Consider the following 124,441-nt stretch of genomic DNA (forward strand, 5'->3'; position numbering starts at 1 on the left):
TGCCTGAGCCTACAGGTTCGAGACCCGCCTGGACACCTTGGCGAGACCTCATCTCTACAATAAAAAAATTAGCCAGGCGTGGTAGCGCGTGCCTGCAGTTCCAGCTACTTGGAAGGCTGAGGCAGAAGGATCGCCGGAGCCCAGCGGATCGAGGCTGCGGTGACTGGGACCATGCCACTGCACTCCAGTCTGGGTGACGAAGTGAGACTCCAGCTCACCAAAAAAAAGAAGAAAGAAATGATGAGTGGTTGTTTATAAACTTAAAATACTTAAAACTATGGAATTCAATGCAAAGAAAATATGTCTAAAAGGGTAATAAGGAGGCAGAAAAACAATCCCAAGTTTACGTTAGTACTTAGATTAAAAAATATTTAAGAAGGCGAGCAAATATTGAGCACCAACTATATACAAACAAGAGGAAAGCTCTGAGTCTGTCCTAAAAATAAACACACCAAAAATTCCTTGTCCTCAAGACAGTAAGCTAGGAAGTAAGATGCCCATAAATGAAACAATTTTAATAACCAAAAATAGAACTTTTCAGACAAATAAAAGGTAGTGTATGACTGGAAAATGATAATACAGAATGGAGAAATTATGTTCAGTTGGGGCAAAAAAGTTCTGAAGGAAGAAATGGTATTTGCACTGACTCTGAAAAGGTGGACAGAAGTGAAAAGGTATTTCTGGGGAGGAGAAGGACAGGCTTAAATGCCTAAATGTAAGGAGGTGTCAGGCATAAGAAAGACAAAAATAAAGTTCAAGACTGCCAAGCAGTCAATGTTGAGAGGCCGAGATCTCAGAGTCAAGGGAACTGCAGACAAGGCTGCTCCAAATTTTATAAGGAAAAGGAATAACATACTTTTGCTCAAATCTTGGTAGAAAAAAGCAACTAAACAAACACATTGAAAAAGCAGAGTGGAACCTGGAGTACTCACCAGACAAGTGGAGGTCCCTTTCACATGCCCGAGAAAGATGTGGACAGGGATAGGCTAGACAGCACCGGGGAAGATGGTAAGACAGGTACAGAGAGCAGACAGGAGATGAGGGGAGGAGGCGCAAAGGAGGGTGTGACGATGGGAGACCCTCATGCAGGAAAGACCCAGGCGCCTCACAAAAGGTGAGGAGGATGTGGAATACAGGCATCAAAAATGAATCCAAAATGTCCGCCTTTCAGATTCCATTGGTGTATGTTAGAGCAGTGGTCTCACCGACAGAAAGAGGCAGACAGATCAGTGGATATTGGAGAAAATGTGTCTTCGTCTGTTTAAGCTGCTATAACAGAGTGCCATGAACTGGGTGACTTAAAAACCATAGACATTTATTTCTCACAGTCCTTGAGGTTGGACATTTCAAGGTCAAGGTACTCACCAGGTTGGTGCCTGGTGAGGGCTTGATTTCTGTTTCATAAATGTTGCCTTTTCACTGTGTTCTGGCTTGCTGGAAGGGATGAGGGAACTCTCTGGGGCCTCATTTATAAGGAAACGAATCTCATTCATGAGGGCTCCACCTTCATGACTCACTTCCTAACATCACAGTGGGTGTCGGGTTTCAAAATATGACTTTTGACGGGGACACACAAATGCAGACCATAGCCCTATGAAAGTCGTTTTATAAGCTAGATACTATACAATTGGAAGGGATTAAAATGACAAAACTAGGCAAAGAGGCTGAGATTCTGAAATGAAAGGATGTCTGAATGTTTCACACATCCATCTCCCTAGAAAAGTTTGAAGATTCATTCCTCCTGAAAGTCATTTTCTCGTTTATTTTGGATCTTGGTCTCATGGATCGCTACACTCTCTGAATGGATTGGAAAAGAGACAATTTAAGTAAAAGTGGAAGAAAGTGCTAAAAAATAAAAAGTCAAAAAACTTAGGAGGGATGTTGAGATAAAGGACATCTTTTAAATATGATAGGAATCAATGCATTCCAGGCTCTTTTAGAACCATCAACACAGCTGCCTCAGACGACTTAAACACCACATGAGACAGGTGGAGAGGGTGTAGCTCCAGCTTCTGTCTGATGAGCCACAGCAATGGATGCGCTCATGGGAAATACAGAGTAGAAGCATTTGTTGTGAAGACCCCTCTCGGCAGGCTCCCAGGTCCTTGCAAGTGCTGTGAGCAGAGGCACTGTGGCCTCCTGACTGACACTCTTTCCAAGTGTGTCAGTTCAGTGAGGAGCTTTGGAAGATAAAGTGTTTTTCTTCAGAGAGGAAAAACCAGGCTTCCACAACATCCAGTATCACAAAGAGAATGTTTCCCTCTGGGACAAAGGTCAGTCAGTCTTATTGTCCATGCTACCATCCAGGTCCTTTACGGTCAAACTCCTTAGTGGTGACACAAACCACAGCAACACTCTCCTAGGACTTGGGGGACAAGTGGAGTAAAATCTCAGCTTTTCATGACTTTGGACACTAGACACGGTCAGATTAAATCTGCTGAAAACCAAAGACAAAGAAATAAATCCTTTTTTTCCCCTTTTTTCTTTTTTGGAGTCTGATTTGCTCAGGCTGAAGTGCAGTGGCACGTTCACAGTCACCACAGTCTCGACCTACTGGGCTCAGGTGATCTTTCCACCTCAGCCTTCCAAGCCTTCCAAGCTGGAACTACAGGCACATGCCACCACGCCCGGTTAATTTTTTGACTTATTGTAGAGATGAGATCTTGCCAAATTGCCCAGGCTGCTCTCAAACCCATGGGCTCAGCCAATCATCTCACCTCAGATTCCCAAAGTGCTGGGATTATAGGCGTGAGTCACCGCACCTGGTCAGAAATAAATCTTAAAAGTAACAAGAGTAAGATAACATGATAACTTTAAAGAGCCATATCTAGAGAATCAGTTGACTTTTCAACAGATAAAAATGAGAAGACATGTAATGACAGCTTTAAAGTATTTATAGAATATATATGACAATCTAAAATTGTATACCCAACAAAGATTTTCTTCCAAAATGAAAGTGAGAATAAAGATGTTACTAGACAATTATAACTCATGAGAAAGAGGCAGAAAATTTTTCTTGGAAGAGTGAAAATTTGGAAAGAAACGAAGAACACATGAAAAGATAAATATTTGAAGTTAACCTTAGTAAATACTGTCTGTTTAAAACATAGGACAAAATGCAGGACAAAGTCAGCCCCCCAAAAGTGAAATGATTTCAATAAGAAAAATGTAAATGTAATCATTTGGGATAAACTAGATCAATGATAAATTTTTAGTATAAGAAAACCATTGAAAGAATAGTAAAACTATAACAACAAGCAAATGAGGAAAAAACCAGAGTAATAAAAACCTTGATTAATTCACACACATACAAATAAGCCACAGTAAGGGGGAAAAATAAGCACATGGGACAGATAGAAAATAAACACCATGATGGTGGATTTCAAATCAAATACATCAGTGATAGTGTGAAATATAAATGGATTATATATACTAATTGAGAAACAGACACTATCTCTCTGGATAAAATAAAGAATCCCACCATATGCTGCTTACAACATAATTACTTTAAATATTAGCACAAACAAATCACAAAAATAAAAGAAATGAACAAGGTATTAAAACAGAACAAATCAAAGATAGACTTTAAAGCAAATAGTTTTACTGCAGATAAAGAGGACTACTTCACAAAGATAAGAGATTCCATTTGACAAGAAGAGATAGTAATGCTAAATATGTTTGAGCTTAATCACAGAGACTCAAACATATAAAGCCAAAAACTAATGGATTCACAAATTCACAAAGAGAGAAATCCACTATAGCTGAAATTTTTAAAATGTTGATCTTAGTAGTTGGTAATTACAGGAGGCTAAAATTAGTAAGAATTTAGATTTGAGCAACATGATTAATACATATATTCTAATTGGTCAAATAGAACACTACCCCCAACAATTTTATAGTTGATTCTTTTTAAGTATACCTGAAAAATTCACTGAAGTAGATTATATACTTGACTATAAAGTAACCCTCAACAAATTTCAAGGTGCTAAGCAAATACAGAGAATGTTCTTTGACAAAAGTGGAATTAAGCAAAAGACCATTTATACAAGATAATTAGAATAATCCCCAAATATTTGAAAATTAGGCAATGAACTTCTTAATAACACTTTGCCAAAAAAATCAAAATTTGAATTAGGAACATTTTTAACTGAATAATAATAAAATTATGAAATACTGAAACTAGAAGGATGCAGGTACAGCAGTGTTCAGAGAGAAATGTATAACATAAGTACATGTTTTATTTCAAAATAAGAATACAAATCAATAATGTATATATTCATCTCAAAAACTAGAAGAAGAACAGAAACCCAAAGAAAGTAAAAGGAAGACAATCATAGACATAAAAGCATAAACCAATAAAATAGAAAACAAAAGAAATTCAACAAAGCAACATATTATTTGAAAAATTGATAAAATGGGTAAACTTCCAGCTACACTGATTGAGTAAAAAAAGAAGAGAAACAATAGAAATTACAAATATGCAAAATAAAAAAGGAGAATATTACTACATATTTTACATATATGAAGAAGACAATAAGATGATAGTATAAATAGCTTTATGCAAAAAAAAAAAAAAACCATTAAAATGTGGGTGAAAGAGGCAATGTGCTTAGAAAACTCTATGACCCAAAACTGAAGTTAGGAGAGATAGAAACTCTTAAAAGACTCACATCTGGCAGGGAGTAGTGGCTCATGCCTGAAATCCCAGCAATTTGGGAGGCCAAGGTAGGAGGATCACTTGAGGCTGGGAGTTTGAGACCAGCCTGAGCTATATAGTAAGACTCCAATTCTAACAAAAAATAATACTAAGTAAAGACTTAAATCTATTAAAGATAGTGAATCTATAATTTCACACTTTCCCGCAAAGAGCTGGAAGACTAAACTGGTAAGTTTTTCTAAATATTTAAGGAAGAAAGAATACCAATCCCACACAAACTCTTCCAGAGAACAGAAGGGGGAGCACTTCCCAACTTGTCTTATAAAGTCAATATAATCTTGTTATAAGAAAAAGAGAAAACAAACAAAATTTACAGAGAAAGCTCTTTCACATATACAGGCAAAAAAATTAAAAATGTATCAATATAGGAAAAAATGCATACAACACTACGTAAAAAGAATAATATGTTATGCCTAGTGAGGAAGTTGCCTTAACATTTAAAATCAACCCCAGTGATGCAACATACTAACAGAATAAAGGATGAAAACTGTCTGATGATATCAACTCTGTTGGAAATATCATACAATAAAATTCAGCATTCATTTACAATTCAAACAATTAAAAATAAAACCTCAGTTAAACATAAATAGAAGGATTTTTTTTAATATGAAGAAGAGTTGCGAAAATACCCACCTAATGGTATTAGGTTCATACCTACACAGTGGCAGATGTTGAAGCCTCCACCAATGAATTGAGAGCAAGACAAGGATTTCCACAGTTTGCCTCCCTCAATGTTATGCTTGGAGTTAGAACTGAGGAAATAAAACCAAAGGAAAAAATATAGGGCTAGAAAGAAATAAAAGACACTGTAATTATTTGCAGTACAAAATAATATTATATTATTTGAATTAATAACTGAATGTATTAAGGTTGCTGGATATGAGGTCAGTGTCCGAAACCGAAATACCCCAATACCACACACCTAAAAAGTGAAATTTAGAAAAAAAAGACATTCACAATAGCATATAAATACCAATATCAAAAAAATAAATCTAACAAAAATATATAAAACCTTTATAAAAGATTTCAGAACATTGCTGAAACCTATTAAGTAAATCATAAATATATGTTAGGAATATAATGTTTGTGAATCCAAGGATTAAATGTTGTTAAGCTTGTCAGTTAAGCCCAAGTTGGCTGATAGATTCAATACAATACTAATCAAAATTCCTGCAGCCTTTTTTTTTTGGATAGAAATGTACAAGTTGAACCGGGCTCGGTGGCTCAGCCTGTAATCCCGCGCCTTTGGGAGGCTGAGGAGAGTAGATTGCCTGAGCCCGCGGGTTTGAGACCCACCTGGGCAGCAAGACCTCATCTCTACAATAAATCAAAAAATCAGCCTGGCGTGGTAGCACATGCCTGTAATTCCAGCTACTTGGAAGGCTGAGGCGGAAGGGTCGCCGGAGCCCAGCAGGTTGAGGCTGCGGTAGCTGGGAGCGGCCACTGCACTCCAGTCTGGGCGACAGAGTGAGCCTCCAACTCAAACAAAAAAAAAAAGAAAAGAAATGTACAAGTTGATACTAAAATACACATGGAAAACACAGGGATCAGAACAGCAAGGACAATCTTGAAGAAGAGAAACAAAGTTGAAGTACTTATGAGGGGGCACCTCCCAAAAACTAGAATATATTTATAAAAAATGGTGTATGTATTCCTACCTGTTTACACTTCAGTCACCCTCAAAGTACTCTTCGTTTGATGCAATATACCAATCGAGACACTTTTTTCACTCTTCAGAAGAGTTTTTGAACTCATCAGCTTTATACCTTTTAGTGCCTCTGCCATTTGTTATTTCACTTCTTCCACATCAGCAAAATGTTTCCCTTTGAGAACTTTTTTCATCTGGGAGACACACAAAACTGTCACTGGGGGTGAAATCAGGTGAATAGGAAGGGTGGGGCGTGCGGTTCATGCTGTTTTTGATCAAAAACTGCTGAACGCTCAGAGAGGTGTGGGCAGATGAATTGTCATGGTAGAAGAACCAGTCACCTGTTTGTCACAACTTGGAATGTTTCCTCCACAAATCGTGATGCAACCTTCTCAAGACTTCCAGATGAAATCTCAGTTGACTATGTGATCTGAAGAAGCAAATTCCAAGTGTTCTACAAGGGGTCCACCCTCCAAAGGATAATACCAGGCTTTTAGGGCCCCCTCCCCATATATTACCAGATATCGAGACAATTTTTATAAACCTATAGCAATCAAAACTGCATGATGTTGGTGCAGGATAAACAAATTAAGCAAGTAGAAGTCCAGAAACACAGGCATACAGTCCTTCAATTTTGACTGAGGCGAGAGTGCAGGGCTGTGAAGAAAAGATGCTCTTCCACATGAGAACCACGAGAGCAGCTGAGCGTGTTTAAGGAGAACCCTGAGTCTGGATCTCTACATGTGCTGTGTTTAAAAGTCATCTCCAAGTTACTATAGAACTAAATATGAAAATGAAATTATAAAACTTTTGGAAGATTACATAGGAAAATATCTTAATGTTCATTAAGACTTCTTAAACAGGATGCAAAAAGTCCAGAAAGGACAAGACTGATAAGTAGGACTTTAATAAAGTGAAGAACTTCTGTTCATCAAGAGATACAATTAAGAGAATGAAAGGCACAAATCAGGAGAAGAAAATTTTGATACATATATCTGGAAATGGACTTATATCCAGAATATTAAAAAAACTACAAATCAATAACAAAGCAACAAAAGCATGTTTTAACTAAGAAAAAGACTTAAGCAAGCACTTAACAAAAAAAAAGATATCCAAATGACCAATAAATATAGCTGAAGGTGCTCAACCTCATCAATAATCAGACAAACACAAATTATCACCACATTGAAATATCACTCCTCACTGCCAGAATGACTACATTTAAAGCTGTCAGCATCAAGTGTTGGAAATGACCTTGGGGAGCAAAAACTTTTATCCATTACCAGTGAGAATGGAAATCAGTAAGACCAATGTAAAAAACTTGTTGGCAGTTTCTTGTAAAGCAGAATATAGCATGCTCTTGATTATACTCTGTAATTCCACTTCTAAGTAGATGCTCAACTGAAATGCATTTACATGTGCACCATGAGACTTGTTCATTTCACATGATTCATAATAGCCTAAAGTCAAGAAATATTCACTGGTACTGGAATGGTTAAATAAATTTTGGTATACTCAATATGAAAGACCATGCAACAATGACAAAAGACAAACCACAGATACACAAAACCACATGAATAAATCACCAACATGATGCTAAGTGAAAGACAACAGACAAAAAAAGAGTAAATACTGTATGGTTTTAATTGTGAAAAGTTCAAAACTAGGTAAAACTGATCTGTGGTAACAAGTGTCAAAGTAAGGCCACTCTACACAGAAAGGTACAACTTGCTAGTAGTCCATATCTTCTTGATTGGTGGTTGCTTGCAGGTGTCAGCACTGTCAAAGTTCACTGGGCTGAAAATTCAGATGTGTGTGCCTTGTTCTATGCATGTTATGTTTCAACAGAAAACTTACCCACAGTTCTTTTGCTTTGGAGTTTGCAGCACTGAAGACACGTTCTTCTTTTAGAGGGAAGAAACTTTTCTAACAAAAGAAACCTAGTAAATATCTCTCTCTCAAAAAAAAAAAAGGTTTTAAATCAAGGCAAAGAAAGAGAACAATTATAACCTAAAAAAAAGTCAGCTATTCTCTAACTTCATCCGTGACAACCATTTCTGTCCTAGAATATCTGACAACACCCACGCTCTTTCTTAGTGTGTTAATCTTGGGCATCCTTAGGCATTTCCTCAAGGGATCCTATGTGATCCCTGGAGGAAGAATTTTGCTGCCACAGCTGTGGATTCAGTTTCTACAGTGAAGCAGACTTATTGAGGTGGCTATCCACAGCTATTCAAATAAACAGCTTGTGGTTAACCTAAAGTCACTTTAAATTCCCATATTTACATGCATTGCTGCTTCTCCATGAATTGAGTAGACCATGAGGATTATACTTTTTCATACTCAACCTTCTTCTCTTGCTCCCTTCCACCTTCCTTCTCTTTCTTAACAATTCTCTCAGAATTAAATTCCCCACTGGTAGATTAAGATATGTCCAACATTTTCAAAGTAAACACTCCCCAGCTATCTTTTCCTCCAAACTCTGCAAATCAGTAAACTCTCAGCACAGAATCCACTTTATCAAAACAAGAAAGGTCCAACTACCAACTCCTAACACTCCTTGAGAAAAGTAACAACATAAGAATCTTGACCAATTCCATCCTGTCCTGCAGTTTGGTATTTCTCAGTTCTTCTTATCAGCCATACTTTTTCTTTCTCTTGTTTATTGGGAGATCAGTGAGACCTTTCTAACAAATACAATAGCTTGTTTCCTACAGTCTTTCTCTCACTCATAAGATGAAGATTTTTCTGATTGATTAACCCAAAAAACACAGGAAACATCATTTTACAATTTATTTTTCTACTACTAAATTTTCCATACAAGACCTGGTAGCTATAACGTAGCTATAAAAGGTTGTGCTATCTTCTAGTTTCTTCCTTAAGTGAGAACGCAGATTTCCTGCTTTATCAGAAATCAGAGCTTCAATTTCCTTTCCGTGTGTGAGAGCATCATAAGTGGAGCACAGCAATACCAACAGGGCAAACCAAGGTCTCAAGCACACGTGGCCAAGAATGTGCAATTCCTGCAAAGCTGAACGAGTCCAGCTTCCGTGTCCCCAGGAGGCCCTGAGTACTGCGGCAAACACTGTTGGCTGGAATGGGAAAGGACCAAGAACTTGCCTGGCCACCACTACATGTGGTCACCCGAGGTTTTCTTCAGCTGGAAGCTACCGCTGTTGCCTATCTGTGTGTCTTCCATCTGCATCCATGGAACTAGAAGCAAATACAATCCTCACATGCCATTCCTTGCTCCAGCGTGGGCTCCCCGACCCGGCACTGCTGCTCTGTGCCTCTCACTCCTGTGGAGGAGGCCTTCGTTCTCTGAGGCCTGTTCCGCACCCTCCTCTCTCCCTTGATCTCTCCACTCTGAAGCTGTGTCCTCAGCAGATGCTGGGACAGTGAGGACACACTCCCTCACATCTGCCCCCCACACATATTTACTCCTTACTCTTCGGTGTCACCAAACATTTAGTAAGAATCTTTGGGTCCCTGTGCTAAGCCTGGGCCTGCAGAGATGAATAATTGTCTCAAGAAGTCTAGTTGAGATGAGAAGTCAGGACAGCAAAGAAGAAAATTACAACATAGCAGAAAAGATAGAATCTCTTATTCATGAAAATAAGTTAAATTCATTCCTTGTATCCAAGTACAGTATTGAACTTACAAACACGGGCTGAGGAGTCATTTTAATAAGCCTGTGTTTACTTGCCAACTTGAAGAATATATTATCTTAAAGGTTGTATTCAGACAAGCCCATGTAAGTCACTTCATTGAAAATACAATTATCACAGAAATAAAGAACTGAGTTCCATATGTTCTCACTCATAAGGTGACCTTGAACAATTATAATGCTGGGGGAAGGTGATTGGCATTAGTGGAAAACTGTCAGGGAAAGTGGGGGTGGGACTGGCAGTTGGGGAACGCTGCTAGGGGAGGGAGGGGCATGCCTCATCAACAAGGGTACCTGTATGATCAATGTTTGTATACCTAGCCCTGAATTGTACCCCACATCTTTATAATAAATAAATTAATTAATTTAAAAATTAAAAAAAGAAAGAAAATACAGTGGACTCAATTCAACAATAGTTGACTTTCTGTTTCACAATAAAAACTCATAAATTTGACTATCTTGTTTCATGTTGAAGTATGTTTTTTATATGGCCTTAATAACATTTTAATTCATATTTCACCCTTGTCCCAAAAATGGTGGGAAGCAACCCGTCCCAGTTCATCTAGAGACAGACAGAGTTCACTATGGGTGGAAAATGTCTGTATGAGTCGACTTAGGAAAAATTTTTAAAAATCCAAAAAGAGAGCATTTTGGTCCTAGATTAATGGGAACATGATTCGCTTCACTCCCAAGCACTGCATTCTGAAGGTGGTTGGGACATGAGGGGGCATGCAGATTATAATGATGATGACAAGCGCCACTTTCCAAGCCTGCTCTGTCTTGGGTTTCTCCTCACTCCTCCTTCCCGCCCAGGACAACCTCACAATCCATAATGGCACCACTCGTGTATCACCTGATGCCTGAGAACCAGAAATGCAGCTCATCAGAGCCCCCACAGCCCCGCTGCCTTGGTGTCTTGTTCTGACTGCATCTCTGGGGTCTGAGTGCTCAGCAAGGCAAGACTAACAATGGAGTTCCTGGAGAGGTGGGGTTTCAGCCTTCTGAATTCTGCCATACTCAGACTCGCTCACTATACTGAAGAGTTCTAAGCCCACACTCTCGCCACCTGCCAGGGAAGTTGGGACTCTCATGGCATCCTGCCCCCCCACCTCAGCGGAGAGTGATGCCCGCCGGCCACAGTCTCCTTCACTGCTTTCCCCCGATTCCCCCAGGACCATGAGCAGAAGCCTGGGGGGTCAGTGACACCATGAAGGTCTGGAGACAGCTGGTGAGAGCAAAGAACACAAACCAGATTGGTTCTCCCAGTCCAAGGGGGAGGCTACCAGGACACCCAGGGTGCATACTTGGACACCTTGCCTTCTCTCCCTCCCACATAGATGCCCTTGCTAAGACTCTAGGGCAAATTTTGCCCCTCTTTCAGAAAAATTCTTACCTCCTTGCCTGAGGATTAATCTCACTCTAGAAGTCATCTCCTTCACCAAGGATTCTTCCTCCAAGCCAGATATTCAATAGAGAATAAGGCCAGAAGGAACAATAGCAGAATCAGCCAGCCTGGGCTCCAGTCACCCCAGACTGTCCCTTCTGAAACAGCCCCACTGTGCAAAGTGGAATCCTTCCTTTCTTCCTTCCTCCCCTTCTTCTTTATTTCCCTCTTCTTTCTCCCTCTTTTCTTCCCTCCCTCCCTTTCTCCCTCCCTTTCTCCCTTCCCCCCACCGCCCTGTCTCTCAATCTCTTTCTTTCTGCCTGTTTCTGTCTTCTGTCCTGGCTATTAAACAACACTCCATACTGCGTTCCCAAGCCCAGCAAAAATTCTCTGAGATCATCTGCCCCAAATTTTCTTAAGAAATGGAAACATTTTCCAAAAAGCAACTTGTTTTCAAACACTTCCCTGGTCCACATACAGATTGTCTTTTCTCTTTTACCCAGAGAGTCTTGCACATCCCTTCCAGATTTTCAGGTTCTAAATCTTAATTGGCTTCTGTGTGCAGGAGCCTGCCCCTTTCCGCAGATTTCAGCTACATGTCAGGAGGCCCCTTGCTAGTCTCTATGAGAAAAATGATGTTTAAAACCTCTGAGCATTTAACTACAATGAACTGCACTTATTTTCCGTTCTGGTGCTGGCATCGGCCTACTGCAGCTGCAAGAGCATGCCTGCCCCCCTTATGTCTGCATCAACAGCACCATGGATGCTGTATGACTCAAGGCCTGGGTGGCCTTCCAGGACCTTTGGCATAAGTTCACCTTGATTGACTTTGCCCTCAATGCTGGGCTTTGATGCAGAATGCTTAGGGAAGCCTGGGTAATGATTTTGGTTTCAGATTGGTTCTATTTTGGCCAGACCCTAAGTTATACATATTTTTGTCCCCAAGTTGTCAACCTCACGGCCCAGTGGATATCTCCTTCTCAAATCTGATTCTCCAAATATGTTTAAAGCACCTGCCCTGTTTCCCAATGCAATCTCCTGCACTCTTTTGAGTTAACACTGGGAAATAACTTTCCTGCTTTGGGACATCTGCCTTTAGTAGAACCTGCTGGAGCTTCCTGGACCTCGTGGGTTTCTCATGCCCTCAACCATGGTCATCTTCTACCAGACTGGAGGCCAAGGATGGAACTCAGAGTCCCAGGGTCAGGAGGAAAGGGCTGAAGCAAGTGGAGCTGAGTTGGGCCCAGCCCTGAGGTTGGAAAAGCAAGTCTGCCTGAGAGCATTCACCCAGGCAGGTGGTAGCCACCCCTCAGGGACACGTAGGAAGTGACCTCAGACTTTTTCTCCTACACAGCCAGACCCTGTGACCAGGAGTCACTCAGAACCCAACTGTATCCACGGGACCTCTTCTCAGAAAAATGTATATAAAAACCTCTAAGATGTTACCTGGAAATCAACGAACGAGAGCCATATTCCAGATTCTAAATTACTCCTATGTATTCTATGAGGAAAGTGTCACAGAAGGGATGGAAGTCATAGAAAAATATATTTGGATCAATATTTAGCAGATAATTTTCAAGTAGTTACTCCACAGAAGGAATAGAAAGTCTCCAGAGGGAGTGAACTTCCTGTCACTGGGGGCATTCAAGCCCAGGCCATATGACCTCCTGGATGGGAGTTTGATGGTTGGTGGAATAACTCGCCACATCTCATCTTCCCAAATTCTATCATGTAATGCTGCAGAGGAAAGCTCTGTCCTTTGGGCTTGGGGTCAGGCTGGAAGGCCCCTAGACACCTGGATGTGCAGGTACCAATGGGGAAGTGCTGACTGTGTCTCACCAGCTTTTTGGATGAAGAGGGGGGCTGCCACCTCTACATGTGTCCATGTAGAGGCCCAGTGCTGCATGCAGATGGCCAACCCAAGGCTGATTCTCCCACATGACTGAGTCCTCTTGAGTCTTCAGGTGAGCTGAGAGTGTGTCCCAGGAAGTAACCATCACAGACCTCAGCAGCTGCACAGAGGTGTCAGTGTCCCTCCACTCAGGCCCCTTTGTGCTGTGTAGGTTCAGCCCCACCTGTGCCTAGGGGTAAGCCTGGCTTACCAGGAGTCCATCTCCTTACAGATGCAGAGGCTGGACCCACCCACGTGTTTCTTAGAGACACTCCACGAGATGGTACATTCAGTGAGCCTCGCAGGCGAGTTCCAGAAGAGGGAGTCTTGGTCACCCAAGCTATCACATGTTCTCCATAATACCGGGTTTCTCCCCCAAGTCACCCACCCATTATTCTTTGGGTGCTTCACTTTGCCAGGCTGTGCCACAGCTGTGGTCCGTGGACTCTCTGCCTCTTCTGGTTGCCCTTTCTCCCTGGAGAACTCAGACCTTGGCTGGTCAAACCCAAAACAGCCCCTGGGACTCAGAGCAGAAAACAAAGAGGAGGCCTCTCATGGAAGAGGATCTTGGCAGAGAGTGGAGGCCACGCCCTCTCCATGGTCATCTCTGTCCTGCAGGCACAATTTCCCCATAGCCCAGATTGTGGGCTAGGTCAGCACTACCCAGACCTTTGGATGTTCCGGGGCCTCTCCAGAAACTGCACTATGAATGGGTGGGGTGAATGCATCAGGACGTGAAGATCTCACCCCAGAGTGCGACTGAACTCTTCCCTAAAGATGCAGCTCTTATTCACACGGGGCTCAGCACATGCACAAATGCAGCTGGTCTCACCCTCAGGCAACCTTCATGGGGGCAGCTAAAATGTGTGTCCCTCTGTCCTCCTGCCAGTCAGACCGTGTCATTGTGCCCATGGGTTTTTCTCACAGGAATTTCTGCTTCCACACAATAAACAGGCAATCACAGCTCTGGGTCAGGGCAGGACCCCGTGTCCCGAAAAGGCAACTCAATTTCCTCCTAAGACGTCAGCGAGTCCTTAGCCCCATCCAACACTCCTTCCTGAAGCTCTCCAAGGGGGCCTTCTAGGACCTCCCATGGTACTGAGAAATGCCAGCCTTTTGTGCCCTGAACTGGTCGAATCTAAAAGTTGCTGAAGCCTCGGTGGGCTCAGCTTAGTCTTGGACAGGAGAGCAGGGCAGAGCTGACCAAGGGGCCCAGAGGACACCTTGCTGACCTCCTGGTTTACAGATGGGGAAACTGTGGCCAAGACAAACAAATTCAAGTCTCAGTTTTCCTTGATCCCACTCAGCCCTGGCCAGCACTTGTGCACCACAGGGCGCAAGGATGAGGTTGCAAATCCTACATAATAACCACATGGCAACTCAGCTGCTGAGCTGGGGCGCAGGACACTGGCTTAACTGAAGGACTCCTCTTCTTCCACTATGTGCAGAAGACAGTCTCTGCCTGTGCCCCAAATACCATCAGCTCCAGCCCTGCAAATTGCCATGAGTTTCAGTGTGCCCCCCAAAACTCATATGTTGAAGTCCAAGCCCCCACTCCTCAGAATGTGACTGTACTTAGAGATGGCTGGTGTCCTTTCAAGAGGCGATAGAGACACACAGACACCAGGAGCACACAGAGGGAAGACTATGTGAGGACATGGTGAGAAGGCACCGTCTGTGAGCCACAGAGAGAGGTCTTGGAGGACTCCAACCCTGCTGGCCCCTGACCTTGGACTTGTAGCTTCCGAAGCCATGAAGAAGTAAATGCCTCACAAGCTGTGGTGTTTTGTTATAGCAGCTCTAGCAGACTAATACGTGTGCCATTTTAGATACTGATATCAAGGCCAGGGCTGGACCCCATTGTGACCAGGATCCTGGGTAGGAGGAGGAGGTAGGAGGCTCTCAAGGGGGTGGCAGAGCTGGGTCACTGCAAAGCCTCCACCTGGTGTCACCTCCACCTGCCACAGCCCTGTGCAGACCAGAGCAGGAAGGAGGCCTGGTGTCTAGGCAGGAGGTGGCAGGGGTAGAGAATGTGGGGAGAATTGGAGCCACTCGGGATGCATTCTGGAGAAAAACCTGGTGGAATTCAAGGGTCTATTAAGTTCTCTGACAGGTTAAGGTGATGAGCAAAAAGAGGTGCCAAGGCACCTTGGGGACAGGCCATGTGTTCTCACACAGTCCACACTCTGCTTGGGCATGGCTAGTCCATGTGGGCCCAAATTCGTCTCTCACTTCCAGGCCAGGCTAGACACATGAGGCATGCTTGCCCACTGAGCATGCACCCTGCCTTTTCAGAAGAAGCAAGACTTCAGGATTGCAGGTCCATGCCAGAAAGGGGCCCCGCAACTCCAGGCCAGGAAAGGGCCCTGCAGATCCATGGCAGGAGGGGGTTCCACAGATCCACACCAGGAGGGAGTGGTCTCCCCTGCAGACCCACACTGGAAGGAGCCCACAGCCTCTGGAGACTGCACAGAGGAGAGTGTTCTGTGAGCACCATCTAGCCTGAATCCAGAAAAGCAGGACTGGGAAGGACCCTGTGGTGTTATGCTGGCCACTTATTTGCCACAGCAGTTGGCAGAATTAGGTAACATGACCCACATGAAAGCCTCATTTCTGACTTCACACATGAGCCCGGGCATTGAGGGTGGGACTGGGGCTGAGAGGGAAGCCTTGAAGGGTATTTGTCAGGGGTACATAAAGGTGACCCAATCACCAGGTTTCTAGGGGTAACACCGGGTAGCAGCTGGGCCTGATGCTCAGGAGATGGGTCTGGACTGGAGACCTAGGAGCTGCCAGCTTTGCGGTGCGGCCAGGAGCGTTACCGACTGTAGCCAAGTGCCCTCACTGTGGATGAAGGAAATGTGCCTTGGCCCACATCTCACAGTGCCGGGGCTCCCATCTGGTCTGGCAGATTTTCCCGCCCCACCGTCAGGATGTCTTGGCACTGGAATCGCAGGATGAGAAGATGACCGCATGCGGCGGATGAGAAGTCTGCCCAGCATGTTTGTGCAGACGCCCCCGGAGCCAGCAGGCTTCTCTGCCTGAGGTTGGGAAGCCAAATCTGGGTTGGTTCCCAGTGGTTCTGTGGTCCCAGCTGGAGGCAGAAATTCCAGCTGTCTTGTGACAGATGAGTAGCCTCAAGGCTGAGAAAGCAATAGTGACCAGAAACTTATCAGGGGGAGGAAAACTCTCAGTGATAAGATACAAAAGCACTTAGAAAATAATTGACCCAAATAGCATTCCTCAGCGTTTCCAGGATTAATTTAAGCTGTTGCCAAATGCAAGAAACACTTCCAGAAACTCAAGTGCAAGGCAGAACAGCACCCCGCCCGACTGCACAGCTGGAAGGCTCGGGAAGACCTTGACAAGGCCAAAGAGGTCACTCAAGTTTATGGATAATTCAGATAAAAAATGTTTCTCCAACAAAAGTAATGCTTAGTAATAATTCTGCGAAATTAGGTTTCTCTGGAGCACAGTGCAGCGAATCTGGAGGAAATGCCTTTGAGCTTCATGAGACTCATTAAGTATTGCTGACAAAATAGATATCATGTTAAGTGCAGTAAAAGATTAAAAAATAAAAAAAGGTGGCGGGTAAAAGAATTTAATAAGTAAATAAACCTAAATGACTGGTAGGTTATTCCAATAACAGACAAATATCACACTGTTATTATAGCTTTCCTGTAAAGAAGTTGTACTCCACTGTGATTAAAAATGTGTTTTAGTCATAAGAATCCGTTGTAGTTTGAGGGCTTAACATTTTTTTTTAAGTTGGAGTCTCACTCTGTTGCCCAGGCTGGAGTGCAGTGGCATGCTCACGGCCACCGCCTCAGCCTTCCAAGTGGCTGGAACTACAGGTGCATGCCACCATGCTCGGCTAATTTTTGTGATTTACTGTAGAGATGAGGTCTCACCAAGTTGCCCAGGCTGTTCTCGAACCCCCGGGCTCAGGCAATCCTCTCACCTCGGCCTCCCAAAGTGCTGGGATTACAAGCAGAGCCACCATACATGGCCAATGCTTTCATCTTAAATTTTGTGAATGTCATTCACAGGATATCAGCTTTATATCTAGAATCCTTAAAAGTCTCCTAGGAATCTACAAATACAAGTTATAGAGAAAACAGGCCCAATTAGATAAAGTGACTTTCCAGAAGTCATGCAGGTAGTAAGCAACTCTCGAACACAAATCTCAAAAGTCAATACTGTTTTTTCACTACAGCATGTTGGCCCTTACCATGAGCAAGAACAAGAAAAAAGGGGAATCTCTTGAGTTTGGTGCCTCACAAGTACCTATGGATGAAAGAAAGTTTCCTCACAATAAGGGTGCTGGAAACACCTGAACAGCAGGCAGCTCCTGCAGATGAGTACCTGAGAAGCGGTCACCATGGAAACAACAAAGTCGTGGTGCATGGACCAAGACGCAAGGTCTGGAACAGAAAATGTGAAGTCACACATTCATCCTTGTGTATTTATGCTACTCCAAATGGTTAGTTTTGAGTTTTCACCACTGTATTTAGAAATAAACTATTTATCAACACTTATAATAAGCAAACTAATGTAGAGGTAACCATATGTTAAAATTATTGAAAACATTTGAAAAGTTAAACAGAATTTATAAGTGTGACTAGGCTTGAGTCTTAAACGTCAAACCAACTTGCCCTCACAGGTGATATTCTCTGAAAACTATCCTAGCCACAGAGAGGACAATATGTGTGCTCAATACCCAGGGACCCACTGAAACATGGTTTTACACAATAAGAGAGAAATCATAGGCAGAGAGAAGCTGTTACTCCCAAGAGTCCACCAGCCCTTTACACCCACAGAGGTGGGTGGAACTCAATCAACTGAGCAAACATTACGTGTATTCTTAACTGTGGCAGGCACTGTTTTGCCAGTGCAGATGTAATTATAAAGAAGACATGAAGCCTGCCCTAAGCAACTTCACAGTCTGCAGGAAAAAAAAATTATTTGAAAGCAAACAAGTCTCTTAGCACCATATATAGAGAGTATGTATGTATACATATATGTGTGTGAGTATATATATGTATATATAATATCATAAAATTTGCTCTTTTAAAGTGTGAAATTCAGTGATTTTTAATATATTCACAATGTTGTGGAACCATCACTGCTATCTAATTTCAGAACATTTTCATCACCCCAAAAAGAAATCCTATGCCCATCAGCCGATCCTCCCCATTCCCTCTCTCACTCGGTCTCTGACAACTGATAATCTACTTTGTTATTTCTATGAGTTTGCCTTTCCTGGGCATTTTATATGTATGGAATCATACCATATGTGGTCTTTTGTGACTGGCTTCTTGCACTGAGCACAAGTTTTCAAGGATCATGCATGCAGCAGGCTTGTCATAACTTCATTCATTTTTGTGACAGAATAATATTCCATCACATAGGTAGTATACATTTTGCTTATCCATTCATCAAATGACAGACATTTGTGCTTTTGTGAATAATACTGCTGTGAATAATCGTGTACAAGTTTTGTATAGGTGTGTGTTTTCAATTTTCTTTGCTGGGTTACATGGTAGCAAATGTTCAACTTGTTAAGGAACTGCCTGTTTTCCGCTGTGGCTGTACCATTTTGCATTTCCACCAGCAATGTTCATGGGTTCCCATTTTTCTACATCTCCACCGACACTTATTATTATCAGTCTTCTTTTTTATAATCATCCTAGGGGGTATGAGGTGGCATCTCATCGTGGTTTCGATTTGCATTTTTCTAGGGACTAGTTATGTTGGGTATCTTTTCATGTGCTTATTGATCATTTGCATATCTTGTTTGAAGAAATAGCTATTCAAATCCTCTGTCCATTTGTAAATGGGTTATTTGTCATTTTTTTGTTTAGTTATATGAGAAAGGACACAAAAAAACGGGATTATCTTTTGGAGGGCAGGTATCTTGTAGTACAGGCTTACCCCACTAGATAAGTGTTCCAGGCATCAGTGTACAAGCTACTGCTGTTGTGAAAAGTTGCATTAGGTTTCAGGTAATTTTTTTTTAAGATTTTTTTCAAGGTGTCTGCCCATATCATGATGAGTGATTTACAAGGACACCTGCCCACACTGCACTCAGTGTTTATCAGTTTTTGACCCCAAATGGCATGTACTCTATGCCCCACCCTCCCTATTCAAACCTAAGAGACTTTTTTGTTTCCCTGGATAAAAAAAAAAAATCATATCCAATGTAATACTATAAGAAAATGACTGACGGTACTGGGAAACTATGGGGGGGGAGGGGGATGGGATTAACAGTCACAAATATCTGTCTGGGGATGGGGAAACACCTCTTATCAACAGGGTGCCTGAATGAAAAGTAATTGTACACCTAACCCTTAACTGTACCCCACAAAATCATAATAAAAAAAATCCTCATAGGGGAATGTTTTGCTGATGTGGAAAAGATGAAACAAAAAACAGTAAAAGCACTAAAAGGCATCAAAATTGATGAGTCCAAAAACTATTTTGAGCAGTGGAAAAAGTGTCTCAATAGCTGTATTGCATCAAAACAGAGAGTATTTTGAAGGTGACCAAAGTCTAAACATGTATATTTCAAAATAGTAAGTGCCATCTGTGATAAACCAATAGCCAGCACATTGCTAAATGGACAGAAACTGAAAACATTTCCCCTGAAAACTGAAACAAGACAAGGCTCCCCACTCATACTCCTTCTGTTAAACATTGTGTTGGAAGTCCCAGCTAGAACAATTAGATAAGGGAAGGAAATCAGGGGTATCCAAATAGGAAAAGAAGACGTTAACTTATCCTTCTTTGCTGATGACATGATCCTATACCTGAAAAATCCAAGAGAATCTGTCAAAAACCCCCGTGCATTGATAAAGAACTTTGGCAAAGTCTCAGGGTACAAAATAAATGTGCAAAAGACATTCGCATTCTTATACATCAACAGCAAACAGGCAGAGAACTAAATGAAAAACACAATCCCCTGTATAATAGCCACACACAAAAAATGAAATACCTCAGCATCTTCCTAATCAGAGAAGTGATTACAATGAAAACTATAAAACATTGCTCACAGGAGTCCAAAAAGACACAAACAAATGGAAAAAATATTTTATGCTCCTGGACAGGAAGAATCAACATTGTTAAGATGTCCATCCTTCCAAAAGCAATCTACAGATTCAACACAATACCTATTAAATTACCAGCAGCGTTCTTCTCAGACCTATTAAATTACCAGCAGCGTTCTTCTCAGACCTGGAAGCGACAGTACAGAAATTCATATAGAAACATAAACGGCCGTGAATAGCCAAAACAATCCTTAGCAAAAAAAATAAATAAAGCAGAAGTTATCACACTTTCAGACTTTAAACTTTACTATAAGGCTACAATAATCAAAAAAGCCTGGTATTGGTACAAGAACAGGCATATGGACCAAAGGAACAGGATAGAGGTTCTAGAAGCAAAACTTCAATTTATCAACCAACTCATCTCAATAAAGTTTTCACCAACAACCACTGGGGAGAGGAGAGTCTATTCAGTAAATAGTGCTGGGAAAACAGGATGGCCACATGCAGAAGATTGAAAGAAGGATCCCTACCTATCACCATACACAAAAATCAACTCTAAGTGGATCAAGGACTTAAGCATAAAATCTCAAACTATAAGAATCTTAGAAAACACAGAAGACAACCTTACAGAAATCAGAGTAGGCAACCAATTCCTGATCAAAACCCCAAGTGCCCATAGCAGAAGAGATAAGATAGACAAGTGGGACCTCATTAAACTGAAAAGCTTCTGCAAAGCAAAAGAAATCATCAAGAAAGCGAGGAGACAGTGCACAATATGGGAAAAATTATTTACCAACTGTATGTCTGACAAAGGTCTAACATCCAGGAACTACAAGGAACTCAAACATGCCAAAAGGAAAAACACAAACAAACTCATTAAAAAGTGGGCAAAAGACATGAATAGACACTTCTCAAAAGAAGATATACAGTCAGCCAACAGAAACATGAAAAAGTGCTCAGCCTCACTAATTATCAGTGACATGCAAATCAAAACCACATTGAGATACCACCTAACCCCAGTAAGAATGGCCATCATTGATAAAACAAAAAGCAACAGATGATGGTGAGGATGCAGAGAAAAGGGAACACTTCTACACTACTGGTGGGAATGCAAACTAGTTCAATCTCTATGGAAAACAGTGTGGCAATTCCTAAAAGAACTAGAAATTGACCTTCCATTTGACCCAGCAATCTTCCTATTGGGTATATACCCAGAGGAACTCAAACCATTCTAAAAAAAAGATACTGCACATGCATGTTTATTGCAGCACTATTCACAAAAGCCAAGACATGGAACCAACCATGCTGCCCATTGAAACTGGACTGGATTTTTTAAAAAATGATGGTACATATACATGATGGCATATTACACAGCCATAAAGAAGGACCACCATATGGACTTTGCACCAAGTCGCGTGGATCTAGAGTCTGTCATACCCAGTGATCTATCACAGAAACAAAGAACAGAGTAACACATGTTCTCATTCATAAATGGACACTAGACATTGATAGCAATAGGATACTGTGGAGTGGGGAAAGGAGGACATCACATCAATAAGGGAACCTGATCTCAAACTGGGCACAGCGGGGACCAACGGGAGGCTCATACTTTACCTGTACGACGACCACTTGTATACCTAATCCTGAATTGTACCCCATATCTTTAAAATGAAATATAAAATAATGCAGTATATAAAACATATAACATACAAAATATGTGTTGATCGACTGTTTATGTTATTGATAAGGCTTTGGTGAAGTTTTGGGAGTCAAAAGTTTCATGCACTCCCAACACCCACTGTACTTTAAATCATCTCTAGATTGCTTGTGATACCTAATACAATATAAATGCCATGTAAATTGTTATTATGCGGTATTGTTTAGGGAATAATGATAATAAAGAAGTCTCTGCATGTACAGTACAGATACAACCATCAATTTTTTTCTTTAAAATATTTTCGATCCACAGTTAGTTGAATCTGTGAATGCAAAATTTGCAGAGAGGGAGGGTCAGCTGTCTTTACTGAAAGAGACATCTGTCATGTGAATGTCAATGCAGCAAAGACATTGCATGCGGAACATCTAATTACCTAATATCAAAATTGACTCTGATGTTGAAATTGCAAAACTATCCTGCCAATAAGAAGAATTAGGTTCAAATCAATACAAGCAGTTAAGAAACTACTTTTAAAGCAAAGATACTAGATGCATTAGCAATAAGTGGCAATATTTGTATTTGTTCCTTTTACCTTATTCTCACCAGACTCATGTTGGAAAAGAAACTATTTTGTCATAAAATGTAATATTTTAAGATGTTGAAAAAAACTCAAACAAGTAAGAATAAATACACAATTTTTTATAAATAAATTCCGGGGTATTTTGGGTGGTCCCTTCTGTTAAGTATTCTTTATATATTCTGGATATTAGTCACTTGTCATATGTATGATTTACAAATATTTTCTCTCATACTGCAGACTGCTTTTTCATTTTCTTTATAGTGTCTTTCATGCAGAAATGTTTTAAATTTTGATAAGTACAATTTATCTAATATTGTTTGTTGTTTGTGCTTTTGGAGTTATAGTCAAGGAACCATTGCCTAATCTCAGGACATAAAGATTTATAGCTCAGCTTTCTTCTAATAGTTGTATAATTTTAGCTCTTATATTTTAATGTTTGATTCACTTTGAATTAATTTTTTAACAGGGTTTAAGGTAAGGGTCCAACTACATTCTTTTGTGTGAAGACATTGAATTGTCCCAGGACCACTTGTTGAAAATACTCTTCTTTCCTCTTTGAATTTTCTTGGCATCTATGTTAAAAATAAGTATAAACATAAGGTTTTATTTATAGACCATTTGATTGATGTATATGTCTATTCTTATGCCAATATCATACTGTTTTGATTACTATAGCTCTGAATGACTTTGTTCTTTTCTTCTTTTCACAATTGTATTGATTATTCTGCATTGTTGAATTTCCATAGGAATTTTAGAATCAACTTGTCAATTTCTGCCCCAAAAAGCTAGCTAGCGTACTGATGGAGATTGTGTTGAATTTGTAAACCAATTTCAGACATCTTACTAATTTAATAATATGAAGTCTTCAATTCCATGACATAAGATAATTTAGGTCTTTTTTATTCCTTTCAATGGTTTGTAAGTTTTATTGTACAAGTCTTTAATTTTCTGTTAAATACATTTCCTAAATATTTTACTCTTTTTGATGCTATTATAAAAAATTGTTTAATTCACTTTGGATTATTTATTGCTAGTATCTACAAATATAGCTGATTCTTGTAAATTAATCATACTGAATTCATTTGTTAGCTAGAATATCTTATTAGTGAATTATTTAAGATTTTATATACACAAGATTGTGTTATTTGCAAATAGAGATTGCTTTCACTCTTCCTTTCCGATCTGCTTGCCTTTTGTTTTACTTTTTTTTTTTTTTTTTTGCCTAACCGCCCTGGCTAGCACGTCTAGGACAGTGTTGGATAGAAGTAGTGAGCAGACATCTTTGTTCATTCCTGATCATAAGGGGAAGCCCTCATTGTTTCACTGTTGAGTATAACGTTAGCTGTATGTTTTTCATAGATGCCCTTTTCAGGTGGAGAAATCTCCCTTCTGTTACTCTCTTTGCAGCGAGATCAACAGAAAGAAAAATAGAAAAAAGACAGTAGAAGGGAGGGAGAAATGGTGTGCTAATAAAAGCCCACATATACAAACAGAGCTTTTTAGATGGAGCTCCAGGCTAGGAAATGATTAGTATATGGTTTTAATACCACATCAAAAAATTTTTAATTATTTGCTTCTAAGAAACTTAGAATTTGTGACTAAATGGAAATTTAGTATTTCCTTTCTCTGGGTCTCAATTTATTTTGAAAATAAAAATAAGGAACTAGAAGATCTCTGAGGTCCCTCTGGTTCTTTTGTTCTGTGACCCGAACAGCGGTGCTCCTGGCAAGGCAACAGGTCCGACAGAAGGATGCCCGGGAGAACCCTAGGGGCCCAGTCTGGCCTGAAGCAGGGAGGGTGATGCTGAGACTGAGGGAGAGAGATCCAGAGCAGGACCAGGTTGGGATGGTCCCAGCGCAGGTCTCAGTTATCCCCATGTGTCGCCCAGGGCTCAGCTGGTTCCTAAAACTACATGATCGTGAACAGTTTTGATGCCATTGCTTCTCTGAAAAACAATGTGGGGCCCAGATTCCCAGCAGGCACGGGAATGATTATTCCCCCACGGGGGGAGACGGAATTACAAGTAGATTGATTATTTCATATAGAACCTGGGAGTAAGCTAAAAGAAAATCCAGTTTCCACAGCTTCTCAGACCATGAGAATGATGTATTCAAGAAGAAAGAGATAATAACAGAGGTGTTGTGGCTCATTTTTCTGAAAACCAGATGAACACAAGTATACACCTTCCTAGAGCCTCTGACGAGTGGACTGAGAAGTTTCTGGATGCTTTCTCGTTTCTGCTGCTATGTCCATGGCCAAGAGGAAATATAAAGAAAAACCCCAGCCTCCCAATCTTTGTCCATTCTTTAAAGAGTGGCAGGGGAGGCCGTCAGCACAACAGGGACCAAAGCTCTAGGATGCGGTGTCCTCCAGTGGGGGTGCTGAAGCACCTGCGGCTGCATCCTCACCTGGGAGAGGTTGCCCTTGAGGCCCAGGACAGCCAGCCAGCCCCTGCGCTCTTGGCACCCCAGCCTCACCTGCTCCAAGGACGGTCCTGTGGCTTCTTCTTCACCTACAATCCCAATTCATGCTCCCTCAACTGGATCACTCCATTAGAAACACACACACACAGAGAATGAAAAGAGAAACTTGCATTCTACCCTTTAAAAAATAACCAAGCTGGCTCAGCCTGTAATCCCACGCCTTTGGGAGGCTGAGGTGAGTGGATTGCCTGAGCCCACGGGTTCGAGACCCACCTGGGCAACTTGGCGAGATCTCATCTCTACAATAAATCAAAAATCAACCGGGCGTGGTAGCCCGTGCCTGTAGTTCCAGCTACTTGGAAGACTGAGGCAGAAGGATCGCCGGAGCCCAGCAGGTCGAGGCTGCGGTGGCCGGAAGCGGCCACTGCACTCCAGTCTGGGCGACAGAGTGAGATTCCAACTCAAAAAAAAATAAAAAATTAAAAAAATTAAAAAATTAAAAATACCACAACAGCAGAAAATGCAGAATGACCCTGGTGACCCCATTTCCGCTCCAGTCCCACCACCCCTGACAGGGCTGTCTCCACTCACAGCCCCATGCACCTCTCCCCCGACTCGTTCCCACACTGTGAACCAATGTGCCACATGCCCTTGTGACTGCTCTCTGGCCCATGACTGCAAAGAAGGCATTTAGGACACAATCCAGCAGAGCTCCAGCACAGCTGATGGGTCTGTTCCTGCACGTGGCCTCCGGGCACACAGCACTCCCCATCCCACCCCACCCCCGTTCAGGCCTCTCTCTTGATGATTCTGGACGTGCTTGGAGTTGGAATGCTCAGGGCTTGGGCCTCGAGACCCCATCTACTTGGTGAATTCATCTCATTTCATGACTATATGTATGTGGAATGCTGATCCCGCCCAAATGTAGGTCTCAAGCAGAGACCTCTTTCCCACACACCATGTGGCTGCATCCTGGCACCACCTGGAAACCCTAGTGACACGCCACATGCAACAGGACACTCACACTGAACAGCACTCAAAATATCACACATCTTCACTAGGACTCACACAACACACCACACCCTACATTCGACGAGTCAGGATCCATCTTCCGTCAGGATCCCTCTCTGTGTCCGTTGGGTGAGTCCGTCATTCCAGCTGCTCAGGCCAAAAACATTGGCCCCATTCTTGATGCCTCTTTCTCTTGTACGCCTCACGTGGCCAGTCAGGAATCATGCTGCTTCCGCCTTCAGGCACATCAAGGTTTCTCACTTCCCAGCAACCCACTACCTCCACCTGGTCCCAGGCACCCCCGTCTCTCACTGGGCCGCTGCAGAGCCTCCTGACTTGAGCAGGGGGAGGCTGGTCTCCCCCAGTGCCACCTATTGTGAAGGATTGTTTAGGAACAAACCCCACAGCACATCAGGGCATAGGTTAAGCCATAGGATCTACAAGAAAAGGGGAAACTAACAAACAAGAGCCAGTAAGAGAAGAGAGACACCCCTCGCCTGCCCACCATCCCACATGGCCACAGTCAGCCTCCCTGGTCAGAGAAGTCCACACTGCCTGCACCATGGGGCTGCTGCCAACTCACTTGGGAAGGATGTGGGACCACTGGTATTGTGAGAAACAGGGGCAACTCTTCAATACCCACATTGAAAGGGAGCCCGACGGCAGTCTCTTCAGGCACCCTGGGCAAGCATTCGAGGTCACTCAGAAGCGCTCTGCTTACTGAGGCTGCCCTGTCTCTGTTCCCCTGACAGCAACAAATCCAATGCACAGCGTAAAACAGCAAAGGCTTCCTTCTCCACCCAGAGCATAAACCAAAGCCTCCGTCATGGCTTGGAAAGCCCGTAGGGCCCGACTGTGCTGTGCCCTGAACTCTCCTTTTCTCCATCCTCCCATCACCCCAGCTCTGGGCTCATGGGCCTCCCTGTCTCAGGGCCTTTGCACTGGCTTTTCCCTCTGACAGGAATGCTCTTCCTCCAGTCTACCCATGCTTCATTCCTCAGATCCCCGAGTATCCTATTCAGCACACACCCTGCTCACCTCACGACCCTCAGATCCTCTGTTCCCCTCACCCTGTTCAACTCGTTTTTCCACAGCATGCACCCTGTGACATTGGTTAGAATTACTTATTTACAACGCCTGTTGTTTATTAACTGTATGGTCTCCCTCCACACCCAACACAACCTGAAGGGACGCTCCCTGGGAAAGGGTCTCGGTTGTGCTCACTGAGGCGTTCAATGATTGGAGAAGTGTTTGCCGACAAAATCTTGCATGTCAGGAACTGGCCTAAGCCCTGGGGTGAAAGCTGTCTTTTAAAATCCTGCACTGTAAGTGGATAACCCATGGCCCATGCCCTCCGGAGCCCATGGTCTCTGGGGGAAGCGTGGATTCCTGCAGCCTATGAGGATACCGCTTTAGTAGCAGGGCTGGACCTGGGATCACTGAAGCCTTGTCTTTGTTGTCTCACAACCATTCCTAACAAAGACAACCCGCAACATCTGCTGACTCTGAAAGGTCCCTCTGGGTGGATCAGATTCCTCCCAGATGTGGAAGATTGCCTTCCCAGAGAAAACCCAAATTATCAGCCTGCTGACCACAGATGCACAGGCACCCGCAAGACCTGCATCTGTGAGTGATGTCACTGTGTTTGTGATCCAGAACCGTGTGACGTTCAGCATGTCAAGTTCAAAGCCCAGACCATGGCTGGTTTGCTGAGTCCTCAGCCCTTCTTAGGGAGTAGCTGTGACCTCACATGAGACCCAGAGATGGCGGAGGCAGGCTTCGTCATTTGTTTACCAGGCTCTAAACTTGGCGCTGGGGAAGTAGGCCAGAAACACAAACAAACTGTCTTCCCTGCTACCTTCCTGTCCATGCTCCATCCAAATGCTCCCCAGGACCCTGAGACGCTGCCCATGGTGCCAGCGCCCTTCAGAGGGCTCTGCCCACTTCCCAGGGTAAGCCCTCCTTCTCCAGAGGCTCTGGCCACAAACTCCTCCTGACACTCTCTTGTGCCTGCTGTCTGAGGCTTAGGTAGTGCACAGAAAGAGACACACACACAGAAGTGCCCACCACATGTGAACATATGGCTGTACGTATCTGTAAGCATGTTACATGCATTTGCATAAACACGTTGTTATGTGAATGTGTACTTAAATAATGACCTATGTGGATATATAACTGTCAGCCCCAGTGTAGGCATTCCCTCCTTCTTACTGAACAGCACCCTGGGAAGACAGGTGCTGTTAGAGAAAGGGGGACGTTTTGTGCTCACCTGAGGAGGGCACGACCTCCTCACCTTGGGGGAAGGGCACAGCCTCCTCAGCTTGGAGGAAACGCACAGCCTCTTTGCCTTGGGAGGTTTCCCAAGTGCTCGATCTTGGAGTTGGGTCACGTATGATGAATAAAGTTCTGTTAGTCGCAAATGGGGGAGGATGGGGGTGTCCCAGGCGGAGATGGCCAAGTGAGAAAGTTCCCTGAGGCCTCGGGAAATGAGACCAACCTGGACCGAGCTGGTGGAGAGGGCTTGAGGCCAGGCTGAGATGCTCCTTGGATATATTATTTAGACTCAGCATATTTAAAGCAGGAAATGGTATAATTTGTTTTGCTTTTTGGAATGATATTATGGGCAGCAGAGCACTTCTGAAGCAAGAGTCCAGTGAGATGGGAAGAGATGAGGCTGGTGGGCAGGGGATGACAGGTGAGCACCCCAATGACAAAGTGGTTGTCACCTTCTGCAGTTGGACAGGAAAAGTGGGATTCCTTGAAACACACTAGAGCTAGGAGGGGTGATATGAAGAGCAAGCATAATTTAAAATGTCCCCAGTAAGGGCTCCTCTCCCATGGAATGGTGTGTGAGGGCCATCCTCGATCTCTATTTTCTGTGAACCATCAATGCCCCCACATGGGCAGAAATGTGCACTCCCCAAGGTCCATCACATGAGGCACCCTGGACCACAGCCAGCACAAGGAGTCAGAGAGAGGGACAGCGGAGAGCCAGGCACGGATCCCCTCCCGACCTGGACATGCGGTTCCTGCCACCACGGTGGTCACAGGCACAGGATGCCTAGGGCCCAGCCTCCCAGAGCTCGAGGAGCCCCCAGAATGCCTCTCCTTCTGGGATCACAACCCCCAACTCACACACTGGTGTTTCCCCAAGCCAGTCTCTTCTCAGTTCTTCTGCCTTGAAGTTTTCCACGTTCTCATAGGATTTAGGCTTTTGGAAAACCAAAGACAAGTAAGCAAGCAGGAAACTTGGGCTTCGGACCCTGTTTTTCTCTCCTGCGGTAAAGAAGTTGAACCAGCCACCTGCTCGCATGGAAGAGCATGAAAGAGACAGTGAATGAGCAGTAAGATGTGTGAGCCTGCAGAGCAGCGCCGCTGAGGAGCGGCAGGACCACGGCTTGGCTTACCAGGCAATGCGCTAAGGATTCCACAGCTGTGTCACTGAATCCTGAAAGTGGTCCTAGACCAGAAATCATGATGTTCATTTTACAGAAGATGCCACCAAAGTTCAGAGAGGTTGGGCAACTTATTGAGCGTGACACAGCTAAGGAGAGACTGGCATGGAGTTCACGTGACTCAGGGGTGCCTTGTGTTTCCAATCATCATACCAATCTGCCCAGAATGGTTCTGGAAAGTCAGCCCATTGGGAGCCAGGTGGCCACAAGGCCCCAACCTCAAGTGCTCCTCCCCACCCAGGGCCTCTGGCGTGGTGGTATCTCCATTACAAACCCACGTCATCTCTGCTAGGATCTTCCTGAGGGCAACGGCATTGTTGATACCAGTACAAGAAATGTAAACACAAGGAATTTTTTAAGAAATGTAGAGTAAAATTTTGAGAAAGGAAGTGAATTCCCCACAACACATTCCAATATTAATTATTTGCTTTTCGGCGATAAGCAATTATCTGCTCAGTTCTCATTAAAACATCCCACAGGTAGTATGTCTGACCAGGTTGAGCTGAGGAAGGCCTACTGTGCCCTCCAGAAGGCAGAGGTACTGAGTCCTCTCAAGACTCCAAGTGGTGAATCTCACAATGTACAAGGGCAAGCAGACATCGAATCATCTCATGTCTGAGAAACAACCCTGGCTTTGGTTGGATGCCTTGGGACTCACTGGATATTCCACTAAATGCGGCATGACAGTGGCTTCCATCAGTCTCGAACTTTTGCATGCCAGACACTGCCCTGAACACGGTGCTCATTCATTCACGTGTCAATTGAGAATCATAGCATACATCTACGTGTACTATTTCAGGGGTCTGGAGAAGCTACTATGCCTATTAGCCAAATCTCCCTTGTGAGAAAAATATTCTCTGTGTTTTCATGGTCAGGAAAAAAAAATTATAACCAGATTGGACAGCAGAGTAGTCTAACGTGTTCAGATTGTCTACAGATGGCAGTTAGATAGCTTCCATTTCATCCAAGGTCTCTGTTAGTGAACAAGAGTCTACACCAGGACAAGGGGGCTGGCGGAGACTCCGAGCGTCCTGACTGCCTAAGGGGCCCACAGGAGCCTCGCTTCACAACTCTCACCTGCTGATTCCCGTCCTAAAGACCCTCATGGGCTCCAGCAAAAACACAGGCGATGGTAGTGAAAAGAAATGGCTGCAAGGAGCCCCCGGAGCTGTGAGTGACTCTGAGACTTCTCCTTCAAGAGCTCCATGTTGTCGACCCCAACCCGAGACCTAAACACACACATGGATCTATCACCAAACACACGAAAACACAGATGCACATATACACACCTACACCTAATCACACATACGGACGCACGCCCAAACATATGAAGGCACAGAGACACATATGCTATCCACGCACACAGAAACACACCCACACACACAAACATACACACAAACATACAAAGACAAAGACACACATAGATACACCTGCACACAAAGAGATAGAAACACAGACACATGAGGACACACACACACAGACTCACGTATGCACATCAACGCACAGATACATGCATGCATACGTACACAAAACACACAGATACACATTTTTTAAAAATCCTTTTGCCTTGTTTATTCCCTTAGGCCTTATTTAGAAACTTTATTCCAGAGAGCATGATGGAGTCACTCTATTTTAATATATTTCAGCTTCGAAGGGGCAAATCAAAACAGAGAGCAGACTTGCAGGCAGGCATCCAATACGCACCTGGCAGAAGGGACAACTGGCGAGCTGGTGGGGAGAGGGGTAAGAAGTGATTTTGGGTGAGCCCCAGGCTTGGCATTTCCCATGGGACAGAAACTGCTTAGGATTGGGAGAACGACCACCCAAAGACACAGCCTCTGCTTCTAGGGCAGGCAGAGGAGATGAGACGAACTAGAAGGCACTTGTCATCAGGCCCAAGATGGCAGAGGGGAAACAGAGACCAAGAGTGGAGGCCAAGCATGGAGACCTTCTCCTGCATTGGACAGCAGTGAGGAAAAGCTGCCAGAGAACTGCCTCAGTGCTGGTGGGAGGAGCGAATACTGATGGCCATGACTTGAGGACAAATAGCTCTCCAAGCCTGAATGACTTCAGAAGCACTGATTTGTAACAGACGTTCCATGATCATCACTGAAAGTCATTAAATCCAGTTTAGCAGAGTCTGTCTTTCTAAGAAAGTGAAGAGGAAGCTGCAGTTTAAATTTTTTTTTAAAAGAACGACAAAAGGTATAAATCTAGATGACGTTGAAAATACACTTGAAAATAAGAAGTGCTGGATGCAAGAGACTGTGTGCATTCCTTCACATGAGGGGCAGCAGGGGCATCTGGGGCACCTGCACCTGTCAGACACCATCCTGGATCCAGGAAGCACATTCATCCCCAGAAGGCAACGCTCAGTCCTACACCCAGATGTCTGGGCCCTACCAGTGTCAAATAGCCAACAACTCAGTCTGTAGACCACTTGTTGGTTTGGTTGGTTGGTTTTGGTCTTTCATAATCAGGTGACACAGTGGCATTACTGGACAAAGAATTCCCCAAACAGCCATGGACGGAAGTGTGTTTTCCTCTAGCCACATGTAGAAAAAAGAGACATAGATTCTGCCGCCTGTCCCAGCTCTGCCTCTATTCCTTTACTTCACCCTCTGAGCTCTGGTTAGTCCACCTGTAAAAGGAGGATGATCCATTCTTTTGTCCTGTCCTGGGGAGAATGCAGCAGAAAGGGTCAGTCAAGCCTCCGTAGAATCAAGGGCCCTCACGTGGCCATTCTGACATCCTTGGTTTTGCCTCGCTCAGAAGGCCCCACTGACCATCGCGACTGACATGTAAGTAAGTGTGTGCAGTTCTCATGAATGATTGTGTGATCTATGAGTCTGAGTGCATGGCTGTCTTGGTTAAGATGCCTACAGTTTCTGAGTTCTAAAATGAGCCAAGAGGATTCTCGCCTTTATTCCATCAATCTCCTTTATCATTCATCCGCTCACACGTTCATTATCCAACAGGGAGGAATCCTTCCATGCTGCGTGAATTTCCCCCTCTTGGATATTAAAGTACATGCCCAGGGTAAGAACTCACATCAGTTAAAATGCCCCAACCCAGGAAATGACAACGCGGCTCCCAACTCACAGATCACAGACTGAGCACCTACACAGTGGGCATTCCTCCTAGTCTTGGGCTGCAAACAAGGGATCCTTTGGATTGAATATCCTGGGGCATCCAGGGTGGGAGATATCTGAGGAAGGTACTGCTGAGTGAGGTGGTACATTTGAGAGGGAAGCATACCTGAGTGGGAGGAATACCTGAGTGAGAGGTCCCCAAGGAGAGGAAAGGCAGCTCACGGAAGCAGGAGGAGTCACAGGAAACCAGGCCGAGGAGGGGACAGGGCCAGGTCATGCAGGACACGGCTGCTGGTTCAGGCAATGGTTTGCATCCTGCAGAGCAGGAACGGGAAGCCTGGGCCTTGCAGGAGACAGAAACCCTGACTCAGATTAGTCTAAGTCAAAAGGGAAATGAGACTTCTGGCTCATGAAATGCAAACTCCTAGGGAGGTTTCACCCTGCAGCTGGATCCAGCTGTTCCAAGTTTGTCTGAAGGTCCTCGCACACTCTCCCTCCCCACCCCCTTCTCTGTGACGTTCGCCATCTCTTTCCCACCTCTGCCTCCCAGGCCTCATCTGCTTCACTTCCCCTCTCTCCCTCATCGGCTTCACCTTTCTCATGAGGCCCTCTCCACAAGTTGGCTCCCAGAAGACCCAAATGTACATTAATCTTAGAGCTCACAGTCCCAGTAGAGAGAGATCTACTATCTCTTCAAATTTGCCTCCAGATTTCCTAGGTAAAGACTTGTTGAGCCTCCTTTGATAACAGCTCTCCCTGGAAGTCCTGGTGGGATCAATATCCCCACTTTAACTCGGGGACTGAAAATAGGGAAAGGTGGACCCCAAAGGTGGAGCTGCCAGGACAACTCAGGGCAGGATCTGGGCAGGCAAGCCGGGAGGGGTAGGGTCAGAGAAGTCAAGGTGGCAGGAGAGAGGGAGCAGGTTCAGGGAGACCTGATGTGTCTCTGGAGGGACCTCGAGGAGGGTCTTAGGAAAGCTCAGAGCAGTCAGATACCTTTCCCAGAGGTAACAGCAAAGCTTCTTGGGGGAGAAGCATGAAGGACAGGGAAGATGGGGATGGACTCTGGGATCACTCCAAATACCGAAAGCATCATCAAGGCCTTCAGTGGCCACACATCCTGTGCCAGTACACTGAAGCTCTCCCAGCCCCATGGATGTTCCCTGTGGAACCAACTAATGCAGGCTTAGCATGTAGGCCTCTATGGGGGCCTCTATGGTCAGTCCTCCGTCTTGTCCAGGGGCTGTGCTTCTGATATTTGAGGCCATGTTTGTGCAGACTAGTGAGTGAAGTCATGTAACCCCAACTAAAACTCATCCACCATCGACACTGGAAGGCCAAGATGGTTAACTCTAGGGGAGGAAGAACCAAGCCTCCCCAAGGAGGACCTATATCCATGATGCAGTGCTGGTAGGTATTCAGCAACCTTCTCTCTGGGGAAAGCTCTGCTTTTTAGCACTTGACAATTTGCGGGTATAAGTACTCCCATAATAAGCAAGTGCATACTACCAACGTGTGGTCACTAGACAGGGCCTCGGGCAGACATGTGCACAAGGACCTTACAAGAAGGTGAAGGGCCCCAACACACCACAGCCTACCTGGGACAAACACCAAACCCATCACTGTCATCTGTGGCTCTAAGTCAGGCCAGACTTGCAGGCAGGTAGTGACACAGTCACCAACTGAGTGTGACATGGGTGTGGAAGGACCACAAAGCCCCTTCTTGCCCATCATGGGCCTGGACAAGTGCTCAGAAGTCTCTAAGACCAGATTATTCCTCATTTGGAAACTGGAGAGAGTTTATCACATATGGTTATAGAAAAACCTTAATGAGATAATTATGTAACACACTTATCAAGGTTTCTAGCCCATACTTAGAAACCAATAAATATTAACTGTTATCATCACCATCTGCTACACCATTTCTCCAAGAGTGATCTGAAGACCCACAGCAGGGCATTTCCTGGCAGCTTGCTAAAACTGAATCTCAGGCCCCACTCCTAAATCAAAATCTGCTTTTTTGTTAAGCTCTGCAGATGGTTCCTAATCACGGTAAGGTTGAGAAGCAGTGATCTAAAATAGCCAGTCTGGTAGAAACACAGCCATTAGGATTTGATTTAGAGCCATCATGGGATGAATAATCAGAGCATCCAGATCATTTCTTTCCCAACACAAACAAGTTCTCAACTCCCAGGCATGTGATAATCTTTGGAAGATGAAACCCAAGAAGGAGTGCACTTAGAAATATTCCTGGAATATTATAACAGGAACCCCCCTATTCCCGCTGTCTCCACCCCTGGAGATGCTTCTTCCATATCATGGTACTTTTTAGCTGGAGGAAGGTGACTGCTTCTCATTTTTCCCTAGTTTGCATCCAGTAATGGAGAAGAGAGCGCTAATCACAGAAATGCTAAAACAGCCCCATCTTTTACCACTTCTCAGATCTAAGAGCATGCTAGCTCTGCACTAAAATGAGATCCAATTCAACCCCAGCTAGAAATTGAGATTCCCATTCCAGGGGAAGGAAACTCATTGTATTCTCATTATTGCCTCAGTAGAAGTTACAAGTGCACCTGTCTCACCTCCATCTCACACCTGTCCCATTCTCTTCCTCCACAGAATGATGCCCTTGGTAAATGTCCCATGTACCTGTGAAATAGAATGTGTTGTGAAATTGTTGGGTGTTGTGCACCATAAGTGTCAGCTAATTCATGGAAATTGGTAGAATTTGAAAATCACTATGTATTTTTTTGTCTAGTTATTCTATAAATTCCTGAGAGAGGAGTATTAAAGTCTCCGGCTTTGTGAAAAAGTCTAATTCTCCCTTTAATTCTGTCAACTTTTGTGTTATATAATCATAACTGCACACTAATAACTTATGCTTTTCTGATCAATTTTTATTCTTTTATTATTATAAACTGTCCCACTTATCTCTGGTAATATTATTTGTATTAAATCTGTTTTATCTGGTATTAACTTAGCCACTTTGCCTTTAGTGCTCAATTATATACATATAATACATATTATGATATATAATTATATATTATAATATATAATATATTATATTATAATAATTATAATATAATAATATAATATAATAATTATAATATAATAAAATATAATAATTATAATATAATTATAATATAATAAAATATAATAATTATAATATAATAATTATAATATAATAATTATATATATACTGGGTGGGCCAAAAATGTACACATATTTTAAGCTTTTTGTTAAGATTTGCAGGTGATTCCGAAACAGAGTAAGGTTGAAAAGCACTGATCAAAATTCCCAGTCTGGTAGAAACACAGGCATTAGGATTGATTTAGAACCATCATGGGATGAATAATCAGGGGACCCAGATCATATCTTTTCCAACACAAGCAAGCTCTTAACCCCCAGGCATGTAATAATCTGGGAAGATGAAACCCAAGAATAAGTGCACTAAGATATCTTCCTGTGTTACTTTTTGAAGTTGAATTGAGTTACAGTAGCAATATGTAACTGCAGAAGTCAAACGTGACTTGTATTCATCTTATCAGTATATATTAAGCATTACAATTTTAATACAGCTTTTTTATCCTAAAATGTGTATACATTATTTTGGCACCCTCTGTGTATATATATTTACCATTTACTTACCTTCTACCTATGTGTATCTTTAATTTTAACATATGACTTTTGAAAACATTAATAAGAGGTTTTTTTTAATTCACTCAGTCTTCTTTTAATTGAAGTATTTAAGCCATCATTATATAATGTAATCACAGATATGACTGGGTTTTTGATTACCATTGTGCTATTTTTTTTCTGTGTGTCTGTTCTGTTTTTGTTCCTCTGTTCCCCTTTTTCTTCTTTCTTTTGTATTACTTAAATCTTATTACTATTTATTTTTATTTTTTTGAGTTGGAGTCTCACTCTGTCACCCAGGCTGGAGTGCAGTGGCATACTCACGGCCACTACAGCCTCGACCTGCTGGGCTCAGATAATCCTTCTATCTCAGCCTTCTGAGTAGCTGGAACCACAGGCACATGCCAGCACACCCGGCTATTTTTTTGATGTATTGTAGAGACATGGTCTCACCAAGTTGTCCAGGATGATCTTAAAGCCCTGGACTCAGGTAATGCTCTCATCTCTGTCTTGCCTCTGCTGGGATTACAGGCTTAAGCCACTGTGCCCTGCCCTTATTAATATTTTATTTTATCTATTTGCATTTTTCTTATCTCTTGAACTACTCTTTCAGTAGCTGCTCAAATGATTACATGTACATGTAGTCTTTCAAAGATCTTTGGAATTAAGAGTACACCACTTCATGGAGAGTGTGGAAAACCTGCACCTATGCAGTCTTCCTCGACTGATATTCATGTCATTGTTGACATGTGTCTTACATCTATGGACATGGAAGACCACACCAAGCAGTGTCACAGATTTTGCTTTCCATCTTCATACAAACTTTAAATAATGAAGAAAATAAAAGTAGCCATTTATATTTGTTCAGATACCTAATATTTCTGCTATTTTTTCTTCATTCCTAAATTCCTTTTCACTCACCTTGAACAACTTCTATTGTTAATAGTGTTACTTTTGCTATGCCAGGTCTGTTGGTGACAAATTTTCTGGGCTTTCTTTATTTAAAACTAAATTTGCCTTCATTTCTGATGGATATTGTTGCTGGGTATAGAATTCTTGGTTGACAGCTCTCTTCTTTTAATACCACAAAGTTGTGCTGTCTTCAGGGTGTTTCTAGTAAGAAATTCACAGTTATTCACATTATTGCTCCCTTATATGTAACGTGTGCTTTCAATTTTCATGCTAGTTGTGTAACAGATGGAAAATTGCTCCCTATGAAGCTTAAGTTATATGTTTCTTGGACAAGAAACCAAAAAGTAGAAAAAAAAATGTGCTTATAAATGCCAGGGACTTAGTAACAAGATGATTCCCACACATTAATCTCCTATGATTGCTGAAGCTCCCTGACTTGTCTCACTTATTGATGCCCTTGACCATGACCATTTGCTACAGTAGTGCCTGAAATACTGATGCAGAGGACAATCATTGACCCTTGGGTGCAGCTGAGCTGTCATAATTGCAATTGCCCATAGAGACCAAAATCACATGTGGTCCTACTTAAGGCTTAATTTGTTCTGGCCCCCAAATTCTACTCTTTATCCATTTCGTCTTTCTCTACAGACAGGGAAACTGAAGCTTGAGCTTGAAACCAGTTGAGGCATAAATGCACCAGTCATACAAATAAACAAAATGCAATCCTTATTACTAATAAGGATATAATACCAATTGAAAAAAGACTTATTTCTGATTGTCTAATGAGCATGTTATAACTCCCTTCCTTCATTCCCCCTGCCCCTCAGCTAGATCCTGGGACAGTCCTTCTGAAGAGCAGGCCAGGTCCACAGAGGCCGACTATGTGTCCATGATATTTGTTCCCCCCATCTAGAGAGGAGTGAGAAGAAAAAGAGATGAAACCCTTCTCTGATGAGCACCACCAAATGAGCAAAGCAACCCAGCTAAACTCCATTACTGGGAGGGGATTAGTGAAACAAGAGGCTGGCTATGATTCTGAAAAATTCTTTCTCATAGAAACAAAAACACTATGGCCTGCTATTCCCAAGGTGACTTGCCTATTACCTTCAGAACAAAAGCAAAGCAGTGTCTCAGGGAACTCTAGCCAGGCCCTCCCTGACTGCCCATTCTCTCACAGATGGCAGCCAGGGGATCCCAGGCTTCCACTCCTCCTTACCCACTACCCACTACATCCCCAGTCCCGCTAATTCCTGTCCATCAGTCACCTCCCTCCCTGCTTCTCCTCCTCTAATGGCTTTCCTCAACCTCCCCTTCCTCTGTGCCAGCACTCACAGTTCACCCGTTGCTTTGGTCTAACAGCTTAGTGCTTCAGTACTTTTCCCGGCACTGTCTGGTTTTATACATTATCTTTTCTACCATTAATAACCCCAAACATAATGTTCATGGCAAAGATTCTCTCCTCGATGAAACTCTAGTCAGGTTCCTCTGAACTCTCTTATCAACTGGGTCCTGATTTGGGGATTTCTGTGTTCTTTTCTGCATTGTTCAATTTTATCTAAATTTTTCTAAGTCAGTTTAACCAGAGCTCCCTGCCCTCGATATGTTATTGTGTTTTTCACTCCCCACCATCCTTTAGGGGATGTGTGGACACGCTGGCTTGCTTTCAACAAGAGTCCTGTTGAGTTGGTTACCCTGATACTTCCTCTCAGTAATTTTCTACCCACTGACCCCACCCTGCTCCTGACCATAAAAGCCCATGTGTCCTTGTATTTGGAGCTGGCCCTGCTCTCTCTTACTGCAAAATTCCACTGGATTGGCCCCTACATCTATCACAATGCCTCTCCCCACTTAAATAAAACCTGCCTTTCTGTCTTTAAACAAGTCTCAGAATAGTTTTCTCTTTAACACTTGGCAAAGAATAAGTGTTTAGAGTGTATTTTTTGGAGATCTGAGTTACAGTGTCCTTCCTAAAGGCATCTAAAAGTGGGTCACTTGGTGAACAAGGCCAGGAGAGGCAATGGCGGGGCAAGGAGATTGGAGGGGATGGTTGAGGGCTGCACCAGCCCAGCTTCTGGGCCATGAGTAGGGATAGAGGACAGCAAAAGTCCGAGGAGGATGATGGTACAAACAGCACCCATTTTGCACAAACCTCCCAGGTCAGAACCCCTTTCAAAGGACAAAAAGATTATCTCCTCATCCTCAAGGAATTCTGGTTCCAGAACTTTCTCCCATGTTTAAGTGGCTAGCTAAGTCACCCACTGAGGGTGTCTCTTCCATGTTTAATTAAGTAATTATATTGAAAGAGATTTAATTACTTCTTGTAGTTTCTATGCTGAAAGAGATGCCCCTCTTCAACTGCCATCTTGCCCCTTCCCATACTCAGCCTACAATAACCAAAAGCCATGTGTCCTGCTGGGAGAGAGAGAGACATCTGCCTCCTAAAGTCATTTGTGTGTGTGTGTGTGTGTGTGTGAGAGAGAGAGAGAGAGAAAGATATATATACATAGAGAGAGAGAGAGAGGTGTGTGCAGCAACTATTCTTCCCTGTGAGCCAGTACTACTGTACTGATGGAACATTCCCTACACTGGTCAGACAAAGCATTCCCTTTATGATGTGTTTAAAATGCTGTCCAAGGCCAGTACATGCGATCCCAAGCCCCCTTCTTTTATGATGTGTTCCTGGGGCTGTCCAAGGCCAGTACACATGGTTTCAAGGCCTCTTCCTTTCCATTGTGTTTACAAGGCTGTCCAAGGCCAGTACACACAGTCTCATGCCCTCTTTCTTTCTGGTGTGTTTCTGGGGTTGCCCAAGCCCAGTACCTGCAGCCTCACTCTCTCTTCCTTTATGGTGTGTTTTCGAGGCTCTCCAAGGCCAGTACACGTGGCCTCACACCCTCTTCCTTTACGTGTTTACAAGACTGCCCAAGGCCAGTACACGTGGCCTCACTCTCTCTTTCTTTACAGTGTGTTTTAAAAGGCTGTCCAAGGCCAGCACACATGGCCTCACACCCTCATGTTCTGTGTCTTTATGGGTTATAATAGACACATCACAGGCCTATTGACTTGAGAGCAAGCAACCACGTTACCTTAGGTTTGGGGGAAAATTACCAACAATACAGCATAGCAGGGAGCTATAGTGTCCATTCATCTATTTTTTTTTAAAGGAATCAAAACAGGAATAGTGGTTATTGCTCAGGATAGAATTTTCTAAAGGGTGTGTACCAGAATAAAAAACCTTCTGCATTCTGGTCCATAATCAGAGAAAAGAAAACCTAAGCACAAAAGGAATCTATTTGCTCATCTCATTGCGTGGTCCTTTCCACTGAGGGAACTGTAGGTCACTTCATGAACATTCCAGAGGCCAAGGCTTTCTGAAGATTCTCTTCAGGAGCAGAATCACGCATGGTCATGAGGATGGGTTCACACCTCACAGGCTCCTTTTTTAAATTGAAAATCTGGACCCACTGCTAGGGGTGCGCTTAGTAATATGACATTTGGAACTCTGGAAATGAAGTGCATTTCAAATACTGAAGCATGTCTCATTCAGCTAGGGCATCTGTAGCTTTTGTGTCAAAAAGCTTGGCTATTGCAGAACCACAGTTGAGACATTAAGACTCAGCGGTGCTGCATGCCTTTACAACTCCCACTGTGAATGTAGCCCTCCCCACCCTGTTGGGAGGTATGGACACTTCCATCATCCAGAAGGGCTGACAGTCTGGGGCAGAGTGGGGCCCAAATCCAGAAGCAGGACCCTAAAACTGCCTTGTTGCCCCCTTCCCATACTCAGCCTACAGTAACTAAGAGCCATGATTTCTGCTGGGTGAGAGAGAGAGAGCCATCTGTCTCCTAAAGTCATTTTTGGGTGGGGGGGGGAAGAGAGAGAGAGAGCAAATGCTCTTCCCCATGAGCCAGTACCACCATACTGATGGAACATTCCCTACATAAAAATCTTAGTGATCACGAACTCCCAGGAGATTCTTGCCAATTCAGAAGTGAAGTGAAAACAAGGTTCTGACAGAATTTTTGTCTTGGCAAAAATACCCAAGGAGAGCTTACACGCGCGGGTGGAAGAACAGTCCTGCATTCTCCAGCTGAGCATGCTGGGACGTCATGCCCCACCCTGAGTTCTGCATTCCTGGGACAGAAAGGAAGACCTACCACCCATGGGACCCTGTGCAGACTGAGAGGACCCACGCACAATGGCTTGTTTCAAACACATGTTGCCTGAAGGAATTCGGCTTTGTCTAAGGGAACAATGACAAATTTTTAAAAATGTTATTTGCACTCTGGATTGCTTCTAAAATGCCAGTCTCTGTGCCTGTCTTCCAACAAAAGGCACAGGCCTTTAGTAGTAAGGTTATTGACTCTCCACAATTTTCAATAGAAAAAATGCTTATGAAGATTTAGCGAGTATAAAAAGATCATAATTATTTAAATTACTCTTGAAGGAACTGTAAACAAACAAAACATGTGGAGCGTTCTCTTCTTGAATTAAGTGTCACATTGACTGAAATGCCATTTGAATGTTCTCACCATGTACTGAATGATTTCAATCAAGGATTCAATCATGCATCTCAGCTGTGGTTAGTGTTGCCCCTGCTGAGGACTGAAGAGGGGATGTGTGTCAGGGGAGTGGGGGGTGTAGTCTGTGAAAGACAGAGACAAAAATAGAGACAGAGGGAGAGAGAAAGAGGGAAGGAGGGAGGGGGGGGAAGAGAGAGAGAGAGAGAGAGAGAGAAAGAGAGACTCCCTGCTGTTAGGAACTGCCATTAAATAGGGCAATTAACTCAACTTACACGGAACTACAAGCAAATCAACCTGGGTTTTCTCCCAGGGTTGAGTTGACTTAGCTCTGTAACATTGAGCAAATTAGTCCCTCTCTCTAAGCATTACGTTTTTTAATTGTGAAATAACAAACTGGAAGGAGGGGGTGGCGACTCTAAGTCCTTTGTTCTCAAATTGCTCAGGGCCTGAGGGGAGAGTGGGGAGAGGAGGGGCAAGAAGCAGCCAGAGTCAGAGCAGTGGGGGAAGCAGACCTGTAAAGAGGGATATCCATTCTTTTATTTCTGTTGGTTTTACCTTGTTAAAAATAACGACTTGCTTTTTGTTTCGTTTGGAGTCAGAGGCTTACTCTGTCATAACCAGACTGGAGTTCAGTGACATGCTCATGGCCACTGTAGCCTCGACCTGCTGGACTCAGATGGTCCTCCACCAATAAGAAATATAAAAGTGACCTGGAGTATTCATCTGTTCATTCAGTTAACATCTGTTTAAAATCCTATCCTGGGTCAGATAGTGTTTTAGGAATTAAAGATTTGGCAACTAAAACAGAATATAAAATGCATATAAAATAAAAACAAAATTAAAACACGAAAAAAAAAGAGGAAAATCCAGGGGCATGGCAGTGGGAGAGGGTAGGCCCTGTGGGTGGGGAAGGTGTCTCCCTCAGACAGTCACAGAAACCTGGGCTGCCACCCTCCCTACCTCCTCCTGTCACAGCCTCTCCTTATCAATGTTTCTCAAACTTTAAGTCACCCCAAGGGCTTAATAAAACACACATTCTGGGTCCCAGCCCCCAGAAATTTCAGCCTGGTCGGACAGGGATAGGCATGAGGAATTTGTGTTTCTGGAATTTGTATAGATGCTGCCAGTCCGAGCCCCCCTGCACCTGCACACTCCTATGAGTGAGTGGGCATCTCCTGGGGCAGAAGTAGGTGGTATAGATAGCGAATCCCCCCCCATCAGCTGCCCCATCATGCTGCTCCTTGCCCTCTGTAGCCACCACCTCCCACCTTAGTGCAAACTGGGGACCTCAACCTGCCCCACTGCCTTTTCTTTTTTTTTTTTTTGAGTTGGAATCTCACTCTGTCATTCAGACTGGAATGCAGTGGCCGCTCCCGGCCACCGCAGCCTCGACCAGCTGGGCTCCAGCGATCCTTCCACCTCAGCCTTCTGAGTAGCCAGAATTACAAGCACGCGCTACCACACCTGGCTGATATTTTTGATTTATTGTAGGGATGAGATCTCACCAAGTTGCCCAGGTGGGTCTCGAACCCGCGGGCTCAGGCAATCCACTTACCTCAGCCTCCCAAAACCCGAGATTACAGGCTGCGCCACCGAGCCCGGCTTGCCTTTTCAAGGATGAGACATGAGTGGATTATACAGCACTTGACCTCTGCAGATTGGATTTTCTCCCTCAGCTCTGGGCCTTTGGGTCCACCTAATTGCCTCATTTATCAATAATCATTCCTTTCATTACGGAGTGGATATGTGCAGTTTCTTTATCCACTCACCTGTTGCAGGGTACAAGAGTTATCTTTGGTGACCATAAACAAAACTTCTGTAAACACTTCTATATGTATATTTGTGTGGATATAACGTTTCATTTCTCTCGGGCAAATATTTGGAAAGGGAATGGGATTGCAGGTCCTATGGGAAAGTGTACCACTGACTGTGTAAGAAACTGCCCAACTCCTTTCCAGTGACTGCGCCATTTGTGTTCCCACTAGCTGTGTATGAAAGCTCTTCGCTCTGTCTCACAGAAGTCTCTGAAATAGCATTCCTGTCCCACATGCTCAGACTGCCCTGCACTCTCCCTGCCAATACTCTGTCCTTTCTCCTGGTCCTGGGCCCTCTGGGTTGCTTCAAGGAGTGGACCACTGGGCAAGCAGCACCATGCAACATCCAAGACTATGGTGTAAAAGGAGATGGAGCTTCCAGTCAAACCTTTTGGGGACACTTGCCCTGCAAACAGCCCTCAGTTCAGTCAGGAACCGGCCCATAGCGGAAGGTGGAAGGTGGATTCCCCAGCCTCCAGTTGCTTGACTCTGGCTCAGCCTCAATACAACAGAGCCCTCCCCACCCTCTCCGCCCAGATCAGATCCATGAAAAATTAAATCTCAAGCCACTACTTTGGGGTGGCTTAATACATAGCAGGCCACATCTGCCTGGCCTGTAACCCCAGCCTGCGTTATACCCGTTGAAATAGAGATCGTGGGTGCAGGGCTTAAAATGCAGCCATCGCAATGGTGGTTTAAACCTAGTGTACTTGGAAATGTCTGCTTTGCTGACCGTGGCAAGGAAGTGACAGAGGGTTGACGTCTGTCATCAGTCGCATTAGTGTTTGCCTGGCCACTCAGTCACGATTATTTGCTTCGAATTTCTAACAAGCAAAAAACAATATCAAATGCCAATTCCTCTTGTTCCTTGGGCTCGAATAACACAGAAGTTCACCAACCTAGCAGCCCATTCCAAAGTAGGGCACAGCGCAAATGGCTTTGTTTGGCCTCAGTGGGCTGAAAAGAACATTTCAGGCTCCCAGTCTGGTGGAGGCCCCCCAGTAGACAAGTCCAGCCCAGAGGACCTATGCACACTGCCATTCATGAGTGACTGTGAATGTCCCTGGCCAGCTGCTCAGAGACTGCCGCTGCCCATGACACAAACGACAAGGGCTTCTGGTCAGAGCAAAGTTGCCCCCCTGGAAAGTGCATCCTGGGAATGCTCCATGGGACAGAATTTATTTGCCATGGATTAACATTTTTTTTCTTAAAAAGTCTTGAAAATGTGTTCACATTGTCTACTTTTAGATGAGCAGATGCTTTCAAAATTATACTCTGAGTAATTCAGTCTTGGAGAAAAGAGGCGAGACAGGGAATTCTGAACAGACCTGGTGAGCTTGGAAACTCACCAAGCCTTCCTGCAAGCAACCCCCAAGTCCTGGCAGAGGTCTAGAAAGCTCAAGTCAATGTCTTAGACGCTATACAAAGGATATACTCCAAGAGACACCAAGAGTTGCTCACTAGGATATCCCAGCTTCTTTACTGTGTGAAAAAATGGGAGCCACTTACGACTCTACCCATAAGGGATTGATTTTAATTCATTCTTGAATTCAGACTGCAGAGATTAAATCTCATATATCTGAAAATTATAACAACCTGGGGAAATGCTCCCAGGAGACCAAATTGTCAGCTTCATACAATGGACATAACGTTATTTTATTATGTGCATGTGTGCTTTACTCATTTCCTAATTTTAGGCTAGCAACATAGTATATTTAAACAACTTCATTCCATTTTCAGTCAGAATGAGTCCCTGTACAGAACTGACACGGGCTGGTCCTGCAGGGCACCCACACCAGCACTGTCTCTGGCCCTCAGGGGCAGCGAGGTGTGGAAAGGCGGCCTTGGAGGAGATGGTAGCACTGAGGAGACTGAGGTGGCAGAGACTGGCTCAAGCTCCTCGCATAGAGTCCTGGAGTTGGAGTTGGCCACCACGCTGCCCAGGCACTGCCGACAGAACTCTCCAGTCAGCCAGTCTCTCCTGGTTCTGGTACCCTCCTCCCCTCTGGGTGTCATAAGTCCTGCTCTGCAAATAGTCCTGTACCACACTCTCCTCAAGCTGCCCGGCACCCACATGCTGCCACTTCCCCTGGGACTGGGACTGAGACCACTTTCTGAGGGTGTTCTGCAGATCAGAGGAGAGTGAGTAAAAGCTCTTGTTCTATTTCTCATTTCTGCATGCTGGAAACCTGTGGCACAGGAACCCAGACTTTTTGCTGAGGCCAAGGTGCTGCTTGCTAATCTGGGCACCCCTCATTGCCTGGGTCTTCGGATCCCTAGAGAAGCTTGGACATCTCACGAAGCTACGAGTGTCTGCAAGTGGGTCCAGAAGCATGGGTCTGACACTGCTCACTCATCCCCCGAGTTGTTCCAGGAGCATGAATCTACCTTTGTGAGCGCCACAACAAACCACAGGCGTGCACTGGGAGTCCCGTGATCAGAACAACCTCAGTGGTCCCTCAGGATCACGGCTGTCTCCCAGTTCCCGGCAACCATGCAGCTCTTCATGCAAGCGATGCAGCCCAGGCCTCCCACCCACACACTACCTTGCACCAGTGAATGTGCCAACACCGTCAGAAATGGTCCTGCTCGGGCAGCGGGTGGATGGAAAATCCTCACCCAGCAGTTAGATTTGGGAACAAAACATGAACACAATTCAAACCCCTCGGCTGATCCTCATCACATCTATGAACTTCTGAGAAAAAGCAACCTGAATTAACAGTGGGCACATCTATCAACTTGGTTTCATCACTGACCTGTGTGGCCTGGGAACAACCCATAACCTTTCGGAGTCTGTTCCCATCTGTGAAACCCTCACTGGTGTGTAGTGAGTGCCAGGCCCCAAGGGTAAGGACTGTGGCCCCCATCTGCACCTGCATGGAGACTGAGTCTGGGATCCCCTGCTACGGAGACACACAGCTCCTCACCCGTGCGTAGATGATCACGCAGGGCTGCAGGGCCAACCCCTCCTCACACCGAGACAAGCTCTCTTCCAGACTGTGCAACCTCAGAACTGCAGGGTCCCTTGTAAGGAGGCAACAATTAATTCTGGGGTGGACAAAAGCTCTTGGCTGCGGCAATGTCTGTGACTCTCAGAATGGACAGCACGTGAACAGATTTACAGTTGATGTGAGGTTTCAGAAAAGGGAAAATCCAAAAGAAAATTCTAACAATGGTCCACAAGGGCTGCTTTGGAACTGGGCAATAACTCCTAGGCCTGTTAAAAAAAAAAAAAAAAAAGCTGACTGCTGACCTAACATTGTAACTGACGTTGTTAAATATTTTGCTGACAAGTACTGGTCCTAAACCTGCTTATGAGATGCAGAACAAAAATAGGATGGAATCAGTTTCCCTCCACCAGACCCTAAGGTGCCTAACTACCCCCCTCAATCACACATTGACCTTATCTTGCGGATATCATCACTGAGCATCCATCATAACCACAAGAATGTCAGTGTCATACCCGAGTCTCCCATCTTCACAGTGTACATGCATCCCCTGTCAGAAAATGTATGCAGGCTGCACTCATGTCACCTCCTTTGGGACACATTCTCAGTGTGCCTGAGTCTGTGTTCCTGGCTTAAGTCCTCAGGCTTGGCTCAGGATAAAAATCTAACCGTGATTTCTCTAAGTTCTAGTGCTTATTATTTAATTTTCAGTCAATAGTCGTACTATAATTTAATTGCAGAGGTGTGGGCTTTACTAGGAACACTGTCTAAAATGCTCCTTAGCAGAGCCATAATTTCTTTTTTAAAAAAAGAAACACTGCTCTGGGCATACAATTCGGTGAAAATTGGCAGGTGAAAATCATCCCATTTGCCCTCCTGTTTATTCAAATATATATGGATTGCTCATAATGTGCAGGGTGCCCCTAGCTGTTGGGGATAGCATACAGGAAGTTGCCTACAAGTTGCAAACTTTCAAAGATGCAAATGTGCATTTGTATGTCCAATCACATAAGTTAGTTCACGTGTCTGGCATACATTGTCAAGTGCATGCATCTCTACAAGTGGTGGTGCTTTTGTGTTCTTTACTGTACAGTACTGTAGAAGGTACAGTAACACAGTATCTTTATTTCAGGCCCAGGATGTTTGGATGCAAGCATAAAAGCAGCATTGATGTAGCTGGTACTAAAAAACACCAAGTGATAACAATGGAAGCAAAAATGAAAATGATCGAGAGAGTGGTGGACTTCTGGGAAGACAGAGGTGGAGCCAGTTAGACTATGCAAGTCCCAATGTGAATGAGTGAGTGTATGGAAAATTTTGCGTGTATGTCTGTAAGTGGACGTGTGAGTGGCTGACTGAGAGGAGACTCGGGAGCAAGTGGCCAGGGCTTTCCTGGTAAGGCGGCTGGAATCACAGCTGCTCTGCTTGGACCCTAGCACTTCCCAGGGCACAGAAGCCAAGCACCATTTTTTAAAAAATCAGCAAAGTTCTTCCTGGGAAGAAGCTGCCAGGAGTAACTGTCAGCTCACGGCTCTGCCTCACCACTGCAGCACCTGGCTGGACTTTGGCAGCAAGGGCTGTGGAGGGAGCACAACGAGGGAGCCCAGAAGCAAAACCCCACTGGAGAAGATGAAAGAACCACCCTGCCACCATCTTGAACACAGGGCAGGAAAGTGCTCCAGTTTGCTCACCATGGAGCGACAGAACTGACCTGATCTCTGTGACCAGCAGATTAACTACTCAGGAGTTGATCATGACTCAGAGGAATATCCTGAAAGCATAAACCCTGGAGGGATAGGATGAATGCTGCATCTCAAGCGCCCCACCCTTTACCCTGATTCAGTGACCTGGGACAAAGGCTGTGGCCAGAAAAAAACATGGAAGACCTCCAAAGAGATCAGAGCTGACCCAACTCCCTCCTCCCCAACAATGTTCTGAATGTCAGACCCAAACCGCTGGGGCAAGACTGAAAGGGACGAACCCAGACAGAGCCTGGAAGTCAACCATGATAGGACTCTTCTCCAGGATAAGTCTGACTGGGACACACCCTCCCCCACCAGTACCTAGGGAAGAGATAATTCTGTACCTCCCCACTGGAAGGGATACCCCTGACCATATGAGAGTGGGAGGGGAAGACTGAAGCCCAACCCACCCCCACTGCCTCTTTCTCCCTCCCTGGCCGGACACTAGGGAGATTGTGAATAAGGCTGGTGCTCCACAGGAGACAGCAGAGGGGTTTACCTGTGAGCAGCAAAGACAAACAATGACAGAACTTCCACAAGAGGGCAGGTTGTTTTTGTTTAATGTTTGCTTTCTTTTGTTTGTTTTTAGTTATTTTTCTTTTTCTTTGTGCATGAATGTGTATGTCAGTTCTATCTGCACTCCCCCAACCTTTTTTCCTTCCTCTCTTCTTTTTTCTTTCTTCTTTCATATTTTGATTTCTGTTTATGTGTACATGTGAATGACTGTTCATCTTTCAGGGCTTTTTTTTTTGTTTTTCTCTTTTTTTTTAGCTTAACATGTGTGAATGTATGTATGAAGGTTCAATTTGAATTCTTTTTTTTCCTCTTTTTTTCTTCTTTCATTTTGTGTTGTGTGTGTGTTGAGTTTTCCTGTTTTTTGGTTTTTTGTTTGTTTTGCTTTTTTTCCCAGTTTGTTTTGGTTTGTGTGTGTGTGTGTGTGTGTGTGTGTGTGTGTGTGTGTGTGTGTTTTGGTTTGGCTTTTGCTTTTTTTGTGCTTTAAACAACTTTTTGTCAATCTTATTTCATCCTACTTTTCTCTGTTCTCCTCACTGCTGTTACTGTATCTTGGACTCTGGGGGTACACACACGTACCCATTGCATCATCATATAGAGTGGGGGTAGGAGTGGGTCTCAGGGAACCCACACCACAGTCAGTGAACATTGTGATTTGCAAATATTTCTGAATCCTAGTTCCCCATCTTCCACCTTATTCTACTTTCAAAGCTACAAAAGACAGCAAAGCTTCCCACCCACAGCCCAGTTCCAAAATAGAACAAATTCAGAGCCCTGATCAGGGATGAACAGAGAGCTAAGCAAATGTCAGAAGTGAAATCCTCTCCCACTGCCACTGAACAACAGAACTAATGAGGAAAAAAAAAAAAGGATCTGTCACAAATGAGGAAAAATTAACAGAAGAACACAGGTAATTCCCAGTGTAAAAAAGAGAAAATGCCTGAAAAATTAAACCTCAGAGCCCAAACAATGGAAGTCACTGCCAACTGGTCCCAGAATACAACAGGATTTAGGAAATGGATGAAAAGAGAGAATGAGACTCAAGAAAAACAACACAACACCGAAAGAACTTGCACAGAGATTTTGGCCATAAAAATGTCCTCCAGGAAATAAATAACAAGACGAAAAGCATGGAAAACACGATTAATTAAGCAGAAGAAAGAATCTCAGAACTTGAAGACCTAAAGATGGAATTAACACAATCTGTAACATACATAGAAAGAAAACTCAGAAAGAAAGAACAAAGCCTACAAAAGATGTGTGATTATGTCAAGAGGCTGAGTCTATGCCTGATTGGTATCCCAGAAGAAGAAAGGGAAAGGGAGAATACCTTGGAGCATCTGTTCTGGGAGGTTATCCAAGAAAACTTTTCCCAGTTAACCAGAGATGTGACCATCCAAACACAAGAGATACAGAGAACTCCACAAGATATCAAATGAGAAACCAACCGTAAGGCACATAGCAATTTGCCTACAAAAAGTAGGTACAAAAGAAAAAATCCCAATGGCAGCAAGAGAGAAAAGTCAGACTACCTACTAGGGAAAACCAATCAGAATAACAGCAGAACTATTGGCAGAAACACTACAAGCTAGAAGGAAATGGAGTTCAATATTCAAAGTCATCAAAGATAAACAATTTCAACCAAGAGTCTGCTACCCAGCCAAGTTCAACTTCATCAGTGATGAAGACTTAAAATCCTTCCCAGACATACAATCCCTAAGATATTATGCAGCTTCCAGACAAGCTCTACAGAAGACTTTAAAAAAGATATTAAGCTCAGAAGACAGAAAAAAAGAATGACCATACACTTCCCAAAAGAGCAGGTGAACACAGAATCAAGAGAATACATCGTGACTGCAAACTTGAAACCAAACATATATTGACCCCAAAGTTAAGAGAAAACAAACAAACAATTTATAAGAACTTCATGACAGGGATAAACAATCATATTTCAATAATCAGCCTGAATATGAATGGACTAAATGCAGCACTGAAAAGACAGAGAATGGCAAACAGGATAAAAAACCATGATCCAATAATTTGCTGCATCCAGGAAACTCATCTCACCATAAAGAACACACACAGACTCAAAGTTAGAGGATGGAGAATGAATGTCCAGGTGAATGGATCACAAAAGAAGGCAGGAGTCATTATCTTAATATCAGATAAATAACCTTTAAGTTATCAAAAATTTAAAAGGAAACCAACCTAAGGCACATAGTAATTTGCCTACAGTAGGTACAAAAGAAAAAATCCTAATGGCAGCAAGAGAGAAAAGTCAGACTACCTACTAAGAAAAACCAATCAGAATAGCAGCAGAACTATTGGCAGAAGCACTATAAGCTAGAAGGAACTGGAGTTCAATATTCAAAGTCCTCAAAGATAAACAATTTCAACCAAGAATCTGCTACCCAGTCAAGCTACCAGCCAAGCTAAAAAAAGGATAATATATAATGATAAAAGTTTCAATTAATCAAAAAGAAATATCCATCCTAAACATATATGCACCCAACACAGGAGCACCAGCATTTATAAAGCAACTACTAACTTAAGTAAAAAAGAATATTGACTCTAACACTATTATAGTTGGGAACTTAAATATTCCACTATTAACCCTAGATAGATCATTGAGACAAAAAATCTACAAAGAGATCTTGAGTCTCAACTTGACACTTGACCAGATGGACTTAATAGATACCTACTGAGCACTTCACCCAACAACCACAGAATATACATTCCACTCATCAGCACATGGAACATACTCCAAGATCAATCATATTCTTGACCACAAATCAAGCATAAGCAAATTTCATAAGATCAAAATACTGCCATGTACCTTCTCAGACCACAGTGAAATAAAAATCAATATCAACATCAACAAAATTCCCCCAAAACCCACAGAGACATGGACACTAAACAGAATGATAACTGGGTCAACACAGAAATGCAAACAGAAAAAAAAAATTCCTGGAAACAAATGAAAATGAAAATGAAGAAATATCTTATCAAAACCTCTATGATGCCATGAAAGCAGTTATTATACAAGGGGAATTTATATCTCTGTGAACATACATCAAGAGAACGGAAAGATCACAAGTTAACAGCCTAACAAATGATCTAAGGGGGTTGGAAAGACAAGAGCACCAAAGCCCTAACTTTAGCAGAGAATCCTGATCACCAACGTAAGAAGCCCAAATATGGGACATAGAAGACAAAAATATCATAAGAAAAAATCAACAAAACAAAAAGTTGGTTCTTTGAAAGAATAAACAAGACTGATGGACTCCATAGCTAGAATGACAAGAAAAATAGAAAAAAAAATCCCAAATAAACACAATCAGAAATACAAAAAGCAAATCACAACTGACCCAAAGAAATACAAAAGATTATAAGAGATTACTATGTACACCTGTATGAAAACAAACTTAATAACCTAAATGAAATGGAGGACTTTCTGACATCACACAACCTCCCAAGGTTGAAACAAGAAGGCATTTAGACACTAAATAGACCAATAACAACCCAGGAAACTGACTTTGCCATAAGAAAATTATGTATTAAAAAAAAAAAAAGCCCAGGACCAGACAGCTTTCCAGTGGAATTCTGAAAAACATTCAAAAAGGAGATGATACCAATCCAATTGAAAGTATTGCAGGCAATTGAAAAGACAGAATTCTTCCCAAAATATTTTATGATGCTAACATCACACTGACACCCAAATGGGCAAAAATCCAACAATAAAAGAGAACTACAGGCCAATATCCCTAATGAACACAGATGAGAGATGAAAAAATTCTCAACAAAATTCTAGCAAACCAAATCCAACAACACATCTCAAAAATCATCCACCATGACCAAGTAGTCTTCATCCCTAGGATTCAGGGCTGGTTCAACATCCACAAGACCATAAATATAATTAAACACATCAACAGTTATAAAAAAAAAAAACACCACGTGATTATACCATTGGATGCAGAAAAGACTTTCAATAAAATTCAGCATCGCTTTTTGATAAAAACCTTCGAACATCTAGGCATAGAAGGAATATACCTCAAAAACAGTAAGCGCCATCTACAATAAATCCTGCAGCCAACATATTGCTAATTGGAAAGAAGCCGGAAGCGTCTCCCCTGAAAACTGGAACAAGACAAGCCTGCCCACTCTTACCCCTCCTGTTCAACATTGTGTTGGAAGTCCTAGCTACAGCAATTAGACAAGGAAAGGAAATCAGGAGTATCCAAATAGGAAAAGAAGAAGATATGTTATCCTTCTTTGCTGATCCTACACCTTGAAAATCCAAACAATCTGTCAAAAACTTGCTTTCACTGATAAAGGACTTTGACAAAGTGTCGCGGTATAAAATAAATGTGCAAAAGACAATCATATTCTGATACACCAACAGCAAACAGGCAGAGAACCAAATAAAAAGCACAATCCCATTCACAATAGCCACAAAAAAAGAGAAATACCTCAGCATCTTCCTAACCAGAGAAGTGAAAGACCTTTACAATGAAAACTACAAAACACTTTTCAAAGAAATCTGAGATGACACAAACAAATGGGAGAATATTCCATGGTCATGGATAGAAAGAATCAGCATTGTTAAGATTTCCATCCTACCAAAGGCAATCTACAGATTCAATGCAATACCCATTAAATTTCCAACATCATTCTTCTCAGACCTGGAGATGACAATACAGAAATTCATATAGAAACATAAACGACCATGAATAACCAAAACAATTCTTAGCAAAAGAAACAAAGTGAGAGGTATCACACTTCCTGACTTTAAACTTTACTACAAGGATATAATAATCAAAACAAAGGTTTATGGATCACTAGAACAGGATAGAGATTCCGGAAGCAAAACCTCAATTTCTCAACCAACTCATCTTCGACAAAGCCTCCACCAACAACCTCTGGGGGAGAAGAGAACCTAATCAGTAAATGGTGCTGGGAAAACTGGCTGATCACATGCAGAAGATTGAAACAGGACCCCTACCTATTACCATACAAAAAAATCTATTCTAAGTGGATCAAAGACCTAAATGTAAAACCTCAAACTATAAGAACCTTAGAAAACACAGGAGACACCCTTACAGAATGCATGCCATAAGAGATAAGCTAGATCAGTGGGATCTCATTAAACGGAAAAGCTTCTGCAAGGCAAAAGAAATCATCAAGAGAGTGAGGAGACAGACCACAGAATGGGAAAAGTTATTTGCCAACTATATATCGGACAAAGGCCTAACATCCAGGATCTACAAGGAACTCAAACGTGCCAAAAGGATAAAAACAAACAGCCCTATTAAAAAGTGGGCAAAAGACATGAATAGACACTTCTCAAAAGAAGTTATAAAAGCAGCCAACAGACACATGAAAAAGTGCTCTGCCTCACTAATCATCTGAGAAATGCAAATCAAAACCACATTGAGATACCACCTAACCCCAGCCAAAATGGCCTTCATTAATAAAACAAATAACAGATGTTGGTGAGGATATGGAGAAAACGGAATGCTTCTATGCTGCTGGTGGGAATGCAAACTAGTTCAACCTCTATGGAAAACTGTGATCATTTCTAAAAGAACTGGAAATTGACCTTCCCAAATGACCCAGCAATCTGCCTTCTGGGAATATATCCGGAGGAACTCAAATCACTCTACAAAAAAGATACCTCTATACGCATGTTTATTGCAGCACTATTCACATTAGCAAAAACATGGAACCAACCATACTGCCCATTGAAACTGGAATGGATAAAAAAGGTGATACGTATACACAATGGAATGTTACACAGCCATAAAGGACAAACATAGACTTTGAAGCAATTTGGATGAAATTCGAGTCTATCATATTCATGATCTATCACAGAAACAAAGAACACGGTACCACATGTTCTCACTCATAAGCAGACCCTGAACATTTACCCTAATACTATAAGAAAGGGATTGGCAGTAGCGGGATACTGCCAGGGTGGAGGGGTGGGGGGGACATAACATCAATAAGGGTACCTGATCTCAAACCAGACAAAGCGGGGACCAAAGGAAAACCCAAACTTTACCTGTACGATGTTCACTTGTATACCTAATCCTGAACTATACTCCACACCTTTTAAAATGTTATATATATATATATAAATATATATCTGCCATCTTTTTGCCTTGCTCCACTCTATCTCTTTAAAGGCGAAAAGATGGCAGACATCGCTTATTCTTATAACATGAATTGTTCAACCATCAGAACGATTCTAAAGAACAAGGACAAGATCATGGAACATGTGAAGTCTGCTGTGCCATCGATGGTGACAATAATTGCTATGAAGCATGAAAAAGCGATGGAAGAGATTGAGAAACTTTTTGTGTGGATGCAGGAAAGCATTAGTGTCAAGTACCACTCAGCTTAATGTTGATTCAAGAGAAAGTTAAAAACCTTTATGAAGGCTTGAAGAAGAAACATAGTGAAAAATCAGAGGGTGCCTCTATTAATGCCAGCCATGGCTGATTTCATTGCTTCAGGCCAGAGCCAGCTCTCACAACATAAAATTGAGTGGTGAGGCAGCTAGTGCAGCTGCCTGGGAATTTCGAGAAATTATTGATGAAGACATGTATTTACCCGAGCATGTTTTCAATGTGGAGGTAAAGATCATACGGTGCGTGCTTGACCCCCAAAGGTTTACCATCTGACTGGGGAGACAAGAGCTGCCCAGAGGCCGTAATTGGGAACCCATGCCAAGGAGCAAGGCACAGCACAGAGGCAGGTCTTGCTGGCTCCCGCAGGACACATTTCCAGAGACTAGTCACCACGGAATGAGGTGGTGAGCAACAGAGGAGACAGGAAACTATTTCAAGATCAAGGATGAGGGGAGGAGAGACAGGCTGAGCACAGACACAAGGCAGGAAAGGTGTGTTTGGAAAGCTACGAGCTCTGTCACAGAGGGAGGAGGGACTGCTGGGGAGGGGGCTGTATGAGCAGAAACCAGAAAGGTAGGTGCTTGGTGAGTCCAGGCACAGTTTCCGGTAAGCATGTTCTTGGTTTCTGTGAGACTTAAGATATTGGCCACTGGCCTCTAATTTCAAGATGTCTAGGTCAGATGGGGGTGCTTCTCATCATTTAAAGCTCGTTGCCTTTACATTCAGGCAGCGCATGAAGGAATGGTAGAGTTCTAGCATCTTCTCCTTTCTGTCTGCATGGAAGCATGAAGACTCCACACGTTTTAAAAACTAGTATTGGGACAGAGAAGAGGGGGTATCTCCAAGTTAGATCGCTCCAGGAGCAAAGTTCTGCTCAAGTGACCAGCAAGAAAAAATTAAAGTCTTATGCTTGTGTCAGGCACTTTGATACGAACATCTCAGGTTATCTGTTCAGCAAACTCACATAGTAGTTCGTGTATCTGGTTTACAAGTGAAAAAAAAAAAGACTTGAAAAGGTGACGGGATTTGGCAAAGGCCACAGAGCTAATAAATTGCAGTTAGGACTGCAGTTTAGCACAGAGAGAAAGTTACATCCAAGCATTCAGGTTCACAACGTTCTATGATTTTTTCCTTCCATTTTTCCTTCTTCCCATGAGGAACAGAATAAAGTCAGAACTATGCAGTTCTATCAATGTTTGGGGCATAGAGTGGAATGAATCAAATTTTAATTAAGTGTAGGTCCTCAGTTTCCCTAAGTTTGTTGAAAAAGAGTACCAGTCTCAGTGTCAGAAGCAGTGGGATCGAGAGTTAAGTCCAGCAATTTCTGACTTATGGGAGAGGTGAGAGTTTGGAGACTACAGGGGTGAGAAAGACCACCTGACATGCACCCAGGCTAGGCACTCTCCTGGCAAACTCAGTGCTCGAAGCTTCCCACAGAGCACATGGCCACAACACAGCAACACCCTGCGCCCTTCCAATCTTTTTCCTTCACACTCTCAATCGTTATTCTTAGAAATGATGACCAGTAGTCATTCTCTGAGTTAATTTCTGGTGTAGTAGTTTTTAAAGAACATAAACCATGAATGTTTTCCAAGAACTTCCTCTAAAAACAGCTGCATACTAGTGATTCCACAAGGTTCTATTTGTATGTCCTGATGAATTTACTTAGTACAAAACAATAAGAAAATCAGTTTGTATGCTGGGAAGGATGTAGACAAGTTAAAAATCATATAATAGTGAGATGTCGTGGAGTAATTTAATTCAGGGCTCTTAATTGCAGATTGATAGCCACAGAGAGAGATTTGTTCTTGATGAAACATACTGAAGAGAAAATTTTCCATGAAACTTTTATGTTCACTGTCAGAAAAGAATAATAATGAAAATCAAAAGATACCTATTCCTTCTCTTCCCCAAACCACTGTAACAGAAAAGCCATGACAGTTTGCCATTCATATTTTAGCGTCATTGCAACTGATAATACAACAAAATATTTCCTCCTCTCCTCAGCAACACACCAGTAATTATGAAGCTATTCCTGAGAATTGTGATTTCCTGGCACTATTGTACGAGACTATGAGACTGATGTTCAGAATTAAAATGGAAAAAAAGATGTGACTTCATGATCACTTTAGTAAGATAACTTTTATGACAAAAGGAAGACAATGGAGCGGATGTTGGGATCTTTTAATCTCGTCTTCCTTCCTCTGGAGTCTCCATTGTTTGAACAAAGAAAACCCAGACACTGTAATAGCAGAGAGAGACTGAGTTATTTTTAACAAGTCCCACAAACAAAAAAAGAGTCGCTACTGGAACCTTCCAAATTCAAACATGGTAGTTCGGCACTCTGGGTTGAGGATATTTGCTACAATAAAAGATACATGAAAGCAAATCCACAGTGTGAATATTTCAAGCAGAAGGCCTAACACTCAGTACCTAAAAACCAAAAATGAAGTGACTGTTCAGAGTCTTTGTTAGAAAATGGTGTCTATGGACTTGCTCGATGTAGGATTGTCATAAATCTTCAATTTGTAAAAGACAACATCTGTGAAGCCAATCAAGTGAAGCACAGTAAATGAGGTGTGCTGGTAGCTGTTTTTTGTCTGTCAGACGATTCACCAAAATATTATTTCATGTGTTTAGCAAACTTCCCAATTGTTTGCTGACAACGTTTCAGGAAAGCATCTGATCTGCACAAACTGCATTTTGTGAGTTACGAGGATGTTAAAGACAATTTGGGAACAGCAATGTCTTAGAGGGAGTGACCTCATGAGACGGCAAGAGTGAGCTTCCTGAAAGAGGCATGCAAATGTAACTGGTATGGACAGAGACTGCAACCTCGGGCAGGCCTAGTGCTCACAGGAGTATGCTATAGCGCAGACATGTCAGGCAGGCTCTCACCTGTTGGGTGGCCTGGTGCAATGTCACCTGCCCTCTGGAACCATTTTTCCTCATTTGTAATTACAAGTTAATCCTTAAATCATTTCAAGCCAAGGCTCCCAACCAGTCACTTGATGGGGACTAGGATAAAATTCAAGCATGTGATGGCTAAGGGATAGATGGCCCTCTATTGTGAGTAGACTTTGTTTTGTTCACTTATCTATCCCATCTCCAAGATTATAGAGTGTCATAGCTATAGTTGTGGATAGAAATGAATTGGAAAAACCAGAAAAATTGTTAAACAAAATGCAGTTTGTGCAAATCAGATGCTTTCCTGAAACTTTGTCAGAAAACATTTGGGAAGTTCGCTAAACACATCAAAGAATATTTTGGTAAATCCTCTCACGAACAAAAAACAGCTACAGGCACACCTCATTTACGATGCTTCACTTGACTGGCTTCACAGATGTTGTTTTTTACAAACTGAGGGTTTGTGGCAATTCTGCATTGAGCAAATCCATAGGCGCCACTTTCTAACAGCATGTGCTTACTTTGTCTCTGTGCCACATTTTGGCAATTCTCCCAATATTTCAAACCTTTTCATTATATCTGTTGTGGTGATACTTAATCTGAGATGTTACTATTGTAATTGTTTTGGAGCACCAGAGGAAGCTCACCCATATAAGAAGGCAAAGTTAACTGCATCTGACTGTTCCATCAACCAGGCAGTCCTCCACCTCTCTCTTTCTCCTTGAACCACCCTATTTCTGAAGACACAATATTGAAATTACACTGACTAATAACCCTACCATGGCCTCCAAGTGTTCTAGTGAAAAAGTCGCATGTTTCTCACTTTAAATCAAAAGCTAGAAATGATTATGCTTAGTGAGGAAGCTATGTTGAAAACCAGGCCTCTTGTGCTTAACAGTCAATCCATGACTACAGAGGAAAAGTTCTTGAAGGAAATGACAAGTGCTGTTCCAGTGAACACATGAATACCAAGAAAGCAAAACAGTCTTACTATTGCACGAGAGTTTGAGTGGTCTGGATAGAAGATCAAACCAGTCACCACATTCCCTTAAGTCAAAGCCCACAGACCAAGGCCCTAACTCTTTTAAATTCTGTGAAGACAGAGAGAGGTGAGGAAACTGCAGAAGAAAAGTTTGAAGCTAGCAGAGATTCCTTTCAAAGTATTACTGATCATTGACAATACACCTGGCCATCCAACGGCTCTGATGGGATGTGCAAGGAGATTAATGTGGTTTCCATGCCTGCTAACATAACATGAGGTTTACGGAAAGAACCGTCTCCAGAACACAAGTGCTGATGAGAAGCTTTAGCAAGTTACCCAGGAGACCTAGCTAAGATCATTATGAAGTTGGCTACACTCAACAGCAAATTTTCAATGTCAAAATTGCCTTCTATTGGAAGAAGATGTCTTCTAGGACTTTCATAGCTAGAGAGGACAAGTCAAGGTCTGGCTTCAATGCTTCAAAAAACAGGCTTTCTTGTTAGGGGGCAATGCAGCTGTTGACTAAATCAAAGCCAATGCTCATTTACCATTCTGAAGATGCTAAGGTCCTTGAGACTTTTGCCAAATTTACTCTGTCTGTGCTCTGTAAGTAGTACAATGAAGCCTAGATGACAGTATATCTGTTTACAGCATTGTTTACTGGATATTTTAAGACCACTGTATTGACGTACTGCTCAGATTTCCTTCAAAATATTACTGCTCATTGACAATGCACCTGGCCACTCAAAGGCTCTGATGGAGTTGTACAAGATTAATGTGGTTTCCATGCCTGCTAACACAACCTCTACTCTGAAGTCCATGGACCAAGGAGTCTTTTTGACTTTCAAACTTATTTAAGAAATATATTTCTTAAGGTTACAATTCCTCTAGAGAGTGATTCCTCTGATGGATCTGGGCAAAATCGACTGAAAATCTTCTGGAAAGAATTCACCATTCTAGATACCATTAAGAACATTCGTGATTCATGGGAGAAGTCCAAAATATCATTAAAAGGAATTTGGAAGATTTTTGATTCCAACCCTCAAAATTGTCTTTGAGTGATTAAAGACTTCAGTGGAGGAAGTAACTGCAGATGTGGTGGAAACAGTCAGAGAACTAGAGTTAGAAGAGGAACCTGAAGATGAGACTGGACTGCTGCAATCTCATGCTAAAACCTGAATTGCTTCTTATGAATGAACAAAGAAAGTGGTTTCTTAAGGTGGAATCTACTCCTGGTGAAGATGCTGTGAACGTTGCTAAAATGTCAACAAAGGATTTAGAATATTACATAAACTTGGTTGAGAAAGCTTCATCAGGGTTTGAGAGGATTGACTCCAATCTCGAAAATGGCTCTACTGTAGGTAAAATGCTGTCAAACAGCATTGCGTGCAACAGAGAAACCTTTCATGAAAGGAAGAGTCAATTGATGTGACAAACCTTGCTGTTTTATTTTAGAAAACTTCCAGTGCCACCTCAACCATCAACAACCAGCATATTGATCAGTTAGTAGCTATCATTACAGAGGTAAGACCTTCCACCAGCAAAAAGATTATGACTTGTTAAAGGCTCAGATGATAGTTAGCATTTTCTAGCAATAAAGTTTTTGTGAAAGAAAGTATGTACATTGCTTCTTTAAAGCTATTGCACAACTAATAGACTACAGTATAATGTAAACATAGCTTTTATATGCTGGAAAACAAAAAAAAATGTGTGGCCTATTTTATTTTGATATTCACTTTATTGTGGTTGTCTGAAACTGGACTCACAATAATCTCCAGGCATATAATTTTGCACACCTGAAACAGATTTTAAGTATTAAAAGCAAAAGACAATAGAAATGTTTCTAGACATTTTCCATCTTTTTCATGCAAGATACATATGATTAATTTTTGCTAGTTTTATATTATGCATCTCATTTAAATTAAAATTGGTATAAGCACTTATTTTTTTCCCCTCATGATAAAATGATTAGAAAAGTGCCTAATTTTTCTTTTGTTGATTGAGGAGTAAAAAGCAAATGAGATGCTTGTGAGCCAGAATGAACTGCACCTCTGTGTTCATAGGCCGTGGCTTCTGGCCCAATCCAGTCAGTTGTGTGAACTGTGGAGCCCAAGTCTCCTCCGCAGAGGGAGTTGGGCAACACGTACCCCCACTGTGCATGTGTAGAGCTTGGTAGAAGAGGGTCTGCCCAAGTGCAGACTACCACGTGCCCTTCCCTGAAACAGGGTCTCATGAGCTAACCCAGGGGCTCCAAGCCCAGGAGCTCCAGACACATGTACAGCACAGATGTGGCCAGCATGTGGCACGAGTGTGGCTAAAAGTGACACAGGTGTTGCTCTTGGGTGCTGGTCCAGCTCCATGCAGAGTGTGGTCTCGCCTCCATTGTCCAGTGCTTCTCTCAATCTTGGGCTGACGTGCCCTTTGCAGCTGCTCTGCCCAGACAGGTGCTCTCCTGACTAACTATACAGTTCACTGCAGCCTTGAAATCCTCAGGATCAAGTGGAATGGAAACTTTCTCGTGTTACACAAAAAATTTCAACACAACACTTGTCACTTCGAAACAGAAACAGAAGAGCTGTTGGAATCGATCGATACAATTCTTAAGTAAGGGTTAAAGTTTTGGGTTTGTAACAGTGTGTGGGCACAGACCATCTTGGGCTCACCATTCACAGCTCACCATTCACTGCCCCAGAGAATCTAGGCATGACATCCCCTGTAACAGAATGCTCAGGAAAGCAACTCCATTCCGCATTCGAATTGTGAAATGATTTGGCAATTTTAACACCTTAATATTTAATCTTTCCCTAACCCTAATATTTCACTTTCTTCTTAGGATAACTATAGACAGTAATGATATTTTCCCAGGTCCTCTGAAGATAACCTCCAACCCTTTCGGTTTTCTTAGAGCAACTTCTTCTCTCCTACCCAACCAACCCCGAGGGGATCAGCAGTTTTCACACACGGTCCTTTACTTCTGGCCACAGAGGCACGCTCAGCACAGGTCTGTGGAGGGGAACTGTCCCCCACGCCCTCCAATTCCCCGACCTGACTCCTACTTTTGGCCAATGTCCACCAATCAGGGATATCTTGGTGTGGCAGTCAGCTTACAACGTGTATCCACTTTGTCTACACCACAAACACTCCAGGAAATGAAGTAGCTGCCAGAAGCATTTCCCAAGAGCTCAACTCCCACCTGCCCAAGATTAAAAACAATAAATCATCCCAATTTAAGCAGCCTAGCTACTTTGGAAAAACAAGTTCATTGTATCTAATCCCTTTCTTTTTTCTTCTTTTTGCATTTCTCACATAAAATTATTAGTGGTGAGGACCGTTCTTGGGCATCTTTCCAGGACCTACCTCCTTTCTTCTCATGCATTTGATCTCACCTGGAAAATAAATTTTAGCTCTATTTATCGATTTCAGGTTAAAAAAAAATAAAGTCATTTTCCGTTTGAAAACGTGGCCCATTTATTTGAACTGAAAGGCATCATTACATAGTGCAAACATTTCTTTGGTAATGAACTGAATACAATGGTCGTAAAACAAAAGGCATCTGGCTGTTGGCAGCATTTAGAAAAGTAAATAAATATGTACACTCCATCACGTTACAGCATCCCTCATGGCGGCTGCTGGCACCACTTGCTCAGGCACTGCCCACTGGCTTGATAACATAAGATAGTATCAAACTGGTGGCTCTGCAGACATTTCAGTTTGAATTACAGAATTGTTTTTGGTAAAGCACAGTCAGCTTCCCCCCTTGGCTTAGAGAACCCAATACTCTGACACTGACCCAAATACACGCTCTACTGCGTGTGTGCCACCTTGGCACTGGGGCCACAAACACCCCCAAGGCACAGCCGAGCCGTGAAACACTCCCAGAATACAGAACTTGATGCAATCTGTAGACCTGAACAACTTACATAACCATCAACTTTTAGACAAACTCACACATCTCCTATTTTACAGAAATCCCCTCCAATATTTCATCACTACACTTGACTTGATATTTCAAAAGAAGTTGCAATACGAGGATAAGAAGTTGCAATAACCATTTCCACACATACAACACCACAAATCCACAGTGAATGTTATCACAGCTGGAAGACTGCCAACGCCCCTGGTAGACTCTGCAGCCTCCTGCAGGAAGGCGCTGGGGTGTCTCCTGCAGAAAGGGTGCTCACCCAGAATACAGGTCATGCACATATCACACCTGACCTCATCAGTGCCCGTCTTGTGCCAGATTCTGCAAGGAGCTTTGCCTCCTCCCCATCCCACAAGTCTCAATATAATGCCACCAATGTTGGATACCTGCCATCTCAGACTGAAACTGCCTGTGACCTCAGGGTCTCCCTCTTTCACCACCTTGGCTAGGGACTCTCTGAGGGTAGGTGGTACCTGTGCTTATGCGTCATGTGTGCCTGGCACCATGCCTGGCGCACAGTGGGCACCAAGTCAATACGTTGAACTGGACTTGCATGTTCAGGGAAACACTTCTCGGAACACAGAGCACTTTGTATTTAGAACAAAATGGAAGACTTCGGTCAGTTAAAAAGAGAGAGACCATGAGGTATCATAGTTGCTTTTCACTGATGATTTTTGCATAGTGGAAATGGTTTTTCTGTCACCTCTAATACCTAAAAATGGGCAAATTTTCATAAAACATCATGCATTTTAAAAATACAAATGAGGTATAGGGATTCATTTTTTTTTTAATGCACTCACACCTGAAGTTAGAAAGCTCCCAGCATTTGAATTCCTCTTGCCCACTGGAGAATCCCTGGGAAGCGACTCGAGCACTCCACGATCAGCTGGGAACAGCCTCCAGGATATAAAAAAAGCCAGGGCCACGATCCCAGTCTTGTCAACGCACACGTCGGTCGTCAGTAGGTATTGGCAGATACAAGATGGGATGAAGGGACGTTCACATTCAGTTCACAACCAGGCGGTATGTTTGCAAGTTACAAGTGAAAGCAAACCTGCTTCTAAGTGTGGCCTGTTAATGTCATCGTCAGCACGTAGAAGGAAGGAGCTGAGACAGTCGCAGGATGTGCAGCTGCTTCAAGCAGGGGATGCTCGCTTTGTGGTCAGATGCTGACAAGCTGTGAAATGTCACAGAGAGCCCAGAGGAGGAGCCAAAGATTCCCTGGGAGGGCTGAGGCCTGCACTGCACCACCAAACTGTGTCCCCGTGAACACTTGCATGAAAGATTCTGCAATGTCTGCCAAACACCCATTTTCTTTTTACATGTAGCCTGTGGGTCACCCCGACTTCGGCAAGCCCCCTCTGGCCACCTGTGGGCAACAGGTCTGCAAGCTCCTAGCACGAGAGCCAGGCAGGACGACATTTAGAGGTATCCTGCTTTATTTAGAAAGAAAGGGTGGCATTAGGCAAAATCAATTTAGGAGCCTAAATGATTCAACCGTGCAATTTAATATTAGCACCAATTTTTCATTTTAAAAGAATTAAATAAAAACCTGAGAAATCTAACATGAAGCCAGGCCTCGTGTCTGTTTTCTTTCCACGCATCTGCTGTTTCCTTCTCAGTGAACTCGGTCAGAAGCCTCCTGTGCTCCGTTCTGTAACAGCAACAGCTGGACGTTGTCGTGAAATGTCTTGAGTTCTGGGTGTTTCCTGGTCTGCAGCTACCCGCATCGGCCACCTGGTCTCACGGTGGCGGAGCAGACACACTCCACGGAGCCTCACGAGAGCCTAAGGCTTCTCCCCCGTGGGCTTCTTTAGGCAGACAGGACAGCAGGCCCCTTTGATTTTCACAGGTGCAGAGCAAGCAGCAGGCTGGCATGCTTCCACAAAGCAGGTGACCTGCCCATCCTGGAGGAGAGACACAAGCATAGCCCTGTCAACTGCAGGATGACTGTCAGGCCTGGCAGCATGTTGAGCCGCAACCTGGGTCCCTGGCCTTGCCGTGAGCCACCTTCCCTGTGTGCATGGGTCTCCCCTTCCATGGATTTTTGCAATACGGGAATGGCTCTCTGCTGATGTCACAGTTACAGATGCAAGAGTTAGTGCTAACCCACCCACTTACCCCTAAGTCTCACGTCTCCACCCTCTGCTGTCTATAACCATCATCCTCCCATTCCAGGAGGGCCCAGGTCCACGGGCTGGGGACTCTCTTCTGTCTCACACCTGGGCCCCCTCAGACTGTGTCTGTGGACATTGTTGGGAAGCACGGCAGGGCCAGAGGAAAGTGGGGACCGGGTTCTGCTCAACCCTGGTCTGTCCTTTCAAGCCAGCTCAGCCCAGGGACCCTGGCATGCGCTCTCCCTATGTCCAAGGTACTAGAGGTGCCCCAGAATAGTCCCGTCCTTGTCATCCTGCCTGCTCATACTCTGTGCTGAGTTTCCCATTGGAACTGGCTGCAGCCAGACGTGCTTACTGCTAGCACTCAGGTATCCACCACCTGTCACCTGTCCCCTTGTCCGAGGTAGGAACAGTTCCTCACCAACCTCTCTAACACCCCCGGCCCCAGACAGGCAAATGCTTAACCACTGGCTCTCTGCCACATCTGTGGGTTTTTATGGTGTGAATGTTCTGCTGCCATGCCCAAGTGGCCCTGACCAGAGTGGGAGTTGCCCACCCTCTGAGGGAGGACCACGATGAGGTTCTGTGCCCACATGTGACTCCTCTTTGGGCACAGCTGTGCTCGTCTGGTGCTTCTGGGAGTGAAAAGTGGATGGATGCCAGAACAGGTGGGAGGAGCCTGGTCCTGACAGCGGGCCGCCCATCTGGGTGTCACACATGGCTCTCATCCTTACATTTACCTTCGGGTGTAAAAACAGCCTCCCTGTACTCACTTTGCATTCACAAATGGTGCATGCATCTTTTTTCCATTTTGCATTGTTGACATGAGATTCGCCGCTGGCATCCACACACTCTGTAGTACTGAGCCGTGATTCAAGTTTCTTTATCTGCAGCAAAGCAAAGAACAGTCTCTGGGCACGTCAGAGTAACAGTTTCGCTCTTAGGGTGTTCCTAAGCCTGAAATGATGCCTTAAAATGAACAATGCTTGACAGGAGTATTTCTGAAGAACTGTCATAAAATCTCCAATGTACTTATTAGTCAGGGGACAGCTGTCCAAAAGCTCCGTGACACGATGGTTCCACCACTGCACTGTCCAAGAAAAGCCTTGTAGACAAACGAAGGAGATATTCTCAAAGGTCTGTGAGAACAAGAATCCACCAAGATGACAAAAAGGAATGAATGATTATGACCAACAACCCCCAGTATCCAGTTTTCCTTGCCCTTATAGTAACAAAACCGCTGATTTTTAGTTAGATGTCTGATACCCCAGGTAAAGATCACCAGTCACAATCGCTCTGGAGGCCAGGCATGACCACGTGATCCCCAGGGACGTGCCTCTGAGAGAGGCCTCTTTCCTCATACCCTCTCCCGCATCTTGTCAGGGGAACACAGACAGTGATGGTGGCTGAAAATCCTCAGGCCACGAGGTAACCTTAGAAGTAGAGGATGCCCATGTGGGAGGCCTGACAGCTCTGGATCAACTCCCTCAGACTCACATGAAGTAAAACTGTTCTTATTTTGGGATTTCTATTCCTTGTAATGGAACCAAAACTAACTGTGGACAAAACCTGAAGTGGATGGAAATTATTTATCATGGACACCCCGAGTCTTCTCATAAACCTTCTCATAAACCACATTCAGCCATAGGTAAAGCCGTCTACTTCGACGATGGGTGTTAATGGCCATGAATAACTTAAACCTCCTACTGTTCATTTCCGTGAAAATATCTGCTTTGATTTCCTGTCGGCCATAAACATATGATCCCCAACCTAGCAAGAGCAGAGCATCTTGCCTGTGCAAATGTCATGCAGTTAAAGGCAATGGCCTCACATCCCCTCTGCATTTTATGACGACAGCTGGTCACCTAAGATTTCATTAGCCCAACAGCTATTCACCTCAGAAAATATCTTAGATATGGCTTCTACATGAAAACCCTCTTTCCTGCATGAGTCCATTTGTTAGTATAATTGGTATTTACGTTACAAATGTTAGAACGTTCCAGTTGAAATGACGAAGACAAAGAGAAAGGGTCCCTCAGGCCCCAGGAGCAGCAGCAGCCCAGGGCCAGAGAGCGCTCAGGAGTGGCAGCCTGGCCTGTTTGCCCTGCAGAGGCCCTTGGGCTAGGGGAAGTCATCTCCATGGTTGTGACTGTTCTGCTTCAACTCACAGTCAGAGAGAAGCCTTGATGAAGCTGGACCCACATGAGCCTCGGTGGTCAAAAGGGTCAATGCACAGATCTGTGTGGATGCCAGTGGTCACCCAAGAATGCAAGGGACATGGCCACAGATCGCAAACATCCACTGAGCTGCAGCTGGCTGTGAAGGTCACAGTGAACAATCTGCATGTCTCAGGCCTAGAGTTGCAGCCCAGGGCAGCAAAGAAGTCACAGAGCCACAGACAGCATCAATGCGATGGGGTGGGAAGGCAGCCTGCCTGCATTTAGAACAGTGGGTGGGCACAGTGCACTTTCATTAGCAGACACTGTCCCCCTCTGCCTTTGCTCTGGAGTCCCCAACATGTCCCTCAATGGTCTGTCAGGCTCTCCAGGGTCACTTTTCCACACAGCCTGCCCTGATCAGCCTTGGAACTCTTGGCCTGCCCCCCAACTCCCAGCATAGTCCTGGAGGGTCTGACTGGGTTTGTCTCTGCTTCTTTCTCGCCTGGTGCCTGCACAGGGCCAGGTGAAGCTGAGTGAGGTGCGGCAAGCTGTCTACCGGCGCTGCTGAGGGAACTCAGACCTGGTCTTTAGACTGCAGAGGCAGAAGGACTGGGAGAAGACACAGAAGCAGCTGGAACACCTCCCGCTGGGCTGGAGGTGGACCTGTGGCTACAGTAGATGACCAAAGCCCCTTCCACAGCCACAAGGATCCTGTGAGTGGACGGGGCTGCATATCCAGGTTCAAGGCACCACAGGTACCACGAGCCATGCACCTCCTAGGATCTGGTCAATACCCTACCATGGGGTACACGCTTCTTTTATTTAGCTTTAGGCCTCAGTCTTCACACAGGTAACCTCAACACAGGCACTAGAGAAAGCAGGAATCAGCTCCCTGGATGGGAGGGAGGGAGATGATTCATTTTTGGCAGGTCTTCTACAGAGCCTCCGCCAAGAGCCCAGGTTGAAAATCCCTGTTGCCCCAAACAGATGCCAGGACCTTGCTCACACCAGAGAGACCTGGTGAGTATGTGCAGTGCTGAGCTGGAAATGCGAGGTCCCATTCTCTGGCAACAGTTATTTAAGGATTATTCCTTAAGCAGTGGCTTAAGAAAAGGACTCCGAGTCTGAATTCTCCCACAGTTCCCTTATCCTCAGTTTCCTCTGGCAAGGCCCCTTGTTGGCAGTCCCCCATCCATGGCACAGATTACTCACTGCCTGGGTGTCCCTGATCCACTGGGAAACCCAAGGACGACAGCTCCATGTGGTCCAGCCAGAGACAAGCTACAGGACCACCCAGCATGCAGAAATGCCATTCCCAGAGGCTCTGGGAAGAGGGTCTCAAGGGGGTTATGGTAGTGTCTGCAGCTGCAGTCGCCTGTGCTTAAGCACATGGGCAGACCAGAGCTGCTGAGTACATTCGGGATGTGAGCCCTCAGGCCAGACATTACCTGTTTTCTGAGGTCTGTGATGGTCTTCTGCATTTCCACAACAAACTCCTTGAAGTCATTGGTCCCTGGTCCATTTGAGTGCATGCTGAAGGCCGATGTGACGTTGCTGAAATGCTTTCCATGTTTCCCAACACTGTCATGAGGGGCGAGGAAGGAGAAGAAGCAAAATCTAATCTCGGCAGGTTATGACTGCTTTCGTTTCACACGAGCTCAAGTCTGCATTTCCCGAGTGAGCAGCCCTCCTCCAGCAGGGAGTTCTGGGAGGGAAGCCCAGCAGGAGTGGCCCCTCCTTCAGAGCCCTGGGATGTCCCTGCCAGGTCCTTGCTCTTGCTCACCAGTGGTGGCACAACCCTGACATCGGGACAGTGACTCTACTGCTAGACGTCACAACAGGAAGACAACTCGGCATGCAGTCTGGCCTCAGAGACGACCATACCTCAGTATTTTTCGTGGTCTTGTTTTCTTTATGGGTTTATCTTCCTCGTAGCTGAATTCAAGAGACCGTCTGCCTCGGAAGTGATATGAAAAGGCATTGAATTGTCCCCTGGTCCTACAGTCTAAAATAAAAGCACAAGAAACATGTCAGCAGAGGATGGCTTAAACTTAGAAGAGATTAAGTACAATTTCTCAGACACTAATGAGGCTTACAGTGTGCCAACAAGAAAGGTTATGGCACCTTTAAGGAACTATGACCTAGGTGACCCAGGAAACCAAGCAGTTGACCTGCAGATGCAGCCATGTCCAGACACAGACTGGCTTCGAAGATGAAGTCTTAAAAGATTCTGGATTTTCTGGGCAAAAGAACAGAAAATTGGGATCTGCTCTTTCCTCAGTGGCTACAGAGAGTCTGGTCAAATTATAAGAAGATGGAGGCTTTGTAACTGAGAATAAGAACCAGCTTTTCCAAATGATTTTCAAGAGGAAAAGCTTCTGCAAACAGAGTAAATTTTCTGCCGTGCTTGTAGAAAAGCCTTTTGAATTAAAACAGTGAGAATATGAAACAAAAACAAAATAAAACCAGATACAGGTTTCCAACAGATATGATAACAAGAACAAACAGGACTTGGAAAATTGGGTGGGTAGCAGATGTGTTTCTATTTCTTATGTGAATGTTCCTACCACATATACATCCATGTAAGTATGTGTGTGTGTGTGTGTGTGTGTGTGTGTGTGTGTATACATGTGTGCACGCATGGTGAGAGAGAAAGAGAACAAGAAGGAGAGAAGACAGAAGGGGAGGCAGATTTAAAAGCTGATCATACACCACAAACACACTCATACTACACTGACACATACACACTCTCTTAGAAGAAGCTGTTTAAAACAGCTCAACTCTTCAGATTTCAACACTTACTAAATCAAATAACATTTGGGCCAGAAGTATTACTTCAGGAAAAAATGAGGTGGGAGAGAAAATAACTATAGGTTCTGACCTTTGTGTCTCACCTCAAACTACTAAGTGTGCACATACACGCTAGGGTCCACAAAGTACGGGCAAGGCCAGGGTCTGGTCCCTCACTCTAACCATGCATGTGGCCCGAGAGTCACTCCACCCTGCTGGACCGTTTTCCTCACAAGACATCATGCTCTACAACTTGGGTTCTGAGCATCCCCTGGCTCCAGTATTCTGTGGTGCTCCGATCAGTTTGAATAAAGCCAAAATGATGTTTGAATCACAAAATGCAAGTCGAGATTAACCAAGAGTGGGATCTAGGAATGCAAAGGGGAGCTCAGCCTTGGAAACCGTTGGAGCAGGCAGCTGATGGGGACTCTGCAGGCAAGACATGCTGGACATGGCAGGTCACATGGGCAGGACAGACGGCAGGGAGCCCTGCAGCTGGAGGGTAGTTTTTCCCTGGCCACGAGGGTGCAGGACACTTCTCCCTCCTTCACAGGACATTTTGTAACTCCTTTCTCAGTCATGCACATTATTGAGGTATTCAGAAACACATAACAATGCTTTGGAGATCTGATAAACCTGACACGCTTCTTTCCTATGTTGACTTCCACCTTTAATACAGATACAGACTACATAGGCTAACACACAAGTACTGACACGTAAACATGCATTAGGTTTTAAAGAAACGTTAGGAACACTCTTATTAAAGTTTGGTTTTCTGTTTCTTTCACATAGGATTTTAGTTATGAGTACTATCCACGTCGCTACAAAGTCCTCAAAATCTTAGTTCTTATTTATTTATTTATATTTTTGGCTCCACGGTTTACCTCAGGATGTATATAGTATAATTCAACACACCTCCCACAGCTAAATATCTTGTCTCCAAGCTCCACGATGATGAACACACCTGCAAGTAACTGCACACGTACGAGGCATCCCCCCAAACTGGTGAAGAGGATGAACCAGCAATAGGGATGCCTGCACACACCTTCACAGCAGTCCTGCCACACCCTGAGGTCGACCCTGGGGATCTCCTCACAACTGCCGTAGCCGTGAGGGAACTCCGCCACCTTGAACACGTCGCCCTGCACACGGGTGATGTTGTCGGAGTTGTCACACAGGATCCTGGCCAAGGATGTCTGCTTAATCTGCGTCAGCTGGGCGGGGGAGAACACCCCTGGGTTCTCATACCACAACCTGGATTCCCCAAGAGAGCAGGATCAGAGATGAGCAGGAGGACTCACAGGTAATAGGGAGCTCAGTGAAAACATCCCTCTGCCTAGGTTCACCAAGGACACAGAAATCACTTCTTTCAACAAGCTATCACTTACAAACCTACTCAGATATTGCTCGTGATTCCTCCTCAAAAAACAAAAACCAAGAACCCAGGAGAAAAAAGGGTGCTAGCTCTTCCAACTAGCAACAAAGAAGAATGGAAACTGTGTAAATGGACATGGTAGGCAGCTACGTGGTGAATCACCGAGCAGCAGGTAGGGTCCAGCTTACCAAGATATTAAACTGAAGTAGTCATGCTGGACTAAAAAGCAAACCATGGTCTTGCCAGAGTCCAAACGTCCCTACCATCCCCTGGGATTTAGCTACATGGACCGTCCATCAGGTTTCCAGAAATGGAAAGATCCTTACTAAGTGAAGGGACAGGGAAGCATCTTTGAACCTGGTGTGGTTCTCTTCTATCGCTGTGGCGATGGGCACACCCAAAGGAGTGCACCAATGACACAGGCGTTGAGACCCTGCCTTCATTCTCGGCACGGATGAGCTCTCCCTTCCCCGAGTCCCTGGAGAGGCGAGTTTGAGAGCGACTCTCCTTCCTGCACGCATGTGCCTTGTTACCTGTCTCCGTCTCGCAGGCGCTTGAACTGTGTGCTGAGTAGGCACATGAGGGTGGGCCCCAGCCGGCTGCCGGGAACCAAGTCTTCCACCATGAGGGCTGGAAACAGGTCGATGTTGAGTGTGGAGCCATACAACCTCAAACAAAGAAGCAGAAGCTTAAGTCTACCTAACAGAGTTGTGGAAAAAATAACACAGCAAGTACAGGAAAAGTCCTCTGTGTTTTCTGGCACTGTTTTACATTAGACTTTCCCTTAACAAAGAAAATTTACCTTCATTTCTTTGAAGTATCTATCAATTATAGAATGTATTTAAAGAATTTTTTTGTGCTTTCTGTTACATACATATTAATTACACATATTTATTTGTATATATATTCACTTACTGTAAAAAATTTAGAAAAGCTAGAAAAACAAACAAAAAAAGAAGCCATACTTTTTCCTTCTATTCAGGGATAACTACACTTAACATTATAGTGCATACACTTCCAATATTTTTCTATAAATATATGAACAATAAATTCTATATAGCTACAGACATACTTTTAAAAGAATAAAATTTTGTCATACATTGAAAATATATCTGCCATCAAGAAATTATTTGTTAGGCATGGATATGGCAGAAGATTAAGATTTAAATGTTCAAGGACAAACATTTTCATCATTTTCTTCTAATTCCTTGGAAATATATGCTTACAAGCAAAGGCTTGACAACTTATACTACAGATCATTATCTAATCTTAAGACTCGACTGGGCAACAGGTGATGTCTTAGTTTCAACTGCTATTCAAAACCCAACTAGATTTTTTAAAAGCAAACGTTCTATCAATCCGATTGCCCTTTTCAACAAAGCTCAAATCAGCAACCTTAGACTGACCCCTACAATCGAGATAGCGTGAGAGAGCAAGAGAGGCACAATGAAGATGCACACAGGGCTGTGTCCCTCAGTGGCTGTTTGTCTTGCCGACAGAACAAATGCAATGTTACTCAAACCAGCAATGAGACTTTCAAAGGACAAACTGTATGCATTTTCTTCTAAATTCCATGAAACTCAAGCTGAACTTCCAGCTGTAAGATTCCCTGGGAGTAAACCTGGTCAGGAGGACCCTGATCCGGAGTCATCATTTGTGCCATAAATGCACCTGCTCCCAGATGGCCCCTGCTCCTGGGCGCCTCCCTCTCTCTTTCTGCCACCTGCCACTTCTGGAAGGGTTCCACCACTGTGGGGATTGGAGTGATCACATTCTTCAGGCATGTTGGGATGAAAACAGGAATCTGAAGCCTCCACCTCCATTCCTTCCACGGAAAGAACCTTGCAGATCTGGGATGTCACTTGGCTTCAGGGGTACGGGGGGACAGTGCCAGGCATGAGCTGACCCCAGGCCCTCAACTTGCCATGCTACCCTGAAACGCACACCTTCAACTGGGTGCCAATAAAGCAGATGAAAGCTGTGTAATCCCTAAGGTCTGCTGAAGATAATCTGCCTTCCGCATCACTTAGCTCCTCGTGTTTATGTCTCATTTGCCCTCTTAGTCAGTCAAGTGTTGAGATTAAAAAAATAAATGAGGGACTGGGAATGTGGGTAAATGTCTGTAGTTCTATGCCTGGGGTCTAGCATGTCCCAAGGCCTTGACCCACCAGCAGTACTGAGTGGATGCCTTGTTCCTCTGAACTGTTTTGAAATAAGGCTGGCAAAAGGGAGACTCAACTGGGAAAGCAAACCATGTCAGTGTGGATGAGAACAAAGAAGGACATGTAAGCACAGAAAAACACAGACAGTTCACATAAATCCTAATTAAGCAAAACTGTGACAAAAACTACACTGTGCTGGTGGGGTGGGTGCACATTTCTGAGAGCCAGGAATTTAACACCATTATTTAAATGAACACGGAAACAGAGTAAACCCAGTAGGACATAATGTTCACTTATTCTTAGCTTGCAATAAATTACAAGTAAAAATCACTTTTCTTCCAAAGGCACAGACCAAATCCTAACAGAGCATGTCTTCACTTTGGTGTTAAGTAACTCGAGAGTCAACTGGAGGGAATCCAGAAAATATGGGACGTGAGTCTTAAGAAAGTTTTCTTTTTCTTTTTAAAACAATGGAAATGAACAAGTCTTAAATACACCTTGACCGGCCAAATTAATTCATAAATCCAAGAACGATGAAGGCTCACAATGGGAAAACACTGATGAGTAACTGTTTTTATTTTCCTAAAATACCAAATGCAAATGAAGTGGTAGATGTAAGGTGTGAAAAAAAAAAAACAGCTAATGAGCACAGGACAAACGTGAACTCCAAAGAAAGGAGAGCCCCCGAACATCTACAATGTGGAGAACTCTGAAAGTCTAATTTCAAAGTTAAAAACTTGGACTGTGGCAGAGGATGCCAGGGAGGGAGCCCTGACCTGACCGGAGACCCCTACTGCCTGGGCAGCACTGGGTCTCTGCATGTCCTGCGAGTCTTTGTCATTTGGCAGTCCCAGGTGGTCCCAGGTGCCCTGCTGTTGCTGACAGCCTTTCTCTTAGAAGAGATGATACCCTCCTGCATGGCCATCCAGGCAAGCCAATGAGATCTGCTCCCAGAACGATCAAAGCTGTGGCTCGGAAGCCCACACCAAAGCGGTGGCCACTGGCAGGGGTGACACAGCCTGGGTCTGGGTAACAAGGTGGGTGCGGGGAGAGACTAGAAGTCAAACCTCAGGGGAGATTGTTCTGAAGGCTCTGTCTGCCAATACCAAGCTCTGCCTCTCCCTTTGCTCCTGATATGAGAGCCAGAACCTCTTCCCTGAAGCTCCAAACAGCCACAGTCTCAATTCCTGTGCTTTCCTCTCAAACAAGTCCATGCCAGAGAAGCAGAACTCACATCCCAGCTGAAAACTCACTGCAGCTCAGTCAGGCTCATCTCAGGAACAGAGTTCAGGACACAGAGGTGGCCTTAACCAGCTGTGCCTGGCTATGCACCCATCCCTGGCAGCAGCACAGTCACCAAAGGCCACCTGCTACTCAGTCCTCACCTTCATCAACGTATTTTATCTGACCGCTTCACAACGAAGCCTCCCACACACAGACAAATTCCACCACCACACCCCATGACTTGGGTCACCCTGGGCCTAGGCGTGCAAGCCGTCACTTCATGGTCCCACCCGCTCACCTTTTCAGCTTCTCCCGGATTTCGGGGTTTTTTATCTCGTTTTTCAGGTCCTCGAACGTGTGGGCTGCCGACAGGTTGCAGTAGACCCTGTAGTCATGATAGGGCGGGATGCCGTGGTCCCGGCCGCGCTGGATGTTGATGGCGGCCAGGTCCAGGGCCACCGTGTGTGCCATGGAGAACAGTCGCTCTGTGAGCTCTGTGTTCAGCAGTTGTGAGGGCACGCGCATCTTCCCTGCCACCCCGAACAGACCCCTGAGAAGCGGGTCGATGCCCCCCTCATTCACAATCCGGAAGGGCGAGAAGAAGGCCTTGTGGAGGGGGATGTGGCCTTGCGCAATGGGCTCGAAGTTCTCATCCAGCCGGTAGAGCAGCGGGTGGACGAGCGTGTGGCCAAAGCGGAAGGCAGCTGTGGCAAAGGCGTTGAAGATGCCAGCGTTGACGCCGGGGTCGTAGCCCCTGTACTCCCCCAACATCTTCATGCCCACCTCCCCCAGGACCTTTGGGAGCCAGTGCTGGTAGGTGATGTGCTGAATCTCCGCGCCCACAATCTTCCGCGTCTCATAGTAGATGGTGTCACCGTCCCAGTGCGGGTTCAGCTTGAGCAGCTCTGCAGCGATGCGGTTGTGCTCACGGAACCACAGCGTGTGCATGCTGGTCAGGCCCAGCTGCTCGTTGGCACGGTGGTCCCCAGCCAGGAAGCAGGGGATGGGGCTCTCATTCTCATCCCGCATGCACTCGGTGGGTGGTCCCGTGGCAAAGGGCAGCAGCGGCTTCCCGGATCGCTGCACGATGCCCTGCCTCAGGAGGCCCCGGTGGCTGGCCAGGTCGCGGATGCCCCGGGCCTCGTGGTCCGTGCTCCCATACACATTGGACGCGTCGATGTAGGACGTGAGCTGGTTGATCTGCTCCCGTGGGTACACGGAGTTCATGAGCAGCGACGTCATGCCGCTGCCGCACACGGGGCTGGACCGAACGAAGAACATGCAGCGCGCCCCGCTCCGGACCCGGGGGTCGTTGGGGGGGATCATGACGGAGAAGCAGGGGGGGTCGCTGCTGCACACAGAGCTGCAGTGCTGCCCGTCGGAGAAGCGTGCCTGGCTCAGGGCCACCACTGTGGAGTCCAGGTCGTGGTCCAGAAACTGGCCCCACTGCATCAGCATGTGGGTGAACTGCCCGTCGGGCGTGATGGCCTCCGTCCCGATCAGGGCTGTGGACACCAGGCGGGGCATGGGCAGGGCATGCCCGTTGTACAGTCGGTGGGGGTTGATGCCGCGGGGGGTGTTGAACCCGTTTTCATACACGGACTTCAGCAGCCGCTCGAACGCGGTCAGCGAGGCGCCCCACATGGGGTGCTGGAGGTTGTTGCACGTGCCGTCGTGTGTCCGGAACTTCTGGTGGAAGCACATGTCTGAGCAGTTGTTCACGCGCCGATGGGCAGTGCAGCCCGAAAGATTTGCGATGAGGTTCAGGTACTGCGGAGACACCAGGTCATTGTAGTGGTAGCCTGCAACAGGGAGCACAGGGCAGGACTTGACCCTCTGGAAAAAGTGCGATAGCCCGGCTCCCAGCATTTCCCAGCTGACGCCGTGCCATCTCCCCCAGCCTGACAGGTGCGGCTCAGGGAGCTCTTCTGATGGAAACCCTCTCACCTCCTATTTGGTAGAACTGCTCCTCCCCCTCCGCCAGCCCTGAGCACAGATGCTCCCTCAGCCTCCTGCTGTGTGGGTCCACCTGTCGACTCTCACACCTGGGAGACGCCCATGTGATGGAGCCCCCCTGACGTTCAGCAAGCAAGGCTTATGCGTTTTCCACTTCACTGTAGGCAGTGCCACATAGCAGATGTAAATACAACTCAAATGATCAAACGTTATCAGCCTCGCCACACTGCAGAGCTCACATTTTCCCAACACCTATCATTAGACACCTCTGATGGCTTTGAGGTTTGATGCTCCCTTGCCCAAAGTCCAATCAACTGCCACTTTCATTTACGATGCTTCCAAAATATTCCCAGGATCTATACCTTCTGTTTCATCATAAGGTAGAATCCCAGGACACATTCTAGAAGAGCCTCCTAACTGCAGAGCCCTCCATGGACATGCCCTCGCCGCTGTGGACATGTCCTTCCAAGGGTCTGGTGCAGGCTCCAGCCAGCACACCTTCTTGCTCAAACACCTTCCGTCTTTGCCATGAGCTACAGAAGCAGTTCCCAACTCGTCAGTTGGGACATTACTCCCATGGGTGACACAGAGTTTTCTCATCACAGCTCCTGGTCCAACCTCATGAAGTCCTGGGACCAGCACGCTCAGGCTTCTGTTTGCCCAGGCTGCCTCCCCAAATATTCACACATCCCAGGCCTTTAGTTTTCTCTTAGCCTCTTGTCTACCATAGGGCCTGCTGAAAAGCTACACATATGCACACACACTCACATGCATAAGGACATGCTCACACACAGACCAACTTAAACACTTGTGTGCCCACTCACTCCCTCATACACATGCAGAAATATGAACACACTCTCATGTGCAGACACTAATTCACACAGACACACACAAATGACCACATGTGTATACATGTGCACATAATCACAGGCTCACTCTAACACAGTCACGTGCGCACACTCACACATACATGCACTCATATGCACAGGCACACAGACCCACACTAACACATAGGTGCGCAACGCATGTGCTGAAACCTGGGCCATGATTGCCTCATCTTTCTGAAGCACCCCCAGCCCCTGCCTGGCTGCCACTGCGCAGTACACCTTGAAAAGAAGCAGGAGACAGCACTGTCTTATGGGGGCTGGTGTCCAAATATCCATGAAAGAACGCAGATGAGAACTGGAGGGTTCTCATCTGCGTTGGGGCTGGAGAAACCATCAGAGGCACCTCCCTGGCATGTCGAGTCTGTGTGGAGAACACAGCTGGCCTCCCACATGGCAGACTACCCACCCCATCTCGTGTGACACATAGTGGCACTTGCCTCACTGGGGCTAAAACATCGCAGCTGAAATGCCTGGCCTATTTTCAGTTACTCTTAGGAAGCCCCAGAAAATCCCCAACCTTACACAGCCCAAAAGCCAGGAAAGTGGACAGCCATTAAGAAAACCGCTTCCTTGTAAGCGTCCGGGGGCCTGGTGGCTGGTGTCCGGCTTTCTTCGAGCATGCTCACTTTTTTCCACAGCCTTGACCACAGGTTTAGAGGCAGATGAGTCCTGGAGGAAAGAGCAGGCACACAAGGCTCCTGCACTCGGCTGCCCAGGGCTGGATTCCGGCATCTGCCCTCACCCAGGGCAGGACCATCACCCAGTCTGAGGCTTCCAAAGCCTCAAGCATTGTGACTTCTCTGCAGGAAACACTATGACTTCTTTCTCATGCGGAGCAAATGCCAAGTCCTCATATCCCTGTGAGGTCCTTTCTGGCTGGATACCCCGAGACTCTATGCTCCCTTCCCCTTCCAGTCACACTGACCCATCTGCTGTTCCTCAGGGTTCAGGCTTGGCCTCACCGTGGAGCATGAGTATTCACTGTCCCCGCGGATGCTGCAAGGCCCCTTGGCTCTTGTGGGGTCCCTGTTCAAATGTCAACTTCACCCATGAAAATGCATCATGGCAATCCCACCAGGGCTCCACTCGCCTCCTTCTGTCTCTCTCTCTGCATCACTGCCCGCAACTGACTGTGTGCACTGACCTCCTCCTGGGCTATAGTCCGCCTTTCCCTGAAATGGGGGCTCTCTAAGGGCTGAGATTTTTATTTCTTGCATTTGTTGCTGGGATTATAACTGGCAGAGAGAGTGTGCGCAGACAAGTATGTGGAATGAATGAATACAGCAATGTGTACTCGCATGGGTAGCATTCACAAGCAGTTGATGTTTAGCTGTACTGCATTGTATTTACTGTTGCTTAGGTAAAACACAAAGCTATAAAATAATTTCCCTTTGTTGGGGGTAATTCTACTTTTTTTCTTTTTGCCTTTCAAGGTTTCCATGAATTAATATGCAATGGCATGCAATTCCTTACAAGGAGAAACTTCACCACAGCCTGAACTCGAGCAGGGGTTTCCAGGTGGGCTTTATTTTGTAGTGGCAGCAGCAAAAGTTCATGGGACCTGCCTGGTGAGGCTGCCACAGTCATGTTTAAAGATCTGAACTCGACCCTAAATGAAGAAAGGGAGGAAGTAGCAGGAAATTACATCCAGCAGCTTCCATTTCATCCTCTATACACAAGAAAACCTTCACACCAAAGAGACTTACCCAGGGACTTAGGACGGAGCTGGGGGAAGCCACAAAGAGCCCTCATGTTGGTGCCCCCTAATCCCAACCTCAGCTTGTGCCTGGCAAGCAGCAAGTGCCCAACAGATACTTGCTAGACAAGTGAAGTGGGTTCTGGTGTTTCTCCCCAGGAACATGCCAAGAGGTGAAGCTGGAGTCCACTCAGCAAGACAGGTGGGAGCATCCCTAGTCTACCACCAATGAGGGCAGGGGAGGCCAAGCGCACCCTCAGCATGAGAAAGCAGGACTTGCCAGTACTTGAGAGCTTAAGCACCGATGAGGCCTCCTAAGGGGCAGGACGAGGACAGGCTTAGAGCAGCCACTCCACTCACAAGGCGGGAAGACCCTCAGTTCTCATGTCCATGTCTCTCTCATCTCAGACCCACCTTGTGGAATCAGACTAAAGTTGAGGATCGCTTTTGCCCTGATCATAAAGCACAGGGTGACATTGGAGACAATTCGGAAAACACTGAAGCAATGCTACGGTGGTCCTCTCATCTCACAAGGACGGCCGCTGCTGCACTGTCTCAGTGCTGGGCGTGTCACTGCTGAAAGAGACAGCTGACACCACAAAGTCAGGGTCATCTACCCTTTCACCAACAATACAACCACTCACAATGATAATCATGACACGCACAGGTATCGCTTATTATACCGGGTGATAGCTAAGTGCCAGAGCAGAGTGAGGGAATCACACACCCCCCACGCCATCCCCATGCCAGCCCCAGGTGGTCTCCTCAACTGGTTTCACAGGAACACGCCAAGACCTTTTAGAAACATCCCTCCTCACAGCCACACAGCGACACATCTTGTGGGCACAATGTCCCTCGCTGAGCTTCGCCTGCTAAGGCTTCCCTTTATCACAGGAGGTCTGGACTGTCACAGCCTGCCAGGAAGGACGGCACAGCCCACCCCGGCACCGGCTGCACACACAGATCCTCTCTAGCCCAAGGAGCACACCATGGGTTTTCACATCCCCGGAGTTTTCTATTAGACTCAGGAGCGACAGCCACAGGGCTCAGGGGATGGAGGTAGAGGCATGCCATTCCTCACAAGGAGCAAGTTCAGCCAGCCTGGACGCGAGGACAGGCTCTCAGGTGGGCTTTATTTTGTAGAGGCAGCAGAAGGGGTTCATGTGACCGCTTGCTGAAACTGCCACAGCCATGTTTAAAGATCTGTGTGAGAAAACAATTTCCTAATTCATAAGCACAGTGGGACAGAAAATGCTGGAACTCTTCCCTAGGAATGTGACTTAATTGGGCATGTCTGATCCCATGACTCAGGTCAGGGAGGGGAGGGAAAGGCGGGGGCACTGACTTGTTCCGTTCAGGTCGACCATCAGGCCATGCTGCACGTGCTCCTGAATGAGCTGCAATGTCCGTTCAAATATTTCTCCCGCTCGTGCCTGTTCGACCGTGTAAGGATCCCTCGGATACCGGAACAAGGCCAGCAGGTCATTTGGGGAACGAGGACGGCTGGCAGTTTAGGGAGGAAAATGGAAGAACAAAACGGATTACTGAAGAGAAAAGCCACTAGGGTCCCAAAATGTATGATTGCTATGAATGTTTCTAGAGCTACTTTCTATAACATGATGTACTATACCTTACTTATCCGAAGTGGGAGGCAACAAAACAAAACAAAAAAACAAACAGACAAAAACCGGAAGACACTAAAAACAAATAGTTAATTAAGTCAGTAGAGAAAATCACAGTCATTGCATTTCAATTAAGATGCAGAGAAACTGCCTCAGAATCGGCAACAGGACCAAATACACCCATGACTAAAAATATTTGGTTTTTGCCAAATCATTTCATCACAAGCTAGAAGAATGAGTTGGAATTTTTTAGCCACATTTTGGTTGTGAGTCACAGTCGAATTCTGCCAGGAAAGCATCATCACCCCCTTTATCTCAGCTCCCAGCAAGCTCAGATGCCCATGTTATTTGTGATTTTTTAAGTCAAACATTTTCATCAGAGCAATAGGTTAGAATGGTGCACTAGAATTCATACACCCTTCAGCGGCTCCCCCACTGGAGGCAGCGACCTGAGGGTCGGCATGTTTACAGCTGTGCAATACCTGTCGAACAAATGCGTTCGGGTAGAGTTGATAGCTCTGTCCACAGTTGCAATGGCTTCCACAATGGAGGTGGCCACAAACGGATCTCCATTCCGACTGACGTCGGGAACTAGGAAAACACAAAGTCGCATATTACCAGAAGAAACACTACACAAGATACTCATAAAACAATGTCTAGACACTACATCATTTAGACTTTGGGCATAGTTTTTTCCAAATGTTATTTCTATTTTTCAAAGTTTAAATTATTTTGTTATAAATTCTACTAGACGCTGTTTTTCAAACAGTATGAAAATTACAGACTTCTAAAATTAATTTCTGGAATCATGCAATACTTTAGTAAGACAGGCAAAAAGAATTTCTACCACAAAACATGGATGTTCTGATACAAAACATGACAGCACGCAGGGTGCGTTGACTGAGGCCTCTCTGGGCAAACACCCAGCAAGCCCAGGGGTCAGTGGAGACACCTCAATTCCTGGTGGAGTGTGGTCTTCCACGAGGCCACAGCCTCCTTGGATGCCTGGATCCCACCTGCTCACCTCTTCAAAGACAGACGTGCTGCCCGGGACCACCCCCTTGCCTCACCCAATGAGTGCTATCACTGTCCTCGGCACAGCATCACAGGGCTCCCTCCCTCCCCACACACGCCACACACATCACACTGTACAAACACATCACGCATATCACACCACACACATATCACACTACTCAAACACATCACACACACCACACCACACACAGGTATGCGGCACACACAGTACATACATACTGCACACACATCACACATATCACACCACACACACACATCATACTACACAAACACATCACACACACTACATTGTACAAATATCACACACATCACACCACTCACTCACACATCATACTCTACAAACACATCAAACACATCACACCACACACAGATTCACAGCACATACACCATACATCACACTACAAAACGCATCACACATGTTACACCATACACAGATAGATACGCAGTACAAACAGCACACACGCCATACATATAGCACATTATCATACACACCCCACACACCACACTATACGGATACACACCATAAACATACCACATACACACATCACAATATACAAACACATCACACACATCACACCAAACACAGATGCAAGCACATACCACACACACAGCATATTACCCACACCACACACCACACACCACAGATACCACACACATCACACTGTACAAACATTACACACATCACACCACACACAGATAAACAGCAAACACAACACACATAGCACATTATCCACACCATACAGACATACACTGTACACATACCACATGCATCACACTTTATATACAGACACCACATTAGAAACACAAACACACCCCACACAAATTTACCCTGTCACCCCTGAAATCGCTATCTTCTTTCTCATCCCCTCTTGGCATTCCTTGTTCCCTGAATACACATCCAGCACTTGTTACTTATTTAAACAAGCCCAAAACTTTTGTAACATCCAGCATTTGGAATTTCCTAAATAAAAGAATCTCATTTTTAAACCAACTTTTATCTTGAATTACTGAAACAGCTCTTGCCACATCAACAATGACATTCATCTCAATAAACTTACAGGGTTTTTTTTTCCTTCAATATGCTTGCTCTTTTGAGAGACTTTGAAAACAACCTCACTGAAATGCTTCCATCACTTGGCTCCTGGGATAACACGTACTCGTCGTGGCAGAACCGTACCTTGCCACGACTGAAATATGCCCCTTCTGACGGGGATATGTCCCCTCCTAATGAGGATGTGCTCCCTCCTAACTGGAATATGCTTTCTCCTCACATAAATACGCCCCCTCCTGATAGTGCTATACCCCCTCCCGCCAAGGATATGCCCCCTCCTCACTGGCAGCAATATAGCTCCTCCAGAAGGAAATATGCCTCCTACTGGCAGAGACATGCTTCCTTCTGACAGGGACATATGCCCTCTGGGACAGGGATATGCCCCCTCCTAACAGGAATGTGCCTTTTTCTGACCGGGTTATGCCCCCCGACGGGGATGTGCTCCCTCCTGAAGGGAGCATGCCCCTTCCTGGCAGGGACAGATGGGCTCCTGACTGGGACATGCTTTCTCCTGATTTCCTCCGGGCCCATGAGGACTCCTTTTCAGTCCCAGGTTCCTTCCCTTTTTCTCTGTCTCCAGCTCTTGCTCTCTCTTCTTCTGTCTGCCTGTCTGGCGAGCAGAATCGGCTTCATCCCAGCCCTTGCTTCTCCTCACTGGACCCCTTGGGGGATGTCCTGTTGCTGTTTCCTCCTCTCCTGCCAGATCTCTGACTGCTGGTACTCCCCAGCCACGGTGACTAGTCACTTTGTCCATCTGCAGACTCTTCTCACATATTTCACCTAACCCCAGTTTTCTAAAGTATTTCTTTTTTTAAAATTTTATTTTCTTTTTTTAGTAATGATGACATCTCACCATGATGCCCAAGATGGTCTCAAATGCCTGTCCTCAAGCAATCCCCATCTCGGGTTCCCAAATCACTGGGATTACAGACTTGAGCACAGTGACCAAAATCTCCTGGTTTTAATGTTTCAGACTAGCACCATCATCCCTGAGCTCTTCCTTCAGCCAGCTGCTTACTCTAGGCTATTCAACCTCACTGAGTTCAAACAGAACTCTTCCTTCTCCTCTTCCCGCAAACTGGCTTCTCAACCACCTCTGTCTCTCAGTAGATGGCTCCAAATGGCTCAGGCAGAGCCCGGCAGTTAGCCCACTCTGTGAGCCGCTGGCCAACCTGTCGGATATGCTCTTGGCCTTATGCCCTGGGCCCAACTCCACCAGGGCCTCCATGCTGCCAGTGCTGATGCAGGCACGCCTTCTCCACCTGGACTCGCATCTTCCCGTCTCCACACCACGCCCCTTGTCGTCCTTTACTCACAGCCAAAGCCAACTGTGAGAAAAGCAGCTGGCTTGCAGCACTCCCAATGACTTACCATCGTGTCTGGAACAAACACCAGACTCTAGAGCATAGCCAGCAACAGGGCCCCGGGACTAGCCCCTACCAAGCCCCATCTCCCAGCACAGGGTTTCTCCCCACCTCCCTGGCATCGAGCTTCTTCTTCTGACCTCAGGTTCCTACACCTCGATTCTGGACCAGGCCACTCTTCATCCCTCATCTCCACATGGCTTCCTTCTTCTCAACATGTAACACACATGTGCTCAGTCTCCCTTGGCCACCCTCCACAAAAAAGAAGCCCTCCGCCTCTTGCTCCTCCCTCATCTTTCTATTCTGCACAGATCAACCACCCTTAGAGCGTGACATTCATTTCATAACTGTTTCTCACTCATCTCTTTCCACAGTGAGGGCAAGAGCCTGGCCCTCCTGGCTCAGTGTAGAGTCCCCAGAGCCTAGAACAGAGTTCAACACATGGAGACATCTGTTGAATGAATGAACAGACAGAAAAATAGTCGGCAGTGACAGGTGAAAACTGACCAGTCAGAAAGCTCTTACGCAAGTCCTATTTTACACTATGTTGTGCACTCATGCTGAGCTATCGATGGGCAAAACTAATCCAATTTACACGCCACGAACAAGTACATTCGGCAAGCTGATTAGCTCTTTTGTATATTTGAGATTTTTACCCATTTATAATTTAAATAGCTGAAAAGAATTTTGCTTAGGTAGAAATGCAATGTTTTTAATAGCATCTCAGAGCCTGAATTTACTGATTTTGGAATGTGATATTCTTGGGTTAATTGGTAGACAATAAGGCAGATGATTTTACAAAATTTGATGACTCTACTATTTCATTATTATCAATGGTTTAAGTTGAATTTGTTTTTCTCTAAGCAATGATCACAGAAGAATCCAAAAGCGCTTATCTACACTTTTTTTTAAAGGAAAGGAATTCAACAAAATGTTAACAATGGGTATTTCTTGGGGATGAAATTATGGGTGGGAGATTATTTTAAAATTTCAGAGGCAACTAATTCACGTTAAAGTAACACGTTATTTTTCAAGCATAAAAATAAATATTAATTGAATAAATCCACCGTTCTTTAGTCATAGGTTTCATCAACTTAGCTTTGCACTCATTTCATACACTATATACAATAAGAAAATAAGGTCACCTAGTATTTTCCTTCAAGTAAAAGTCTTCCAGAAATTCCACTATGGTTCACATTTGTTAATATCTACCTTGTTCAAGGTTCTGTGTGAGGAATTTGCCATACAAATTAATGGACACTGTCCTCATGTGCTAACAAGTCCCACAGAAAAGGCAAACCAGTCACGGTGAAAGGGGAAAAGGTAAAAATGGGGTCACAGTGGCAACTGTGGAGGCTCAGAGGCTGGGGTCTGTGGGGAGCTGGGAAGACAGCCAGAGGGTTGGGTACCTGGCAAAGTCAGACTTCTGTGTGGGCAAGGACTACGTAGGATATGCATGGTCTCAGAGTATGGCTAAGTCCAAGAAAACAGAGATCTGGAGTGAGGAAACATGCTATTGATGAAATGTGGGCTTAAGTCAAACCGTGAAGACTTTATGCAAAATTAAAGAGTATGGATTTTACCTTGGTGGCCAAAGGAAGCATGGAGCAGTGTCAGTGACACATCATGGGATTTGGGTAATAAGAAAGATAGATCAGAACAGCCTAGGGCTACTGTAAGGACTGAGACGCATTGAGAGCCTCAGGTCAGTGGACAGCCAGTGGCAGAGGGGCAAAGTGCAAGTGGGCAGATGCAGACACAGGGCCAGGATGAGCCTAGAACTACTGACTGGGTCTTGGGAAAAGGGCTGCCCCTGAGGTTCCCACTGAAATACATTCCTGGAACATGGGTATTCATGCCCAGCAGAGACAGAAATCCAGCAAAGAAGTACAGAATCTTACACAGCAATAAAATTTGCCAAAAGATGACTGGACATTATTCCTAGTTGGATCTAAATAAATTTGGATGATCCATGAGGAGAGCGCTGCCCAATGGATGGGCCACAGAAGCCTGCAGGTGCCAGAGCGGAAGGAAAGGGTTCAAGGCCTAGGCCTGGCAGAGCACCAGTGGAGTGTCTTCACCTGGGAGTCAGGGATGCCTTGTCTTCTGAATAATTCCAACACCCAAGCTGGTTGGCCTGAACCCAAACCAGGAGTCTGTTTTCTTTCTGGATACCAGGAGGCAGAATGTCTTGTGTAGCCATGAGCACAAAAAATCTTACCATTCACGCTGAGCACCATGCTCACAGAAGCAGACCCAATGGTGTTCCGGGCCACACATTCGTAGCGACCTGCATCAGCGGGGCCAACATCATTGATCGTTAAGAATCCCTCGGGGCTGATGTGAAACTTTCCACTTTCTGTTACCTGAACTCCGTCCTGGAGCAAAACAGAACACACATGATAATAGGAATAAGGCACAGAAGCAGTCGTTGTTCTTAGGGTGGAGGGCGGGGCAAGCCATTTGATTGGACTTTGCAAATGGAGAGTTCTCACAGGCTGTGCGCAAATCTACACAAACCTGGCAAGGAAGATGTCATCAGCTCTCTCAGTGCTGATTCAGTGGGAAAGACTTCCTACCCCTTACTGTGAGGATGACTTTCCATGACTGGGGTGGAAGCACAAATGGCTCCGCTGGGCTCCGTACTACCGCAGGGAGGGCCTATAGGAAGGCCTGGCACTATCCCTGGAGAGAAGGCACTGAGCTGAGATGGAAAAGAGGTTTCAGAAGCAGACACAGAAAAGACAGGGGGTGCCCCAGACCAAGGGAGAAGCAGGAAGAGGTGCCAGGCAGTGCACAGAGAAGAAAGGGAGAGGTGGGAGGCGGCATCGGTGGGGCAAGGGAGCCAGCAGAGGAAGGGCCTTTGCCACCCGCAACTCTCCTTCCCTGGGGACTGCATGAGCTGGCCAGTCCCCCAGGAAGCAGTCCACAGAGAAGCACGTCCACGGTGTGTGAATACTGCTCACGCTGCCGTGTTAGGCTTCACAAAAACAGCCAGGGAAAGTTAAATACCTCAAAGATCTGTCCTTGTTAATTATAAGACCATGAATTTAATAGGAGGATCTTTCTTTATTTTTGTCACTGAAAAGGTTTATAAAAAACAGGATGTCCCATGCTTGTTTTTTCTTTCTTTTTTTTTGTTTGAGTTGGAGTCTCACTGTCGCCCAGACTGGAGTGCAGTGGCCGCTCCCGGCCACCGCAGCCTCGACCTGTTGGGCTCTGGCGATCCTTCCGCCTCAGCCTTCCAAGTAGCTGAAACTACAGGTGCACGCTACCACGCCCAGCTAATTTTTTTTTTTTATTGTAGAGATGAGGTCTCGCCTGCCCAGGTGGGTCTCAAACCCACGGGCTCAGGCAATCCACTCACCTCAGTCTCCCAAAGGCGCGGGATTACAGGCTGAGCCGTTTGTTTTTTCTTATTAGTAAGAATACCCTCAGAGTATTTTACTTCAAGGATCTGGTTATTTTTTTTTCTGCTGCAGAAAAGTCTGCAGAGTCTCAAGAAGCAGGTAACAGGCTCCACCATATCTAAAGCTCTCGACTCCAACATCTCTAACAGCTCCAGCCTCCACCGCACCTCACAGCTCCCAGTTCTATCACACCTCACAGTTCCCGGCTCCACCACACCTAACCCAACAGCTCTTGGCTCTATCACATCTAACAGCTCCTGGCTCCACTGCACCTTATACTCTGGGCTCCGTGACACCCAAGAGTTCCCCGACTCCACTGCACCTAGCCACTCCCTGGCTCCATCGCACCTTATATTCTCGCCTCCATCACACCCAACAGCTCCTCGGCTCCACTGCACCTAGCTGCTCCCTGGCTCCATCGCACCTAATTGCTCCCCAGCTCCATCACATCTAACAGCTCCCCGGCTCCACCACACCTCATAGCTTCTGGCCCCATCACATCTAACAACTTCTGGCTCCATCACACCTAACAGCTCCCCGGCTCCGCCACACCTCACAGCTCCTGGCTCTACCACACCTCACAGCTCTTGGCTTCATCACATCTAACAGTTCCCAGCTCCATCACAGCTAACAGCTCCCTGGTTCCACCACACCTAACCACCCCTGGCTCCATCACACCTCACAGCTCCCGGCTCCATCACACCTTACAGCTCTCAGCTCCATCATACCTACCAGCTCCCTGGCTCCATCACACCTCGCAGCTCCTGGCTCCACCACACCTCAAAGCTCTTGGCTCTATCACATCTAACAGCTCCCATCTCCATCACACCAACAGCTCCCCAGCTCCACCGAACCTAACAGCTCCCCGGCCCCATCACACTTCCCTCAGCAGGAGTGAGGCCTGGGGTGTGAGTATCCTCTTTCCTACCTTGTTCCAGGTGATGGCTGGCTCGGGCTCCCCCTGGGAGCTGCAGGGGAGCTGCACATTGGTGCCCACCTCCACAGTCATGTCGCTGGGAATGCTGGCAAATACCGGGGTGACTAGAAGGCAAACAGATAGAGTCTAAGATGGGTCATTTATATCAAAACATTTTGGAAAAGCAAAATCTCCTCCTGCCTCCCCGCACTGCCCAGAGGCCCTGAGTCACAAGATGGGCCCTTTGCTGCCTCCCAGAAGCATTTACACAGAGTACCGGGACCCTGAGTGTCCCAGAGATTTCTCCATCCCACCTTCCAGGCACTAGGAGCAAATGGTAAGCAACGCTCCTCTGTGCTCAGAGACAGAGATAGACAACCTAGGGCCTGGGATGTGGCTGGTTGCCCTGTGTCTTCCCCCCCGCCCACCACCCTGGCAGGACAGTCCCGGGCATGTGCCATGTGGCTCACTGAGGAAAACAAACTCCAAGGACCCTGATCTTGGAGGAAAGAAATGCAGCCAGAGAGAAGAGTTTCTCACCTGAAAGCAAGGAAGCCACTACGTGGCAGGTCTGCACAGCTTGCTGGGAACCCCAACCCCCACATTCTCTCCATTCCCTCACTCATAAGACCTGCAGTCCTGCCAGGTCATAGGAGGGAAGGAAATCTCAAGAAACCTAGAGCCCACCCCACCAGGTCAGTCATCAACGCATTGACAAGACTCACAGGCAAGAGGCAAGCCTCCTCCAGACCCTCACTGGAAGCACACAGAATCAGGAGCCCACACATCCCAGCACCAGCCTCTCTGTGTAACCTGCATTGTTGCCACCACAGGCTCAGGTGTCCAGAAGGCTTCACCTCAGTCCTGGGCTCATGTCAGTGTCAGTGACCTGTGCACTTATAGAGGTTTCTTTATCTTTTAACCCCGATTCTATCAAGAGCAACATGAGGCAGCTGAGATACTTCTCACTGAAGGTGACAGGCAAAGGAGACATTCAGAAAGGACTAAGGGAAGCCTGAGGCCAACAGATGAGAGGGGAAACAGGGAACCAGGATTTCACCACATGAGATGTCATCTGGTGCTGTGTGTGGGTGGAGCTGACTTGAATAGACTGTGTACTACTTAAATATCTACCCTAGAAAGGGAAGTTAAGGAACAACCTTTTCCTCAAGTGACATAAATTCACCCAGAAAAAAATAACTGATGGATTTTACTTTAAGTCAGTCTTTTCTGAGTTAAAAACAACCATCATTAAAAATAAACAAATGTTTTCACCAGTAAAAGGGACATAGATCTGATTACTTATTATACAAGATCTTCGGGATACAAACACAGTGACATATGTAAAAGATAGCGGGAGAAGTAAAGGCTTTATAACAGTGATATTAATGTCAGCTACAGAAAATGTACACTTCCTGATAACCGATCTGAATAGACTGATGAAGCCTGTGGTCACCTGGTGCCTACCTCTGGGCTGCACAGTCAGGTGGGCCACAACCTTCTGGGAGCCAATGATGTTGACAGCCTGACATTCATACTGGCCCTGATCATGGAGGGCAACTCCGGAGATCCTGAGTGTTCCTGATGACAGGACAAGGTGCCGTCGGTCCACTGAGAGCTGGCTCCCTGCAAAGGCAAGCATCAATTAGTTGGACACTTGAGACTTATGTAGAACTTTAGCTCTGGATTTGAAAGCATCACAAAGCTTGTCTTCACCTGGGTCAGGACCTGGAATAATCTGGTCCTGGCCCTCTGTAAGCAAATCTTTGGTTCCCTCAGCAGACACGAAGAAACACCTGCATGCCATGATGCCTGTGTGGCATGATACATACACGTTGTGGGTGACTAACTCAGTGGGAAGTAAAATATATTCCCTGCTCCCCAGTCTCTCTAAGGAAGGGGCTGAGAGAGGCAGAGAACAGGGAGAAAAGTGCTGCATCAGGAGCCTGGAGGACATGGGGATCTGCGGAGCCTGAGAGGGCAGATCACAAGCTGGGAGAACTGGGAAGAAGACCAGGGGCTGGAGTTGCCACAGAGTCAAGTGAGGTCCCAACACGTGACCTCTGAGGATACACCTATCCTGTTCCCACACAGTAACTGCCTGAGAAAAGGGACAGCCAAGATTTGAGGTTCAGTCACATGCCTCCTCCCCAGAGACTTCAGGACCCCCCCTGGATGGGGTCCCGTAGAATGACAAAGGGATGGAGCTGGTCATTTGGTTCAAGCCAGAGTGCCAGGAGGTCTCAAGGGCATGCTGCCTGGATTCCAGCTCACGGATCCTCCTCCAGCCGACGCAGTAGCTGCCCTCAGGCCCAGCCTCCCCATCTAGGTGAGGCCTTATCTAGTAACATGCCAGGGTTTACCAGCTGAAGAAAGTGGGTGGGATCATAACCCCCAAATTAATGTGATCAGTAGTCATAACACTAAATGGGAAATGACATGAGAACTCTGGGATCAAAGTGAGAGTAAAAGTCGTTTGTCTTAATACAGGCCACGACTTTTTCCAGAAAATTTTATCCTACATGCTATTAGATTTCATTAAAGATGCTAATTAAAAGCAGAATCTAGAGACAATCTAGGAGAAGGTAGGTACCCCGAGTTCCTTCATAATGACAGAGCTTCTTAGCATCTCTCCTGCAGCGATGTCCACAAATTGCCATGGTCCAGGGACACCCCAAGAGCAGACACTTCTGCCCTCTCCCCAGCTCTGAGTCACGCTGGAGTTCACCACCGCTTGCCCTGTCCACAGATGCTGGATGTGCCTGGCTGAGGTGAAGACAGAGTAACTCCTGTGTTCATGACCTGAGCAGGCCAAGGGCCCCTGAACCCAGACTGACGTCTTACCTCCCTTGGTCCAGGCGATGACCGGCTGTGGGTTGCCCTTTGCCTCACACTGGAAATCTACTGTCTGACCCTCGATGACAACTCTGTCCTGCGGTGTCACAGTGAACTGAGGAAGAGCTTCCAAAGGAAAAACAGTTGATAAGGCCATTTAAACAATAAAGGGGCAAAAATGCCACACAGAAAGTGACCACTGTCTTGACAGGACACATGAGTGCTGGATTCATGCCCATGACAAGGAGACAGAAAGGGAAAGAGACTAGGAGAGAAAATGTGAGCAAAGCAGAAAGAAGATCAAGGGACAGGTGTGTGTTCTCAGACTTACACTGAGAAAGTGCACAGAAGATCATGTACTCATTCATACTAGGGACAACGTGCACAGGGCTTGGATAATGTCATGGTTTGGCTTGCAGCAGCAAGGCTGATTCAAAAAGATTTATCTCATTCTTCAGCCCATATTCATATTTGCAAATCGTTAAAAAATGTTATCTGAGGCCAGGCACAGTGGCTCATGCCAGTAATTCTGGCATTTTGGACAAGAGGATTACTTGAGCCCAGGAGTTTGAGATCAGCCTGGGCAACACAGTGAGACCTTGTCTCTCTCTATAACAACAACAAAAAAATAAAAATTATTAAAAAGATGTGTTGGCATGCCCCTGTAGTCACAGTGACTGAGGAGGCTGAGGCAGAAGGATTGTCTGAGACCAGGAGGTCAAGATTGTGGTAAGCCACGATCATGCCACTGCATTCTAGCCTAGGTGACAGAGTAAGACCCTGATTAAAAAAAAATTATCTGGTACAATTGTGTATGATGATAGAAATTATTATTGGGTGAAGAAAGTAAGTTACAGATTAGCATATCCAGTACAATTCAATTTTTATAAAAGAAACAACTTCACAAAAAGTAAAAGAAGAAAAAAGAAAATCAAAAACGTAGCATGGTTGCAATCCTGGATATACAAAGAAATCTAGAAAGATAGATTCACAATAAATTGTCAGTGAGGCGGGAAATGATCAGAGAGGCGTGTGGAAGGAAATACTTTCTCTATATTCACTTCTGTATGGTTTTAAGGCTTTCCAGCAAATGCCCCACTTCATGATTTGCTTAAAAATGAATAATTCATTTTATGGTCAATTAAGCAATCTGGAAATACATGGCAAGGTCGTGAAACTATGCATACTCCCAGGATCCTATGTTGAAAAATTGGTCTTAAAGAAGTATCCACAGTTGTCTGCACAGTGTAGTGACCAGCACACTACACATGAGCATGTGCGTGCACGTGTGTGCACACACACACATAAAACACACTCACACATAGTCTTGTCGGCCAGGTACTGGAGGTGAGGGGACACCACAGCCAGAACACACAGTACGTACTACCTAGCCCAGAAAAATCAACCCATTGCCCAATGTATGTAATTAGCCCAGTGGGGGCGAGTGCTGTGGACAAAAATAAAGCAAGTGAAGCGGACAGGGCGGAAGCTCTAGCTTGTAGGCAAGTAGGCTGGCCTGGGAGGACAGCGTAGAGCCAAGTGTCTCCGGTTCTGATGGCCGACACCCACCCTGAACGATGATGAAGGCAGTGGCATGGACGCTGTCAATGCTGTTGGACGCAAAGCAGGTATATTCCCCGCCATCCTCTTGGACCACGTTCTGGATGTAAAGGCCACCGGATGGTGTGATATTCACCCGCGGGTCAGAGGGCAAGGGGGTGCGGTCACCCCTGGTCCAGGAGATCTGCGGCAGGGGGTGGCCTGTGGCACTGCACTCCAAGGTGACGCTCTCACCAACCAGCACCTCCGTGTTCTGTGGCTGGATTACAAAAGTGGGTCGAGCTGTCACAATTAAACAAAAATTCTCAATTAATTTCTCCCAGCTGGACACATTTTTTGCTTGATTTTTCCTATGTCAGGTACTCATTCTATCTACTTACCTCCAAAATAAGTAAAGCAAACAAAACTTAATTGCATTTTCTTTTTTTTTTTTAAAGGAAAGTGCAGACAACAAAAATGGTTAACAGCCTTAGGTCAAACAAAATGCAGACAGCCCATGAGCCATGAGCAACCACAATTGACTAGCAAGAGTAGGATAGTAGGATATCATTAAACATGTGCTAGACTCTACAGAGAATTCTTACTTTTGCTTATTCTAAACACATTATGCTAATCTTGTTACACATAGTTAGTAGTTCTTATTGGCACAAAATATTGTTTGTAAAGTATAATTAGAACATAAAGTATCAATTTTACTCAAATAATGCACATTAAAACTACATTGAGATAATATTTTTCAACTCTAAATCTAGAAAAAAAGACCACAACCCAAGCACTTACTAGTGTGTTCTATGGGTGTGTTTGTGTGGGAACAGAACTCTGCCACATGGGTAGTCAACACCCGCACAGCCACGTGTGGAGCCATGGCCATACCTACTGAAATTAAGATGCGCAAACCCTTTGACCAGAAATCACTCTGCCAGGAACTTAACCCATGTATTATTTCTACAAGCATACACAATGACATTTGTACAAATAAACTTCTGTGTGTTTGTTTTGTTTTTGTCCTGCTGTTTCTTCAGGTCAGTCATCCTTCTCCACATTCTAGAATTCAAAAAGCTTCAAAAATCATGATTTTTTTTCTTAAGTTATTTGTTTGTGAAACTGGATCTATCTAGCATGAGGCCACTTCTAATCTTTATTTACCCCACTTACTGTGAATATTCATACAGTTCACTATAGGATATTAGCACACTTACTACAGGATACTGTCCAAGACTACTGACAGTGTATGTTGGTCTATGAATTATGTACCACATTACACTTCAAAAACATTTCTCAAGTTTCTGAATTTCTTTTTTCTTCTTTTTGAGTTGGAGTCTTACTCTGTCACCTAGGCAGGAGTGCAGTGGTTTAGGTGATTCTTCTGCCTCAGCCTTCCACTACAGGCACATGCCACCATGCCTGGCTAATTTTTTGATTTATTGTAGAGATAAAGTCTCACCAAGTTGCCCAGACTGGTCTCGAACCCGTGGGCTTTCACCTCGGCCTCCCAACATGATGGGATTATAGGCATGGTCACCGCACCCAGTCAAGTTTCTAAATTTCAAAGGACATGTGGCCCAAAGGATTTTGAATAAAGGATATTAACCTGTGACAGCTAAAGATTTTGAAAAAGTTTAAATATACTCCCAAAGGGAACTTGTTAAATAATTTATGGTGCATTTAGATAATGGTGTTCTGTGCAGCTATAAAAAGGAAGCGAGTAAGAAAACCCCTCATACATTGAAATGAAAGACTGGAAACACTTCTAAGATACGGCGAGTAAGAAAAATTGCTTGCCTTGAATGTGCTTACGATTTTTGTGGAAGGAGGGAGAATACACTACTATTAGTATTTTGGGAAGTAGGAATGGGATTAGAATTAAGTGAATAAGAGAAACAGGAGGAAGACTTTCTACCCTTTTTGTGTTTGTTTAATAATAACTTAGTAATAATCAAATACCTAAGCAACAACACATTATTAAAAATGCAATTTTATACTAGTATTTCTATAAGAATAGCAAACTGGAAGCTATGAAGTTGCTCACAGAGATGAGAGCACCAAAGTGGGCCTTGAGGGCATATGCAGAACCTTGCAATTTAAATTTAGCTTTAAAGGACCTCATGAAATACACAAGATGAGAGGAAGACCAGGGCAGGCCCTCGAAGAGGAGCTCAACAGAAATCTCTCTGGCTGAGGATCCAGCATGCAGTGCCCTTGGTATGAAAAAGAACTCCCTTCAGCCCTGTCTGCCCTACCCAGGGAACTATGCCCAGTAGAAGGGAGAAGTGCATTTCATGTAGCCTCTGTGAGTCTAAAGTGGGTCCTCACATGGGGCTGCTGCTCAGTTCCTTCGACATTAGGCAGAAGGAAGGGGACCGCCAACAGAGGAACTAAGATGGACAAAGAGAGAAACAGTGACGGGAGTAAGAACCTAGATGCATTTAGATAGACCGTGGGAGAACAAAATAAGAGCCATGTTAATAGGCTAAAAATCCCAGAGAACTCAGCACATAAACTGAGAGAAAGATTATACGAACTTCAGACTTGGGCAGTTTAAGAATGCATTTAAATTTTCTAGGGTAACCACCGAAAGAACAGAAACAGAGCATATGGTTTCCAAACTAGTCGTGGGAAGAGAAAGACGAAAAATAATTATTTCAAAATAAGATAAGAAGCATAGGAAAAGTTTGAGACATAGTTCAAAATAAGAAGTAGAATTTATAAATCTAGTATTGCTAGCTATAATAAATAAAAATAAGCTTACTTTAAGAAAATCTCAGTCTGGACATTTTTAAGAGACCCAGCTCTATGTTGTTTATAACAAACATCCAGAATACGGTTCTAGAGAGGCTCACAGTAGTATGATGGGAAAAGATGCAGCTGGCAAATATGAATCAAGAGAAAGCTGTTCTGACTACATTAAAACAAGTTAAGGCAGAAAGTTCAGAGAGAAGTGTCAAAGATCAAAATTTAATTCAGCAGGAGGAAAACAATTGTAAACTTCCATACTAAACAGAGCTTGAGGACATATTTGAGTGCGGTCTACCACTTATGGCCCATGGAAATGTAAAAGGCACTCTATTCCTATTCCTATAGTTTATTACCATAGTCTGAGATGGGGTTAGCAATTTTTTCTGTAAAGATAATACCTATTTCAAGCCTTGAGGGCTACACAGTCTCTGTTGCTACTATTCAAATCTGCCACAATAGCATAAAGGCAGCCATAGACAATATGCAAAAGAATGGGTATGGTGATGTTCGAATAAAACTAAATTTATAAACACTGAAATCTGAATTCCATGTGGTTGTTGAGGAAACAGGCAATGAGCCAGGTCTGGCCTGCAGGGTGTGGTGTGCCAGTGCTGGGCTAGCCTTCTGGGTTTACTCATAGCCGACTCCCTCACAGCAAGGGCCTCCTCCACACCAGCCTGGGGGACACCTTCGATGCCTCTCTTGGAGCCACTTTTTCAGGGCTTGGCAATTTCTATGCAAAGTCTTCATATATAGATAGTGCTTTATCTTTCACTGTGAGAAAGTTTATTGCCAATTGTTTTTTGCTGCTTTTCCAAATCCTTAGCTATCACAAGCCCATATCCTTGAATCAAAAACCTTGGGCCAGATGTCCTTTGGACACACTCAGATTAGTAAATAAGGCTGTTGTTCCTGAGAAAGACACAGAAATTAGTAATAAAAGGAGATAAATTTGGAACTCTTAGGTCATAAAGGGTTGGCCAAATATTCCTCTTCAGTAATCAATTAGCCTACTAACATGGCAACTCTCCTGAGTAAGTCCATCATTCATGGTCTGTTATTCTTCTTTATGCTATAACATATACTTACAGTGTTACATAGTTTTTTCCTATTTTGCTGATTTTTTTAATTCCTTACAAATAGAGCACAGGTTCCTTCTATGACCAGGAGGTGTGTCTGATCCTCTTTGCACAGACTCACAACATTCTGACTTTGGAAAGATGCTAAATGCCTTGGCTCAAACCTGTGGAAAGTTGTTTGAGCAAGAACTTTGACTCAGGAGCAGTATATCCTTTTGCTTTCCTTTGAACTGAAATTTGATTGCTAAGAAATACCATTCATTGATAAATATTTGTCGTGTCCATGGTACAATGTACCAGCTGACGCAAAAATCAGACAAGTTAAGGCTCGCAGCATCACCTGCCTCAAACATGCTGACTCTGAGTGTGTCCTCAGGTGAGGGGCTGACCGTGGTTCAGATCAATGCTCACAAGTCCCCTGTGACCCTGTGCTTCAAAAGCTTCAATGGTCAACCCTGGTTCAAGAGCTTCCACTTGAGACTTTAATCTGTGTTCTTACTTTACTGATTTGGGGCACAAGGAAAGCAGAAAGTGGACAGAGGGTAGACATTTCTGAAAGGGCCCCCGTGTGAAACACTCTCTACATACCTGGAGACCCAAAGTACCTCAGGGTCACCTCCTGCGTCTTCACCTCTCCAGCCACATTTTTTGCCATGCACTGATAAATGCCCTGGTCAGTCTCCTGTGTGTTCTGAATCATTAGGGTTCCATCGTCCAGCAAGTTCAAGCGGGAATCTGTCTTCATGCTCAGCTCATTACTATAAAGACAGAAATCTGGTATGCACAGGTGTTTAACGCACAAGGAGCTGTCTGGGCAATCCCCAGTGGAGGGCTTTCCTCCTCCAGGAGCACCCCCAGCCTCCCCAAGAGTACGTGAGCACATCCCAGATGAGATCAATGTCTCACCTCCCAGGAAACTCTGCTTTCCAACAACCTCTGACTTAATCAGCATTTCTGAAAATAATGCCCATGTATTTGCATCTCTATTTCATTCACATTCTTATCTTTATTATTCACGTAGTCAGTCTCCCCAAATGTTTAAAGTGGTCCAAATTCCAAAGGAGAAATCGTTGAACATTGTGGAAAGATTCAAAGGAAAATTCAGAATTTCTCTGTTTCTGATGAACTGAATAAAAAGGATTGAAACACACTGACACTACTAACAGCAAAAGATACACCTTGCTGTATTTTAAAAAAAATAATGCCTGCAAGCTGCCGGTGGCCTCCCTTTGGGATATACCATTAGCTCCATCCCAGGCGCCATGGACTGGTGTCTTTATCCTCTGAATGATACAGTCAGTTCTAAACAGCAATGACCTCTCTCCTGGGCCCCTGCACCTTTGAGTGCACACAGGTGCACTCTGGACCACACAGACACCTTTGAGAGGTGTGGCCCCTTGGCCCTGTGACTCAGCTCCTCGCCTCTAGCCCCCAGCTCACCCAAGATCTCCCTCCAGCACCCATTGTATAGAAGCATATAAAGAGGAGACAGGTGAAGTTGGACGTCCCTGAGATCACAGTCTACGGCAAGGGTGCCAACAGCGCAAGGAAAGCCACACAACCAAGCCATGTGGGAAGGCAGATCATTGAGACTGACAAGGCTACCTTAAAATAACAGTCCATTTCCTCCTTTCAGGTCATTAATCAACTTCATTGTGGAGCAGGACTTCACCTCAATTTCCTAAGAAGCCAGCAGAGTCTGAATGAGGCCCAATTATTCATGCAGAAGGAACAACACCAGACTGTGTGAAAGCATATCCCCATGACAATGCTCATAGAATCCTATACACAGGCTCCTAAATTGGCCAGTGCCCATCCTCTCCCACACCTTCCTCAGGTCCTCCTGTGCCTGGCACACATCTGCCCAAAGGGAAATCTGTCCTAGGTCACAGGGTTTGCTGGATGAAAGCAACAATCAGCTCAGGCCAAACAAATGAGACAGCTTTCTGACATGGCCTAATCCCCTCTCATAAACATAGTGAGCCAGCAGGTAAGACTGGACATCAGGAGAGATAGGTAGTCAGGTAAGGCTTGCCATTAGGTGAGATAGACTGGTAGATGAGGTTAACCACCAGAAGAGGCAGGCCACAAGGTGAGGTGGGTCATCTGGTGAGACAGACCAGCAAGTGAGGCTGGCCATCAGATAAGGTGGGCCAGCAGGTGAGGTTGACCATCTAGTGATACTGGCTGGCAGGTGAGGCTGACCGTTTGGTGAGACAGGCCAACAGGTGAGACAGACTGCCAGGTGAGGCAGGCCAACAGGTGAGGCTGACCATCTGGTGAGACAGGCCAGCAGTTGAGACTGACCATCTAATAAGACAGGCCAGCAGGTGAGGATGACCATCTGGTGAGACAGGCCTAAGGTGAAACAGACTGACAGGTGAGACTGACTATAAGTGAGGCAGGCCAGCAGGCCAACAGGTTATCCTATGAGACAGGCCAGCAGGTGAGGCAGTCAGCCAGGAGGCAAATGGGTATATGGCAGATCTCCAACCCAGACATCCGGCCTCAGGGCTCTGGCTCTCCCATATTCGGTTCTGAGGTTTAATGTTAGCATCAATTTTTTCACTTATGTGAGGGTGGAACCCCAAAAATCCCTGGAATTTACTTATAAAAAGTTGTATATTTAGTCTTACACGTTTACACATCAGTCACCTTCAAAGTACTCTCCATCTGATGCAATATTAGGTTGATGCATAACCTCTTGGTGTTTGTTTGGGGTTAGGCAAACTGCGATGTGGAGAGTTTGTCATTTGGAGTGACAATGTTATGCCTGTGAATGTGCCTTGGGTTTGTGGATTTGAAAAAAGTTGGGGCGAAAGAAAATGGAGTGTCAAGTGGAAAAAAATGGACACTGCCCTCATAATCTTCTGTTTGAGTTTAGCAGAGGAGTAAAGGCAGTGGAAGTGGCTCAAAACATTTGTGCCGTGTGCAGGGAGAATGCCAGCAGGAAAGAACAGCAAGACAATGGCTTTGCCATTTCAAAGATGGCCACTTTGATCTGAGTGATTCTACACGTTCAGGAAGATCAGCGGGTTTTGATGAAGACAGTTTCAACACTGTAATCCACTATGATCCATGTTAGTCAACCTGGGAATTGTCACACGTGATGAACCGTGACCAGTCAACCATCGTGTGACATTTGCATTCCAAGGGCAAGTGAAAAATGCTACAAACTTATGCATCAACCCGATATGCCTATCGAGATGTTTCTTCCACTGCAGAAAACAGTTTTTCAACATGTGAATTTTATGCCCTTCTAGTGCTTCTGTTGTTTTCGTTTTACTTCTTCCACATCGGCCAAACATTTCTCTTTGAGGGCTTTTTCCATCCAGGTAAACAAACAAACAAAAAAGTCACTCAGAGCAAGACTGGGTGAATAGGGAGGGTGGGACATAGGGAGTCATGCTGTTTTTTGGTCAAAAACTGTTGAACACTCAGCATGGTGCAGGTAGGTGCCTTGTTATGGTGGAAGAACCCATTTATCACATCTCGGGACATTTCTACCCCAAATTGGGAGGTAGCCTTCTCAAAATTTTCAGATAAGAACTTTGGTTGACCGTTTGATCTGGAGGAACAAATTCCGAGTGTACTATAAAAGGCATACCCTCCAAAAGATAATTCTGGGTTTTTTTGGGTTCCCCTTGGAAAATGTAGATGTGAAGGCTTTGAGCTGAAAGTATGCTTTTCTGCCTTTTAAATGTACACTTCTTAATATTTCAGAATTCCTCAAGTGTTCTATTCTGGATTTAAAATCTCATCCACATTGGAGCTGTCCAAGACAAGGAGACATCTGAAGAGTGGGACAGTACCTTACATGTTTCCTGCACAGTGCTGGGTCCAAGGTCAATGTGACCTTATGGTTATGAGGGTAACACAGTCTAGATCGGGAGCAAGCCTCTGCAGTCCACCTAGGTATGACACATCTTCTGACGCTGGCCCTGATATCTCTGGAACGCCAACGTGCAGGTCTCATGGTCACCTCTTCTAGGAATAGAACTTTACCCGAGAGCCAAGCCTTATTTGCTTCTGGAGTCTGAAATGATGACTCTATCAGTGGCCTTGAGTATCATGGGGCTGATCTCAGAAGTTTGAAACAATGACTCCACCAGTGTCTGGTCTGTCTGGCCCTGTGTATCACAGGGCTGATCTCAGAGATATCCTCCTTGCTCCCTCATGACTAAACACAGCCAGAGGGCAACATGCAAATGCCAGGACCTACAGTGAAGGTCTCCATTATCAAGTGCATCCAGTTGTCCTTGGGAGGACAGAGTTGAGTAGTGATGCCAAGGTGGCTTTATCTTAGGATTTCCTTTTAAGAATTCACTTCCAAGGGTAAGCTGGAAAGTGCTTCACTTCAACTCAGATGAGGCTCAGCAACCTGACCCAGGTCCCCTCTACTGGCCCCCACCAAGAGCCTTCAAGCAGCCTGACGCCATTCCTACCAGCACCTCTGTTGCCGGCACCATGAGTCCTGCCTTGCTCACTCCCCTGCACATTCTGCACTCCCTTTCCATCTCTCTTCCTAGCCTCCATCTCCTCTTCACCAACACAAGCCCAGCTCCTGCACACAGCTGAGGAAGGGTGCCCCCCAACACCTGGGCTCACACATGGGTTTCAGCGCTGGCACACAGGTAATGGCCAATTTGCAGAATTTCCCTCTGTCATGTGTGAGTGACCGCTATTGGGAATGGGACCCTCTTAACCTGAACAGGCCCCACAAAGTGTTTGTGGAAGGAAGGGGAGACCTCCTTTTGTTCAGGAGGCAAATTAGATACACACAGAGTTGAGTGAACCTATGATGACTCAAGGGAGCATGTCAGCGGCTACTCTGGCGCTCAGGTCTCCCTGAAGACGGTATACCCAGCAGAGGACAGGGCCACTCTACACCCATTTGGGTCTGGTCACAATGTCCCCAGTCAAGGCCTGCCAACACCAATGACCAGAAGCCAGAAGCTGCCAGCCAGAGCACAAGCCGCAGCCTGAGGGAAGTGGGCAAGACAGAAAAGCCAGCCAGGCTCTCCCTCCAGCTCCAACCCCAGAAGGGACAGGGGTGACGTGCTGATAGGGGAGAATGTCTCAGCTATCAGGGAAGCCCAGGGTCATTCAGAGGGGCCCTGGCCAGAGAGTCATTTCTCCTTACAGTGGGTGTGTAGACCAGAAAAGCAAAAGAATGTTCTCTTTTACACGTTTCCCTACATGGAGGAGGAAGATTGAGGTGGGGGACATAAGGGTGGTAAGATGCAGCTCAGGGCAGGGGGCGTCCAAATGCAATTCCAAGGGAAGCCTGGGCATTTCCATCCAACCCCAACTTACTTGTTTCGCAGCCAGATGATCTCGGGTTTGGGGTTGCCTTCGGCTCTGCAGGTGAAGTACACAGTGTTCCCTGAGGTAACGTCTGCGTCCTGGGGCTCTGATGTGATCCGGGGCCTTTCTATGCCCAACAAGAAAACAAAAATCTTCTTAGTCTAAAGCTATGACATGAAAATAAATAGGAGCCTATGCGAGTCCCTCGTGTTCAGGAGAATGCCACGAATGTCCAAAAGCAACCCTGAGCCATTCCCAAGTGCCACTGCAGATTGCAGCCACGTGAAGGCCTTGGCACTGCCATGCTCTGAGAACCTGGAGAGAGCAGACATGGAGCCGGTTTCTGGCAAGCTTCAAGTGACTGCCTTCAGGGTTCACAAGGCGCTTTAAGGAAGCAAAATGCCTGTCAGAGTGAATGCTCCACAGGAAACTATGTACAGCGAATAAAATAACAGAAATAATCCTTTTGAGCTAAAGCAACCTTGGAAGAATAAAACTCTGAAGGCACAGGCAGATGGCAGACACCAAAGCCAGAGCATCTCCCATGCCCTCCAGAGATGCCCCCACCCCCCACTTCCACCCCAAGGAGGAGGAAGAGAGGCCTCTCCTGCCTCCTGCATGCCCGGAATTCCACGTTCTGCCTTGTGAGACCACCTGGGGGCTGTGGTCCTGGAGCGCTGGTCCCGGGGGCCCCTCTCCTGAGCTCCAGGCCTGTAGATGAAGGGAGTTCTCCTCGGCAACCAGGAAGGAACCGGTTGGGAACAGGGCAATCCTACGTCCCATTCTCTGCCTTGTCACCTCAGTGTGCTCGTCTGGCTCTCATGTACATGCTGTGAGTATCACAGAAGAAAAAAACACAACCACACCCACACGTGCCCTGCACAACATCTGATATCCTGTGGGTGCAGACTCTGCTTGGCGCTTCTCCTGCTTCTCAGAAGCCAAGGGAGAGACCCTCCACTTGACATGGGGCCCAGCCAACTTGGGCTGCTCCTGTATTGTCTCCTTCCATCTTCTAAAACGGAGGGTGGCTGTGCCTGCGTCTGCCGCCCGGTCTGGACTCTGGCAGCTCTAACGCACCCGTCACCCCACATGAATCTGGGTATTGTGTCTCCTCTTTCCACTTCTCTGTGGCTCTGGGACCATCTGCCTCAGAGGTTCTCACTGACACAGCCTCTCACGGGCCTCCTTATCTCCCTCATACACTCCCCTGATCCATTCTCCCCACGGCTGCCAGAAAAATCTTTCTAGAAATAAGCTTCATTCTGGCGTTTCTCAAGCCCTCCCACGTCTCCCTATCACTATCAGACTAAAAGAAACCTGTCACTATTATTTCCATTCTTCAGGTTGTGCAAACCTTTAGATACACTAAAACCCACTAAACCATATCTTAAACAGGGTGAGGTGCATGGCATGGAAACAATACTTCAATAAAACTGCCATAAAAATAATAATAGCTATTGACCAACAGAACAAAACATGGAGTAGAGTAAGTATCAAGGGGTCTCAAATGACACAGCCTCAGCACAGCCCCTGCAAAAAGGGGAAGCTGTGAGTGGTTTCTTGGAAAACCACCACAGGACAGAGCTAGCTCACAGGAATATTAGCTGCAGGACAGCAGGCTAGGCCCGTCCACAGCAAGTGATGTAGGTCTTAGGCCTCACTGACCTCAGCAGGTCCCTTCTGCCGGGGACTCATGGGGCAGCTCCTTCTGCTGGAGCCATTCCTGGGAGCTGCTGGCCACTAATGCTGCAGAGATGTGGGCAGAGCTGGGGTCCCCAGTGGACACAGGCAGTGCTGGGAGGGTCTGCAATGGGATGGAGGGCCTTTCTTGCTCCCTAGTCTAGAAACTCGTGTAGTGTTGCCCACCCCAGCCACCAGTTAATGCTCAGTTCTAGCTGCCCCTTCTGCAGTTTCTTCAATAACAGAACATCAGATATATTTAAAACTTTTTTAAAAACCCAACTATGTATTTGTTATATTACAAAACCATCACACAGGAAAATCCTTTCACCTTACCAAAATAAACACTAATACACGTTATGTGTGTGGATGTTTTTGTGCGTGTATGTGTACGATGTTATGAAATTCTAGGAATCAAAATAGTGTCAGAATGATGATGAGAATAAAACCAACACAGTCTGAATGCCTACTACCATCTGCCAAATACCACACTAGTCATTTAAATTTTTAGCTCCGATGTTTACAATAGCTCACCAAGAGTTGAGGATCCTGCTTTTACAAAAAAGAAAACTAATGCACAGAACGGATTTTAAAACCCCTGCCTAGACTGCACCATTAGCCAGGAATAAAGTCAAACTCACCTCGGGCAATGTGACACTCCTGTCATTTCTACCCCTGTCATTTCTACCACACGCAGGTGGCCTTGCTTGCAGCAGACAGTCAATCCCAAAGGCAGATCATTGGGGCCCCTGGAGCCACCTTGCTCCCCTGACTGTTCTGTAAACCCCTCCTGACACAGTGCCTCCAGAGGATAGTGCCCACAACTCTGAGGGGCGGGGAGCTGCATCTTTCCCCAGTACTTACACCTCTCCGGCCACCTTTTATTTTTTATTTTATTTTATTTTATTTTTTGAGTTGGAGTCTTACACTGTCGCCCAGACTGGAGTGTAGTGGCCGCTCCCAGCCACCGCAGCCTCGACCTGCTGGGCTCCGACGATCCTTCTGCCTCAGCCTTCCAAGTAGCTGGAACTACAGGCATGCGCTACCACACCCGGCTGATTTTTTTATTTATTGTAGAGATGAGATCTCGCTGCCCAGGCGGGTCTTGAACCCGCGGGCTCAGGCAATCCACTCACCTCAACCTCCCAAAGGTGCAGGATTACAGGCTGAGCCACCGAGCCCGGCCACCTTTTAAATGGCCCCATCTACCTGGCTTTCTACGTGAGTGCAGGATCCTCTCAATTCCAGAGACTGGCTGCTACACAGACACTGACCTGACAGGTGCTTATGCTCCGGACAACTTCTAGGTATGTGGCATGATGCAAATAAGTGAAATTTACAGATAAGAAGACAAGAAAACACATCTATAAAGGGACAGAGTTTATACAGTTCTATAAATGATGACAAATGCAGCTATTCGTGGGGCAATTTATAAAATGTACTGGTTTTTCATTTTCACTAATGTTTTTACTATTTAAAAATAATGATGATGTTTTGGTGGAAGAATGGAGACACTATTTTAGCAACAGAAAAAAAAGTGGAAAAAATAATGAAAAGAGCTGAACACTCTAGGCATTTATAAGGAAAATTCTGCCCTGAAATCTCAGGCAGGCATGTCCCTTTCTTCTGATAATGTTTACACTGAGGTGTTACAAACAAACAATGGCACAAAAAGCTGCAGCATACATGAGCTCCTGGGTAACCACGGCCAGGGGAGAATACAGGGCTCCCCCCACCCCCAATGAACACCCACCCAGAGTCTGCCCAGGGCCCTCGGATCCCAGCGTCCATCTCCACAGACAAGTTCTGCCAGTTGGGCGGCTGCAGCCCTTCGTGGGGGGAGGAGTGAGGCAGAGACAGAAGCAGTGTGTTGCCCTCGGCTCCTTTTTGCAGGATAACCTGCAAGGGGAACTGTGTATGACCAGGTAGTTATATAGTCTTTTATAGATACTACAGGGCAGGGCTTCCCTGACAGACCTTGTCCAGGACTCAGCCGTGATGGCTGAGACACATTCATGCCAATGCCAGGGATGGAGCCCAGGCCTGGGGCCACTCCCTGCCTCTCATGGGTCATCCGGGCTCACTCACCACAGTTCAGCTCTTCCGGAGTGATTGTCGCCACGGACCGTCCCTGAATGCGTCTGGGATATTCACAAGTGGCAGCTGCCTGTGCATTCCCTGACTGGGCGTAGGTTTTCAGCAAATCCGCCAGCCACAGAATTTCGCAGTCACAGTGAAGTGCATTTGAGTCCAATCGCCTGTGGAAGAAGCAGCCGGTGAGACAGGGTGGTCCATCCACTCAGACAGGGGTGTGAGGTCCTGGATCACCAGCCTGTGGGCACTCGACGTTGGGATGGGACATGTCTCATACGAGAGAATCTGAGACCCAATCTGACCCGACTGGGGAAAGTGAAGAAGAGACTCACATGTCAAGAGTGGAAAATATACTCAAATGACACCAAGAGGCGATGGTGTCATAATGAAAGGCTGATAAATGACAGACACTGTGGGTGTTGAGTTCAAAGCATAGGAATAAGCACTGGCTAGACAGGTTGGGGAAGCTTGTGGAAACAGGGAGGAGCCTTTCATAGAAATCAGTGGCACCGTTAAGAATCACAGCTGCCAAACCATCTCCTTCACTCAACTCTCAGCACGTCGTGGGCATGGCAGGATGAGATATTCTTCCACTCTGTCCTGAAACCTCCCCTGAGGAAGAGTTTGAGGGCTGAACTGCAATCTGCTGGTTGGGGTGTATCCTCAAGCCTCATGAGGTCTGAGCTATCCTGGAACCCTGTTGGTAAAAGTGTCACAGGCCACCCAGCACACTTGCCTCAACAAGGGTATAGGTAGGACGTGCCTCCACCCTGGGAAAGACCACTCTTCCTGCACAAAAGTAAGAAGTTGTCTTTGGAGAGAGAGGAGTTTCCAGTGGGAAACACTAGCTATGGGCAAACGTGATGGGAGAAACTGGCACCTGGTTCTCCATCACACAATGCAATCATGTAACCAAAAACTACCTGTACTCCCCAAAGCTATTAAAATAAAAAATTAAAATTAAAAAATTTTTTAAAAGTAATAAAACGAAGAAGCAGTGGCAACTGGTACCTGGACGTGCTCACTAGCAAACCCAGTGAGGCGGCCCATGTCTCTGCCCCACAGAGGGGGGCTGAGAAGCTGTGAAGTGCCCCACCCAGGGTGGTCACAGAGCTTGGGATGGCTGTGTGGCTGTGCCCTGGTCCACCTCTATGGGTTGGCATTGGCTCTGGGAGGGGGATGATGAGGACATGAGCCCACAGGAGACCGGGGCACAGCGCTGACCACATGACTGGAATAGCCATTGCCTCAGTAAGCATGAGCATGTCTCGGGACAGGCAGGACGCGCCCATGTGTGTGGTCCTCAGGTGAGGAGGCTGTGAGGCAGACGGGCAGGAGCTGGCCCAGAGCACCCAACACATGCTTCCCTTACCCCACAGTCCATGGATGAAAGTCAGTGCAGGACCATGGGAACAGTACAGGAACTCAGATGGGCATGATGGGGTGCATGACACCTGGCATGTCCTTCTAGGCCGAGCAAGTAGCACAGAGAACCTGAAGAACACGAACGACCCACTGGCCCCTGCCTGCTCTGAAGTAGAAAAGGGTGACTTGCCAGGGCCTGGGGAGGTGGGGCAGGCAGCAGGGGCCTCCTGGGACTGGGGATCCCGGGGAAGCGAGGTCAGAGAAGGCTCCGGACACACGCAGCCGGGACACTGTGGGCCCTCTGGACACAGCACGAGTAACCTGTCATGGAATTTCAATCTAGGGTATTACTGTGTACACAACTCTAGAAAGTGGGCAAACAGCAGGGAAGGAGTGTGTGCCAGACATCCAGAGGCTGGAACAGGGAAAGGCAGCTAGTTGTCAGTACAATCTGGACTCAGTTTCACCCGTTTGCCCTGGACTTTCTAGAGCATTTATCTGGTCATTTCCTTCTACTCTCTCCTATCTGTCAAACGTGGATGAAGTCATCCCATCTTCTACCTAGAATGTACATTTTTAGTTTGGCTGGTGATACCTTCAGCCTAAGGGGAAAAAATCATAAGTAATTATGAAACTCTATGCCTTATTCTATTTTATTTCACTGAAGGGATAAAACAACAAGAGAGCACTCTGGGGCTAGGCTCGTGTCTTGGTGTTTTCTGTTTCTTCCTTCGGTCTAGTTCATTGTAGACACTCAACAATGTTGAACTGAAAACAATGGCTTCAAGACCATGAGCAAAACAGAAAAAGGATACCGTACAACTTTTTTCTATCAGTAATAACGCCTTAATTCTATTATAACAAATTACTCAGCATAAAGAAAAACTATCGAACAGTACAGAGATGCTTTCTAGACTGGTTTTATTTCCACCAGTAAAATAAGTACTGGAATTAAGACTTTATTTAGAGAATTTAAGGATGATTTTTTAAAAATATCTGACTCGCTTATAAGGATTAATTTATTGCCACGTTGCCTGAGTCAGTTGTTTTCTGCTTTGCTTTCTGACGGATTCAATCCAGGCTCCATGTGTGCACACTCTTTCACAGTGCATATTCTAACTGTTATACACACTTCACAAGACCCCCCAAAAAACCAAGGAAGCAGATATATAACAGGGAGAAATAAGGCTTCGCTGAAAAGGTAACACAAAGGGTATTATACTCACAATCTTTTCATGGATTCCAAGTGATTAAATGTCCCTGGAACTAAATGTGAAATCCGGTTGTTATGTAAAAATCTGTTGAAAGAAATATTTTAACAAATCAATTTTTAAAACTATGTCTTAAATGTGTAGAAAAGAACAGAAGCCATCAAACAGATCAGTTTTTAAAAACTTCCCCATGATTACATGTATTAATACAAATGAATTTGAGAACAATGTTATTTAGTCCAGCAAAAATGTGAATTTTTTTCTGTTTTGTCACCATTCCCAAATAAAGAGAAAATGGTTAAGTCCTACTTCTGAACTGTTAGACCAGGAATGCGGATTTTATACCAAGACAGTTTTGGGGTATTTAAAAGCTATTGACCTTAACTCTATCAAAGCCAATGACCAGAGGGCTGGGCTTCAAGAACTAAAAATGAAAATTAAGGAACAAAATGCAACTTACAGCCTTTCGAGCTTTGGTAAGTGTTGAAATGATTCTGGGTCCAAAGTTTCTATCTGATTGAAGTGCAGGTATCTAGAGGTGTTTTAAGACAGAAAAAATAATAATTTAAAAAGTTTGATTTTCTTTTCAGATCAAGATTTTCTGCTCAAAAATTTCGTCAAGTCGTTTCAGATTCCTGTGTCAGTCTATAGCTATACCACCCTGAATGCCCAATCTCGTCAGATCAAATCGATATGTCAACAGGCAACACTCTAGATTTCCCACAATGTATGGAAAACAGCTGAAATAATCAAATAGGATGATTAAATATGTGGGTGCAGACATACTGAATTTCCTTCACACTCCCAAGGGATGGGAGATGATGCCCCCCCATCCCCCGTGCATTCACCTACAAAATAAATGGAGCTTTAAAAAAACAAGAAACAAAAACATAAGCAACATAATCTTAATGACGGCACATATATAAGTATCTGAATACCTTCCTGCAAGTCTTTTAACTTAAATATGAATTTGGCAGAAGTATAATCATATACTTTAATTTGATTTAATTTAATTTTTTTCCATTTTAGATATCTCCTTACTTTCCATAACTTACACACTTTTGGTATCACTAATTGTTTCTAATTTTCCTGAACACTAATTTTCTCACTTTGAAAGTGTGTTTTTTTTTTCCTCTTTGGTCAAATAGTCATTCTTCCCCTGGAGAGCTTCTGTAGGGAGCCCCTCCTGCCCACACACAGAAGAAGAGAGTTCTCATCAGGCATCTACCACAGGCAGGAACAATTTAAAGGACTACCTCTTCAAGAGACCACAGTGAGGAACAGAACCAAAATGCCAGCAGTTACACATCTTCATTATAAATTCCAAACCTAAAACTCATGCGCAATGGTCACTTTTGTTAACGTTTTGAGATGACTGTAGCCGCAAGGGCACCAACGTTCCTTTGCTGGGCCCTCCCTGGGCCAACTCACCAGGCAACATTGCACTGCCAGGCAGCATTGCACTGGCCACTCTGAGTCTCTGTGGACACCTGCGGCCCTTCCTGAGACACTGGCCCTTGTGCCCTCCTTACCCCTCAACTCAGGACAGGCCTGTGCTCAGTAGCCTTTCACACAAGGATGAGAAATGTTGGGGGGAGAAAAGGAATTAGAGCAGGACTAGGAAGAAAAGTACAATCAGTGACTATCGCAGGAGGGTGTCTGATTCAAAGATCCCAAAGGAGAAGAATCAGACAGAAATCTCCAGAAACGATCATGGAGCCTCATGCATGCCAGGCATTATGTTGATAAAGTGCTTGTGGCTGAGGCCAGTTGGTGGACAAACAAGTGACACAACACTATCAACACACAGTTGTTGTGAGTTGCTCAGAAGAGATTTCAGTCTAGCCCAGGCAGGCTGGGGTCAATCTCCAACAAAGCCTAATAGGATGAGCAGAGGCTGACCTAGGAAAGAAAAGAGGGATATGCCAAATCCCCACAGAGGTTTTTAAAATTCTTCTCCCTAGACTTCATAGTGCAGGCTGGCCAGGAAGAAGGTTGAGCAGGTGGGACTCAGGTACTCGCCTTAAAAGGCGCTGAAAAAAAACCACCATCAGGGGTTCAGACTCCTAGAGAAACTAGGACTCCAGCAGTCTTGGATGTCATCCTCCCCTTCTGAACAGTTGAGGAAATTGAGGACCAAAGACAGGAAGTGGCTCCCCAAGTACAGTGACGTCATTATTGAATTCAAGTCCATGTTCCTTGACTTCAGTCAGGTGTGTTTTTTAACACGTGCCCATGCCTTGCAAGGAGTCTTTCTAGATGAGAGATGCTTAGTAGACCCTGGCTGCATCCGCAGGCTTGTGCTTTCCTGTTCCCTTGCAGCTGCTAAGAACACATAACTTGGATGGTTCAGATCTGGAGAGGGACTCCAGGGATGAGGATGGAGTTAGCAAAGATCCAGCACCCACCGCCCCTCAAATGTCATGGGGAGGATTGGAACCAAATTTGGTGGACAAACTGACCCCTCCCTAGACAGTGCCCTTCCTGAGGGTGGAGGCCAGCCCTCCCTCAGAGGCACTAGGGCATTTCCTGAATGAAGTCATACATACAGGGGCAGAGGCCCCGACTCGCCTAATCCTGGGTTCTAAAGGCAGCTCAACCACAACATCCAAATTTTTAGGGAGGAAATCCTACCTGGAAATGCCCACATGCCACTCCTCTTGCATTCTTTCTCCCATGACCTGGCCCTTTTCTTCTTAACACAACACAACTCACCTCCACATAAAAGCAGACGAGTCTCTCCTGATTCAGGCAGGATTTTAGTCATCGGCTATGACCATGTTATTTGCCCCCATGCATAAAAAAATGTGTTACATCCAAGAACTTGTTCCTTCGTAAACTATCCCTATGTCTGGTTGCTTCTAGATATTTCCATATGTTGTTGCAATGACCTGCTCTCTTTATATCCTTCTCTCTGAAGCAGAGATTATATAGCCCCTGATCTAACACTTCCTCCCGAATATGTTCACATCCTGTTTATTCTGGCAAATAAATACTGATTTAGAAAACAAACAGCAAGAGGACCTCAATGCACACGGTCCCAGGGTGGGCTCTCTTTCCAGCCAGGCCTCCAATTCTCTGAAAAGATCGCTGTGCCCAGTCAAGCAATGACACATGACATCAAATAAACAGCTGGTACAAAGAATGTCACCCTGCATTACCACAAACAGCTGTTTACCATCCATGTTTGTAAAACTGTACAACAACTTGAAACACCTCAGGAACTGGTTCAGCTCACTGAGTGAAAAGGGTGACTGGCCAAGCAAACAACCCCCTCAGAAAACCTCCTTTTAACCAAGGCATTCTATTGAAAATCCACATGCTGACTTCATAGTGAAGTACAACTTCTCATGTGGTCAAAGAAACAGAACACTTAGTTTCACACTACATATGCTAGCTAGAACTACAAGGAATAAAAGGCTGCTTTTTCCCAAAATAATGACATCATGATTAAAGAAATTAAACTGCATGTGTTCACAGTCACACACAAGAAACAGCATACGAGGAAAGGAGCCTCATGATCCCACACCACCCTGGATGCTCCTGGGAAAGACGTATTGCTCTTATTTGTCTGTATGTCTGTCTTTCCTTTCAATGATGACACGGGGAATCAATCAGTGATGATGTCCCTGGTATCCTCAGTGCATGGCACAGGGCCTGGGCTACTATGGAGGAAACCCAGCAGATGTCTACTGCGGGGTGGAGGGAGGGTTGGCCAAGGGGGAGGCTGGGGACGTGGCGAAAAACGAGTTCATGATAGCCTTGTCATTGTCATGCACATACTCCCTACACCCCGTATAGTCTAGGCATGCATCGTGCAAACAGCAAACTTAGTCCATTTTCCCTACGAGAGGTAAAAGGGGAGGTGGTATCCAAGAAACTGAAGCATGGAAGAGAAAGGACACTTACAGTTGCTCTAGAGAGGCAAGTCCCTTAAATGCTTGCCTGTCAATTGACTGGATCTCATTCTTGTACAAATAGCTGAAACAAGAAACATTGGGGAATATTAGCACACGAACAGAAGGCCAAACTACAGGTGGAACAGAGGAATTAAATCGACACATGGAGACAGTTTTAAAATTAATGATCGTATTAGGATGCAAACAAAACATTTACACAGTAAGTACAGTTTCTCTCATGAGGGTTGCCCTTCCCTTAAACCTCAAGTGGCTCCACAGCAGCTGGCACACACTGGAGGTGATCACACCATTGCTACGTTTGCCAGGTAACTCAGACTCGACGACTATGGCTAATGCGCTTCTGATACTGCATTTGTTTCGAAGCCTGAAGAAAAAAGTGTTTTCCCACAAAGATGTAAAATGCATTGATTAGAAGATTCTATAACAGTTCTGATATAATCCTAAAATACCTAGAATAATTTGGGGATTATACCGTAAGAAGACTGAATGTGCCATGAATAACACCCACCTACAATCCAGCGTTATACAACAGAAGCAACAAAGCCCTATCAAAGGAGTCACGTGATTAGCCTGCAGTCTGTTTTTGTGGCCCACAAGCTAAGAATGGTTTTTATATTTTTAAATAGCTGAAAATTTCAAAAGAGAAATTCAAACTAAATTTGAATGCCAATGTCGATCTGCTGGAACACAACCACACTCACAGCAAACTGCCCATGGCTGCCCTTGTGCTAAGCGGCGAAGCTGGTCAGTTGTGACAGACTCTGCAGGGACAACAGGGTCAAGCATGCATGGCCTATCCTGTTCAGAAAAGTTTGCTGAGCCCTAAACTAACTGGCTGAGGGTGAAAACCTCCACAAAAGGATCACATTCCAAAAGGAGCCACGAAGACGTGCATGCCGCATCCACCTGTCTTGGGCATGGCTTGTGTTAGCCAGGTCTCCTCACACCACAGCTCTACAGCAGCGGGTCTCTGGGGACCCCAGGAAGGCAGAATCACAGATGCTGTCTATGCCCAGAACAGAGAGACCCACCACTGCCATTTCTTCTAATCCGCTTGGCTTCGTCTCTGAGGTAGGCAGACGGGCAAGTCTCAAAATTCACACTTTTGAAAACTACCTTTCAGATCAGGCAGACACTTCTCTTCAAACTGATTACTCACTAGCTGGGTTTTACCTACCTGTTCCATGAAATAAACAACAAATTTTTGTCCTGATGCTTGTAATTCTACATACTTCATTTCCAGAAGGGCAGTGTGTTTTACTGTATTTTAATTAATAATGTGTGGTACAGGATCCCATTTAACAAGACCTGCATTGGTGTCTTTACCTGTTGCAATCCATCTAAGTAGATGTCGCTTCTGCCCTCTGAAAGTTTGGTTGTAATTCTCAAAGAATTCCAAGCCTTGACATAAACCAGCCAGAGTCCCCTTATGAGTGACAGCCGCATGCCCAAAACAGAGGCCTGGCATGGCAGTTATTCTCCAGGCTGTATGGGTGGAATCCTTGAATGGTCACTTAATGCCTGTCTGACCTTGAATAAGATATCAATCTTTCTGTGACTCCGTCTCTTCCTCTGTAAAATTGACGGAATCACGGAGATTAAATCTCTCTCTCTCTCTCTCTCTCTCTCTCTCTCTCTCTCAGAATACAGCCTGTTACATAGTAACTACTGTTCAAGTGTGACTTATTACTGTTATTTCTATAAAAGACAAGTTAAAAGTAAGTTTGTGTGCCTGTTTTTAAAAAATCAAATAGCAATGAGAACATCACTTTACATGCACTCTTAAAAAATGAGAGTAAAGCAATCTTTTTAAAGAATTCGTAAAACAACTGAGTCAAACTAATGTATGAATATATGTTTATAAAGACATTGGAACAGAATTTGTTTTCATGAGAATAGGTGGGTATTGATCATCAGTTGATAATAAATTATAATTTTCTACTTCATCATAGAGTTGACCCTTGAATATGAGTTGTAATTAACTCAAGAATTAATTTCATTATTAGGAAACATGAATTAAAGAAAAGGCTTATTTCCTGGAGTTCTAAGAAATATGAAATACTCTCAACTTCCAAAAATATGCTTTGATGCTGAATAATACACAAGACAAAAATAATCGATAAATTTCAGGAGAGTTGCTAAGCATTTAAATTACTGTCTACACTTACACAGTTTCCTAAACCACTATTTATCCTAATGTACTCTCCCAACGAGATCTGAGAAGGAGGTTGGATGAAGGGGTCTTCCTGGGACCCCCTCTGCACAGCCCACTCTCTCCCTCGTCTCCAGTCAATTTCTAAATCATGAGCCATCCCTCTTCACCACCAGCCCACTCTTCATCCCACCCCAGGGAGCTCTCCGTCACTGTGGGGTCCTCACTGTTGAGACCCCAAGAAAGTATGACAGCGAGAGAGGGGAGGAAGTTATACATGTGGGGGCTCAGAGTACACTGCTCAGCATAGGAGGTCAGACACCTACTTTTAAAATACAGTGCCAGAGTGAAAAACAGAGCATCCCAAATGACTTAACCTTGAACATGCCAAAAGCAAAAACTAAAATATAAAACAAACTATTACACATACACACACACACACACACACACACACACACACACACACACACACACACACACACAAAGAAATGTCGCTATCAGTTGACTGAATCTACTTTCCAGGAAACAAAAGCCCTCTTCTGGAACCTGCACAGCACTTAAAATACCAGAAAAAAATAAAAGTAAATAAGCAAAATCTCAAAGAATAAGCAGAAGCCCTGATTCTCATTTTAAAAACAAAGGACACGCTACAGCTAAAATCAAGAGATTTCAGAGTATAGTCAACAATAAGACCACTTTAAAAAAAAATTAGCATACAACATTTAGGTTGTTAAGATATATATTTCCAATAAAAATAGATGATAAAATCCTTTATTAACTGCCTGTTTTTGAAAAGCTACTAAGTCCTGAAAATAAAAATAATCTGCTGAAAGCACAGGAAGCACACTTCTACCCTGTCAAGAGCCCAGGTGTCATCTCTGTGTTTTTCTAAATCCTTTCTGATTCTATAATAGGTGTGTGTGAAGGGAACTAAACCAGATCCTTTGCTGGGAACACACTTTCTAAACTACAAAACTGACTATAGCAAGCAGAATATGTTTTAAACGATAATATATAAGTTAATTAAAATCAGTTTTTAAAAATAAAATTCAGCTACCTAAAAATAAGAAGAGATAAAATCACTTGGAGGAAGACAGGAAAATTTGCAGAAATTAGTAACATTTCAAAGGGATTAGTAGTTTACATTTTACATTTCACCTACAGTTAGAAAGGCAATAGGACACTATTCTGAGAGCTGATATTTTGCAAAATGTATAACAGCTGTTCATATTGGTATGTGATCGCCTCCCATCTCAAGAAGCATGGGTACTCCTTGAGTGATTTTCAGAAGAGGTGTACTGTAAGTTTAATCAGCCTATTTTACTTAAGGCTTACAAGTTGCACACACACAAAAAAATCACATAACGTAGCACTTTGTATCGATGGCAAGCTATTAAAAAAATCCCAGACCAAACTTGACTTACCTTCTGAAAACAAATCTTCTTTAGATGGGTATATTTACAATAATTCAAAACCTAGTTATATACTTAAATATAGACAGCATAAGCTTTTAGGTTAAAGAACTGAATATTAACTTACAGATATTTTAAATTTTCCAAGTCTTCAAATGCTCCATTAGGTATTCTCTTGATCTGATTATTATTGAGAAGCCTATGAAAGAGTGTCAATAAGAATTAACAAAAACAAAACTTCAAAATTGTCTTAAGATTCCTAGAATCTTAGAAAAGGTCATAAAATGATTAAGCGACAGACTTTATCATCTACACTCAATAAATGCCACATCGACACAGTAAATACCAGTTTTAGTGTATGACCCTCATGGCAAATTTGTCCATAATGAGTGTCCATATCATGCTAAATTTTTTCAGCTCTATATACCATAAAGAAGTAACTCTTTTCTGCTATACAAAGGAGTATATATCTCTATCCTGCTATCTCTCAGATTTCCTACTTTAGCCAGGACTGTGGCCAATTTGAAGGAAATCACGAAAGCATGGTAGTCTAGGCAGACATGTCATTAAAGGTGGTGGTCGTGTGCTCAGTGCACAGACAAGGACACCAGGTCACCTTCCCTCCAAGGTCACACAGAAGACAGGTGGTCCCTGCCCCCCACGGCCCTGCACCTAGCTAACATTTTCAATTCTAGAACAAAAGGGATGCCAGCTTCCCATGCACTGATGCTTTCTACAGAGCCAGGGGTCTGAGCAGCCACATTGGACGCTGTCCCCACTTGCTCCCTCCACCACCCTGTAGGGTCTAAACACTGGGATACAATGGAGCAGCTTTGACCCCTTGCCTAAGTCCATGCCCAGTTCAGGAGAAACCCTATTTTGTACAACATTGCCACGGAGAAGGGGACAGAGAGCTCAGAAGCCAGCCTGCCCCAGTGGTGCTGGAAGTGGTGCTGGAGAGTCTCACTCACATGAAGGCAAGGGAAGTGCCCCGTGGTCAGCAAGGGTCCTACCCAATGTGCAGCAGACGGGCACACAGATGTCCGACAAGATGGACAGCGTGTACAATACTGGTATCTAGTGCACATTCCATCCTCATTTCCCTTCTCTGCTTTCCCCCATTCATGCTCCCGATTATGGATAATGAGATCTACCAACAGGAAAATGGCATAATGATTTATGTATATTTTTTATTCATTCTCAATAGAATGTTTATACTCACAATGTGTTCAAGTTCCTCAGCCGCTTGAATGCCCCAGATTGTATCTCTCGAATTCTGTTAAATCGAAGATCCCTGTGAAGAAATAAGAAATGCATTTATACATGAAAAAACCTACAATCATCTCTACTCTTTTGCTATTCTTAAATATAAGTGCTTCAAAATGGTGACAAGGGATTTAAATCACTCAGTTTACTCCTTGAACGAATTGTGTCTTCACTGAGGCTAAACATTTATCTGGATGACAGGACAATGGTACCACATTATAGAATTTTTTAAAACAATAATTATGGGGAGATAAAAAATCATATCAACCACCTAATCAGACTACCTTTGGTCAACCCAGTAGAAATTTAATGTCAGAAAGTCTTGGGATAAAAAAACACGAGTTAGATAAGCCCAGATTCAAGAAGAGTCACACACCTCAGCAAATTGTGCAAATACTGTCATATTTACTCTTATAATTTCATGCACTGGAATTCAGTTCTTCAGTTATCTACCTAAAGTGCTATCTCAGTGAAGTTAAGACTGAAGGTCTTAAAACCACGAAGGTAATTCAGCATACAAATTGGGAAAATTTGCTCTCTAATAAATGAGTTTTGCCCTAACGACTCTAAATACACTGTTACAACAGTTATTTATGTTTTGGGGGTCAGGGGAGGATCTGAATGGTCCAGGAGAGACCAGAGAGCTTTCCAGAATAGACACTGAGACTGAAGTTGGGGCCGGCCTGGCAGAAGGAGAAACACTTTAATCCTGTGGAGGTGATGCTCAGGCAGACAAAGTAAGGAAGACCTGGCTGAGGAGTCATAAGTCCAGACACAGGACAGACAGCCAGTGCCAAGGGCCTGAAGGTAACTATGTGAAGTGAAGCCAGGAAGGGACATTGGTTTACCCTCTTAGCAGGCCCATCTCTATCATGAATGAAAAATCATCAATTTAACAGGTATGAAAGCCACTGAAAAATAAGGAGAAAGACCACTTTTCTTATGAAGTAGAAAAATTAAAATTTCTTACTCACAGGTCTAACTCTTTCTAACACAGTCCAATAGGGACTTTTTTATGTTACATCTCCCCAAAATTCAAATGTTGAAGTCCTCAACCCCAGTGCCTCAAGATGTGACTTTATTTGGAGACAAGGTCGTTACAGAGATGATCAAGTTAAAATAAGGTCACTAGGGTCTCTTACAGCATTTGTTGAACTCTTAAAATGTTTACAGTCTTTTAAAGAATCTGATTTTTCTGAGCCAATTTAATCACTGTCAGTGATGTATGGAATTGATTCCAGTTTATAGTTCAATAAGAAGCATCTCAAAAAGAATTTGTTTGAGTCACCAAAATTAACTGTGTTAAGCTTATGTTTAGGAGGCAGCCAATGAAATGTGGTCCTACCTAGCACTGTCTCCTTGCTTTGGGTCAAGTTCTCAGGGAGGAGAAGGAAAAGGTGGGCTCCCTGTATCTGCCCACACAGACCTTCACGGCTGTCACTCCAACCAAGCCTTCTCATCCTAGGCCACTTTGGAATTTAAACATAATTAACTTGTATATGTATTGCATGCTAAAATATCCATATGTTGACATGAGAGTTAACTAAAATGTTATTAAAATTAACCTGTTTCTAATATTTTAACAAAAATACTAGAAAATTTTAAATGACATAAATGGGTTGCATCATATCTCTGTTGGATGGTGCTGGTCTAGTTTAAGGAGTTATTTCACAACCTGTTAATACAGTCAGACCACCTCTCCAACACTCTTAGGAAGATAACCGTAAAAAGATTTCTACTAAGAAGCCAAAAAGACTTCTACTAAGAGGTTCCCCTTCTCTACAAAGGAAGAATCTTAGCAGAGAAAGTAAAACAATAAAAAGAATTGAACTGCAATTCTAAAACTGAAAAGTATGACAACCGAAATGAAAAACTCATTATACAGAGTTAATTTATTGAATATTGCAGAAGAGAGTGAACTTGAAACCAAACATTAGAAATAATCAATCTGAAGAACAGACATAAAAAAAGTTTATATACCCAATATTTATATACATACATCTGTCCATATGGTTTATGTGTATCTTTTAAAATTTTCTGTCTGATACCACAGCACATGAAAAGTAGTTGAAAGAACCATCACCATTACCAAACTGGAGTGTGTGTCTATGGTGAGCTGACCTAAATACAGCCACATCTGCTCACACTTTACTTTAGGGAACTCTGAACCCAGAGAGACAAGCCGAGGCAGAGAAGACACCAAGAGGGGAAGAGGAAACCACCTGCCATTTCTGGTGTGAACCTCAAATTCAGCATCACAGAGGCAAATCCCAAAGGCCGATCTTTCACCTGAATTGACTCTCACTTGCAGGATGCTAAGGGGTGAGTAGGAGGAGGAGTCTGCCTCCAGAGAAAAGACTAGAATCCTCCGAGGCTCTGTTCTCAGCAGGGTCCCTGTCTGGAGCAGCAGCAGCAGCAGCACTTGGGAGCTTGTTACAAAAAGAAACTTCTGAGGCCCACTTAAAATCTACAAAGTCAGAAACTCTGAGGGTGGTCCCAGAAACAACGTAGGTTTTACTCAACCTTCTGGGTGATTCTGAAGCAAGGTCAAGTTTGAAGCCACTGCTTCAGGAATGCTGAAGATATAATACAAACAGACAGTACGTATGCATGTCAAGCATGCACATACATGTGAGTAGATATAGGGAAGACATGTGCACACACCTGCACACTCACACATACGACACTAGGAACAGGTGCACCACCTTTCCTCTGCATTTCCTCCATTCCTATCCTCCACCCGTGACCGACACAAATGCAAAAGTAAATCCTCCAATTTAGAAGTGCTTACTCGCCTTCAGGCACCCTGGCTCATGCCTGTCATCTCAGCACTTTGGGAGACCGAGGTGAGAGGATTGCCTGAGCTCACAGGTTCGAGACCAGCCTGGGCAACTTGGCAAGACCTTGTCTCTATAATACATCAAGAAAAATTAGCCAAGCATGGTGGTGCGCTCCTGTAGTTCCAGCTACTTGGAAGGCTGAGGTGGGAGGATCGCTGAACCCAGCAGGTCGAGACTGCAATGTCCATAAGCATGCCACTATACTCCAGTCTGGGCGACAGAGTGAGATTCCAAGTCAAAATAAATAAATAAAAGTGCTTATCCAAGTGTATAAGCACCCCCCCCCTTTTAACCTTTAAAAGAACATCTGCACATGGCTGGCAGACAAAATCCCCAACTTTAAGAATGAGTATGGAGGCTCATTCGCTCCCTGTACTGTGCATTTACATAGGATTCGATTATTTGACAGGTAGAATTATTTTAACAGTCGTAATAAATATTTTCACAAATAATCCTAACTAGAAAAAATCTGCCCTGAACTTTAAAAATTAAAGAGTATCTCAAAAACTCTCCTCAGCTCCTCCCTGGGGTTCTGGGGTCCCAACCCCCACAGTGGCGCCTCCCTGCAAGCGGCTGAGGGGCACTGTGAGCAGTCGTGGGCACCGTGGGCAAACGAAGCCACGGCCCCTGCTCTGCACCACATGCTAATGAGCAGACCATCTTGTCATCTACCACCCACAGCCTGCAGGACCACTTTCCCAACAAGCAAGGAGTACTGGACACTCCCTCCATGAAGCTGGTATGCTGAGAGAATGAAGACAACCTCTAGAAAGTTCTGAGAAAGCCAGAGGTGGAGTGATTACCGAAACAAGTCAAACACACATGAACATGAAGGGCTGATGTCAGATGGCATGTATCAACTTTCCGCTGAAGCCAGGACCAAAGCCCCAGGAGACTCCCACGATGCCACCCCCTACCAGAGTGAGCACAGACGGCATAAAACCCAGTGCCCCAAACAGAAAACATCAATGATAATAAGCACTCAGGGGCAAGGTTACAGAAGGACACAGAGTAGGTGTGAGAGAAGCGCCTAATACACCAGGAAACTGCAAATATTCGTCCTTAACACCTCTACAGTTTAGCAGATCTCAACAGTCATTGAGGATGTCAAGCATGTATCAGGTGGCAACCCTGAATTAAGCAGGCCGGGCACTAGCAGACACATGGTGTGCATGGGGAATTGCTCCAGAGCTCCCAGAAATGACGACTGTGGAGTGAGGCCATGGCCTGCTCAGAGGAAAGCAAAGCAGCGTGCTGGGGAAATGGCCAAGGGCGTTGAGTGAGGCACATTCAACAGGCTGGCTGAAGCAAGGGAGGAGGGAAAGGAGAGTCTGGTTAGAAGGAATTCCTTTACTTGGCAAATAAGAATTTAGAAACCAAGAAAGAGTCGGTAATTGGCCCAAACCAGTCCATCTGTAAGTGGCAGAACTAGAAACACAATCAGAATCAGCCCAGGGTTCCTCTCGCAGCACAAAATTGCTTCCCACTGAAGCCTTTTCAAGGAGGTTAATGGTCACTTGTAGAATCTACATTTACGTTCAAGATTCTTGCCAATGCTGTAGCAGAGCTTCTGACCTACTTAGAGAACGTGGGAGCCAACATGAGCCCTCTTGAGTCTAGAGAATGGCCTGGAATAACTATTAAAAATGAAATATGCATTTTTCTTTTTTCTTTTTTTGAAATATGCATTTTTCAATTCAGAGTCTCAAAAACAGAACTCAGGTGCATGTATATTTTACATTTAAGAAGGTAGAAAGCTTTAAGTTTCTAAATCAAGGAATCAAGTTCTTTTTTAAGTTTCATTTTGTTTTTCATGTCTCCGTTATTCTCAAATCCTGATGGAATAAAAAAAAAAACTACTAGAAAAAAAAAACTGTGAGGAATGGTGGTATTTAGAATGAAACATCAAAGTACAAGTTTATAGTCAACAGCAAAATTATAATTCAGTGTAGAACCACAGAATAATTAAAGATTAGAATTAAAAGGAAACTTGGAGATCCAGGTTTTAATCTAATTACTTCTTGGGATTTTTTTTGTCTTTAGCACTTCTTTCACACTAAATTAAAATGTACAAACCACTTAATAATGCTCAATTTAATCATGAAAAAATTAGCATGAATTTTTTTTTTTTTTCCTGAGTAGGAGTCTACCTCTGTCACCCAGACTGGAGTGCAGTGGCCGTTCCCGACCACCGCAGCCTCGACCTGCTGGGCACCGGTGATCCTTCCGCCTCAGCCTTCCAAGTAGCCAGAATTACAGGCATGTACTACCACGCCCGGCTGATTTTTTGATTTATTGTAGAAATGAGGTCTCGCTGCCCAGGCGGGTCTCGAACCTGCGGGCTCAGGCAATCCACTCACCTCAGCCTCCCAAAGGCACGGATTACAGGCTGAACCACCGAGCCCGGCTAAAAAAGTTTGCTCTACTATAATCTTCAGTAATAAAGTTTTTAAAAAATTTTATTTTAAAGATGTGGGGTAAAATTCAGGAAATCACACTGATCTTTAAATCAAGAGAATCTTGATTTTTCCAATTCACAAAAGTGACAGATGTCTTAATTTATTTTTAAATTTAATTTTTTTTCAATTGCCAACAAACATCAAAATTACACAGTATATTTTATTTGGTTTGAAAATCAAAATTAAGCCAGGCATGGTGGCTCAGGCCTGTAATCCCAGCACTTCAGGAGACTGAGGTGAGAGGACTACTTGGAGCCCAGGAGTTTGAGACCAGCCCGAATAACATAGAGAGACGCCGTGTCTACAAAAAAAGTCAAAAATTAGTTGAGTGTGGTTGTGTACGCCTGTAGTCCCAGCCCAAGATGTCAAGGCTGCAGTGACCTGTGATTGTGCCAGTACACTCCAGCCTGTGCAATAGAACGAGACCCCAACTCTCTCTTTAAAATGTAACTATGTCAAAGTACCAAAAACCCAACAAATTACTTCTATGGTATGATGATCAGAATGCTTATATTTTGCTTTTTCTCAAATTTGTTTTACATTTGGGGGCTACTTGCTGACTAATAAGAGGCAGGGAGTACTTGCAAATATTTTTCTACAAATGATACATTTCAGAGGTGAACTGCCTTTATTCTCAATATATTTGCATTAGTACTTTCTCTTTATTGTCTGGATCTTTAACGAGTGTTTTGGGCATCTTTACATGTTACGTTTGGATCACAATGCTAAAAATTATTTTGAGGCTAACTGCAAAAGTGTCCTCATTTGTAAGCTCCTCGTTAACATATAAAATGTCAGCATGAATGTTCCTTATACAAGTAAATCACAGACCAATGATGCTGTCGTTCTTTAAAAAGCATGTCATCAGGCAGTAAGGACATATTGGATATAACCCAAAGGCTCTAAAACTGCTCTGCTTCAGAGGAGAAAATATGTAAAGAAATGCTTTACTGATTTTACAAGTTAGAATCATCACAGCACGAATTTGGAAACAGGAGGCCCCCACCATCCACACCCCACTGCGGAATGCTGAAAGTGAATCATGTCTCCCTAGTCAACTCGCTAAAAGTCCAAAGCAGAGAGAGATTTTAAACAACATTCTAAAACCAGACCTTATGGTTTCTCATTAATATTTGCCTGGCCTAAAATCATTTCAACTTTTCATACTAATGAATGCCTGAAAAAATACTCAAAACTTGTGTTCTGAGTGTTAAAGATGGCACTGTTTTCATAGGTTAATCCTTCCATCTACTGTTAATGTCTATCAAGAGGTTCACATGGCACACCTGGGACTTTGAGAGCTTGTTGTCGTTGTTACCTAATGCACGCCAACTGAGCCGTGAGTGTAAGTGCTCACAGCTTCCATCCAAAATCTGATCTTGCCCACCGTTGGGAAAAAGAAATTATAACCTTGTTGCTGAGCACTGGGATAATATTCTCTTCTAATGTGTAAAATTTTAATTCAGGTAATAGTTTGGCTACATCACTACTCTACTGAAAATTACAGGTGTTGTGTTCTCCTTTGAACCAGGCAGCACTATCCTGTAGAGTGGGTTGTGTCTGGTGAGCATCCACGTGACCCAAACCTGTGACATCTCCAGCATCCTCTGTAGTCAGAGAACTGGGGGCAAGGCTCCTGATCTACCAGACTCTGCTATTAAGTCCTAATCGACCTAAGACAAGCTAACTGATTTTGAAATCCAGCACTTTACCTTAAAAGGTATAAATGCATTTCATGCTACGCCACATTGCGACGATTGCTCTAAGATAAAGCATTTTTAAGAAGCTTATCAGCTGGGCTCGGTGGCTCAGCCTGTAATCCTGTGCCTTTGGGAGGCTGAGGTGAGTGGATTGCCTGAGCCCGCGGGTTCGAGAAC

At 44.6% G+C, this 124,441-nt stretch overlaps 1 protein-coding gene across 1 annotated transcript; it reads right to left on the minus strand.

The window, feature by feature from the left end:
• Positions 1-63,817: 63,817 nt before the first annotated feature.
• PXDN (peroxidasin) lies at positions 63,818-117,292 on the minus strand. The gene is made up of 22 exons (XM_021711730.1): positions 117,222-117,292; positions 116,127-116,198; positions 112,425-112,496; positions 108,976-109,047; positions 108,531-108,602; positions 105,934-106,103; positions 102,172-102,289; positions 97,444-97,613; positions 93,050-93,322; positions 91,490-91,606; positions 90,113-90,271; positions 88,658-88,770; positions 86,541-86,697; positions 81,352-81,460; positions 80,593-80,750; positions 75,007-76,510; positions 71,856-71,990; positions 70,993-71,201; positions 69,042-69,162; positions 68,606-68,738; positions 65,772-65,885; positions 63,818-64,788 (listed from the first exon to the last, which is right to left on the minus strand). The coding sequence occupies exons 5-22, from the start codon at positions 108,539-108,541 to the stop codon at positions 64,669-64,671; spliced, it is 3,891 nt and encodes a 1,296-aa protein (XP_021567405.1). The 5' UTR covers positions 108,542-108,602; positions 108,976-109,047; positions 112,425-112,496; positions 116,127-116,198; positions 117,222-117,292; the 3' UTR covers positions 63,818-64,668.
• Positions 117,293-124,441: the final 7,149 nt, after the last annotated feature.

The sequence above is a fragment of the Carlito syrichta genome, unplaced genomic scaffold, assembly GCF_000164805.1.
Source record: "Carlito syrichta isolate Samal-C Ts95f unplaced genomic scaffold, Tarsius_syrichta-2.0.1 Scaffold302535, whole genome shotgun sequence".
Lineage (NCBI taxonomy): Eukaryota > Metazoa > Chordata > Mammalia > Primates > Tarsiidae > Carlito > Carlito syrichta.

What these genes read in the sequence shown, in the direction of transcription:
- PXDN (XM_021711730.1), bottom strand. An exon ending in CATGGTGCTCAGCGTGAATG is followed by an intron (nt 81,461 to 86,540) that starts GTAAGATTTTTT and finishes GTGTTTTCCTAG; the next exon opens with TTCCCGACGTCAGTCGGAAT. An exon ending in CGAACGCATTTGTTCGACAG is followed by an intron (nt 80,751 to 81,351) that starts GTATTGCACAGC and finishes CTAAACTGCCAG; the next exon opens with CCGTCCTCGTTCCCCAAATG.